Consider the following 144,179-nt stretch of genomic DNA (forward strand, 5'->3'; position numbering starts at 1 on the left):
TGGTAAGTTGCGAAGTAAAATTTTTTTTTTTAAGGGAAGATTATAACAATTCACATACAGCAATATACATACACTGTACATTCAAATCAATCTAATTAATTATGTATAATACCTACAAACATGTTCACTTGACCAAGAAAAGAAAAAAACAAAGCAAGGAATCCTAACTGCATCTCCCATACAACAAAAAAAAAAAATTTTCACATGACAAATATGTTCACTTGACAAAAAAGGATGCTCTAAATCGAGTGCTTCCACAGAAAAACAAAGAACATTGACATTCACTTGACACTCATTCACACGCATTCACTTGACAAAAAAGAACAAAGGAAACAAATTTCTAACTGGTTTATACACGATTTAAGAAAAATTTCTTTGCCTGGTTTCGGAAAGCACTAGACAACAGCGCGGCGTGCCATATGTTCTTCTAATAAATTTCTCACACGCTCAAGTTAGCTGGCCTACCACTGCAGAACATCAGTTAAGCCAAAGCAGTGGAGTTGCAAGCCACTGCTTTTACAGGCAAAAGCGGTATTATGGATATGGAAGTCCATATGGTAACCCAGCATATGCTCAGCCTGGTAACCCAAATGGTCACAGCAGGCCATCAGCCACGTCGCGCAACATAAGTAAGTTCTTATTGGACTGCTTGGTCACCTCCGGGGGAGGACTGGGAATTGCAAGTGCTGCTCCAGTTCCCCTTCTGACACAGAATAGTTCTGATGCCTAGCTGCTTAGAGTAAGACACAGAGGAGGGAATTTTCTCATCCACAAACCTTGGCGACCATAGTATTGTGGTACCATCACAGAAGCTTTTACTGCAGCACCCACAATAATGATGAACTAATGATAAAAATGGATTGGAGTGCATATTGCAGGCATTGCCAGATCCTGACTGGGAGCTTACCACTATAATTGAAAAGAAGTGACAATCACTACATTCTACCAGTGCTGACATATGGGGCAGAAACTTGGAGGTTGACAAAGAAGGTCGAGAACAAGTTAAGGACCACACAAAGAGCGATGGGACAAAAAATGTTAGGCATAATGTTTAGAGACAGGAAGAGTAACTTTTTGCACCATGCATGGTGCAAAAAAAGTGTACCTTTTAAATGGTCTTCACCGAATAACAGCAAAGAACTTCTTGCAGCTCTAAGAATCGTGTTTAATTCGCATATACACCCAGAGTTTGCTTTCGAACCAGACGTTTAGTAGACCATGGCTTTAGCAATAGCTGAAGTTTTAATGACAATCATTATTGCATACTTTTATTTTGCCGCTGGTGATGAAATTATGTAGTGGCAGGAAAACTCTCATTTTATTTTCTTTGGATGACACTCACTAAATTGCTCTTTGAACTTAAGGTGCTGGTATACAGGTAACAGTGCCTGGCTAATGTCTGGGATGTTGCAAGTGTGTCTGGGCAGGCACTCTTGGAGCTGCACCATTACATTTGCCTGAGTTCATCCTAGACAGAGGTTGCAATTTAGCCTCGTCTGCTGATGCCACATGGTAAGTAGCCAGCAGTAGCTTGTACACCTTTAACTTTTTGACAGCAAAGATCAGAACCCATCACACAAAAGTCAGTGAGCTTTGCGACAATTAAACCCTGTCAGTTGGCACTTTCCAATCAGGCTCCAAACATTTATTATTTTGCGCTTCTGCACAAGGTTGAATACATTTCTGCCACCACATTCTTAGGGTTGTTTTATAGGGTCATATTTAGTAACTTACAAGTCCACACACACGTACTGCTTCCTTTTGAATGGTTAGGTGCACGCAGCCACACAGCATAACTGTCTACAAGCCACGGCAACGAAGCAAATGCTGAAAGGCAGTGAGCACAGCTTCAACATATGTACTTGGCTAGTTGGGAATTCGCAGCCAACAGCCAACACTTTGGTGCAATAATTACAAAGACAACATGAAATGGAGCACGAGTACGAGGTTGAAAGCGAAGGTTCATTGATGGGTAGTTCTGAACTTAGTGTCACACATTACTCCCCCCCTCTTCTTTGGCTTCTGGATTGGATTGGCGCGGCTCGCTACGTGCTTGCGCGCGCTTTTCCGAGCGCAGATTGGTGTGCGCCTGGTTTCTGCACTAGGCTGTTATGCGATCGCTTTTTCGAGCGCAGATTGCGGAAGTGCAGCGCCGCGGGCCTACCGTGTATGGAAGCGCACAGCAATGCCGGGAAACATTCATACAAAAGCAAAGGGTCAGAAAAGTGCGCTTTATTTTCCATTACTATGTCACACTGGGTAGCGCCGTGCGATCGCTTCTAATAAACGCAGAAACGAGTCCTTGCAGCGCATGTGCCCATTAATCGATGCCCACCATAGCCATATCAGGTGCGACTCGAGAGGAGAGTCACCCTGTAGCCGGCGGAGTCGAGGTAGCGCTTCACCTTCTGCCAGTAGCTTTCGATTTTCTGGGTGTGAGCGCCCGTGATTGGGTCTACAAAGTTCATGCTGTGGTTAACAGCCTCCCATTGCAAATTCAGTCTTGCTCCGTTAGCCCCCACCAAGTTCGGGATGAAGTTGTATGGGGCCCATTCATCACTGTGGATGGTGGTTCCCGGTTCAACGTTGGCTGCAATAATGGGGCCTAGCGTCGCCGCGTCTCGTCGGTCGACCTTGAATAGTCGGAGCTCCCCGGTGGTCACGCAGATCATGCCGAATACCCATGGTCCACGATCTGCAATGCCGCCGTAATTTTGGCGGCTCGGCGGAACGTTGTCGCCCGTCATCAGGCGGCCTCGATTGTATTTTCGCTTGCCGCGAAGGAGGCATTCATCAATTTGCACAATCCTCCCGGGGCCACCGAGTGGGGGTCGCGCCAGCAGCTCGTCCCGCACGACCTCACGAGCGTAGTTCCTCCAGTCGGCGATGACATGGTCCGACAGATGAAGCAAGTCGCCGGTCATCTCCTTCATGAGCCACGTGCCTATGTTTTTGCTCACGCAGTACGTGAGTCAAATCACTTGCCGCCTGCAGTAAGCGACGCTCACTTCGCCTTTTGAAAGCCCAGTGCAAAAAGCAGGCGATCGTGCAAAAGCCTAGTGCAGAAACCAGGCTCACATCAATCTGCGGTCGAAAAAGCGATCGCATAACAGCCTAGTGCAGAAACCAGGCGCACACCAATCTGCGCTCGGAAAAGCGCGCGCAAGCACGTAGCGAGCCGCGCCAATCCAATCCAGAAGCCAAAAAAGAGGGGGGAAGTAATGTGTGACACTAAGTTCAGAACTACCCATTGATGCACGATACAAGCACGTCGTAAGGAACAGGATCCGCACTTGCACACAAGAAAAATAGGCAACTGGAATGTTTCATAAAACAGAGCATCACACATCTGTTCAAAGAAGTGGATTTCGTTTCACTGCACACTTGGTTCGCCAACACACTGCCCAAAAGCACACTGACGGCAGCCGGCAGCAGCTAGTGTTCAACATAAAACGTGCCGTAGTTCCCATGTTACTAAGTGCAGTTGGACCCAGTCGCACGTTTTTCGCGGCGCGAGAAGCCAGCAAGTTGAAACCTCAAAGGGCCATACTGTGCTTAGTGTCACACGGTAAGGCTACGTGCAACCGAGCTCTGTGCTTTACTCGCTTATTTTCATGACTCCGCAGTTACTGCAGACGACGCACAATTTCGCGGCAAGGCCACTTTCTTGCTCGCATTCGACGACCCTGACGTTGTTACCGCTGCACGTCCGGCATACTGTCGATGCAAGAAGCTGGTTGATGGCGTTCAAGTCAACAATCATGTACTCCGTCGCTGGCGGGCGTGCGTTGCCGCCGCGCACGTTGCCGTCGCTTGAACGCGCTGACGACAAACTAGCGACTTTCTCGTCAGCCTGCACTCGGTCGACACCATCACTGCTTGGATCCGGATCCAGTCCGTCTCGAGCTTCCGCAGCGACCTTGACGACGCCGGAGTTCGGTGTAGCGACGGTTTCGTTCGTTGCGACGGCTGCAGATGTTTGTGGCACTTCCTTCCGAAGATTCGGCGTTTTCTTGCTGCCGTGCTTCTTACGCGCCCCACCCGGCATCGTGTCAATCGTGCACTAGACAGCCATAGATTAAAGAAACAACTTTAGACAGCGGCGGCGGCCTTGTACACACAAAAAAAAGTTTATAAAACGGCGGGCCAACAATATAAGCGGCAGGAGCCAATGAAGTGAGGTTGTATTTATCACGTGACAGTCACAAACCAATGATAGGGTAACATTGTACTTTTTTTTGTGCGTCTTTTTTTTTTGAAAGAGTCATTCCGCGCATCGTCTTGGCGCGAAATTTTACCTCAACTCCAGCCATCACACCTTCCCGTTCTTGGGCAAGTGGCCTGTTTACCGATAGATTTCATTCCCCGCAGTTCATGATGGATTTTGGACGTACACTTGTGTTACGCTATGTATACATGTGCCATGCAATTTAGCTGGTGCTGGTCTAACTGCGGTGCAATCACTATATACAATAGCCAGACATAACACTGCTCAGCGGTCAAAAGAAAACACAAGCATTTTTCTTCTGATTCTTCTTATTTTTTTTTCAATGGCGGCAATGGCGAAGCACTTCGCAAGATAACGGCAAAGGCCACCAGCACGATGCAGCTCATTCGACGCATCACCAACAAACACGCGGGCATGCGCGAAGGCAGCGTCATACGACTCATACAAGCCTTCGTCATTTCTCAAATAAAGTACACGGACGGCAGCGTTTCACAACTGGACGGAAGCGGAAAGAAACAAACTCAACGCCCTGATACGCAAGGCGTACAAATGTGCGCTGGCCTTGCGCCCGGGGTCAGCACCACCAAGGTCTTAGAATTATAGGCTTACACAATGCGATCAAGGAACTCGTGGAGGCGCAACAAGTGTCCCAAATCGAGCGCCCTATCCAAGACCCGCCCGGGAAGGCACGTGCTCAAAAAGCTCGGCATCACGTACCACACGCAGCACGGCATCAAAGTAGAAATTCCAAGAACAATACGCGAGCAATTATACGTACCCCCATTGCCTCGCAACATGCACCCGCAACACCACACGGGAAGTCAGGGCACAACACATGAACCAAAGTTACTCCAACAACAAGGAGGCGGTCTTCACCGACACAGCCCGTTATCGAGAGGGGAAGTTTCGTGGCGGCAGTTACTAGCCACCGAAGCAGCCACCTCACAAGCGTCACCGTGAACACGGCACATGCCGAAGCGGCAGAGGAAGCGGCCATAGCACTGGCCCTCACACAAACCAAAGAGGCATACGTGATCTTCAATTCGCAAACGGCAATTTGAAATTTTACAAATGGGCGCATCTCGCAAGAGGCGTGTCACATACTCCAGCGACATCCGATACATGAGGGAGAGGCCGACTTTGATAACCGAAGGCATTTGCTATGGATCCTGGCACACAGCGGATTGAGCACCCCCAAAGAAGCAGCTCACCGTGTTGCTCGAGGCCTGAACATCATCGGAGGAAGAGCCCTCGCGGGGTACTGCAAATGTCTGGGCGTGGGAGGATCGTATGACCAGGTTCCATGGCATCGACACACTACCAGTTACAAAGACGCGTATACCCATTGCCTCACGCTAGGTTAGACAGGACGCAAGCAGTACACTTCAGACAATTACAGATTTTTACAGAAACCCCAGACTCATGCATGCCATGTATCCAAACATGTACACTACAAACAGATGCACATCGTGCGGAGAGGTTGCCACACTTAATCACATGTTATGGGAATGTCAGCACTTGACAAACAAGTCGGGCAGTGCCGACCCCCCCATCTCTTCCAATGCCAGCCTCCGCTCACGCTGGAAGACCCCACTGCTCAGCTCGAACCTGACAGCAGAACTCTGGGCCGTCTAGCGAGCCAAGGAAGCCGCTTCGACACAAGGTCTCGGAACCGTGTCCGCAGCGGGTGCCCAGACCCACTAAAGAGACGCTGGACTCAAATCTTATTGATTTAAAAATAAAGTTTACCCTCTCTCTCTTCTGATCTAGCTTTTCCAGCCCAAAAGTACAAATGAATCTACAAGTAACTTCTGAGGGCAACGCACCATTTTTTTTTTTGAAGACGGTGAGAACACGCTCGCGATCCGTAGGCATTGCTGCCATTGCGAGTCATATAATCTGCTGCATGCAAAATAGAATCCGCAATGTCACATACTAATGACCGCTCTTTCTCTCCTGCAGCTTTCAAGTTGCTCCCCATGTTATGTCCTGCTTATGGCGTCATACACGATTGTTTATTGATGCTCTTGAGTGAAAGCTCGCGTACCCTTTCAACCTTAGTCCAGCTAGCCCATCGTGTCCCCGTCACCAGTGCTTCGTCAAACGCTAACCATATGCGCTAACCCCGAGTTGTTACCTTAAGTGTGCCGAGGGAGGAAAAATAAGGGAGCAGCAGGCATGAATGGCACGTACAGCTGTTGGCATCGCGTCTACTGAGAGACTCCAGCACGAGTTCAATTTTGACTATGCTACAGGGTCCCCTTAAGTCGAGGGTGAAATGAGAAGAATCACTTTGTTAAATCTAAAAATAATTAAAAAAGCAAGGGAAGGCTTTATGTGGAACGAATTTCCCAATGCAGAAGGTCTTGTGGGTCGAGTCTTATTAATGGACAACCAATACCTTGTAGACAACTTCAGACTGCTTGATTTTTTTTTTTTTTTTCAGTGGATGCCAACGAAAGTTGCATAGCGCCTTCTCCTTCAATCTTGGGCCATATGCATGAAACTTGGTGAAATGATGTAACTGACAATTGTGTAATTTTCTTTTTCTGCAAACTAGTTTATGCTCACGGGTCGCGCACACTTATTTCTGCTGGTCACTGTGCTTGCCCGCCAGGGGTACCGGACAGAAAGACAGGGAGGTTAGCCAGTTCTCAGACCGGCTGGCTGGTACTAACCGCCCAAGAACGTCGGTAGGCACTGGAACATACATTTTGGCAGTAATGTAACCTTTATAAAACAATACCTCCATTCATTGTGCCTCCCAGAAACACATGTGAAATAATGATGCAGAAATTGTTGTTCTGCACGTCATCACAAGCTGTCACTGCCACTAGCATACTGGTTTCCAGCATTTGCTTTGGATACTGCAAGGCTTCCACCATGCTTTCGAATTTGCCATGCCGTCAGCTCTAGTTGGCTCACAATGCTGCTAGCTACAACTCTGTTCAGTTTGAAATGGCAGCATCATATTTTACTGTGTTCAGAAATTACACTAACAACACCACCCCAGCTCCAATACAGCTAGCAATGCCACAAGTAGTAGCTTGCTGTGCTAGCTGGTTCAATTGCAACTTTGATAAATTTTGTTTTGCAATATTACCACAGCATTTTTATGTAAACTTCGCTATCTTACATGTGGCTCAAGCATCAAAGCAATCTGAAACAATAATTTCCTTAAAGTGACAAAAAAGCCTTAAAAAGTCCCTCGCTAGGCCACATTGCCAATTTTGGTTACACACTGCAAGTTGTATATGCAATCTAGGGAGTGCTCTATCGAAGTAATTTTTCAAATCTGTTCATTACTGAAGGAGCTAGAAGAAACAGCTTCCCATTACCATGACGCCAGAAGGTGAGCTTCGCTGTAAACAGACTCTCTCTCTTTGCTTCAACTAGCATCTGCAAGCCACATTCCTGCCTTCTCCTACACCAGAGCAGAGGAACAATGTCCGGTTCAAGTGACGAGCCATGCCCCCCCCCCCCCCCCTTTTTTTTCTCTTCCATTTTAATGCGCAGCGTTCTTCCAGTGGTGGCTTGCACCTTCTGAAATCAATCACACGCTACGGTTGGCGACATTGCAAGCAATGCCTCTTATGGAGAGGTATCTGTGTGTGTGACCTTGACTCTTGCTTGAAGCGCAGTTCCCTAGAGAGAAAGGGCATGCAGCCTTTTCAAATTTCGACTGTTTTCGCGCCACACAGCCTTTCATACTTAGCGGACGTGATCAACATCGTGTGATCTACAAGCCACGCTTGCTTGTGCAAACAAACAAGGATTTGCAATGCCAAATCCTGGTGAGGGGTCCTTTAAGCCACGGTTCAAATGTTCAACCAACAAATTATAAAGGTCTTTTGGCATTGTCTGGCACCTTGCCTTGCCTGCTGAATGAGAAAAAAACAATAACATAAAGGCACACAATTTTTTTAAAGAATTTATTTACAGGAACGTTCCCTATGTATGCGTGCATTTAAGCTCGCTTACCATATTATCATACTTAGCTTTTGAAACATGTCCACATTGAAGATGATTCCAAACAATTGGTATTTACAAACACACACTTAAATTACATTCTCGGCAGGCTGCCGAGATACACAATTACACAGGCATGCAAAATGGCAGGTACAGGTAAGAAGAAAAATGGTCACAATGAAATGTACAAAATGTTCCAAACATTAATGCATGGCTTCTGCCAAAGAACTGCATACCAGACTTACTACGGCGAAGTGTGGTGCCATTATCAATGCACACGCCGTTGCAAGGTACAGTGCTTCACAAAGTATGAAAATGACAGGTACGGTAGTACGGTACACATGGATTTGTATAAACTTCATCCTTCTGGGTTCAAGCAAACCAACTTCTTGCGTTGTCATTTCAAATTTCTTTTAAGGCAAGGACTAGCCTTATTTACCTACCCATTTTATCACTGTATTCTTCTCTGAACATTACAAGTAAACACGGCCCCTGGAAGTATGTCAAATAGTCGCCGATTGCAAACATTGCTTTTGGAAAGATTCATATCTGGCAACGTGCACACGAAGAAGTGTTCAGACTTATTTACGAGTCAAAATTGCATAAGATAATGAAATGTCCTTGTAGAACACTCCGCTGCTTTAAACATGTGCCACTAGCATGCAACACAGCTGAAGTGCAAAGGACGATAAAAAAATATGCAATTTGCTTTGTCAACAAAGGCATGCCAATCCGTAGCCATGCCAAATCCATGCACCTATAGTACTACCAATGATTTATGGTGGTTTTAAACAGCAGCACCAAACTCTCCTCTAGTAATTTTAGTAAGAAACTCTTTGGCTTCTACCAACAAATGATAGCAACAGTAAGAAGCGTATGAGATAAAGTTTTAAAAAGCAACAACAATCAATAAACCTGCCACGATTCAGAAAGAGACGACAACCAGCCTTAGCGTGCCATAAAAATGAAACAGCTCATGCAAGATCACACACAACTTTCTATGCAAATGTCAGGAAAAAGTGCACAGTCTTTATTAGATGCCAATTGTCACAGACGCACAATAATGGTATTAACAACAAATCTACTAACAGGCTTTTAGTAATGCTATGCAATTCATAAAAAGTTGATAAAAAATGCACCACTGTTTAGTGGTTTTCTCGAGTTTCAACGGCTCAAGAAAAGACAAAAACGCTGCGACAGATAATGTTAAGTAATCAATAAAGTACGCAATTTAAATCACATATGTTTAGGTATATCTGTTGGACAGTAAGCGTCACAAAAGAGAGAGGCTCCCATTGATAACCACTGCTGGTTGTTGTTGGCTTGTACCTTCATTACGGTCGACTCGGTAGCTAGATTGATCACCATTTATATTAGCCCATAATAAGGGAGATCAATTTTGCTTTTACGTAGAGTAGGGCGAAAATAAGCATTCCCTTTAAAGGAAATAATGTGCGTACTCTTGAAATTGCAATTTACCGCTGTAACGGCCTTGTGCAATCATTAAAAAGCAGCTATTACAAGCACAGCTCGCAAGGTCTCACGGTCTTAACCCTTGCAAAAATCAACAGAGCTTAAGATATAGTAACATGAGAGCAATAAACGAGCAGTGATCCAAGGGTTACCAAACCCCTCTGTGCATGTGATGCAAAGCACCCAAAAGCGCAATAATGAAAATCAAAGAAAATAAAATAAAACGTGTGTGGTAAATGGGAATCGAGACTTTACACAGCGGGGCCATTCACAGAAGTGCACTGTAAACCAGAGAACCTAAGTCTGGTTTCATATCATCCGATCTGCGCGTCCACGGGCGGCACCTAATGAGCTTCCACGTAATACAAAAGGAGTTCTCATAGGAGCTTTGCCTAGAATGCTGAAAACACGCTATGTGACCTGTGACTGAGCTCCTCAAGAGGGGGCATTGTCGAATTTCACAGCCAGCCTCGACCTGCGTGTCGGAGGCTTTGATTGGGAAGCAGCAGCGGGCACTGTGGCAGTGGAAGTCTCGTTAGGCTTGGCCTTCGCAGATTGCTGTTGTGCGCTTGCTGAAGGTGTGGCCACATCCGCTGCCTCTGGCTTCTTCGCAGACGACGACGCAGTCGTCTGCTCCTTTGCAGGAGGAGCGCTTAGGTCGAGATCAAGAAGCGTCGGTGGTGGCGCTGCCCCCACCAGTGGGTCCTTTGCACCTTTCGCAGTTTCCTTTTTCTTTCTCGGGGAACTTGAACCAGCTGCTGCTGCAGCTGGCTTGGGAGCAGGCTGCTTCCGCATGACCTGGAACAGACAACGGGAATTTCCACACTTGTGATGCGGCTACTGTGTGTATTATTTTTGCTATTTTGAACAATTGTAAGCCTTGTTACTGTTGAGCTATAACATTGCCAGTGTGTTGCATGGAGAAGAATCTGCACTCAATAGCACAAATGCGCACTAGACTATTACTGCCGCAGCTAGGCATCCACAACATCCAGAAAAACTACCATTCCCACAACCGTTCGCAAACCTTCAACAGGATCTGCCACTGCCGTAGCTGTGGAAGAGCCTCACCTGAGTGGGCACGAAGACGCTGGCCGAAGCCGAGAGCTGGTGCTCATGGAAAATGGCTGGCCGTGGAAGACAAGGGTCAGACTGCTGCTCCGCGTGACGGCCACCGCCCCTCTGTGCCAGCTGCCTGTCCTTCTGTGGAGACCTGCCAGGAAGTTGGGGTCGCAGCAGAGCGTCTGGATGTGGCTGCCTGTGAAGCTGCTGCTGGTGTTGCTGGTACTGCACATGTAGGAATGAGATCCAACCACAAGGCTTGCTGTAGTTGTGAAAAAATGTGTGAAGGTTTTTTTTTTTTTTTTTAGAACTTCCAAGGCAGCGCATAGGGTATATTCCAAAAGTTTTATAGCGTTTAGGACAGTTACACAGGCAAGGTTGGAAGGTCATACAAAAGGCGAGTAGCCGGCCAGGCAAGGCCCAAACAGCTACACTGACTTTGGAAATGGGAGCCTTTCAACACACTTACCAAGAGCATCGTAGGCCGTGGTGCGAAAACATTGCGGGGGTTGGGAAAGTAGGGGCGCTGTTGGTACTGCTCCTTGCCTGGTGATGGCGCCATGTACAAGGGTGTGCGGGTAAATGGTGCCGGCATCCTCGGCATTTGCCACGACAAGCCGTAGCTGGGCTGCAGGGGCTGCTCGGCTGGTGTGCTGTTCAGCGTCTCCATCAGGAGGCGGTTGCTCTCCACAAAGGAGTCCGGAATGAGAGATGCCTCACATGGGGGCGGCATCCGAAACTGTGTCCCCAAGCTGCCGGCACCACACAACGGTGGTGGTGGTGGTGGGTTTCCGAAGGGAAGGGGCAAGCTGGGTCGCTGAGCTCGCACTGCGCAAACAATGGAGCTTTAAAGGCATGCTAAAGGTAGGCACGAAAGTTGGGACTCAAAGATGCACGGAAACACTTTCTGAACACCAGCAACTGCTCAGAGTAGCCATGAAATTTCTCTCTCCCTCCCCCTCCCACCTATAATGACATTGCAATTTTTTTTTTTTTTGTCCTCTACAAGCGCCAGTAAAGGCTGTTGCTCAAAGAAAGAATGACAGCTTCACTAAAACATGCTTACCTGTTATAGGAGTCGGTTGCACCAGCTGAGGGGCAGGTGTTTTCTTCTGCAATATGTATAAAAAGAAATCATGGGCATAAGCTGCAATGCATTGAGCAGCCCGTGCATTACACTTTACACAGGAACCAGAAAAAAAGTACAGGAACACTCAGAAATTCAACAGCTACACCTAAACGAACCATGAAAGGAAATGTGGCCTCAAATGCAGAAAGGCGCCAGAGATATGGCACTGCAAGTTCCATGAGAATGAATGCAAGCATGTTCCATGTTTTTCTATATAATTAAACTTCTTTTTTTTCATGGTTACACTGGTAGTTCCAGTTGTTTGACATATTCACCACGCGCATTCCATTAACCACAGTTTTACGAAGAAATATCCTGTACATCTTCAGTACGGTGCTGTGCTAGTCGTTCTAATACCACATTTAAATCTGCTTGCAATTTCTTTGAATGCACGATTGTGTTATGGCCACTTCAGTTATATGGCGAGATGCTAAACAATATTTTTTAACTTTCCATTAAACTATTTCTAACTTTTTTTCTCTACAGGTGCCAAGGCAAACAGAACACAGTGCATGATTTGCATGGTTATACTACATACCGTATTTACTCGCATAATGATCGCACTTTTTTCGCCAGAAAAATTGACGCAAATTCAGGGGTGCGATCATTACGCGGGTTAAATTTCCCGCTAAAAAAAATTTTTTTTTCGTCCCGCGTTTGCTGCGGGATGCGGGTGCGGGACACCAAAACAAAAATGGCGGCCGGCGGAGCAAGCCGAATGCGCCGAACGCGATTTTTTTTTTCTTCTCGTGAGTACATTACGTGCATTGAAACAGTTTCTTCCGTATCAGTGATGAATAATATCGTTAATATCAACAAGTCTGCGGCAATAACGTAGCCATGTCCACTTTGAGGGGACAGAAACAGACGGGCGCACTTAGCTGATAGTGACAGAAACGCATGGCCGGTGTGCTGCGGAAACTGCGGCATCTGTCTTCACTACTATCCTAACACGGCACGTTTCCGCTAAAGGTGGGCGAATATCTTAGCTGTGTTACAAGCGTCGGTGTATGAATAGGGTACACATTTAACGTATCCGTGTAAACGAGGCTACTATCATTGCCGCGCGCGACTTGTTGCGTGCTCACGAGTGCAGATGAAAAGAATCGAAAGGCGCCTCTTTTGCTTTTGTTGACCACAACCATTATAAAGCCTACCCATAATAAAGGCAAGTTTGGTTGTACTTCTTTTTGTCATGGAAGATCGGAAAGTGATGAAAGTAATGAGATGAGGCATCTGCTTAAGAATGTTGGGTGCGTGCAGACGAGTCGTTGGCGTAGCATTCGACAGATTGTAAGCGCGATCATTATTAGCTAGACTTGGCACACGACATATCGCTGCGGCAAGTTCGGGGTGCGATCATTACACGGGAAATAAAAAAAGTCGAATTTTGACGACACAATTCAGGGGTGCGATCATTACGCGAGTGCGATCATTATGCGAGTAAATACGGTATTTTTTCTTTCTTTGCATAGTTTTTAGCCCAAACTTGAGGACCGTCTCGTGAGGGATCTCTTCAAAAATGTTTGAGGGGTGGACATCTCGCAACCAGAAAAAAGAGAGGATTACGCACCTAAGCCTCTCTCTCCTTTCTTTTTACAATACGACTTCACTGCCGTTTTGAATTGTATGGTCACCAATTTTGGATTCTGAATGCATCGATGAAACTAACATGAGTTAGCGATGCACCCTACTGCAATCGCCAAACTTCACTGGGACAAAGAAATGCACATTGGTGATGCTGTCAAAATGGATGTGAAACACGGGCCAGCAATTTGAACCTGCACCAGCCAATAGGAGTGCTTCTGTGTGGCAGCAGTAACAAATCACAATGCTATTTTCACACTTTTCGATCACTTCTTTGCCTTTATATTTGCATGGCGAAATACGGCACCACAGTTATCTAAAGGTCAGACCTTTCCTCTTGTTCCTAAATGACGGCCTTGCATCAATGAAACGTTGCCACTCCGCAGTGCGATATCACTTTTCAACACCCAACATTTAATCCAATTTTTGTCGACAGCACACCAGAAAAATGCGATTTCCTCAATTCTACATCACTCTTCTTTCTAATATTTCCCCACATGATAAAAAAACACCCAAAGGTATATATATATAAAAAAAAAAGAATAAGTAATTTTGACCAGTTAACTGTGCCGAGAACTCTGCTCAGAAACTATGCCTTGAATAGGTAACGATAGGTTTTGCTCCAAACCCTAATTTTGCATTTAAAAATGCAGTGAGCTCAACTGTCATGTGACTGTGCTCTGGAGAAAAGCCTGCCGAAAAGATTCAAGTTGAAAATGAAGCTGTCGTATATATGCATGCAATTTTCACAGGACTGGAGCCTCAAAACATTGACATCGAGACAATCAAGACTGAATTGAGTGAGGTTAGAGGGACACTAAAGGCAAATATTAAGCCAATGCGGACTGTTAAAGTACAATTTCAGAGACCTCACAATGCTACTTTCGTGCCAACATTTTGCTTAAGAAAAAATTGCATCTGAGGGGTCCACATAGCTTTAGCGCAATTCAAATCGCCTGCCCCCGAGTGGGGGAGTGGCGATGTTGCATATGCCATCCCTGCCCTTTACAGCCGTCTGCGAGTAAAACGGTGCCCGGCAGACCGCGCAAAGTTTTTATGCACAAAACACAACCGTGCGGCCATGGCGAAACCAAGCCAAGACAGAGCGTTAGATTTGCCGTTGCAGCTGCTCTTGGTCAAGTGCCGTGGACCAATCGGGCATCCTATGACATCACGTGGATGCGGAAACCTCTGCTACTTGCAGTTTGTGGGAGTTTCGCAGGGAAACAAAACTAACACCACACTATGCGAAAGGAAACTACTGAAATGCGAAGCTGAGTGCGGCGCACATATAGTCGAGTGAAAATGAAACCTTTCAACCGCCCGTGTTGTTAAGAGTAACGTCAATGAGGTTTTTTTTTTCTAATCATCGAATAGCACTGGGCAAGGAGCATTTTCTTCTGTCTTATGATGAAAGGAGTGCCTTCATCATTGGGCTAGTACCAGGTGAGTCGCAAATCGTGTCCTACATTTACCTCAATTTCTCGAGTACTAAAACTGTGTTCACAATAATACTGATGACTTCCTCGAGCATTAATCTATCACTTAAGCTTGACTTACTATTTGCCTTTGGCGTCCCTTTAAAATACCTGAGAAACATGGCATGCAACACAATGTACAGTTTTGCCACAAAGAAAGAAAGAAAGGAAAAAAACTCGGGGTGGACGAATATCTGAATTTAATATTTGAGAATATCCGAGAATACGAATATAACATTATCTATTGACTACTCGTATTCAAAAGGGACCATTCAATATTTCTGAACATTGGAAACTACCATCTGCTACACAAAGTATCGTAAGTTATCAGAAGGTAAACAATGAGAAAAGTTTCTGAAGGAATGCCAAAACAAAACGGATAACGTAAGTTTTGTTTTCGGTCTCGCGATAGAAGCCTTGTGTAGCATTCTTATGTTTTATGGTACAACCAGTGAGGTTTTCCTTGCAATGGCCCAAGCCCTTTTACATAAGTTTACGGCCAACAAGTCCTTCAGCTCTCATTTTTTTTTCTTTTTCTGAACTTCACGTCATTTTTTGCCTGCAGTTTATTAGCATTTTTCTAAAGCTCCATTACACAAAGTGGGCAATTTTTCTTGGAAAGCTTGTTGCCAACCAGGCTATAAAAATGTTGAAAGGCTATTTGTGCAATTGTTAAAGACAATTAGTGATCTTGTGTTTAAAGCTTCCTTGTCCTTGATAGTAAGCTGTCTTCCTTGGGATTTGTCAATACAGGCATGGTACCCAATTATATCCAAACAATTATACCTACTGTAAATACCTGAACTCGTCTGTCGTTTGACTATTCCGTATTCATATTTGTATTCAATTTGTAATAGAATAATTTCATATTTGTCTGCCTCTAGAAAAAATTATACATAAAGGGACGCACAGTGACAAATGCAAGAGCCTGGTGGGCTGCATCCTGTAGTGCAGACTTCTGGTTGTCCATGCAGGCGCTGGCGAACTTTTTCCCGTTCGGAAGGATGACAAAGGCCTTGAATTTCTTCGGAGGCTGTAAGGAATTCACCGACAATGCTAATGTGCACACGGGTGTGCGAGTATTTGAAGTTTGAACATGAATCACATAGTCTGTCTGTCTGTACCATATTTGAGAATTTATTGTTTGAAATTTTAGAATATAAGACATAGCAATTGAAGTATACACTGAGAAAGACAGGTGCAAGAAGGTCAAGCCATAACGACTAGTACAGTCAACGACTGAATTTTCGGACGCCCAAATTTTCTGACATGCCTGATATTTCGGGCGTCATCGCGGCACCGCCACGAGCCCCATAGAATCAATGTATGAGGACATCTGACGTTTTGAACGCTCGAACCCCCCGCCGTCCAATTTTCCAGACTTCTTGACGCGGTGGAAGGTCCTTTGGCTCCTCGTGCAGTGCCCGTGCGAAGGAAATCTACTTGCAGTCGAAGCATATCACCGCTTTGAACCACAACTAGCCGAATCTAGCCGTCACACACTGATTTGGTCTGGCCACGCTGGCTATGTTCATCGCCGCACTTCCACCTCCGGCGGAGTTTCCGGAGCGGCTTCATTTCGTTTGTTTGGGCAGGCCACATTTTGGCTAGCGTGGTGTGTGGTTGTGCTGTTTTGTCAAGTGTGCTCTGCGACGCTAGGCCTAGGTGCTTCGATGCTCGTCAGCGAACTCCACTGTTCGCAACTTGAAGATTTCGCTTGCCTTCGATGGCCCCCACTCCGTCTTCGTCGTCCTCGTCGATGGCATCGAAGCGCGGGAAGCAGTACTGTCAGTTAATGATGGAGAGTGTACGATGTACAGTGCTAACATGACCCTTGCTCAGATCGAGGCGAATATGATCGCATGCAACCGGAGCGCCGTCCAAACTACAATCAACAAGTTCTTCAAGCCACTGCAGCAATAATGCCGGCTGCCAGACGATGCACCTGTACGTAATAAACCAGCAGTCGGCTGCATACAGAGTTTTTGAACGCCTCTTTTTATAGCCACTTCACTGATGCTTTGGCAGGGTTTCGGAAGCCTGGTACTTCGCCCTTTACCTCTAGATCCGAGAAAAAAAGAAAAAAAAAGGTGTGTTTTTTTGCATGCATTCATTTTTTCGGACTGCCTGAACTTTCGGACGTTTTTACGTTCCCTAGAGGGTCCGAAAAATCGGTCGGTGACTGTACAGGGCGCCAGCATGCGCGGTGCACATCGTGCCAAGAGCAATGCATCGACGTGGCTCGTGGCGTCCGAGATTCGCGTGTTGCATTGTGTGGTGCCGTAAATCTTGGAAGCCATGGCCGACTGCACTTAGCTGCTGGGGCTGGTGCCCACGAATGAAAAAATAAAAAATAAAGCGCACTATTGCCAGAAAGGCGGAGCACTGATGGTGATAGCAAAGAGACAACTACAGGGAGTAAGGATCACGCGCTCAGGAAAACATTAACAGATCTCTCTCGATGAACACGAACTCGCAATCACAATGCAAGCGAGCGCTTCGCACTGTGTCTTGGAAACTTGAGATTACATGACCATCTACATTAAATGCGCGTGAAACCACCAACCACTTCTACTCTACCTTTGCACTTGCCGCGAAGAAATTACCTCCAAGATACGACGCTGCGAGTTCACCCCCTCCCCACTGCCCCCTTGCGCAGAAGGAATCGTCAGCTCTCATTTCTTCGAACACTGCGAGATGCTGTGCACTCGCAACCTCAGCAAGTCTACCAATGCGTCCCGGCGGTGCGCTCTTTGATGGCGGTTTTGCCGCTCAAATGTTTCATACACAAGGACGCTTGAAGTTTTGCCTTGGATGACATTTTTGTAGTTTTTTTTATAGATTTACTAGCCATACAGGCTAGTAAATCCAGCAACGGTACATGCTTGAAATGGCCCAAAACTTAGTTAGATCAAAACCGCATCACGAAATTACTTTGTTAAATCATGAAAAAGAATATGCGCTGTTGTCCGTCAATGCATCTGAGATCAGGAAATAAAAATAGTTACATAGCGAATTTAGTTAAATCAAGGTGTGACTGTATTACTAAATGTTGTAATCAACCACTGTGTTAATTAACTTTTAAAGCTTTTGAGCATCACTGGTAAACTCTAAAATGTTGCTTTGATCTCATTTTTACACACCTGTCCATCCATTCCAATGCAGAAGTGCTCTGGCTCTGTGCCCATGGACTCCTTCGTGCACTTCACCAATTCCTCGAGGATGCTGCAAATACAAAGTCAATTTACAGCGTAAATACCCAACTTCGCTCCACTTAGGTTCTCAACACAAGGTGCTGCATTGAACCATCCCCCAGGACTCAGCTTTGTAATCAGTTCCATTAATCTGTACCTGTCAATGATGCGTGCACAAGCTTAATTTTCCTTTACATTTTTACAGCTTACATTTAACTTAGAGGCTGAAAAGTGTCCACTAAATGGTCACAGAACAACCTCTTTGTCAATGCCACTTTGTTCTTTTAAAAGAGGTATGTATTTTCTTTTCATCTTATTGATCTTATTTGATCTAAAACTAGTCAATTCTTTCTTTTTGTTGAAATTTTTAGCTATGACTTCAACAAGTAGGCACCCTGCTGGTGTTGTTTACACTGCATTTACTGTATACTTTATTTTAGTGTATTTTTGTAAATACTGTATTTTTTGCTGTATAACCCACACCTCCCATACAACAACCCAGAGAGAAAAAAAAAAGCCTTGTATAACCTGCAGCAATAACTACATGCGATGCTCACATCTATGAAAAAACACTGCATATGCGGCTGCACGACTCGTCCACATCAAATCTTTCACCAGCGGCTCTGTTCCCCCTCTCTTCAGCAATGCTGACAATTTTCAGCTTCTACTGCATTGTAAGTGCAGCTCACCGTGATCAGAGTTTTAGTTCGCCTGTGCCACATGCACTTTTTGCTAACTACTAAGTGCAAAATGGCGACCCGTAATGAGAATGGGCAACCACGAAGAAGGGGACAACATGCAGGGCTTGGAGAAAGGGTGAGCTTCCCTAGGAGATACCGAAACACTGAATGGTGGGGAACTTTGCCTTGAGGTGTGGTGTCACGGCAGCTCGGTGCGAAGGTGTGAACCGTGAAGCCATAACTCAATGTGAAAATTGCGTGTAACCCGCACCCCCACTTTACTGTAAAATGTTTTGAACTTTTGGTGTGGATTAAAATACAATACGTGGTGCTGATGAGGGCGCCGCGTAAGTTAAAATTCCAAATTTGTGGCAGATGCTCGGTGCAGTAGATACAGAAGCCACATGGACAAAGTAGTACTGTGGTTTCTGTATTAGTACTGCGTGGAGTATCTGCCATGGACTCACTGATCACCGAGCACAGTAGTCTGTTCCATATGTAGCAGCCAACGCTTCTCTTACTGCTTGGATTGGGGGCCAGAAAATAGTGTGTGACATATATAAGAAAAATAATGATATCAGCAAGATTGAGGCTATTTAGAACAATAACTGTGCATTTCATCTGTTGCAGATAGAACAGGAACTTTCCCCCTTCCTCTAATCTATTTAGTCTGAAACTCCACTGTCAACTTGCGGCCACGTAGAAAATGTAATGCTTCTTTCTGCATGCCCTAATTAACTCATCATGGTGCATCTGCTTAACAAATACATAAAATTAGCTTAATCATGTACCCGTAGCTCTGCCTTAACCATTTACTGTTTCAGCCTAGGAGTGAGGTGTATGAACAGCCTTGTCTTAAACTATAAGACACTGGAACATCTGCCTTCTGTGTTCATTTCCATTAACCGATTTTTTGGTTATTCTTCATATATAAGGTTCTTCCCACTCCTGCAATAACCCCATTAGAGCAGTAGTATGAGCAAACAAACAAACAAGAAATACTATAGGTATGCATCATTTAATTAAACGTAACACAAAGACTTGGACATTTTTGTTGCAAATGATAATTAAATTATTACATTAACCCTTTCAGAGCCGATTTTTTTTTTTGCCATATGCAACCGCACAGGGCCAATTTTTTTTATTGCAGATTTATATTTTTCAGAGGGGGCTATTTCGAAAAAAACTTACCGTAATTTTTCTAGGGTGACCGTAAAGTGAGAAGAAAATACTTTCTGTTGGTATATATGTATTGTTTATTCATGAATAACAACAATAAAAAAGGCAATATATTCATAAGAATAAAAAATTTGATGCATTGTTATACACACAGTAGTTCAAGGCTTAGAATATGTGCACACGAAAATATTTCGGAAGTCTCAAATGTTCCTGCTCTTACACTAATATTTACGTCCGTAGTGTAATTGAACTGCGTAGGTGAGCGCACTCAAGAAAACTGTGTGGTTGTGTGCCGGTCAAAATAGCGAAACATGCGACAAACTTCCTCTAATCCTCATCTTATCGCCAATCAAAGGCAATTAGTTTTCGCGAGTCTGCAAAAAAGGAAACATATGCACAGCAGTATCCTTCGTATGCGCACCCCTGTGAGCAATAAAAGAGCTGGTAACAGGCGATCGCCCTTTGAGCGATTAGTAAAGAGATAGCCATTAGTTCTGCGAGTGCAAGAAGCCAAAACCGCCCGCGGTACAAAACCAAAACTAACCATCGTCCACCCGCACGCGTGCCAATGCATGAGCGGTAGCGTATAGACGTGCTGGAGCAAGCAAGGTAGCTCTAAAACCATGCAAAGGAAACAGAGAGAGGGAGATGCGAGAAAAAAATTTGCTGTATTCCTAAAGTGGCATCACATGCCAGGAAAGAAAAAGTTAGGAAATTGGTGTGCTTTTTAAACGTACAGACGGCACCGTATATTTACATCATTGAACCAGCAAGAGTTAAAGGAACACTAAAGAGAAAAATGCCTTCTGTATCAGTAAATTGCCCTTCTACAACATTCAAAACAAACAGTCGTCTCACAACAAGAAGACGTTTGGTAAGCCAGAAAAAGCGCAATAACAAAAGCTGGGTGGCGACACCTCGTTGAAGTTCCCGTACCATCTCGTTATGACATCATAGATTTCGCCAGCGTTTTGTAGGGCCTAGTTAATTATTTAGCGATAAAGATAGACTACATGGCGTCCTAAAGGAGCTAACGGTCAAATATGGCTAGTTTCAGGAACTTCTGCTTAGGCACCACGGCCTAAGTATGAGAAAATACTTTGGAATCCCTGACTTCACAGTGACGTGCCGGCGTTGAGGACTCGGCGCGAGATTCAAAAATTGAAACTTTGACCATCATTTTCTCTTCTAATAATCAACCTATTATCTTGAAATTAATGACAACAATGTTTTCAAAGAACGCTTTATCCGTATAAACTGATTTAGTGTTTTGCTTTAGTGTCCCTTTAAAGAGCCCCTAAACCAACCCGAGTTCAAAAATTAGTTACATTGTGGCCGATATGTACTAGCCTGCAATGAACATACCGTAAAAACCGGACTACAGTCCAACCCGACTATATCGAACCTGTTTACATCGAATTATTCTATATATCGAACAATTTCTGGACACGGTATTGCTACAATGAGTATTTATAGCAAAAATTACGCTTACATCGAACAAAAATAGCAGCGATTCTTGATATATCGAATGTCAAGCGGTGGGAAAGTGCCCCCAGAAGTTGGCTTTCCCTCGTGCGGCGGGTAAACCCGGTGGCGCGGCTCCATCCAACCGCTCTCCCTACCGTGACCGTTGACACCCCCCTGCAAGAAATGATCCTGGCCGGCTCGCAGTGCTTGCTCAGACAGCCAATCAGAAGCTCTTGTGTCCTTGTCATGCAAGATGGCGAAAGTGCAAGTTGTCTCGCTGCTTTTTTTGTTAATTGCGTGTGCGCCTTGTGGGCCTTCTCTGCAATGTTGTCGTGAGGAAGAGGCAGAATTCGCCTTTCGTCGTGAAGCTCGAAATTATAAATCGGGTCGAACGCGGTGAGAAGTCGGATGTCCCCGCAGCGTGCAAGGTTCCGAGGAGCACGATCTTGAAGAATAAGGGGGAGGTCAGAGCTAAAGCGGCCAAACTCACGAACCGGTGCTCGTGCTGCCCGACGCGACGTATGCGTGGCTGTGCACGAGTGGTTCATCCAAAATTGCTTCAGCCGGGCCGGCTTCAGCATGCTCGGAGATAACTGTAAATTCTGATGAATGCGACGAAGCCGTTGCCGGTGTTGCCGAAGTTTGGAGTGAGCTGTCAGAATTTCCGGAAGCCGTTGAGGAATCAACGGTAGGCGAGTTTGTGAGTGAAAATTATGGTGTCGTGACCACGGGAGAGCCCGAAAACGAAGACTACATTGCCGACATCGTACTGAGCACAAGTGAAAGCGGGCACAATAAGGAAAGCAACAACAATCCTTTGCCCACATCCTCCGAAATTATTGGTGTGCCCGCACTAGTCCGGTGCTTCTGCGCAAATGTTGAAGATTGTGGCCTCAGCTGCTCAGACTCCTTAGACAACGTGGAGAAGTGCGTGCGTCGCAGGCAGCGAAATTGCCCAAGCAGAAGAAAATGCAGGACTATTTCATTTGAAACTAAGCTAGTTTCATCAATAAAGTGATTTTATAAATTATATGTGCTTTTATGACATCCAATTATTTAGCAGGCTTATATCGAATTATGCTCTATATCGAACTGTTAGTCGTTTTTTGTGAGTTCTATATAACCGGGTTCGGCTGTATAGGTTGAGCCGGAATATAGGTCGATCCCCCAAATAACGAATTCTAAAAAGGAAAAAATCTTTTTCAATGGCAATAGTACTGAAAGACACCCTTACCTTGAAACAAATGCGACTCACGCACAATAGTGACAGTATTTATTTAAATGCTGCTCGCATGTGCACCCGGCCAATTTTTTAACAGTATCGCACGACCATCGACCCGTATGCTTGCCAGCACCTTATTAACGGCGCTGAGCGAAGAAACAAGCGAGATACGCGCAAGTGTACACGTGCGCTTACTTTCGCTATTTCGCCGCTCTGTGCTGTGATAATCAAGGTGCTGACAAACACGCGGGTCGATGGTTGCGCGATACTCTTAAAAATTGGCCGGGTGTACAGTACACCGAAGGGAACGAAGTGCGTAAGTGCTACTCCGAATTAGAGCAACGCCTTTGATCAGAGTCGTCCGAACTAGAGTTGGATGATGACTGCTTCTCACTGCCCAGTCCAGAGACGCGCATGATCTCTACCACTTTCAAACGAATGCATTCGGCAGTCCCAGGCAGTGATCTTACACGCAGCTCTCGGACGAACTCCGCAACCTCGTCTTCCAGTTCTGCGGTCTGCCCATGAAATGCTGTTTTCTGTTGGTTTGCTGCTTCTGCCTCCGCCAGTACCGAATGCTCTTTTCGGATACTCCAAATTCGCACTGTGCCGCGAGGTTGCCGTGGGCTTCCGCGCACTCAATCGCCTTTTTTTGAAGGCAACAGTGAATTTCCGTCGGCTTCCGCTCATTTTGAAACAAAATGTGAAAAAGCAGCCTTTAACTAATATAACTTTATGACAATGTAAACGAAAATTAGCGGTGCCACAATGTCGCCACGCCGCGCTGATGGCGAAGGCGGCTCTTTACTTCATCCGCCCATTGTTGCAAGACTTCCCTAGTTTTTCCGCCAATGTCTGGTATATAAGACGAGGGTCGACTTTTCGCAATGGTTTTTTGAAAAAAGTTCGACTTATATTCTGGTTCTTACGGTATGTAGATGAAAGAATATTTTTTTAATGATGCAGTAATAGCTAAGTTACAGGCATTTGATGAGCTACTATGCAACGGCCACGATTTCCCCCTCTTGCTTTCGCTGCCCTCTCCTCCTTGCCACACACTCCCACCAACTTCATGCAGTGCATAAAAAGCTGCAGGTTGCATCAGCACAACAGAAGGCTCCAGCAATGTCCACCTCTAATTGCCTTTTGGGGGTTGCTGACTGAGTGGAAGCTTCACAAGAGGTTCAGAGGCGTTACAATGGGCGAGCCCCCTCCATTCTCAGAACGCACAGTTGGCTCTCGTCATGTAGGTGCTGTTGTCCCTTGTCGACCGACCAACGGACACACTTTTACCCTGGCGACATCACGTGCAGCACCGTTTAACGAGTGGAGCCGCACATTTCTGTGACCACTGGCTGCAGAGTACCGCGTGTACTCCTGACCAAAACATAGTACGTTGTATACTGGAAGCACTCAGACAAACAAATTATACACAAGTTCTTGCAACATATGACGTATGTAGTTGTTCTTAAGAGAGTGTCACAGATCAAGGACAAATGCATTGTAGGAACACGTAGAATTAAACTTTTATCACCACACTACTTGCGAAGCTTCCACAGTGTTGCCTTCAAAGTATGAAACAGAGTGTAAGTGCTGTCGAAACAGCAGACCTACCTCGCTGACGACGGAACCACTGGAACGCTTGAGCTTTCCTCCGCCTGGTTCTTTGCTCCTGCAAGCAACAAAGAAAAATAAGAAACCCACACATTCTCAAGCTCTAAACAGAAAATAATTGCTTTCGAACTGCTCAAGATGGTGTATGCAGCTTGACCATTACCGAGGTAGTCTGCTCCCTCTTACCTGACATTGACTCAGCTGATCAAAGCCAGTCGAACTCTGTCTGTTGTTTTCACACTATTAGGCTTAGCAAAGAACAAATGTTCCATGACTAAGCCCACATTTGGAATTAGGTCCCCTTGGCAGTAACCTTTCAATGGGGCACTGACTAAGCTGATGTTTGAGTCACAGTTTCTGTTATTTGGAAATGCAATAATCTCCACACCTTTGAAAAGCTCGTCCAGTGAGAGGGGAGTGCCCTGGTGCTGTGAGGAAGGTGATGCCTTCTGAGCAGCTGGCAGGGTACTGGGCATGGGGGCCGCCGACGCCTTCTGCAATCCCAGCCACAAGGAGGCGAAGTCTGACGTGCTTTCGCCGGATGACTCGGGAGCTGGGGATGACTGCAAGCAAATGAAGGGTCCAAATTAGTCGTAAGAATTTTAGCTATTAATTACAGTTGAACCTCGGTAGAACAAACACTGACATAACAAATTATCGGATGAAATGATCTCCCTTTACGGCCAGTCGCCACTGACAACAACTGCATGTGAAGTCAATCTGCTAACCTGTTAAAACCAACCTGCCGAGTATGACAAGGTCCCATTTGACAAAGATAGACAAGTGTTAATTATGCTGAACCAACTAGCCCACTGCAAATTTTCCTGAATGACAAAGATAGGTCCTTCTATTGAAACACAGCCCAGCCTTTCTGACACACCTTATCCCTGTTTGTAACTTTTACACTATGAATGAGAGAGAGAAGAAAGAAGAAGAAGGAAATATAAAACATTTCTTGCCAATATTGGTGTGCAATGGACATGTGCTTATAATGAATATCAGATATAATGAGGTTCAACTGTAGTCGTGCACCCATGAGTGTTTCTGCCTCCTGCTTCCATAATGCAGCCACTAAGTCCAGGAATTCAACCCAGAACCTCATTCACAGCAGGACATCCCAACCCCAGAGCCACTGCAACGGGCACGCCAATTATCGTGCGCGCACTTATACCAACTACTACAAGACACAATAGAGGGAAACAACGCAATGAACTATGGCATGGAAAATGATAGGGTGAAGTCTACTCACAGACAAGAAGACAGCAGAAAGGATTAAGAAGGAGATGCAGTTACCTGATGATATGGTTGAAATTCAAGAGAAGGAGGTGGAGTTTGACCGTCATGCAATTTAAAGAGTAGATAACATGTAATCAATCACAGTAATAGAATGAGTGCCAAAGGAAGAAAAATGCAGTTGAAGATGACACAAGATTAGATGGTGCGACAAGGTTAGGAAACTTGCAAGCATAGAACGGAGTCAGCCGATACAAGATGTAGGTGATACAGTCACTGAAAGAGGCCTTTGTCCTGCAGTGGGCATAAAAATGGGCTGATGCTGATAAAGAAACACAAACCAGGTAAGGTTGACGAAGTGTCCTATCAAAACTTTGTCAGCAACTCTTTAGCAGAAGACAGTCAATCCTCATCTCAAGCACACCCTTTACGCTATGCCATGCTACCTCTCACCACACGGTGGTCATGTTGGTTTTAAAGTGCCATGCTGTCACACAAACTCGTGCTTTCATTCATTTATGTCGAATACCTCAACATAATAGAATCCTGTCTCTGCCTGCATCTCCAGCAACCTGGATCAACCTGCATTCATGACTTACGCCGACAACAATGCACCAGAAATGATGGTCGGCGTGAATAATGGTCATCCCGTACACTCGTTTATGTTGTCGAGGCGGTTTGTCATCTTTCTAAGTGCTGTGTGACTGCTTCGAACAGATTTGGGTTGATTTGGTATGAGACTACTTTAGTGACTGACACCTGCCGACCCAGCTCCAATTAGGCCTAATGGGCTGGACAAATCGATCGCAACAAAACTTTGCCGCCGGCTGATATGATAGTGAGCCACAAACGATTGCAGAAAGCTTGTTGCTAATATGCTCCTACAGGAGGCTCATCAATGATTGGTCTAGAGATCACACAAACGAATTAGATTGACTGTTGAAGGGGTGTGCGGCACTTGATACCATGGGCAGCCAATTGGCAACTACCACGAGCATTCGTGCAAGCGTAAACACTACTGAACAAGTGTATCCGATATGATCTGTGTGCCTTCCGGGGGCTGATCAGCCCAACCTTCACACATGCTTCCGTGCTTTCCGTGTGTTCTGCTTTTGTTGTTCTCTCTGTCTGTGTCGCGTTTTGTTCATCATTTTGTTCAGTCCCACTGACCTGGTTTAACCTCATACCTGAAGATATTGCGCGCCATGGGAACACTGCGCGCGTCAAAGAGCCAACCACAGCTGGGTCTTTTGCTGATTATTTGAAAAATCAAATAGTAGATATTCGATTCATGAATAGAATATTCTGAGTATTTGCACACCCCTAATGATTACAATAACTTGCACGTTTCGTTTATTTCAATTTCGAATTGGTGATGTGGAACCTGATGATGGCTTACCTTTTGCGCCTCAAATGGAGAGTTTGGAGAATGATGGAACCGATTTTTTGCTTGCCGACGTTGCGGTGACAAGTCCTGCCAGCCGTTATCCATGCTCGCATGAGTGGCCCGTGGTTGAGCCGAGCTGGTTCTGACCTTGTTGCCAACAAGCTGCGCCAGACAAAGGGAAGTCGACCAAAATATCCTATAGTGGTGCTTTGGAACGGTGGATTCATTGATTCATGGGGTTATATCTCTCAAAGCAACAGTGCAGCTACGAAAGCCAGTGCAGACGTCACTCTAGATTAATTTTGGCCGACTGGGTTTTCTGAAGTGTGCACCCAAATCTACGTTCATGAGAATTTTTGCATTGCCCCACCTCCTGAAATGTGGCCATGCTGGGAATCGAACCCACCACCCAGTGTTCAGCAACATAACACTATTGACACTGGGCCACATTTTATTCCCTTACAAGTGTGAAAGTAGCAGGGGGTTGCATTATAATCAGGTGCAGACTTAGTGCCTCACAGCTGTGCTGCCTGTTTGCACACACACATGCATTACCATGATGGGAACCAGGCACTGTCTCACCAGTGAGTAAGAATCCGCTTGTTGTTGACGGCGTGCGGGCACCTGGTAGAGTTGCTGGCTTCGCTGCCCTCGGCTGCCGTGCGAAAGGTTCACCAAGAACAGAGTGGAGAGTCGGTAGCCATGGTGTTCCGAGCACCGCAGGGGCAAGCCACCGGCAAACGGCTCGTCAAACACCACTTCGCACATCTGTGGCTCATTATTCTCCACTATAGGAATCGGAAAGCAAGATCCTGTTAGAAGCTGGAACTTTCAGTGTCTGAAGTTTATTTGAATTTCGTTTGAACGGAAGTGTCAAGACCAAAGGCTATGCGAGCCTGACAGTGTCCTAAAGAGCTCCAACTCGGCACCGTTACACAGGCGTGACAGAATCAGTGAAAAAAAAAGCTATTGTACTGAAAGCGGAACTCTAAAGGCGTGCAATAGCATGCACGTAATTTTCGAGCGTCAGGTTTTACTGTTGTGGAAAGCACTCCGTTGCTGTCGCTTGTCACATTGCCGTTTTTTGGCCAGGTGGGTAATCTGCATGTCGCCTGGAAGTCTGCGTAGCGACTTTCGCAGCATGGCAGCAACCAGTCTGCCCGCTTCAATCTGAATTAGCTCATGCAATTTCCTGTTTGCCATAACAGCAATAAGCAATAAGTAAATAGTAAAATTAGCCATCACTTTGTCTTCTCTCAAGCTAAGGACAAAGTATAGCAGTCGTCTCATCATTATTATTAAGATTGGTTGTTTTCTTTTATTCTGTTAGGCCTCGGACGCGACTGAGACCTGCAAAAGTGTTTTGAGTTTCGCTCACCAGAAGGCGCCACGACATTTCACGCTGGTGGCCTAGTGGCATGGAATGGATTTCCACTGGCGATGACGGAATATTAAAGCTAGCTTAATAAAGCTTGATTAAAGCATTGGCCTTGTGGCAAGTTTGCGATTTCTGTAAATGCACACGAACATATTTATTTGGACTACAATGTAAATTTGTTGGTACTTTTTTTTTGTAATGTAGGGTCCCTGTTGCTCCGCACCGTGACGCGACAGGCAGACCCTGTCGTGTCGCTTGAATACTATGTGCATGTGGTTGCCACTTAAAATTTAAAAAACTTCATAGAGCATGCATATTGATAAGAAGTACCAACACAACGCAGAAGGCAAACAAGTGCAGTCAAGGTGAACATACTTACACAGTTTCATGCAATGATGCCATCGATTATAAATCTTACATAGTCTTTGTATTTACACCACTACCAATGAACACTCATGCCAAATCTGTTACTTTCAGTGGCTACTTTTAACCTTTTCAGTGCTGGGTTTTTCTCTTGGATACTATAAGATGAACAAATTGGTTTATTTTTGGTTATTCTGAGTGGAAAAAATTAAACAGATAATGTTAAGTGCACTCGTATGGTACTCATATTCATATCTTTGTTTTCTATCACCTACCTAGTTTTGTTCTGATGTGTAAACTCTTGTGTCAGAGACCCCCCAAGCAAATGATCGGAAGATGGGGGGGGGGGGGGGAGGCTGCTGCTAAAACATAGGACAGATGGCAGAAACACACAAGAGTGGTCTTTGCACTATGGTGTGAATATTTTTCCAGGAGTTCCGAAAAACTTTTCCAACGAATCATAGAATGACCCATTAAAAATGTCTCGCAAACCTCATACCACAAAAATTTTTCTCATCCTTCTCTCTCTTCTCATCCTTCAACTATAACAGGGTGTCTACCAAGTTGACATTTCCAAATTCCCAGAGTTTTTCAGGTTTTCCCTGAGTGCCTTAGCAAAATTCTCTGAGTGATGCAGAACTATGTTATTGCCAAGACGGGCTGAAACCATATCGCCTGGTGCTGTCACTCTCTAGTAAGCGCACAACAAAATTAAAAAAAATAAAACTACTTAATCCAATTTGAATACTAAGGAGTAGTGTTTATGTTACTCAAAAAGAGAACAGAAGGGAGGGGTTAGTAAAATGCACAGCAGATTAAATGTCTTCGAAAAAAATTTCAAATGGAGTCGGACATTTTCAAATACAAATATAAAGGAGATGCATGCAGAAGCAAATATTTTCGAATATGAGCTATTTCTGTCAACTGATACCAAGCTCAGTGGTATGAGCCCCGACCTATGTCACAATTGAGATTCTCTCTCAACAGCTCGTAAGTGCTTGCAACCTCAACTGTCCCGACATATTCTCAGCCCACGCACGACGCCTCAGTGTTGTGTTTCACTGCTTTAAAGAGTTTATTCTGGTTTGGATGAGGGACACCTGCATCTCGGCATCAGCCAACACTTTGTTTTATTGTGAAAGCAATACTACGCCAGGTCTAACCGCTCATCGCGTATGCCTTGGCTCCCCCACTGCGCTTAGCAGGTGGTGTGACGTCAGCTCTCTACGTTGCTATGACGACGCGCTGTTAGATATGGAGCTGGTTCCTGCGATTACTTCGAGTTCCCCAGACCACATCGGATTGCAGCACAGCTTATTGAGGAATGCAGAAGCAGGAAAGCGCATTCCAGAGACGCGGCCGAGCAGACAAGTTTAAGGCAACAAGTTTACATGCCAACAAGTTCGTGCGCCGCCGGGATTAGCAGGTGGGCATCCGACAATGAAGCAGGTGCAGCCCTCCCCTTCTCTTTGTTCGAAGTGCATTGCCAGTCTGCGATGCAAGACCGCAGCAAGCCGCCAGGTGTGACCCCACGACACGGGCGCCTACCATTGGCTGAAAGTGGCGTCATCGGAGTGGACTCTCCCATTGGTCAAACATGACGTGACTTGCAGTGCTCGAAGGGTTTATAAGAAGCTTTCCAGAGAGACCTGAGCATTCTGGGACATGCCCTGTTTCCCTGATTCACCTCTCTCGAACTTCTTGCCGCGGGCCGCAGCGTCCGAGTTGCTGCCGGCCCGTAATGTCGGTACTACTGTTAATTGACGCTCACCTCCTTGTAAATAATGTAGAATAAATCCTCCCAAGTTTAGGGGTTCTCATCCCGAAGTCCGTCCCTCAACCCCTACATCTGGTTGGCAGCGGTAGGATCGCCTCCGAACGCATCAGCTGGTGGCAGCGCTACGGATAAACCTTCGTCGAGAGAGATCGTAAGGAACCGGGAAGAGCGAAGAAGAGAGAGCCTTCGTCGAAAGAGGTCCGAAGAGACTGGGAGTATCGAAGAAGGAGCGAGCCTTCGACCCAGGGAGTCCGGAAGGAACCGGGAACAGCGGACAAATGAACCGGATGGCAGGGTGCTGCAACCGTAAGTGAGCGCGTGGTTTTTTTCCTTATGATTCGCCAGACTCAAAGGTTGTGTGTTCAATTTTGATAGTTCTGGGAATCGGGAGTTTGTTGCATTGTGTGTTTGCACAAATTAATTAAGGAAAACAGTTTTAACCACCTGTCGGGGCAGCTGCCATGGATCTTAGAAGGTTGACGAGGTTGGATTTGTTGTTGGTGTGCGACGATTTGGGAGTTGAGGCGGACGAACGGATGGAAACGCCAGCTATCATAAAGGCGATTAATGATAGTGGCAATGATGACAAAAGCATTGCGCTTGCTTGGGAGGTGATACAGGAGCCACGGGAGCGTGTGCGTCGTGTACGTTTGCGAGAGCGTCGTGAGCTTAGGAGTGAGCGTCAGCGTGAAGAACGCGAGAATGAACGGAAGCAGGAGCTTCAAGAACTTACTCTGAGGTGTCAGCGTCACGTACGTGAGAATGAACGCGAACGGGAGTATCAGCAACGTAAGCTTAAGCGTGAGCAAAAGTATGAGAGAGAGAAGGCAGCACTGATCAAAGAGATACAGTATTGTGATCAGTTATTGGCACAGAAACAACGGCTGTCTGAGAATTCTGCAGGTAGCACAGAACGAAAGAATGAGGAAGTGTCTAACGGATTTTCGCCAGAAGCCGACGAAAAGAGTAGTGCCTGTGAGATTGGCTGCAGATTCATAAGTAAAGGGAAAAGGCTAGCTGCTAACGATGCCTTAGTGGCAATAGAGGCCGTTAAAGGCCAGAGTGAGAGCGACGAGGTGCTGTGCCAGCAGATGACTGTAGAGACAGCTAGGCCAGCTGCGAACAAACTGGCACAGTTACCGAGTGTGTGCGTCGCTGGTGATGTTAGCGAAGTTGCTAGCGAAGAAAAGGGTACTTCTGACCCGACAGAAGCAAGCACCCATGTAGAGCCAGATCTGCGTGCAGAAGTGAGGTGCGAACTGGACGATGCAGTTGAGAATAGTTCTCGGGGTGGCGAGCTCCGTAGCTCACGAGAGAACAACTGCATTGTTCAGGGATCGGTGCGGCTCTCCGCCAGTCTAGATAGCCTAGAGAGGGATGGTTCAGTTAATAATCATTCGGACTGTGCGCGTGAGACAGCGATCGATACCGACGGGCTGTGTGCCGATGCACAGCGTGAGCTGGGCAATGTAGCAGAGGGCAGTTCGCAAGAGTGCGAGTTGTCTTACTCGAGTAAAGCCTGCTGCATTGTGCCAGAGTCGGTTGAGCTGTCCGCCAGTCGAGGCAGAGCGAGAGTAGATTTAAATGTAAATCACTCAGACTGTGCGGGTAAGAGACCGATCCGGGCCGACGAAATGTGTACCGGCCAGCACGAGGCACGAGAAGGCGACATGAAAGCGAGTGCAAAGAGAAAGCGCCTTAAAAAGAAGCGCGGTACAAACCGAAAGTCGGTAATTAATGTAGCGCCGCCAAAAGTGGCGAGAAACCCAAAAGGGCAGGGCGCGAGGAAAAAGGTGCGGTCGTCAAGGACGATGTTGACGCATCCAAAAAGTTCGAGCCACCGGTCAAAGGGGGACCGCGAAGAATGTTCTGTACGGACGCGGACAAAGGGCACGAGGCAGCTAAGCTCCTCGTCGTTCCGTAGTTCTTTTCATAGCTCAGCGTGCAGTTCGAAGAAACGCGAGGTGGCAGGACGAGACCAGGTGGGGAGTAGCGACGCGGTCAATCGAGGTCCTGTTGAAAGCGGGGCGGGAGGACGCAAATTGGCAGGAGACCGTAACGTCTTGGGGGAGCTGATAGTGAATCAGCCCTTTTGTTGTCTCTCGGCAGCCAGAGTAGCTTTCAGGCCACGTCCACCCCGCGTTCGACTCAAGGTATGAGTCAGACGTAAGCGTTTGGAGAGGGAGGCCAAGAGCCCTTCCGTAGAAATGTAGTGTCTTGTTTTTTTTATTTTGAGCATCGGAAAGTTTTCGCGATTTGAGACTAGGATTTCTTTCAAGGTGTAAAGTTTGAGCTTTGTTTGTGTTTTCGTTTGAGAAGCTCCGTGATTTGAAAGATGCGTTTTAAGTAAACCTGTAGTCTCGCGAGATGCTCATTAATAAGTAGATAGGCTTTTTTTTGTGTGTGTGTGAATAACCTGAAGGTCAAGGTTATCGTCGAAAGGCCTATGGTAAAGCGCGTGTGTTATTTAACCTTCTTTCTTTTTAAGTGTTTTTGAATTTTCCAAGGTTAAGCGCGTAGATTTTCTGTAAGTGCGTGATTTGCACGGAGAAGCGTTTTTAGTTCCGTTAGCGCGTGTCCTGTGTGGACGGAAGGAAGCAGACTTTATGACTGGGTTGCTAGTGTATGTGGAGGGCAGCCGTATTCTGACTTCTTTAGTGAACGTGCGTGGAAATAGTTAGTAGAAGATGCATCATTTTAAGAGTTCTGCGCAGTGTGTAAGTCCCGCGAGTTTAATTTTTCGTTTATGTCACGTGTCCTGTAGGACTTTCAGGAAAGAAACGTGAGTAAGCGTAAGTGAAAAGTTTGCCTACAATGCAAGTACGCGTTTTGTTTAGTGACCACAAGGCTAGTGCGCTTGTGATTACGTACTTGTGAGGTTGACCAGATTGTTCAGTGGCACCAATACGTGTGATAAGTACGCCACTGCGATAGATTGGAAACATGCTGTTCGTGTAGTTAGGCCACTTATGTTATGTTCGGCTGTTTTCATTTGTTATTTGCATCATCAACGACCCTTTTGTTTTGCAACAACAATAGTGCTCTGGTCTTGTCGGCATTCGGGGAGAAATGGATAGCGGTTTGGAAGGGTGGTTGGAACTGTTTTGTCGAAATTGGGGAAATAAAAGATCAGGGTTGATTTTGACTCAGTATTAGTCTGGCGAGTCAGGGGTGAAGAGCCTGCGCTTACGCGTGGTGCAGCGCTGTGCTGTTTTGTTTGTTTGACGTTTGTTCTCCAGGGCCCAGGATCCCGAGGGTTGTCAAACGTGGCTCGACCCCAGTACCCTGCAGCTTCTATCAGCGTTCCTCATGGCCAGCGAATTGATTTCACTGGCCATTCAGAACAACCGGGGCGAGGACGAGCTGTTAGATATGGAGCTGGTTCCTGCGATTACTTCGAGTTCCCCAGACCACATCGGATTGCAGCACAGCTTATTGAGGAATGCAGAAGCAGGAAAGCGCATTCCAGAGACGCGGCCGAGCAGACAAGTTTAAGGCAACAAGTTTACATGCCAACAAGTTCGTGCGCCGCCGGGATTAGCAGGTGGGCATCCGACAATGAAGCAGGTGCAGCCCTCCCCTTCTCTTTGTTCGAAGTGCATTGCCAGTCTGCGATGCAAGACCGCAGCAAGCCGCCAGGTGTGACCCCACGACACGGGCGCCTACCATTGGCTGAAAGTGGCGTCATCGGAGTGGACTCTCCCATTGGTCAAACATGACGTGACTTGCAGTGCTCGAAGGGTTTATAAGAAGCTTTCCAGAGAGACCTGAGCATTCTGGGACATGCCCTGTTTCCCTGATTCACCTCTCTCGAACTTCTTGCCGCGGGCCGCAGCGTCCGAGTTGCTGCCGGCCCGTAATGTCGGTACTACTGTTAATTGACGCTCACCTCCTTGTAAATAATGTAGAATAAATCCTCCCAAGTTTAGGGGTTCTCATCCCGAAGTCCGTCCCTCAACCCCTACAGCGCGATGTCAGCATGCTCCCCGCCGCAGCTAGAAGGGAGCCGCTTGTCACGTGTGCCGTGGCCCCTGAGCCGGCGCCGTGCCTAACAGGTGGTCTCTCCGTTGATATGACAACCTCCTCGCCTTGCGCTCGCTTCGTGGCAGCTTCACTGGGATATATAGCGGTGCGCTACGCGTTGGTTGATCACTCTCGCCATGGAAGTTACCGATGAAGAGTCTATATCTGAATCTAGCTGCTCTACTGCTTCAGAACAGTTAAATTCTAAGGCCAAAGCTAAGCAAGCTAGAAAGAATGAGAGAAAGAGGTTGCAACATGCCCAAGAAACAAGGGAACAATGAAAAGAACGATTGCGAAAACGACGAGAAGCCGAAGCAGCTAAGCAAGCTGCTTTAGAAGGCAAGTCTAGCTGTGCTAGGCGAAATGAAACTGAGACAACGACGTGCTGAGGAAACAGAAGAACAATGGGTCGAACAACTTGAAAAGCGGAGGAGGAAAAATGTGTGTTTCTACTGAAGAACCTGTGTAAATAAGTGACTACATCAAACGAGTGACTCAATTTGCATCAGCTACATGTGAATTCCATCGCCGCTTCACCGAGAATCCGTTTGGAAGTGTGTGTTGCGTATGTAATCGACTGTGGCAAAAGCAGGATTTGCAAACGGTGAGTGAGAACATGTATGTGACTCTTCGTGAAGCCTTTCCAGATTGGACTGAAGTGACTATAGAAACTGTCAAAGTGTGCTTTTGCAATTCAACCAGGTTTAATCAGAGATAAACCACAGCCAATTTTTTTGAGCTCAAGCTCCTTCAAAACGGCGGCAGCGCGCTTCCTTTCCCGTTCGTTCCTCAATGTGTAGGGGTCCTTTCTGTTTTTATCCTCCTTCCACCACTCGTTCGTCCCACGGACCATTTGAAGCATCTTCTTGGTCAGTTTCACAGTCCACGTCCAATTTTTCAAACTCCCTAGGGGGCGCGAAAACATCCAAAAAATCGGCCAGTTGGAAAAAATAAATGCATGTCATTTACTGCCCTTAAGAGCTCAAACCGCCACAGGCATATGAAAACACTCTGAAGGCCTGTCGGTAAAGGTATTAGGCAAATCACTGCTTGTACTGTGACAGGAAATACCGGGTGCACGCGTGTATAATTGGGGAATACATACTGTGTCCCGTAGCAATAGCCCCTTCACAGACTTGTTATGCTTCACTGCAATACTTTTGCGTATGCTTCACCAAGTAACATTTCTGTACAGAGGCGAAGCTGAATTTCGGGAACCGGCATTATACAATGCACCATGCTTTCCAATATTTTAAGTCAATTGCAAGGACCACAAAGGCGGAGTTTGTGCCATTACTGACAGCAGCGAATTCTTTCAAAAAAAAAAAAAAGGAAAACGGCACCCAACAGAAGCTTCACAGTGAATGTCGAAGCAGCTAGGCCTAGCGTTGCTGCAGTGGTGGCTACGGCTGCCAGCGGATCTGCGTGTGAGAGCGCCGGTTCAAGGCAATGACGTAATCAAAATGTCAGCGGTGGTGGCTTTGATTAATGCCATTTCAGACCTGCGCTCTCGTCAAAACTTCCAGCAAATCGGATGGCAAAGAGTTCTTGCGTCAGAAATTTCAGCCGTTCTGATACATTGACTCTATGGGGTATGTGGTGGCGCCGCAAAGCCGTGCAAATTATCGGGAATCGGAAGTCGGTCATTGACTGTACACTGGCAACTCCTTCAGCCGACAACAGGAAGTCAAAGACGATTTATTAAGATTCCTGTCTCTTACTCGAGCCAGCATTACTGCGACTTTCGACCATTTCAATAAAATTACAGCTAATTTTCCGTGATAGAGGCACAAATTCCCTGAGTTTTCCCTGAGCTTTTCCAGACTACTCAAAATCCCTGAGAATTCCCAGTTTTCCCGGTCAATAGACACCCTGTATAAGTTATACCAAAGGTACACGGCTTTCTCTCTCTTTTCCCCTCTGCTGGCACATTAGAAGCTACATAGCGAAGAAGCCAAGAGGGCGAAGCCCCACCCAAAAGTTGTTTGTCGTGACAGTGAAAGGGCTCGTCGTGATGCAGTCAGCAGGGACGTCTGAAAAGTTTGTTGATCTGAGAAGTTCATTAATGTGGTGTTTGTAGAAATAAGGTTTAAGTACAACAATATTCAAGTGCCAAGAAAATGCAATTGTTATACTCCGGTTGCACAAAAAAAAAAGCAGTGCACGTTACTCTGGTGCAGAATTTCTGGCCCAAAGGTTCATAAACACTTACATGGGAGAAGGCCGATGACAGTGCCCCGGTATCCTACGGGAACTGCAATGTTCTCGCGGACATTCACTACTCGGTCAAACAAGTAGTATGTGGCCTTTGGATCGGGTTGCAGCCAGCCATACTGGAGACCCGGCCGATACAGGTGCTTGGGGTGCACGTCCAAAAGCACTTCCTGTGGCGGCTCTGTGTCCTGTTTCACGTGGTTGACGCAGAAAGGAAAAGATATACAACACAAGACAGTGCAAAAATCACTAAAGTGGAGCAATAAGGGATCAATGAAAGACCACTGAAGGATAACACAATGCTGAAAGCATGTTTTGGCTACCTGCTGGTTATGCTGCATAAACTTCAGCAGTGAAAAATTTTGAAAAATTTCATGAAAGGCAACTTGGCTAAGAACTTAAGCCATCTTGGGCATGTCTGTGGCAGGGGTCTCAAAACTCTAGCCCACCTTCTTCCGGGTCCTTTTTGTCCCTTTGGCCAATTTCTTGGAGAGTAGCATGCAGGTGAATGTGCGCTGGCTAAATATTTTTCATTAAAGAGCTTTCTCTCTCTTTCAGACTGTGTGTTTGACTGTTAGTCTAAGGCGCTTGTAAGCAAGCCACATATGGCAATGCTAACAGCATCTGGATGGTCACAATGCAGTCTTAGGCATAGCTGCTGCAAAGTGAAAAAGACTCTTACAAGAAAGCTATACTACCACCAATGGTGAAAAAAGAAACCTATCAACAGTATAAATTTACTTGCATTGTGGAACAACATGCTGTTGTAACATTCAAAATGCGCCATTTTAGCAAAATAAACATGCCACATAACTTGGGCATCACCAACACACTGCCTCTTGTGACTTGCACCCTTGTGATGAATTTCAATTAGCTCTGCAAAAAATTTCTACACACAACCCAGCTACCATTGCCACCTTTTACTTGAATACTTCGACCCAATAAGAAGGCGAAAAGCTTTATATTCAGAGTGGGTGAAGAATGCAGCACAAATTTTCAGCACTCACTTAACCTTTTCCAGAGACATTATGCATTAGAAGACTCGCTTCCAGTTAATCATCCCTTTTCAAGAACTGGTGGTATCCCTAGCAAATCAGTGTCCGTAATTAGTTCAAGTGAAACATGCTGGCTTGTAATCGTCAAGAGAGCATCTTGTACACAACTCTTCCTACACAACAATTTTATAAATGCAACCAAACAAGCTGTTCCTGCTGACACGTAGTACTTTACAAACAAGATCACTGGTGAAGCTCTACAATTTTACTATATGTATTTATTCTTTAATGCACTAGTATAAAAATAGATGCTGCTAGTAGCAAAATTCAGTAGATTTGAAAATCCTGCACTAGCCAGCAGAGAATTTAAGGCTGTACCCACTTAACAATATTCAAGTGCCACGAAAATTCCATTGTTATAAACAATACTTGTTAAAACCGGGTTGCATAAAAAAAATTAAAATAGGGGGATGGCAGAGCTAATGTTAGAAAACCATAATAGCAGGGTTCCCAGTGCCCCTTCCCACCACTTTCCTCCATCCGGCTGATGATTGTGTTCACTCGTTTAAGAGCCTTAGAACTTTAAAGTTACCTCTACGTTAGTTTTCTAATTTTGACAGAGAAAGTGGATGCGCGTTTGACTTGGGGTTGTGTTATAATCACACAAATATTGCGAATTGAATTGAATTGGCATGTTTTCTGCATATTGTTTAATTCAACTCGCCGGATAATTAGATCAATTTCCTTGGTCCCACCAGAGTCGAACTAACGTAAGTCGACTGTATTTATTTTCTGATAAGCTTGACAGTGGGAGAACTCACTTTTTTCCTGCTGCATTCAGTGTATCATCATCATCATCATCATCATCATCATCATCATCCTAGTTACGCCCACTGCAGGGCAAAGGCCTCTCCCATACTTCTCCAACTACCCCGGTCATGTACTAATTGTGGCCATGTTGTCCCTGCAAACGTCTTAATGTCATCCGCCCACCTAACTTTCTGCCGTCCCCTGCTACGCTTCCCTTCCCTTGGAATCCAGTCCGTAACCCTTAGTGACCATCGGTTATCTTCCCTCCTCATTACATGTCTGGCCCATGCCCATTTCTTTTTCTTGATTTCAACTAAGGTGTCGTTTACCCGCGTTTGTTGCCTCACCCAATCTGCTCTTTTCTTATCCCTTAACGTTACACCCATTATTCTTGTTTCCATAGCTCGTTGCGTTGTCCTGAATTTCAGCAGAACCCTTTTCGTAAGCCTCCAGGTTTCTGCCCCATATGTGAGTACTGGTAACACACAGCTGTTATACACTTTCCTTTTGAGGGATAGTGGCAACCTGCTGTTCATGATTTGAGAATGCCTGCCAAACGCACCCCAGCCCATTCTTATTCTTCTGGTTATTTCAGTCTCATGATCCGGATCCGTGGTCACTACCTGCCCTAAGTAGATGTATTCCCTTACCACTTCCAGTGCTTCGCTCCCTATCGTAAACTGCTGTTCTCTTCCGAGACTGTTAAACAATACTTTAGTTTTCTGCAGATTAATTTTCAGACCCACCCTTCTGCTTTGCCTCTCCAGGTCACTAAGCATGCATTGCAATTGGTCTCCTGAGTTACTAAGCGAGGCAATGGCAAGCAATAGTATGTACTTAATATTAACTCGAGTATTTAGTAAACACACTTTAAAGAAAATTATATTTGCCCTTATTCATAGGCCCAGAAGTAACTTCCACTGCAATAGGTAATTTGGTGCGCGTAATGATATCAACCGAATGAAAACAAGAGATCACTATGAACTATGGCCCTCGAACATTTATCTGATGGCCCTGCGCCGTGAAAAGGCAGGCAGGGGAGAGAGGAAACAAACTGGACCTTGGCTCTGTTGATGGTCTCTTCTATGGCCTTGATGACACCCTCGTCGAGCAACATTGCACCGCTTTTGACCCGTGGCACTTTGGAACACTCCTGCTCTTTTATCCACTTGGCCACCTCCTTCACCTCTTCTTTTCTAATAGGACAGGCAATGGCAAAGCAAAAAACATTAGTTCTTAGGAGCTAATTAACTTCTAGCAAGACATGCGCAAATGTTTATGACATTTTGAATAGCTATCGAATAAAATGACAGTTTGAAATGAGGCATTTGAGAATTCAGTTCCTGTTGAATTACTTGCTGCCACGCTAGGCCTACGGCTACTAGTACAGTTAAACCTCGATATAACGAACTTCAATATAATAAAATTCTTGACATAACGAAGTATTTAACTTTTCATGACCTCCTGTCCATAGAACAGCATGTATTTAGAACTTTAACGAAGTATGTTTGTATGGAATTTCAATGTAATGCAATTTCACTTTCGCCGCAAAGGAATGCCGAGACAATAAATGGAAACTTCCACGGATGCAGATGACCAAATGGTCTAATTACAAGTGGCTGCTTACAAACACACCTCTTAGGCTGTGAGTGGCCGCGCAACAAGAGCGACCCCTAAAGTGGAGCCGCATCATGTTCTGTAAAAGTCCAGCTGCGATAAGATAATAGCCTATCGTGCCGCCTCGCACACTCTATGCTTTAGTGCAAGTGAAAGTGTGCGAGAGCGAGACAGGAAAGATGGCTGCTTCTCGAGTGCCGCCTTCCCATGCGAGCAAAGGGAAAGAGGGGGAGGGGAGCAATCTCGCAGTAACGCTATGAAGCGCGTGCGAGGGTCGGGAGGTGGGGTGGTAAGTTGACACGCGTCGTGATTTCTGGTGCACATCTCGGCCACGGCTGCCCATGGCTGCAAGCGCAACCAAGCGCATACACGTTCGCGCACCCGCTTTAGAGGTAATCGGCCATGTGTGGAAAGAGTGGACATGCCAAGACGGCATGGCATCATGTAAGCTATCTTACCGCGCGCTTAATATTGGAGGCAGCACAATTTCTCGAGTTTCGGTCACTTGTCGAAGCAGACGAAGCATTTGCTCCCTGTTGCCAGCGCTTTTCATGACAGCGTCATCTCAGTGCAAGTGACACTATCGCCCGCAAGGGCGGAATGCACACGAAAGCGTGGCTGGCTTTGCTTAATTCGTGCCACTGATTTGAAGATATCGGCGACGTGGCATGAAACCGTATCATTCGTCGCCTACTTCTAAATTCATCAAAATTGTTTTCTCATTCAAATTTGCCTTTTATAATTGCCCGATAATTCGGAAAATTCTGCAGCCCATTTATGGCTAAAAAAAAATCGATCAGCGACTGTACTCATTTGAATAAAAGCTTAACTTTCGATACAACAAAATTTCAATATAACGAAGCAAATCGCCCATTTTACCTACTTTTTTATATCGAGGTATAACTGTAGTTTCAACAAGAGGTGAGCAAACGTTTACAAGATTTTGAATATGGTAGATAACGAATAGCAGCATTTGGAACTAAGGCATTTAGTCATGTTTTAACTACTTGTTTAGGCATCTCAAGGCAACTTCCGTATGGAAAACCCTCCATAAGACAGAAGAATTTCAATGACTTGCATGCACAAATTAGGAAGCACATAGGAAAGTTTCACTGCATATTTATTGCATTCTCTCTCTCCATTATTTTTCACAATTGTCTTTTAGCCCACTGTAATGCTAAAATGTGCTGGCCTACGAGGAAAGCTTAGGCCAGCCGATGGGACGCATGTGATTTATGTGCAAGAATGGGTTATGCTTGCACAAGTAACTTGTAAGCAGAAAGATTTCTGCTCTCAAGTCGAAGCGTGTACATTAAAAATGAGGGAGTTGCATTCCTCTCTTTTCTGACAATAAAAATCAAGGAATGATATCCGGAGAGTGCAGTGAAACCGAGAGAAGAAGCGATAGCGCTTGCCTTCATTTTCGTTTCTTCTCTTGTCCGTGCTTTGCTGCACTATTCAGATACCGTTCCGTGATAACCAGCAATCCCCTACTGCCACCTTCGTCAATAAAAATCAGGTTCGTGCTGTATGGGAAACTCACCCTGCTCCTTTTGGGTAAAGGTCTTCTACCGCAATTTTGTCCTGTCCCAGGAAAGAAAGAATTTTCTGCACGAAGTCAAGGTACCTGTGAAAAAAGGCAGAATTAAAGAAAGGTAGCAAGATCTTGAACATTTGTTTGAAGTAGGAGTGCGCTAATATCAAAATTTCTCAATATGAGTACGTAGCTTCGAATATAGAATTGAATATACAATAATATGCACTTGGCATACGTTAGCAAGTTTGGTTATTTGAACATGTTGCCCCCCCCCCATATTACAATTATATTCTCAATGGTAAAAAACGGACTATACTCATGGACTGTGCGGACTGTGTGGAACAATGTGGATATGAAAGGAAAGCTACAAGGGTGGAGCTTTAGCACATGTGCTACCGTGCCAAGTAGTCAGCCAGCGTTTGACAGTGCTTTTAGTTTCTCGGAACACATGCTGAATCAGCGCAGCTTCCATGCGAGATGGTTTCGCATTTGCCCAGATGCAGAAGGGAAAAGCCGAAAAATAAGTAAACTTCTGCATTCAGTGGTGTGCCTTGCCTTATTTGACTGTTGCTAATAAGGTGTTTTTGTTTTGTCTTCCCCTGCTTAAACTAACGTGGATGAAAACGCGGGATTCTTTTCAGAGGTGCTCTCAGTTGTGAGCACTTTGCCTCCGTAACTTTCCCTTCCTAGCCACAGAAAGTTGTCAGTGAGTATAGTAAGCCATTATATCCTACAATATTCTGTATTTAGCTCACGTTAACTTGGAAAATTGAGTCATTCCCACGAGCTGTCTGTTCTCATCAACCTCTGCATTTTTATACAACATCAAATGCCCGTAAACTCACAGGCACTTTACACTTTGCCAAATGTCACTCATCGCATTTTGCTGTCAAGCAAATGCGATGAGTGACATTACGATGAGTGACATTGCTGTGCCCGTGCTCTTTGCTACTGATAGATCGGCTTTCCCGAAAAGCTTAGACGTCCTACGGTTAAGCATTCCAGGTGAAATTACACCAGCAGCATGAAATTATCCCAAAATTCAGCACAAGATCAGATGCACATTCCTAGATTAGCTAGAAGCAAACATTAACTGTGCTTGCTACCACACAGTCAGCAATATATTAGATTTGTTTTGAATATTCGTATACCACAAAATTATAGAATTTCTTTTATACCTAGCTTTCTAATCAAATACGAAATTAAAGATATGATCTTTAACAATATTTGAAAGTTTTGAATATTCGCACACTCCTACTTTGAAGTTATCAACAAAGAATGGCAGATATTACACATATTTGAATCTTTTATTGAAAATTCAAGAGAGTGTTAGTTAAATATGCACTTTATAAGGGTGTATTTCTATGCATGTTTTGGGAGATGGATGATGTTGACCAAACAGAGGTTCACAACATTTATTGTGCAACGCTGTACTTCAAGCAATGACGATAACTTGCATTGCGATGATAAATGTATTACATTGCCTTCAGGTATTGGCAAGTGAATGTCAAACGTGTTCAACATCTGCTTTACAATTCTTGTGTTTGCTCTTTTTTTGTCCACATCACTGTGACCTAGGCTGCTTTCTGATGCAGGGAACATGTCCCAATGATCACAAAATTGACGGTGTGCCCTTCATACTTGCTGACACCGTAAAATTTGTGAAAACGCCCAACTGTCTGAGCATTCTCTGAGACTTGTCTTCCACACATGACTCTCGCATCTCCTGGTGTTTGGCTTCCCCAAGTGACACACATGCAATGGGGGGAGCCAGTATGTTAGTTGTACAGCTATGATGATGTTGGTCTCGGGATGTTCACGCGCCTGTATTGATTGCACGATTGTTGGTGCACTTTGTTGGCTGAGCATGTAAAAGGCTTCCTATTTGGTCTGAAATGAATTAAATGCCGAGGTTTTTTTTTACATGCCAAAACCATGATCTGATTGTGAGGCATGCTGTAGTCAGGGGATCCGGATTAATTTTTACCCCCTGGGTCCTTTATTCTGCCCCAAATGCAAAATATATGAATGTTTTTGCATTTTGCCCCCATCAAAATGTGGCCGCCACGTTCGGGATTTGGTCCCGCAACTTTGTGCAACGCCAAAGCAACTAAGTAACCATGGCAGGTCCCGTATGGCTTCAAAGAGCGGCACCACCATTGATGAACACGATCGCCCGGATGCATTTCTGCTTGCAGGTCTGCAAATGTGTACGACTTGGTCTTTGGAATGGTTAGGCATGTGTGAAAATTCGCTTGGTATCCTTGCACGACGAGACAAATATCCTTAATTTCCCAATGTTTCATCAAGGAACTATTCCTTGGATGCATTTTGGCTGGCCGGTATGCTCGTATAAGTGGCGCAATAAACACTCTTTTTGTGTGTTCTCACTGGCCTGTTCTGTCTACTGTTAAGAAAGCACACGAGAGACCCCACAAATTGAAGCTTGACCTGAAGCCCTACTTACTTCTCCAGATACTGCTTGAGTACTTCAAGGCACTTCGTCGAGTAGAGCCAAGAGTCATTCATTCTCTTCGAGTACCCAGGAATCTGCAAGTACAGAAATGACACACAGTGCTTGAGTGATGCCACAAATGCCAAGTGCGCTAGGCCCGCATCGAAACAAATGTGAAAGAACTTTTGAAATATGTCCAGCTGGTTACATATCTGAACAGAACTTTACTTTTACATTTACATTTTAGTGAATTTTGTGCTGTCTAGGCTGAAACATGGTGGCGTGTGATGCTGCTGACAATTGTCTGATGTGGCAGGTCAAAAGTACTGTGAACCATAAGCTACCTGGCAATGACAGCAATAGTGGCAATGGCTGTCTACAGGTAGAAGAAAGTATGGTGGTAAGCATGTCCTCTGTCTGTGCTTTGAACTTTGTCCTCAACTCATTAAAAAGATTTCTTATAGTCAAGATATACCAGCTCAGACATACATCGAAATACTGGAAGGCAAATAAAAGCAGCTAATGCTGACAGCACCATCTTGTGACATCGCTAAACTAAAGCGTGCAGAACTTTCTAACGTGCTAAGCAACCTCACTTGTTTCATGGAATACGTACAGTTAAACCTCGATATAACAGAGCAGGAAAAATCGGCAATTTGTTTCGCTATATTGAAATTTTGTTGTATTGAAATTCAACCTTTTATGTAAATAAATACAGACTCCGATCAATTTTTCTTACAAGGGGCCACCGACTTTTCAAAATTATCACGCAATAGAAAAAAAGCTAACTTGAATGAGAAATTCATTTTAATGAGTTTGGGAATCGGCGACAAATGATGCGGTTTCATGTCATTTCGATGATAACTTCATATTGGCAATACAAATTAAGTGAAGCCAGCCATGCTTTCGCGTGCACTCTGCCCCTGCGGCTGATGGCATCCCCCCACTGTGATGACGCTATCATGAAAAGCGCCAGCAATGGCGCTTTTCAGAGGAGCGAATGTTTCGTCTGCCTCTCACTCTAGCGGGTTACCAAAAACTCGAGATTACCCAATCACCAATACTAAACGCGCAGGTAGACACCTTACATGATGCCATGCCCTCTTGGCACGCTCGCTCTTTGCACAAGCGGTAGATTACCTCTAAAACAGGACGCGCGGCTGCGTATGCGTTCAGCCGCACTTACAGCCATGAGCAGCCATGACCGAGAGCACAACAGAAATAGAGACCTGCACAAACTTACCCCCTTTCCCCTTTCTTCCACCCCTCACACGCACTTGATCGCGTTACCACGAGCTCACTCCCCTCCCCGTTTCCTTTTGCTCCCACAGGAATGCAGTACTTGTGAAGCCACATCTTTCTTGTCTCACCCTTGCACATTTTCACTCACACCTAAAGCACACAGTATGGGGGGGGGAATAGGACATTATCGTACTTGGACTTTATACGGAACATGATGCGGCTCCACTTTGGCGGTGGCTCTTATGCTCTTGTTGCGTGGCGCACCATTTTAGAGGTGCGTCTGCAAGCAGCCGCTTGTAATTCAATCATTCAATCATTTAACCTTCTCAATTTAGTTTCAATTTAGTGTCTTGGCATTCCTGTCCAGCGGCAGTGAAATTTTGTTATATTGAAGTTCTAAATACATGGTGTTCTATGAATAAGAGGTTATTAAAAGTAAAATACTTCATCATATTGAGAATTTTGGTATATTGAAGTTTGCTATATCGAGGTTTAACAGTACTTTGTTCCACTGCAATTAAGTAGGGGTGTGTGAATATTAGTAGGGGTGTGTGAACATTAAAAAAATTCGAACACCATCGAACATTATATTTTTTATATGTGTATTCGATTCGAAAACTCAGTATTTGGAGGTTATTAAATATTCAAAACAAATTAACTATAGTGACTAACAGCACCAGAGAACACGATGGAAAAGAAAAGGAGATGGGGACAATCACAAGGCAACTATAATGCTGGCTTTGTGGGAGAAACCACGGTTCTGAGCATTTGTTTCCACCTAATATAAGAATAGGTCTGATATTGTGCTGAATTTTAAAGTGATTTTGTGTTGCTGAGAAAATTTCACCTGCAAGGCGTTCTCTCAGCCACTATACTCCATTCCACACATAACACGCTGTGGAGGCTAGAGAGACTTCTTGCAGTGGCTTCGTTCGCACTTGAATATCGTTTGATGTTTTTTGACCACACTTGTGCGCAACCGTTTTATTTATTAGGCTCAGTATTGAATGAAACAAGTTTTAATCCTTAGAAACAAAAACAGTGGGGTATACGACTGCTAATGCATTTTTTTTTGAAGATTTTTATTTTTGTTCTTCTCAGGTTTTTTACTTGCAACCCATCGCGAGGAGCCTCATGTGCATGCTTGTGTGAACGAACATTGGCGCTCAACCAAGCATGGACGGAATACACAGAATGATAACGTTTCTTGGCCAAACTTCTTGAGTAGCTTCCACAGCGTTGACTGCTATGTATGGAAAAATAAAACCTATCCCACATGGTGTGCCACAAGGGAGCATTCTCAGACCACTCCTTTTCATTGTTTACATGAATGATCTTTTTTCGACCACTGAAAATATCATATGGACAGGCTACGCAGACGATACCACCATTTTTTTTTCAGGGGCACAAATCCGGACACTCTAGTCAATTATGCAAACATTGTGCCCCAGGATATCAAAAACTGGTGTGACAGAAACTATACAAGAATTAATGTTAAAAAAACGTAAGCAATCATGTTTCACCCAAAGCACAAGGCCCTAAATCTTGAAGACAGGTTGTATTTAAAAAGTGAAAAAATTTAAATTTAAACGACGTTAAAACACTAAGAGTTATATTTTCAGAAAATCTGCTTTGGAACAAACATGTGGAATCTCTTTGCAGAAAGCTAAACAGAATAACAGGACTGTTACATAGACACCAATATGTCTTGCCTACCACTGTGAAACGAACTGTATATAACTCACCTTTTCTTTCTACACTAAATTATTGTCACCTAGTCTGGGCAACAACATCAAAACAAGCTATCGCTAAACTAAAATTATTTCAAAAAGGAACAATTCGTGCTGTAGCTAATCTTTCCTCCAAAGAACGCACATCTAAATATTTTTACACATACAAAATAATGCCGGTTAAATTAATTTATTCATTTCATCTAGCACGCATGTACAGAACAACCTTAAAATAGGAAATGTTGATTATGTAAATTTGTTTAACCTGAATCGTCACGAAATTCCCTATAACATAAGACATGCCGACATTTGGTTAACAAGCTTTTGTCATACTAATTATGGACAGCAATCTGTATCCTACCGCATTGCTGATCTAATAAACACCCCAACTACAAGTGGATTAAACCTTATTTCCTTTCGCAAAATCTCGCTGTGCAATTCCTTTACTTGTATGTGATTATTGTATACATATTAGTACTTATATTGGTATTAGTATACATTAGTATTAGTGTATGTATATATGCATGTATGTGTGCACATATGCATATGCCGACTATGTATATCGAGTTTGATGCGTCTGATGCATTCAATTTTGTTTCCAGTTTCTCTTTAGCTGCATTATCACAGCTCATTTTCTGAAATTATTTCATATGTACCTCTCTTGTTTTTCATTTTTTTTTGTTCTGCACAAAAAAAAAGCAATTTACTGTCTGTACATCCATGTTATCATTTCTTTCTTTCCTCACACTTCCTGTAAAGTGCCTAGACTTATGTTGTTATGTACCTATATTACCGCTGTACACTGTCTAATTGTACCATAGGTGGCCGAGCTTAGTCAAGCTGCAGTAATGCAGCTTTTTCCCACCATCCCCTTTCTCTCTTTGTTGAGAAATGAAATAAAATTTTGATTAGATTTGATTTGGATGAACATGTTGTTTGGACTATTTTTCGGCCCCGTGAGGTCCGGAAAAATTGGTCAGCGACTGTACAATCGCTTTCTGGATATATTGCGTGACACAGCGCCATACGCATCAAAGTGCATGGCCGACACCGTTTCCAGAAACTGTGCAATGACTCCTATGTCGTGCCAAATCATGCGAAATCTTTTGAAAGTGATTGCATTCCTGAAAGTCCTCTTTTGAGAATACAGCTTCTGCTCTAGAAAAAGAAACTGTCTTCCATGAACCACATATGCCAGTCCTTACCTCTTCAGATGTCTTGTTGAACTTCAGATGCAGGCCAACATTGACGAGGGAAGCCGAATCGGCCTCCTTGCTGTTCATCTGAATGTACACAGTGCCCGTGATGCGAGACACAAACTGCGCACTGACCCCAAGCTGTTGTGACAGCTGATGAGCATTCATGTAATGGACCTGGCACAGATTCTGAAAATAAGAATACAGGCAAGCATTTAAGGTTTGGCTTTTACAAACTTTGGCTACAGTTTACAAACAAGAGTATGTACATTCATGGAGGCATGTAGCAATAAAATACCATCAGACCTCTATATAACAAAACCTGTTTTTATTTTATGAAATTGAAATTTTCACTGTTATGAAGTGCTTTTGATTCCACAATACATAATCACAGAAGCTAATGCGGTGGAAACCTTTAAGCAATACACTCAATGTTCCACCTGATCTAATTAAGATTTTGCAAAATATATGGGTAAAATACAAGTCACAGAAAACCTGTTGTGCCTAATATGCCTCGAAATTAATTAAAGTGGTATTGCTATGGTAAACATTACTGCTTTGGTTTTAGATTTCTTTCCTTTTTCCTCTTTGCAGGGTCTCAGATTAAGCTAAGCGCTGAACCTACGAAATGGCGCCAGATGCTCTGCTGTAGCCGACCGGAAATATGCGTCGTCTTCTCAGTGCAGCTTTGGCTTGCAATTTCTTAGTCTGACAACATCCGTGCCAGCAAAGCTTGCATTTCTTTTTTCTCGGTCCCGAATAAATATGTTATTTGCATGAGCATTTTAAGTGTTTCTGATTTAGAAGCTCCCAGTTTAACAAAGTAATTCCGAGCTCCCATAAACTCCACCAAATCAAGCTTTAACTGCACAGCACAAAGCCATGACTCTTATTTGAACCGAGACTGAGACTGCTGGTGATTATGCATGATGTGTGCAAGCATGACAAAATTTAAGAACATACATATTACGCTGCTACAGAAAAACAGTGCCGAAAAAGTGTTTGATAAACTCGCCATCTAATGGCTGCTATGAAATGCAACGAATGCACTTCTTCCACATTTAATTCTGACATTCTTGCAATCTGTAGTATTCAGAAAATTTGAACGTGGCCGCACACAAACAGGATGCAGAGACAGAGAAATAGGTTGTAACAAACTGTTCACCCTTTCATTCCGGATGATGCCATCCAAATTTGGCTCGAAGGGCACTGTAAACTTGACAAGGATACGCCCAGCTTTGTTGGGTGGTTTCGCATCGACAACCTTTCAAGGAGAAAGAAGAAAAAAATGAAGTAGTTTAAACACATTTGAGCGACTTCAATACATGGCATACAATTCAGAATGTCCATCATACACTATCACGAAACCACTCCAGCACACTGTCATCATACGAGCAGAGTTTTGAAACTCTATTCATTGGTACTTTTGACAAGCATCTTGGAATTAATTCACGCACGATACATTAAGATTGTAGTTGAACCAACATATCTGTGATGTGCTGAAGTCCAGAAAGAGATAATTCAAGAGGACCCAACAATGACGTGTTCAAGGCCAAGTGCACTGCAATTTCGGATCGTGCAAAAACCCTTCTGTCAGTGTAAGGTAATGGGCAGCTTCCCGAAAAATGTCAAACTGGTATATTAGTGGTTGCACCACAAAATCTCCCCGAAATAGATGTTTTTGATACTGAAGCTAAAAACAAAGCTGGGCAGACATGCCGCAGAACATTGAGAACCAGTGCAGTAACTGTGCATGGCCTCATAGATTAGGTAGAACCCATGGTGCGCTGATGGTCTCAGAGTCTATGTTCTAGGATCTGTGTCATATCCATTGACATCACACGTCTGCATCCGCTGCTAAGGTGCTATTTAGAGGATGTTAATAAAAAAAACACTGGACCAGAACTGCAGCTTTGCCAACATTGCTTCGATAGTATGTCCTATACATTTACAACCAATTTTACCTAAGTGAAATCTATGCAACTTTTAAAACTTCTTATGACACAGCAAAACAATAAGCACTTTGTGTCATACCGTCGTCTACGGAAACCAATGTTTGGCAAACAGTGGCAGTGTGTGTAAAGTGTGTATAGAGTGGCAGTGTATGTAAAGTGCTCAGAGATATCGTCATAATGGAACGAACACAATGAAACAAACAAGAACAATGTGAAAGAGATGGGTTTATGAATCAACCAGCCAAAACCAGAAGTTGATCTAAATGTACAGTAAACTTTATAAATCAACTACAAGGAGACCAATGAAACTTATAATATTCGCCTGGTCGAACTAAACAAAAGGCAGAAAAAAAAAAGACGCTTCAACACATTGCTGGTTCATTTGCCAGTATTTGTCCGATTTTATAACACCTCTGAATAGAATTTGCACGCGCCTTTACTAAAGTGGAAATGACACTAGAGCTTCTAAACAAAGTATTAATTAATGCGGACACAATTTTTAAAGAAAGATGAGCAAGCCTCCAATTCTGGGAATCAGAAAGTGATGAAACCAGCAGAGTTTACCTTCACAAAATAAAAATTTATTTACACTTTTTATCGTCATCACTCTCATAAATTGCTGTATGTGTACCACTACTTGTCAATTTCTGTGTGGTCCACTGCGCATTTCATATTCAGCATACATCGAATGACTATGCAGCACTTGCAAGATGCATAGTGACCCCCGCCTACACTAACCCCCTTGCTAGTTCGTACTGCCATGAAAGCATGCAATTCTCTGAAATGAGACAGATTCTGAGATGAGACTTGTTGCCACTAACTTAGCATGCAAGATATGTCACTCATCTTTTGGATGAGCTTTCGTAATCAAACTGAAAGCAGCACGTCGTCGCCCGTGCTACGGGAAAACATTGTTCCCATCTTATGTCGACAATGTGACGATGCTGGCTAGGCTGGCTTTGATGGTAAGCTAATGTCGCAAACATGTTTTTCGTTTGATATCCAATAGCAGTGACATAGAGTGTGGGGAATCATTAGAACAGGATTGTTAGAATCAAGTTGCGCTATTCTCGTGATGTCTACTGCGGACTCGACTAATGTCACTGGAACACTGGACTCGAAATTTTCAGTACTGCCCATACGGTCGTGCCTCTTACAGAAGTAGACCATGCATGTGCAGCATTGCGTATGTTTCGTTGCTTTGCAGAGTTGCCATGCACAAGCATGAAATTTACTGTTCAAGTACACTTGGAGCCGGATTTTATTTCGCCGGACATGTTACAGAGGTGCGCTGCCATGTTCTATGCAAAACTGGGTTGCGACTTAGCAACTGAGAGAATGATGAAGATGACCGAAAGCTTAGAAGTCTCGTTTGTGAAGGATTCAAATTAATCTTTAATTGTGCAAGTTGCAGTGCTAAATGAGCTGCTGAGTAAAGCACCATGCCACCAGTGCTTCAGCCAGGAGTCACGATTGTGCCGCAAACGCGGCTTGGATTGGCAGTGAAAATGGTGATGAGCTGCTTAATATGCGGCAATATTGTGACACGTCTTCCCCATAAGAACAAGAAAGCCGAGCCTTCAATGTGAACATTGGGTCAGTACAGGCCATAAAGAGCATTGGCAAAGGCCCAACTGCTCTTGGTGATCTTTGGTCCATTAAAAACGTGTCTCATCATCAAAACATTTTCTTCAAGGCCACCTGAATGAAAAAGTTGAGGCCTGCAGCACGTGCAGCTGCAGAACATGTGTGGGGCAGCCCATGCTGTTGCTGCAGTCTGAAGACTGTACACTGAAATGGACACAACTTTCAGCAAGAACATTACTGTCGTGCATGATGGGACATGGATGACGAGAAGCCACAGTAGTCACATCATCGTGGGGGTCGTCATAGTTTTACAAAGTTTTGGTGCTCGACTTGGCAGTTTTGTCCAACCAATGTCATGGGAGCACATTGGGACCAAAAGAAGAGGATGAGGGCTACAGTGTATGGAAGCAGGCTCATCAATGCCAAAAGAACACAGAAATCAGGCACTATGGAGGTAGTTGCTGCACTTTTTCTATTTGGCTGTTCCTTGGGAAAATATCATCTGCAGTGCACGAACATCATCTGTGTTTGTGACAGCTGCACATTCTTAGCATTAGGTGAGGATGCCACTTATGGATTTAGTCCATTTTCCAAAGAGTATGGAAAGAGTATGAGAGGATGGGAACTGCCCTACATAGTGTTGTCTCGAAAAGGCAAAAACGAGCAACTACTCGGTGGCAAGGGGGGGGCCTCACACAAGATACTATTAAAAAGATGACGACCTACATTATGTAATTGCTCTGCAAAACAACAAAATTGAGGACATGCAGAGGGCAGTCATGGCGACATTCCATCACATGACATCAACTGAGGAGGAGGAAAACCACAGTCTTTGTCCTCCAGGACCTATGAGCTGGTGTAGGCACATAGTGGCAGTGGCTAAAGAAGAGCCTGAGCCTACCCACAAGTAGTGGGTAGCACTATCAGCGTGCAAGCAAAAATGTGGCTCCATGGATGAAATAGGCATAGCATTCCTATGACATGCAACTGATGAGTATACAGTAAATCAAAATGAATGTAGTTTGACATTTTATTCTTTGAGAGACCTGGCTCCTCCTCTTCATTCCTATTCCCTGGTTTTCCTTTTTTTTTTTCAGTAACCACCAAACACTTTGATAAGCAAAAATGACGAGAGTGGAGAAACGTTTGCGTTACCATTCCTTGGGAGCCGTAATGAGGATTGCCAATCATGAAGCATGTCTTTCCAACCGGGAACAGCTCTTCAACCGTTTTGAACTCTTCAAAGTCTGGAGACTTCTCAGTGATGTCCTGAAAAGAATAGCACAGCAACTGTATGATTAACTGTTATTCCCTCTCTGCTACATATTTCAGGGTACACGTAAACAGCCGGCAAGGGATATGAATATAACGCAAAGTTAACCTTAAGCTTTAATAATTCAACAGTGCAACTAATATTAAAAGTTTGTTTTCTCACAACGATTTTTGGCATCATACTGGTCGTTACTTTACTCGAACGCAAGCCCCTTCGTTTCACTTTATCTTCTTGTGAAATGTTATGCACTGGCTAAATATAGGATGTGGCAGTGCGTGGGGATGTTCAAATGGGAAGGTCTGAATAATCAGTCAGCAACTGAACACAAGTTATTTGTCTTTGGCTTGTCTCGGCTATAAGCTGTGTTAAATGTAGATGCAGCTTGCTTACTGAAACCGAAACTATTTGCCCATGTTCTAAAATTTATATTTGTGTGTTTTGAATAATTCGAAAATTCCAAATATTTGCACAAGCCTAATTTCATCTCCCAATAAGAACTCTGAAAGTTGCCTGATCAAGTTTTCGTGTATCGTAAAATGCAACGTAAGCTATTTTTGTGACTAAAAAAAAATTAACTAGCCTTGACTAGACCTATTTGAAACCATTGATTCCACAGGTCAAATGGTGCGGGAACTTCAACAAGGTGCTGCTACCTGCCTTTTGTTTAAAAGCCAACTTCAACAAAATTTCACTGCTGTTATTGCTGTTATTGACTCTCCTTAAATGGAACCTCCAGGGACCAGGGAAATTGGTTCCGTTTATCAGTAGTTCCATTTACTGAGAGACACTGCAGAGAGCATTGCATCCAACCAAACATGAGGGTGGTATTCCATTTAAGTGGCAGTTCCATTTGAGCAATTTGCATTTATCGAGATTCCACTGTATATTAGTTAACATGAGTAATGTATGTGCTTTGAAGCAATCTTGGCAAGGCTGCAAGGGTAGCACAGTTGATCCCAGATATACCAGACTCGGAGATATCGAATTATTGTCTATATTAAACAGTTGTAAAATTCCCTTGAAAATCTGATGCAAAAGTCTAGCAATGTAATATGCATACACTGAACTCCCATTCACTGCCACATTCAATTTATCGAACGCTGCGCCATGCCCTTGCAAGTACACTTCTCCTAATGGAGATTGCAATCACTTCTCGCATAGTCGGGAATATTTATTGCAGTGAAAGTTGAAATGCCACTATTACAGATGCTGTTAAATGAGAGATTTAGTCAGATGGGCAGTAAGTGCCACGGAACAAAAATGAGCAGGGTGCTCTCTTCAATTTTGCTCACTGCGCACATGGACGGCTCATAAAAACTGCAGCCGTTCGTTATCAGCAAGAGTAGGTCGCCACTCTGCTTCAAGAATGCAGAAGGACTCCCGGTCTGATACACATTTTACAAGAAAGCGTGAATGGCGTCCAATCTTTAGTCTCAATGGCCCTGGGCATGGGATGCCGAACTGAGATGCTGTGCCACTGGGTTCTTTCTTGTAGACAGAGGCTTTCTGCAAATGGCATTTTAGGATTCTGCGAGCTGGCAAAATGAATCCAGCCCCAACATCCACTTGGATGGGCCTTTACATCGCAGCTTTAATTTAACACAACCACCATATGCCAAATCTGCACTTTACGAGAACTTGTCGGCGCAGGCATTGAGAGTGGAGTTGCCACCAAGCTTGATCATTTTGCACCAGTGAAAAGGATCCGTCGGCCGACACTTTGTTGCTATATAATAGGACGAACACCCTAGATGTGTGTAACTCACACTACTTGTATGACAGGCTTTATGGCGGTTAGCTGCTTGGCTTGACTTAGCTCATCCTGTGGTTTGGGCATGGCTGGTGACTACTGGATTGAAGAGGCTTCAATAGTTTTGGTCGGCATCCGTGCCAGCGCCGCATCAAAACAAAAATATTCTTTCTCCTCAATTCAGTGGCCAATTCAGCATGCAGCCATGCAGGCGAAGTCAAAATGATCACACGCTGCTTCATAAGATGTCTGGAATTTCTGCTGTCCTCGTAGATTAAGACTGAGAGGTCAGTAGTGGTGCAAAGAAGCTGTCTGAATAGTCAAGCAGAACTGAATTATCAATTGGAGACTGCATACACTACCCTAAAGCTTCTTATGCATTCCAAAATTTATTTGCAGTTGGCCTTTAACGCTCTTTCTGGTATACTGAGCTCCCATTAACAGCAAGACTGGCTGTTCTGCAACAGCACAAGTGTAATCTATGTAATTGCCAATTTGTTAAAATTCGCAAGATCCCACGGACACGAAAAGTGGGGAGGGGAGGGGGGAGGGTAGGAGAGAGAAAAGCACACTTTTTTTTAAAGCTTGCCTTGAGCACATGCCTTTTCAGCAAGGGTGTGCGAATAGTGAGATTTATTTTTTTGGGGGGGGGGAGGGGGGGGCGAAGAAAAGGAGGCTCTGCATGATAAACACTTTATCCCTTCTAAATAAAGTAAAATAATTACTTCCGCCTAGTCTGTTAAGCAATAGAAGTCGTGTTTACGTTATTTGATATACAGTTTAAATCTCGGTATAACGAAGTTAACAAAACAGCCAATTTGCTTCGTTATATCGAAATTTTGTTTTACTGAAATTCGACCTTCTATGCAAATAAGTAGATTCACCGATCGATTTTCCTTACACAGGAAGGAACTGCAGAACTTTCTGAATTATTAGGCAATCGAAAAATGCAAATTTGAATGAGAAAACAATTTATTTTGATAAATTTCGGAGTCGGCGACGAATGATATGGTTTCATACCGTGTACGTCGACGATATCTTCTCAGCGGTATGAATTAAGGGAAGCCAGCCACACTTTCACGTGCACTCCGCCCCTGCGGCTGATAGCCCCGCCTATCAGGCGCTATAAGAAAAAGCGCCGGCAGCGAGAAGCACGTGCTTCGTCTGCCTCTTGCTCCAACGGGTCATCGAAACTCGAGATTACGCAACCCCCAATACTAACCGCGCGGTAAGACAGCTTACATGGTGCCTTGTTGCCTTGACACACCCACTCCTTGCACACGTGGCAGATTACCTTTAAAGCAGGGTGCGTGGATGCTTGTGCATTCAGCCACGCTTACAGCCATGTAGAGCCATGGCCAAGACGTGCGCTAACTTATCTCCCATTCTGTGGTTTCAACGTGACGGCTTACCTTGACAATAGACTGGCGTGCAAATGGGACACTGAGCTCTGCCCACTGCTTCTCAAGTGTGATGCGACCCTTGGACGTGCAGGTGTACCTGGTGGTGATGAGTGAACAGAGAGATGTGCACCGTTACTTAAGTATGGTGACATTGCTGGCTTGTGGGAGAACGAGGGGATGAGTGGAGAGAACATAGACAGCCACATAAGCACAACCTCGGCGACACCGTTAACAGCAATTTTTGACGAAATTGAATGCAAGTGGCCATTTTGTAAACAATGCGACTATATACCATAGTTTCCTACAAAATTTACCAAAGGCAAATCTGCCACTAGTGTCTAGTGAGCTGTAAGCATGGCAGGTCAGCCAACATGGGAATAATGGGCAGTAAATGGACTAGCTTCAAACTACTTTGCGGATTTGCAAATTAGATCATATTGTTACATGGAGGCAGACACAAAAGGAAAACATATTTACAATACATTTCCAAAGCGATCAAGCACTGAACCATATGGTCAAGAGCGCGGGCCATGTCAAATGCGCCTTCTTCATCGACGCTCCTCTAGAGGAATAGTACCATGACAATATTCAATGAATTATTTCATTATAAATGCAAAAATTCACGATTATTACACATGTGTGCAGAGTCTGCACACATGAGCTGCATTTAGAAGCAAGTGACCACTTGGAAATTTATGCCAATAAAGGCAGATAAAGCATAATAAACGAATCCGCAAGAACATCTGAAGCCACAAGCACTAAGACAACCAATCCACGCACTACCCATCTTTCCCATGGTAACTGAATAATCACACCGCCCGAGTTCCTTCAGGTACATTTTGTTGGAAAATAGGAGGGTACACTAACTACACCATTACATATATTGCTTAGGACTAGTTTGAAAAAAGAAAATAATAAAAGCAGACTCCTGGTGGGACCGTCCACAACAGAAACTTCTTTTCCTACCTATGCACAAGGTTGCTACGGATGACCATAGCGGCAAGTCATCACAGCTCTGTGGCAAAAAACAAGTCATGACAAAAGCCAAGCCAGATCAAAGCCGCGGCTGCTGTTAACAATACTACGACAGATGTAGTTGCCTGATAAGACATGCTATCTCCGTTGAATCAGCCGACTTCTGACACTCTATTGGTAGTGATTCCTATTGAAGATATTTACCAATATTGACACAAAAAAAGAGTCTCTGGTATTGAACACATGTACGTGTGCAGGGAGTGGCAGCAAGATCAGCAGAAAGCTGCATGGGTGGCCAATAAGCGAGCCCAGATGCAGTATAAACTGAGACGGCACAAAAGCTTTCTTGCGCAAGACAAGTGCTGACATGCTGTTTAAGTATAGTGGCATGCCGCATGGCATGACATGTGAAATACTTTCAAGCCTAAGCAGCTCTTGCACAACAGTGGGCCATTTAACTATTCCGTTACCGCGACAAAATGGCCGTTTTTCAAAGGTCTCTGAAAAAAATTATTTACCACTACAAATGATATTCCAGCATACATTGCAGCATAGCATATAGTGTGTAATGAAATGCTCTTTCTAAATGTTGCCAAACAAAAAAGATTATTAGTAAAACATAAAAATTCTAGAAAGCACCATTTTTGCTGACAGTTTATAAAAACAACAATAAAGAACATGATATCTACAAAATACATTAATATGAAATTAAGAATATACATTTCAAAGATAAATAACCCAGGAACAGTGTCTGAAAAAATAAATGCTCAGTAGACCGCTGTTTTTCGGATACAAAAAAGAAGCTAAGACCAGTTCATCATTCATGCCATGTGATGAAGCAGTTCCTGGATTTTGTGAAGCATAGGTGTACTCTGCACTTTACCCACAATACATCTGGTTTTTGTTCAACTTTGCAGTCCTCGTAGCACATTGTGTAGTTCCACCTGTTCAGCGTCTTCCGAGGATGATCCAATGAGAAGTCCAAGGAACGTACTTAACCAGTTCACCTAGAGTCATGCCCCTCTTCCAGTACCAATCTCTCTCAGCGTAGCTGACCAACTGCAAGATTACGTATCCAAGCATATCTGTTTGCATTTTTGCAGGTTGTCTTTATCACCTGTCATTTATCATTGTAAACTGTCTTGCGCTGATCTGTAGTGCTGGGCCAAGATGGGCTACGTGCGGCGTTCTTGACATGAATGGAAGTTTATTCGTTGCTGATGGCAGCACATCATAACCATGCGAAGCATGCACCCTCAAGATAATCAGTAGAGCTCACAGGTCGTACAAAAAGATTGGCAGATAAGTGCGCACAACGAAGGAGATTGCTCAAGGCTGTAAAGGAAGCTCGTCGGTGAACAGCAGCGGATGGCCCATGCTGACTCAAAACATTGTCAGCCGTCAGAGCTTGAACCTGCTTAGCTATCACCTTCGTATTCCTAACTCGAGTCCTCATCACTAAACTGAAGTGCGGGTGCAGCATAGTTTCGAGCATGACGCTTTTCTCGTGACGCAACCACGCAGGACGATGCCAGGGAAGCGACTTTCGATAACTGCACAGTGACACCACCAGCACCCCTTGCCGGCATTTTATGGGAGAAGCGTTACCAAAACTCTTGGAGACTGGTTGCCAAAGCCGGGTCAACACGTTGGACATGCGGCAGACCTTCAGAAATACACTTTGGCGGAATAAAATGACTTTGACTCCAAATCAAAGGAAAGAGGGAAAGGGGAACCTTTCTAGTGAACAGCTGGCGTCATTTTCAGTTAATTATCACCGCTCAGCCCTGTCGGATGGCAAAGCCGAGATATAATTTAATTCTCGACTTACTGAGAGTAATTTTATTACGAAATTTTGATGCTAGTGCAGCGAAATCGTAAGCGGCATGCTTTTCTCTCTAGCGTGGCAGAAGGTGACAGTCACACCTCTTTTCGCTACAACATATGTACATTAGTCCGCAAAAAAAGTCCGTCAAAAATCACAACACCGCTGGAGCAAAAAAATTTTAACTGATTCTGAAAGTGCAGTGTCTGTATTAACTACTGGATGGCCTTAAGTGGATAATAAACAGCTCCAACATGTCGAAGTCGGCGATTTAAAGCATTAAACATTGGTGAACGATTTGAATAGGCATGATAACAGTTGAGTTAATCTTAATTTGTGATGTTTGACTGGTACACTGAAGATTCACCTATCTCGACACACTGCTCCAAAGAAAATTTCCCTAAATTATACGGGCCTCTTGATAACCTGAACTCACTGTATCGCTAAGGTGATAACCTGCAACGCTAATGCGCAGAGATACTTTATGAGAGGGAGTGAAAGAGAGCAGCAAATTGCTTACTTTCGACCAGTCAATGTTTTGCAAAAGACCAGGATGTCAACTTCACCGACGTTTACGCCATAGCGCCCCAGATACCTGGAAAACATAGGGAGGACAGAAAGCATCAGACAATGAGCATCACATGTGATCATTACCTTTGAGTCAACACAATCTGCCACCATAGTGGTACAGATTCATTACAATAGAATCTCAATGATATGAATCTCTCAGGACAGCGTAAAAATGTGTACTGTATTTTCGCGCACATAATCAACAATAAAGTAAAGTTGGGGTGTGTGTTATATGTGAATTTCACATATAGGCACCATGCTGCTGTGAAGCCACACCTCAAGGAAAGGTTCTCTGCCATTCCGTTATAGCCCAACCTTTCCCACACCCCTGCATGTTAAAGCTTCCTTTTCTTCTTCATGTTCTAACATTCTTGTCTTATTGGTTGCCATATTGAGTTTAGAAGTTAGCAAACCGTGCACATGGTGCCAGAACAAATGGCATACCATGTGATCACAGATCACCATTCCCAGAGCCCTCTCTTTGCCCATACGAAGCACTTCGCAACAAGGCGGAGAGCTAAATCACCATTGAGATCTTTTGTTGCCCTTGTGAGGACTGCTCTGTCTGTGCTGTCATCGTGGTCATGTGCATGCTAGCTGTGAATTTATCCGATCCCCATCCCATGTCACGCGATTGATTCGTCCATGATCATGTCCGTTGTGCAGGTCCAGCTTTAGAAGCATCACCAAAGAGCTGCTGGCTGAAGATATGACATGGACGAGTTGTGTATTAGCAAATGGAGACTGTTATTAACAAGATTTGAGTATTCGGTGCAGTTATTTGTGCGAGTTATACGTGCGGACTTTTTCTTTTTTTTTTTCAGGCTGTTTTAATTGGACGTGCAGGTTACACACGGTGGCAAGTTATTTCACCGATGCCAATGCAATCTTGAATGCCATGCCCTTCGTGGTACGGCCTTTGAGCTCGAATTGGCATTGGTAAAACCTCGAAAGCCCCGAGCCAGCTGAGTATCCAGTGCAGCGAAGTTTCTTGCCTGCTCGATGCCACGTGCTGTTCGACCACTAAGAGCTAAGTAAAAAGTGGACAAGAGAGACCATCATAATGGAACAGAAGGCAGCTATCTAAAGGCTGTCGCGTCAGGTGCTAAGTGGCGTATTGCACATACTGAAGATTCTTTTGTTGTTTTATTCAAATTTCATAGCATGTGCGGCTGTGTAGTGGCCCTGTGGGCCACAAAGCCGTCTTCTTATTTCCATGTTTATGACTGTGCCCCCCATTTGGCATATATTGCATTAAATGGCAATAATGGATAAAACTAAGTAACAGATATTAACGGAGTAATTTCGACTCCTCCTTCAACTTTGTTTTTATGAGGTTCGAGTGTACCACCAATATTTCAGTGTGAATAAATGGCCTTGTATTAGAGCCACCCGGCTGCCAATATCGGGAAGAGGAGGAATAAACTTTTATTTTTGAATCAGTATCCCGGAGTAAGCCCCGGTTCTACTCACCTAGTTTTTACTAAACATGTAGAAAAAAGCTATGCTTAATGTGTGAACTTGGCACCAATCAGCAGACCTAGCGTGAGGACGTCATAAAGACAATAAAGGGAATACACAGAATCAGTTCAGACTGATACACTTTCAGAACAATAGTTGGGTATCTATTTGAGTTGAGTGAATACTGAATAGTAGATTTCGAAAAGAATATCAAGTTGAAAGAAAAAAAAGAAGCTGCATATCGAATGAAATATTGAATATCGAAACCTGTTCACAAAATTTATTGCTTATGAATTTTTGTGAGAATGATAGTGTTGCACATGTTCAGGAATCTCCTAGCATTGCATAACAAGAATGTTGCAAGCCATCAGTAACAGCACGGTCTACTTTTATTTAAGGAAACACCAAATTAGTATGCCAGGACTGATCATAGCCTAGTTATAGTATATATGAAAGGCTGGCAATTTTTCTTTTCTTTTTGTAGAATTTCTGTTGAACAGAATAAAGTACTTTTCTTCCCCTTTGAAACTATTGAATTAGTGATGTTCTGTTGTACTGAATACCAATGAGGTTCTCGGTATGACAGCGGTTTGTGGCGTTTTTTTTATTTATTGCATAGAAAGCTTTTCTTTCCCAGTTTATCTGCAAAATACAGAGAGGCTAAACCAACTTTAGGACTGCTGCATTATCGTAAGGTCAATTTGCAAGACACAACAAGACCGCGTGTCACGCGTCTCTACCACTACTCCGCTCCTAGCCAGTGCTGACAGTAAACAACAGGCGCCATCTGCGCCGTTTCATTGGCAAGTTCAGCGCAATTTGCCACCTGTCAAAGAATCTGAAATGAAATCTGGAGTCACGGCAAGTTTGCACAATACTCGTTACCCCACCCGCTTCCCCCTTCCTTCGTTCACCCGTTGTATCTTGCTTTTGTTTGTGAGGCGGGTTGTCAGCTTTCTAAATGTCACGTAGCTGCTGCATCAATTCGGCATCAAACCGCAACTTTAGTTGCCAATGCTTGAAGAAGCAGAGCCGATTAGGCCTAATGGCCTAGGCAGTGTGACTGTCACAAAAATTTGCCACTGGCCCATGTGGTAACAAGGTGCAAGCTGTCGCAGAATGCTTGTCACAAATATGTTTGTGCCGGTGGCTCATCAGTGATTGTTCCGGAGATAATGCATGCAAGTTAGACCAACAGCTGTTGAAGCGATGCGAAGTTCGTCGTCACGTACCCAACACGATCTGCTTGCCTATCGGTAGCTAAACCGCCCCAATCTTTGTGCATGATTACGCATTTTATGAAACACACACTGATTTTGTTGACTTTCCCTCTGTCCACGTCTCATTATCATTTTGTCTTGTTGACCCAGACAAACCTTGTGCCAACAGAGGAAGCCCAAACCGACGTGGAATCTGGCTTTCGGGCACTGTGAGAGGGTGATTCCTGCATTAGGCCGACGTCGGGGCGTGCTCGCAGTGAGTCTGCTATCACAAGATCTGGGGCGACCCGCCTGCGGTGCAGTCATGCTCCTTTTATGGTGAAAACAAAGTGAAGCACTCGCTTGGGCGGCATTGAGCACAAGGGTCTATGTGGCACACGTAACATGTGGCATTGTGTGGGTCTCCACACCGAATATATAGAATATTAGCGAAATCAAATAGCAGATATTTGATTCAGGAATCAAATTGTTCGGACTTTCACTACAGTAAGTGCTTGTTAATTCACAACTCATTAATCCGAAATTTTGGATAATTCGAAGTAGCGGCCACAGTCCATCCAACAATAAATCTAAAGCAATATGTAACACATCCCGCTAATTCGCACTAAAATCTGCACCACCACCAATATTTCGAACTCTGCATCATTGTGGATGGGAAGAGTGCTAGTGCAAAGGAGCACGTTGGTGATGCTGGTGTTGCCGTGTGAACCGCGCAGCTTTGCTCTTTCCATCTGCGGCCCTTTGTTTAGGCCCGACTGGAGAGAGACGCGTCTGCACCTGGCCAGGTACGGCCAACACCTCTGTTGCAGGCTGGTTCTCTCCCTCTCTCACAACCTTCAAGATAAAAACGCGGATGCGGCGCTGCGTTTCTATTTTTTCTTTCTTTCTTTCTTTCTTTTTTCCATGTTACATGGAACACCTCGCTTTCTCTGCGAGGTGTTCTGCCGAGAAGTGGCATCAGGTCGCTTCGCTTGCGGCTTCTCACGCTGCTGCGCTTGCACTGCGTCAGCCAAAGTGCAGTCCCCTTCTTCGGAGCATGTGCAGAACGATCCCCACTTTAACGGTTGTTGACGACGTCGGTGTAGGCACCCTTTTTTCTCCGTGCCATGCATTGAAGGTCGGCGCAACGAATGTGCAGATGGAGCAAGAGCCATCTCGACGTCGGGCCCGTCACGCCAAGTTGGCTGCACTGGTGTGTCGAACTATAGATGTCGTTGTTCTCGCCAACGTGACATAGCAAGTGGGCGCTCATGCTAGGTCGCACTATATACGTGCCTTAACTGATCAATTTTTTCTGACTTTCATTAGTTCGAATTTTGTACAATCCAAATTTTCATAGCATCCCCACGAAATTTGAATTAACGAGCTTTTACTGCATCTGATTCAATTCAGTGATACGTAGTCGAGTATTTTCACACCCCTAGTATCTTTAGCTGTAAACATTCAATGTTGGCACCAGAAATATAAGCCAGATTTGAATGAATCAATTTAGCACCCAAATATGTTTCACATATGCAGCAGTCTTGCATATTTCAGTGTATGCCTGACTGGCCCATGCATGCACTGCCAACCCAACACCACAATTAGATGGTGCAGGAATTGCAAGACACTGTTCCCATTAAAATTTCCTTTTTTTACCTTTTCTGGCTTCCTGATATACGCCGAAGACTTGCCTACTTAGCATTTGAAAAGTGTGGTCTACGAACAATAAAAAACAAATAGTTATCATTAGCCTCCCTCTACAAAAAAAAAAAGCTCGAATGAAAAGAAAGAGGGGGAAAAAGAAAGTTCATGACGTTTCAATTTGTGAACGCGGGTTATACGCAAGCGTTTGTACCCCATGAACATGCCCAGCGAGCACCACAGCGTTAAAGTGCAAACTGAAATGGTGCGAATGCAGTCACTACGCTGACCTTGATCGTGTGATGACTGTTGTGCCACAGGGAAAGCGGAAGTGTTAGACATGCAAAGAGACGCTGCAAACATGTGCAGCGAGCTCCGCAGCGACGAAGCACAAACGGAAAGGGCACAAACGCAGTTGCTACATTGATTTCGACGGTGCAATGCCTGGGGACGTATTCTGTGACCATTACTTCGGCGATATTATCGCCTTTGCATGACATACTGCTTAACCAGCCACTCAGCTCATCTGATTTTTTTTCAACCAGCCAATCAGCACGTGCCTGATGACAATACTGTTGGCGAGATGATATTGGCGCTGAAAGTGATCGTTGCAGAATACGTTCCCTGGTGTGCCACAGGGAACGTACGATTGCTACACATGCAAAGAAGAGACACCGCGAACATGCACAGTGAGCGCCGTGGCATCTAAGCAAAACACTATGCACGAAGGTGAGCTTTCTCGTAGAAATGCGATCTCTTGCGTGGGCTGATCTTTTGTTATTGTTTTGTACTTTTAATATTTCAGTCTGAGTACATTAAAGGCATGTGCTGCTGGTGTTTTGTTTCATGATATTTGTTTATGGGCTTTCATTTTCGAAATTCCGAGGAATAACTTTGTAAAGAATGTAAGATGAAGTATGAGCAACTTTAGTGATAGAAGAACAACTTTAGTGCCGCTTCGCAGGCTTAGACAAACACCACTGATTTGAAGAGCTGGCCAATTACGCTTGTGTGTAAAAAAACAAAGAGAAAGAAAGATGCTATCAATGCTTACCGTTCTTTGATTCCACTGACTTGCATATCGAACACTTCCTGGTCGCTACTGGTTAACTTGAAGATACTGACGCTGTCACAGTTCTTTGCATTCTTGTATTTCTCCAGGGAGTGTCTACAGTGTACACAAGAAAGAAGTACATCCAGATTTGAATTCTTAAAAGCTGCTACTACTAAAAGCTACATGAAAGGGACACACAACCACCATTGCAGTTTTAACAGCACTCATCTTTACCGTAGTTTTACAGAATAGCAAAAAGAAAAAAAAGAAGGAGAGACAGAGAGACGGAGAGAGAAGGAAAAAAAAAAAAAGGGATGAAATGTTACTTGAAAGAGCGTAGGTTAGGGCGTGCTGGTATTCCATAACTGAGGTATTTTAGTGCACGAAAAGAGACGAAGACAGTGGCAAGACGCGGACACAGCACGTCTTGACACAGCACGTCTTGACGCAGCACGTCTTGCCACTGTCTTCGTCCCTTTTCGTGAGCCAAAAAACCTCAGTTATGAAATGTTAGCCAAGATGTGGTGGCACCGTGATGTTGACAAGTATTTGACAAGAAGTTTTTCAAGGTGAGACAACACATAATGTGCCACAACCACCGAATATAGTACACAGTAGATCCTCGTTCATGCATTTTGGAAGAAAAACGCAAAAAAAAAAGCGTACTAACTGGGAAAACGTTCGATCCGAACTACAAAAATTTGACAGACTCAACTACTGTTGACATCTGTAATGTGAAGCGTCCCACGGAACGCGAGACGTGCATTGAGCTGGTGGTGCTCCAGTGCCTAGAGACGCGATACATTTTGTTGTTTTCCTTTTGCGTGGTGTTTTAAGAGGGCGACGGGAAACCACAAGAAATAAAGCTGGCGGGCGACGACGGATGCCGCTGAAGCAAAACGTGACGCCCACATCGGGGTGCCTGCCGCAGGTAACGGCGGCGTGTTTGGATTATCACCTACTAAAAGCGTGCAGTACACTACCAATGGCACTACATACCACGTGCTGTAAAACAGAGAGGTGAAGATGCTTATCGCAATAGGTTTGGCAATGATAGCTGTGAATGCGCCGTGCGACGACCCAGGCAGAGATTTTTTGGTACCTGAATAAGAAACTGGGCGCGCCGTCATTTTCAAGTGAGATGGGCGGCTATATATTGTCCTCAATCACGCGCGCCTTGCACCTTTTCTTGTTCACATGAGATCTAGAGGCCGGAAGACGTATACGATCACAGTCTGCAGGAGGGAACGGTGTCGCATTTTGGTTATCACCTAATAAAAGTGTGCACTATGCTTCCAACGGCACCACGCACTGTGGTACTGATAGGCGAAGATGCTTATCGCAACCGGATTGGCAGTGGTAGCTGTGAAAGCCGTGCGTGCAATGACCCTGGAGAAGATTTGCTGGTACTGAAATGAGAAACTGAGCGCATGCAGGCATTTTCACGTGAGACGGATGCGCGAGTATTGCGCTGGCAGCTATATACTGTTCTCAATCGCGCGCGCCTCGTGCATGTTCTTGTTTACATGGGATCTAGCGGCTGAAAAATTTATCATATGATTGCAGTTTGACGACGTACTGAATGTTGGTGCCGAAAAATCCGTTTTCGAGGAACGTATGAACCAGTAAAAAATGAGCGTAGCTCTATTGGGTCATTTTTTGTGTTTTCGATTATGAACGTTGGTGCTGGGAAAATGTATGCAATGGGGACGTTCAGCGAGGTTCTACTGTATATCTGTAATCCCCCATCCCTCTGATCAAAACTATCAGAAAACATGGAAATTCTGCACCTCTAGCAAAAATATTATGTACAGTTTACACATTGTTCAACTGCTTGCTTAGCCCATTTTGTGTCTGCCTCTAGTTGTAGTGCTTCGAAACCACTCTACCTGATATAATGCATTGCATCTGCCTCTCATTAGATACAGTGAAACCTCGTTACCAAGAGCACCACATTCACAAATTTTTCAGATTAGCAAACTTTTCAGAGATCCCCTGGTGACTTCTTGTAGTTTCAATGTAAGAATATTGCAGAAAACTTCTACAATAATGAACTTTTCAGAATAATGATTGTTATTCAGTTTCCGTGCCATGTTAACAATGCCCGAGTACTACGAACTAATATTCAGAAATCTTGGGATTCTTAGATTTCCGTGTATCCTTCATGACAACCAAAACAGCAGGCTACCAGACAAGCCACAGAAAGCGGACGCTGCGGTGAATGGGTTCGGAAAACCCGAGACATCACCCGAGCGGGGAAAAAAAAAATGCAGGCGAGAATGTTTTTTTTTTTTGTGGTCTATTGCGGAGGCGACGACACGTCAGGTTTTGCGAGCACATGCTCCACCCAGACAAGTGTTGCCAAGCAATGGAGGCACATCTCTTCCATATTCCACCCTTCTATCTAAGCATGCCTTTCTCTTGCACTTATTTCTACGGCCGTACTAGCCACGCACACAGAGAAATGTAGCCTCTGTAACCGCGGGGATGGTCCAGCATTCGCACTTCGCATATGGCGTAGTTTACCACCGCTTGTGCTTTGGAATAGTTCAGGTGTCCGCCTCGAGCAAGGCAGGTGCGGTGTCCATGGCAAGAAATATGAGAAACAAACAAACCACAAGAAACATTGTGCTCTGGACGCGACATGGAGCTTCCTTTTCGTTGGAAGTTTTCTCGGCGACAGCGTCTGTTTTTCGCACGTTGATGTTATTATATGGTGCTTCAGTGGTGCGCTGTGGCGGAATCTATGAAAAATTGCAACAGTGCAGGTCGAGAGCCAACAGCGACGTTTTCGTGCACGTCTCATATGGTGACAACTGATGGGTTGATGGTGGAATGGTTCATTTTGGGGCTTTCAGTACAACGACCTTTCAGAATGATTGTAACGAAGAAGAGTAGCCTGCCAGCGCCACAGCACTATCGCTACCGGCATGAGCTCGTGGTTGCTGTTTTTCGACGAACGCTTGTGACGGCTATCCGTTTGCGCCCGTTGCTAATAAATCTCTTAGCAAACAATTTTAACAAACAATTAACAAACAAATCTCTTAACAAACAATTTACTATGATCCCCTGAAGTTCGTTATATCGAGATTTCACTGTATGCCTTTCACGACAAATACACAGAGGCTGCTAAAGCAACTACGCACACAGTTTTAGGGGTCTTCAAGCTTAACATAATGCCAAAAACACTGCTAAGGCAATGAGTGCCATTACCTAATTCGTTAGTGCCATTAAAAAGAAAGAATGAAAAAATGAATGTCTTAGGCAGCAGTACGCGAGAGCTTGTAAAGCTCATGCATGCATACACTCCCATTCACCTATATTATAATATTCGGCATCCCATATCCAACGCACCCTTTTCAATATATTCACAGCGACCAAAGAAAGGTTAAAAGGGTACTAAGACAGCATCGCAAAAATGCCAGCTTCCTTGGATGTACTGTCCAGTCTCTGAATAAGTTGTTTTGTCGCTTCGTTATGTTTCAATATTGTAGGAAGAAAAGTAACTGTATACATGAACTGTAACCAAAAGGTTCAATGTGTTTCTTGAAGTCCTCTCATTAAATCCCACATCAAGTAATTATGCGGGACTAATCACAAAGAGCGCGAGCTCTTTGTGATTGATTTGTGATTTGTGATTGTAACGCCACCAGTGATTGGCAAGCGCCACAGGGCTGGAAGGCAGGTTACCTTTCATCCCTAGTGGAGACAGCCACCACCAGAGCTTCAAGTAGATGGGGCCAATAGACGTAAACAGTCTTGCCCAGGAGCTCCGTCGATATCTCTGTGAGTGTCTGAAAGGGAAGTTCATTAGCAAAGCTTAAACACTTAAAGGGACTGACAACTGGCCAGAACGCGTTGTGAGATGTTGACAGAAACGAAATGACCACAATTTATAGTGATAGAATCCAGCACGCTGTTAGGGATTTAAGTAGGAATTATAATTTTAAATTGGCAAAGAAAGTCTCAAGAACCAGTAAGTGGCGAGACCTAGCAGTGAAATCTTGGTGCTTCAGATGTTTCAAGTACCTCATAATTATTGCTTAAAATTGCAGTTGGTATATTATTATACACTCGTGCATTGTTCTATGCTTCGGAAATCAAAAATGCAAGCGTGGCTACGGCAACATGCAGAACTCCGTGTCACGTGTAAAGGCATTGTTTCGTTTTCGATCCCATTGGTTTCATTTTGTCTGGTTAAATACCAAAGCAGTTGGACAGGGAAGCACGAAAACACGTAGCCTATTTTCACAGAAATCGCTTAACAATTCGGAAAACATGAACTACAGGAACATCGACTTGATAAACAAAATCATACTTTACTACAGCATGGCCACACTTATCGTCTGCCTCCCCCCTAATGCCGGAGTATAATTGCTATCGTGCTCACCTATCACCGTTTTCAGCGTGCTTCTAGTGAATGACTACATCCTCACTGCAGATCGAAACATTTTGATAAAAAATTTGCCACAGCGTTTTCCGCATTAGCATTTCATGATTAGACATTCTGACCGGAAAGCTTTCCATTGCACTATTAAAAAAAAAAAAGGGGGGGGGGGGTACCATGAAAATTGATTGTCAGTCCCTTTAAGAAGGGAGAGATGTGTCTCTGTTTTCTGGTGTGCGGTGGGAAGCACATATAAAGACACACAGCAGTTCTGCCCCCTCTCCCCCCTCTAGCGCGTGCTTGAGCATGTTATCCACCCACCCTCCCTCTGAAAAAATTGTCAGCTCTCGTGTTTCTCCGCGTGCTCCGAGCTGCCTCATGGCTTGTGCAGGTTGTTACACAACAAATGGTGCAGCGCTGCTTCCTGAATACTGCATCGCAGCGTGCATGCTTCGAAGGCATTTTTGCCGTTCAAACTTTTCATGTGGAAGGATGCTTGTAATTAGCTTTGTTCTCGGCGAATATATTATAGTTTTTTGCTATATTTACCAGCCACAGAGGCTCCAAGTACATGCTTGAAATGGACAAAAGCTTTGTTAAATCGAAACTGTATCCCAAAATTACTTCGTTAAATTGGGGGGAAAAAATACATGGTTTTCAATGGAGCTAAGACCAGGAAATGAAAATAGTTTGTTACACCATAAATTTCATTAAATTGACGTTCGTTTTATCGAAGTTTGACTGTATCAATAACTATGTTCAGCTGTGTCCACTATTTAGCAGCAAAAAGTTCATCGATAGTCATACCAAAAGTTCAATGACAGTCACGTGCTAAAAGATTCCCAAAGCCACAGTTGGTGTCGATGCAAATTTTATTCTTCAGTCTATAAAATGTCAATTTGTATCCCCATCTGTACCACACGATCACTGGTTGCCCTGCAGTTGCACTCACACACAATGCTACTTGGGCTCTATACATTTCAGTAAAGGACGGTACTCAACTAAAGAAGAAAGGAAATTGTCCTACTTACTCGTTCATCTTTGTTATCTATCGTAATGACCATGCTTTCGTTCCTGGTCATGGACTGGAACACTTTGATGCACTCTTTCTTCAAGCATCCCTTTAAATGAGGAAACGTTACAGACTTCAGAACACATACACAGTCTATTGCAGCAATGCAAGAGAGAGCGTAGCCCCTTTGAAATTCGAGCTGTTCGTAACTGCTTAGGAGAGATGACAACACTAGAAAAATAATGAGTTCTTCAAATCACGGCACGTTGTGACAAGTGGAGACAATGGTATGACCAAAGCACAAAAGGGATGAAGAAAAGTTTTAAAAAAAATTATTACTGCAATGTACCCACAAATAAGCAAAACAATTTTCCAAAGTTCACAGTGCTCAGAAGTGACCCAATTACACTAGTAAGGCATTGAATTTTAAATGTTGTTGAGACTCGTACATAAGACAAAATCATATACATTTTGCTATAGTTTCTGTCGTGAAACCTGTGGCCTGCAAACTTTTCTTCCTGACAGTACTTCACATTTCCTCAGAGCATGGCTTTGACAATGCAAATGCCATGTCATCTTGCATGACAGGAAATGCCACCGACTTACAGTGTAACGCAGATGCTTTAGAGTTGGGAACCCAGGAAAGTAAACATCCAGCTTGATTCCCTCCAAAAGACCCTTCTTGATCATGGACACAGGAAGTCGAAAGGCATCCTTATCCAACTCGGTCACTCTGCAACATAACAGGAGACATTTAATCCAAACTCATCAAAACTGGCTCAGCCCTGACAGAGTTCCAAAGGTCTAACCATAAAAATAAAGAAATTAATGGGTTCAACTTGAGAGAACGGTAAGGATCACATGAGAGATGAAACAAAAAATTATCGGCATATTGTTAAAAGACAGGAGGCAGGCCTTGACTGGAAAAACTTTAAAATGTCTTGAATCCTGTTTTTATAAAGTGACAACAGTTGTTGCTGAAACGCCCATGCAGGCCAAGGGAATGTATAGTGCTAAACAAATGGATGCAAAAACATACAAAGATAGCAAAAGTAGGCAAAAAACCTCACAATGTCTAACCTCAGCTCAACATCCAATCAGATTTGATGACTTTACTCAACCTTGCCACCCCATGACGTTGAGGTACATTCAGGAGTCCTCAGCTGAACCTTCAACATCTGTCAACACCACACCCTTGACCTCATCACTGAAGTTGACGTCGCATCTCCAGACACAACCTAAGTTCTTAATTCATGTTGCATGCTCATTGTTGAATGTGCTTCCCATGCTTACCTATGTAAACATGTTCCAATACCTAAAATACAGGTAGATCAAAGCCATGATATAGCAAATCATATACAAGGCTTCATGAAAAAGATTTTTTTAGTAGGAGGCTTCACCTGTTAAACGTGCTTTGTCTTATGCCTTAGCCACCCTCTGCTTACCAATTGCTTCGACCAACTGCTTCGAAGACGTAAAAATTTGCATCAAAACAAAGCGTAGTACCATCAACTCATTCGCTCAAGAGGAAGTAATTCGTGCATTTTAGCAGCTGCAGAAAAGTCGGACCTCAAACTTCCACCTCCCTGTGCATTTGACTTCACTCAACCTCTAGCTCGCACGTGAGGTCACGGTCAGAACAGCTGACCTCTCGGACGAGCAGTCATTAACCTCACTTTTCTGCGAGACAAAGGTCAAGTTAGGGGGAGGGAGAGGGGTCAAAGCCTACCTCATGAGGTCTAAACCTTGTGAGGTTTCCCACATTTGATGACTGGTGCTTGCAACATTTCAGTGGCACCTTTCAAAAATGTAACCTAGAAATTTATTTCTGTTAAGCAGACAATGAAGACGTAACGAATGACTACTATAAGTGCGTATACATCTGAGAAGAACAAGACGAAAATGCGGCACTGTTGGAAGTAGCCTCACTGATGTAGAAGGCACTCACTTGGCATGGTTTTCATCTACACTAGGCAGCAGTCGGTCGCCCTTGCAGGGGCGTGCGGGCTGCATTTCCTTGGAGTAAACAAACAGCAGGTGTCCCGAGTGGCCATTGCGGGCCTTCTCTTCCTCGGTCAGTTGCTCGAAGCGCTCCTCCATGGCGGGAAGCAGGCGGTCCTGATAGGAGGTGCACACATACCCAGAACAGAGAGTGAGGAATAGCAACCTACCAGTAGAAGAGCACCAAGGCAAAGGTTCGTGCTATTTAAGACCAGTATCAGAAATGTACAGTATGTACGCATGTGAGCGATTCAACAAGTGTTAAGCCTTAAGGCCAAACTAAACGTACACATGCCAGCACATGAAAGTGTGCGCCCACGCGCCTCATGCATGTGCAGTTGGTGCAGGTCAGATCGTATGCGTCGAAGCACGGGCGAGCACAGAGATCTTCTCCAGACAAATATCCGTGCTCTGGCTGCCTCACAAATATACAAAACAATGCCTATGAAGGCGAAAATAGTGAGTCAAGTGGGCGCGTGCTGGTGCGCATCTTGTATGTTCAAACTGCCATTCCTTGCAAGGCACAGCAAACGCAAAAGGTGCCAGCAAGCGAACGTATAGTTTGGCCTTTAGTGTCGTCACTTTTGACATAGGCAACTGAGGTGGCTGTTATGCAGCTGAATGCTCACACTAAACATGTGAGCCTGGCACAATAGCTGACCAGAAAAAGAATCCCTGTGTGATATACGGTGCTACCATTTCTCTATTGTTTTCTACAAACAGCATCAAGCGACAAGGGCCTTTTTGTTAGGTTTACTAATTTAGACCGCGGCAAAAAATGAGTCCAACAATTGTGGTCAAAGATGTACATAGAGTCAACGGCCGAATTTTCGGACATGCTTGGTAATTCAGATGCCTTGACAGCCCGGCCACGTACCCCATAGAGCCAATGTATAAAGATATCTGAAATTTCAGACACTGAAACTCCTTGCTGTTTGATTTTCAGAGATTTTTGCCATGACTGCATGTCCAAAACAGCATTCATCAAAGCCACCACTGCCGCTATTTTGATTATCTTGCAGCTTTTGCATGACGATCCACTGGCAGCTGTAGCCACCACAGCGGTAAGGCTAGGCTTTGCTGCTTCAATGTTTGCTACCAAGCTTCCTGCTATTCGGTGCTGTATTTTATGCTGAAAGGATTCTCCGCTATCAGCAATGATGCCAGTTGCACATTTGTCATCTTCGCCGATGGCTTTGAAGCATGGAAAACATGGCAAGGGTCAAACGTTGCATAATCCCAGTTTCCAAATGTCAGCTTCGACACAATACAGCGGTGCTATGTGGTTAAGCGGTGCTACGGCGGCAAGCGGATCTGCAAGTGAGAGTGCCATTCGAGGTGGCGAGGTAATCAAAATAGCGGCGGTGGTGGTTTTGTTTAATTAATGCCATTTTGGACCTGTGGTTACTGCAAAAAGTCCGGAAAATAGGACGGCAAAGGATTCTTGCATCCAAAATTTCAGACGTTGACTCATTGGGGTACGTGGAGGTGCTGCGAAGCTATCCGAATTATCAGGTGTCCGGAAAGTTGGTCGTTGACTGTACACTGGCACCTCCTCCAGCCGACGACACGCCATCAAAGAACATTCGTTATGATTCCTCTTTGTTGCTCGAGCCAGCATTACCGCGACTTTCGTTCTCTCTTAATAAAATTACAGCTAATTTTCCCTGATAGAAGCACAAATTCCGAAAATTTTCCCCGAGTATTTCCAGACTATTAAGAATCCCTGAGAATTTGTAGTTTTCCCGGTTATTATTGTTTCTTACTTCAGTCATGACTGTTTGAACATTTCTTTTTCTTATGTATGCTCCCCCCTTATGTAATACCCCAACAGGGGCCTTTAAGGGTCAATAAATGATAATGATGATGATGATAGACACCCTATCATTTCTGCTGCGGCTGCGCATGGCTGTAAGCACGGCGCAGTGCATCAGCAACCGCACACCCCACTTGAGAGAGGTAATCTGCTGTGTGTGCAAACAGCAGGCATGCTGAGACGGCATGGCATTATGTAAGCTGTCTTCCTGTGCACTTAGTATTCGAAGTTGCGTAATCTCAAGATTCGGTGACGCATTGAGATAAAGCATTCGCTGCCTGCTGCCGCCGCTTTTCATGATAGCGTCCTCCCAGGGCAGGCGATGGAATCAGCCGCAGCGGTGGAGTGCACATGAAAGCTCAGCTGGCTGCGCTTAATTCGTGATTCCGATGTGAACATAATGTTGACGTGGCATGAAATCGTATCATTTGTCACAGAGTCCCAAATTCATCAAAATGAATTGTTTTCTCATTCAAATTTGCGTTTTTTGATCGCGTGATAATTTGGATAATTCGGCGGCCCCAGAAAATTAATCGCCGACTGTACTTATTCGCATAAAGGACCAGATTTCAATACAACAGAATTTTGATGTCCAAAGCAAATTGCCTATTTTACGGACTTGGTTATATCGAGATTTAACTGTACATGGATCTCTAAGGGGATTTCAAGTGTAACTGCCTTTACTTTGTTATATCCATTATTTTGCTATATCCTGTTTTGTTATAATGAGGCCCACATGTACATGCTTAACCCTTTGAGAGTCAAACTAACCTGCAAGAGAGCGCCGACAAAGAAAAAAATTACTTTTCGCACGCCTCTGTTGCGATCACGCGGCGAAACCGAAACCGCCAAAGGGGCGTTGCCGCAGTCAAAGCGACGCACTGAAGCTAGCAATCAGCTCTGTTTATCTCCCCAAGAAGGTAGCACCAATTTCAAACTCATCTTGTAAGTGCTAAGAGGTGGCAGCACCTCCCGGTGAGCACGCATCAACATTATGGCGCGAAATTTCAAACGGAGGGTCGGAACCGTACCTGTACGGCAAAGACCTTGCGGGACAGAAAACCGCCGCCGTACATGTAGGGCAAAAACCTTCAAAGGGTTAAAACAAAAGTATGCCTTTTACTGCCTTTGAAGGCTGAAATTGCCACATGCCCATCCAATGTACAGTCAAACCCAGTTATATCGAACTCACAAACAAATGCCTAGCAGTTCAATATAGGGCATAATTCGATATCAACCTGCTAAAGAATTGTTCATCATTAAAGCACATACAAATAAATGCACTTCATTGATGAAATTGGCTCAGTTTCACATGAAATAGTCTGTAGCTTCTTTTGCTTGGGCAACTTTGCATGCACTTCTCCACATTGTCTAAGAGTTGGAGCAGCTGAGGCCACAACCTTCTTCATTCGCGCAGAAGCGCCAGCCTAGTGCGAGCGCACCAATCACTGTGTAGGATGTGGGTAAAGTATCGTTGTTGCTGTCCTCATTGGTCCCGCCTTCACTTGTGCTCGGTATGATGTCAGCAATGTAGTCTTCATTTTCAAGCTCTCCTGTAGTTGCACGTGACACCATCATCCGCACTCACAAACTCGTTGGCCGTTGATCCGTCAATGGCTTCCAGAAATTCTGACAGCTCACTCCAAAATATTGGCCACGCCTGCAACGTCTTACTTATCAGAATTTTCAGTCATCATCGGGCACACGAAAATCAGCACGTCTGAAGCAGTTTTAGATGAATCACTTGTACATGGCCACCTTGTCGTCTTATACACGGCCATGCATATGCGTCGGGCACCATGGGCACTGGGCAGTTTGTCCGCTTTAACCCTGATCTCCCCCTTATTCTTCAAGATCGTGCTGAGAGTGCTCCTCGTAATCTTGTACGCCGCAGCGACATCCGACTTCTCACCGCATTCGACTCGATTTATGACTTCGAGCTTTACGGTGAAAGGCAAATTCTGCTGCTTTGCGCTAGCCATCACAGCAGCACTGCAGGAGAAGGCCCACAAGGCGCAAACACAATGAACGAGAAAAGCAGCGAGACAACTCGCACTTGCACAACAAGTGCACAAGAGCCTCTGATTGGCTGTCTGAGCAAGTGCTATGGGCGGGCCGGGACCATTTGTTGCGGATCGCTGTGGACAGTTCACCTGACGCGGCACAGTCACGGCAGGGTGAGTGGGTAGGTGGAGCCGCGCCGCCAGGCTGAACCACTTATAGGATGTGTCTCCGGGTACCCCGCCGCGGCAAGGGAAAGCCAACTTATGGGGGCACTTGTGCACCGCTTGACATTTGATATATGAGGAATCGCTGCTTTGTTCAATGTAAACGTAATTTTTGCCACATATATTCATTTTAACTGTACCGTGTTCAGAAATAGTTCGACATGCAGGATAATTTGATGTAAATGGGTTCGATGTAGTCGGCTTCGACTGTAGCTCTGAAGGCCTGCCAGTACACTTATTAATAAATCATTTTAGTCCTTCTGAAGATTTTACATTTGCAGATAAAGAAATAACCCAAAAAGTAAGGGGAAATGTTGCGTTAAAAAGAATGAATACCAAAAGGTAAAGTTTTGCATTTACATGCGACTATTTTATAGAAACGACTAACTCAAGCTGTTATCATAACAGTAAGGAACCGTACCTCTTCTATGAAAGGTATGAGCACAACAGCTTCCCAATCATGCTGCTTCCCGTTCAAGTCTGTGTTGAATTCCTTTGGGTAGTAATCCAAGATGGGAGATGACTCATTCTCCATGAGATCCTGGAAACGAGAACACGAACGCAATATAAGCAACTTTTAAAATGATTTTCTTCACACAATTTGACACGACAAGTTTGACTTCACAGCTGCTTTTTATCTGGAACCACAGGTCTACAGCAAAAAATTTACACAGTCTAGCCTACATAATACAGTACAGTTACATTAATTTGACTCCGGTTACATTGCCTTTTTTTTTTAAATTCGATCCTGAAGGAAGGTTCTGGCTGTCGCCCATGGAGCCCAAACTTTCATTATTTCATAAAAGCTGCACTTCTTGTTGGGCTAGTTAGTAGCTGTTCATTATAAAATATAAAGATGCCAAATAAACGGACACACACAAGAAAAGAGAACGGGACAGGGCGTTATTTCAATCCTAAAGTTGACCTTCGCCGGATAATTCCTTGATGAGTGCAGCATGCAAGTGCCTGGCCCCTATGGTGACCCCAATAGTGACCCCTTTAGTGGTAGTGCCTGCCTCGGCAGTGCTTAGGGGACAAAGAATGCATTGAACACACGTAACCTCTTCTCTAATGCCTATTTCCAGCTTGCACTAGAAAAATTTTCACGCAGTAACCATAGCTCCCAATGCAGTATTATGGTATTTATTAGATTAATAACATGAGCGTTTTTGTTTTTTCAAGAAAATTGGGCCGAAAATTGCCTGCTACGAAACCAAGACCACCTTAACAACGTTTGTATGCGAAGCTGACTTTAGAAAACCTGCCACTATGGTGCAACACATATTAGACCCTCGCCCATTTTTTTTTTTGCTAAAAAATCAGGTGCGCCTAAATTTCTACCTTTTTTTTAAGGGGCTTTAATGTTATCTCTACGCTAGTTTTCTACTGTGGACACACAGAAAGTGGGCACAGGTTTGACTGAGGGGCATGTTGGAATCGAGCAAATACTGCCAAATGAATCAGAAGGGTGTTCGAAAGTTTTTTTTCTGCATCTCGTTTAATTCAACCCATCGCATATATCAGTCAATTTCACTGGCCCCGTCAGGGTCAAATAAATGGAAGTCGATTGTATAGATTGCATACAGGTAATTAATGCATTCACAATTTGCAACGGCAAGAAACATGTTTCTTACATACGAAGACACCAGAATACATGTGCCCTTGAACAAAGTGCAAAACAAGACAAGTTTTCTTAGAAAATCTGACAGCAAAGATGCAGAATGAGACATCTTCTGGGACTACAGACTCCGATTTTTCAGCACACTTAAAAACATCTATGGCCAAGCATACTTGAAAAGGCTGGTAGGAATGCTCATGTTAAATGGTTGCTTACCTGATATGCACCAGGGACGAGCTTCTTGCTGGCAGATGGCAGAATGGCCATGAGCTGTTGGAAGGGCAAGAAAGGCTTGCCCAGGTCAAATGACATGTCCAAGTTTTGAAAATCTTTGATGTCCGAGATGTAAGGAGAGTAGTGGTGTGGGTAGTACCTGTGAAAAGTGCATGAAGGCCAGTATGTCTCACTGATCTTTCTGTAAGCATTGCCCTGTGATTAACAATGCAATAATCATGACAACCCTTAAAGGGCCACTTACACTAAGAGCAAATACTAAGTCGATGTCGACCGTTTGAATACCATTCCAGAAACCTCCCAACACTCGTTTCGTGCCAAGAAAAAACTTCGCTTACAAGGAAATTGCATCTGAAGGGTCCGAATACCTTTATAGCAATTCAAGTCTCCCGCCGCCCAACCAGGGAGTGGCGACATTGCAAACACCATCGCCGCCGTTTGTTGCCAGCGGCGAGTAAAATGGTGCCGGACAAACGGCAGTACAGTTTTTTGCACAAAACTGTACTGTACTTTCTCCATGACTGCGGAAACATGCGGCCATGGAGAAACTGAGCTAAGACAAAGCAGTGGATTCACCGCTGCAGCTGCTCTTGGTCAAGCAGTGTGGATGGTTCAGTCGATCCTGCGACATCCCATGGAAGTGGAATTCTCTGCTACTTTCAGTTTGTGCGAGTTTCACGAGCCAGCAAAACCAGTGAAGCACTACACGATAACGAAACTACTGAAATATGAAAGCCAAGGTGGCACAGAGCCGAGTGAAAACAAAACTTTTTGACCGCCCGCGTTGTGTCAAGGGTAATGTCAAGTTCTTTTTTCTAAACATGAAATAAAACTGGACAAACAGCATTTTTATTCATCTTATAATGCAATACAATGGTGCTTTCATAACTAGTGGTTGAGCACTAGAGATAGAGTATTAGGCGCTACAATTTAAATGAGGAGTGCCTTTGCCATCGGGTAAGTACTTGAATATCCAGGGGGAGCCTAATCATGTCCTGCATTTACCTCAATTTCTTAATTACTGAGCCTCTGTTCACAATAATATTGACGCCTTAGAGATTCTTGTGCACTAATCTATCACTTTAGCTTGACTTAATATGTGCCTTTAGTGCCCCTTTAATAAAGTATTCACCAATTTCGAATAGAATAAGGGCAACACTTGACTTCCGTCAACCAAGAGAACAGACTGGCTTCAGCAAGGGATAGTCCACAAAGGATCATATCCATGTCATCAATCAAGTAATCAAGTAATCAAGAAATCTGCAGAGTACAATCAATTTCTCTAGGCCTGCTACAATAAACATAATGGTTTCAGCTTGACAGAAATGCGCTGCCTTACAAAAAACAAAGGATTTCAACCTGTTAAGGTTATCGAAGTTTTTAAGATGTGACTGGTGCATATGGAAGAATTAATTATAACAGGTTAACAACTATTTAGTAATTTCACAGGGTTTAAAATCCTAAAGCAACAGTGGGGTTATGTGAGGTGTTGTAGTGGAGGGCAGCAGAAAAAATTGTAACCCCTTGAGGTATTTTAATGTGTCGTTAACGAAAAGTATGAATGGGCATTTTTGCATTCTGCGCTTATTGAAATGCAGCCATGGCAGCTGGAAATCGAACCCATGACCTTGTGTTCAGCAGAACACCATAGCCATTAGGCCATTAAGGCAGGTTTCTTTTGATAACTGTATATATGATGAACATGTTCCATTTGTTCCATGTATAAGTAAATCTTACCCACGTTCGACGTCATTAAATGAAATGCAATATTCTCTGAAGCAGAAAACGACTTCGATCTTGAACTGAAGAGATGCTTCAACGTTTTGGAAAATACCGATTAGCCATGTGAAGTGCTGCACCTCAGTCACTGTGGCACTGTCAGCAAACAACACTCAGTGTGAGCTACAAGATGTGGTCCATGAGAAGTAAACTCCATTTAAAAGTAATGCCACAGCTTTTGGGAAGCCTACGATTTCCATGGCAAATAACAAGAGCTGAGGCTTCAATATGACAAAGAAATTAATGTATCACAACTTGCGTTCCAAAAATTTTTCCCCATTTCCAAGGGCCAGTGTGAGGGGGAAGGGTTTGACCTAACTCAGCGACGACTTATATGAAGACCACACAAGCAGCTATGGAAAAAAAAAAACAATATTAAAAGATAGAAAGGCAGCAGTGTGGATTAGACTGAAAACAAAAGGTAGCCAATATTCTAGTTGAAATACAGTCTAAGGAATGGAGTTGGACAGGCCTCGTAATACTTAGAACAGATACCATTGGTCTATGAAATTTACAGAATGAATACTAAGAGAAGGGAAGTACATTAGAGGATGGCAAAAAACTAGGTGGCGCAATGAAATTATAAATATGCAGGTACAGGACAGAGTCAGCTGGCGCTAGACAGGGGTAAAGAGAAATCGCTGGGAGAGGCCTTTATCCTGCAGTGGACATACAGCAGACTGATCGTGATAACATTAGTTTGTGTTATTGCAGCCCACGTTTCTTGCAAGAAGAACCCAATTACACGTGAACGAATATTTTCGAGCTCAGTTTCCAGTTCACATGCCAGCAGTTCCCATTCGCGTTTCACACAAAGAACTTCTTACCAGTTCCAAGACTGTACGCCATTGTAGTAATAGTGCAGGTTCCACTGAACAGCCCGGACGTAGCCATGTGCTTGTTCTTGCATAACTTCCCTGAAACAATGTAACAAGCCCTCTTGAGGTTAATACACAGTAGGACCACCACAGCCTTTCCAGATAAGGAGAAATAAGAGCTCACTTGTTGACATCCTTGTAGTCCAGCTTGTTGACGTAATAGTCCCGCTTGTGCTGCCGAAATTCCATCTCGACGAGACCCTCCTGTTCCTCATCACTGTCATAGTCGGGAATGTCCAGGTGGCTGAACTTCTCCAGCAGGCCTGACAAACAGCAAACCAAGCAATGTCAGACACCAACATTTAGCGTGTGGGAAAATATGTGTGGCCATGCCATGCAAGTTCAGAAAGGTAGTTTACAAAGCACAATTAACAGGAATCTTTAGCAATAAACCTCTGTATTAAGACATGAATGAGGTGCAGGAATTCCCTCCTGGGACAAATGGAGATATGGACAGAGAGATTGTTTTAAGATCTCTGTTGCATAAGTTGCAAAGTAGGGGCGTTCAAATAGTGAAATTTACTAATTGAATTGAATACAAATATCCAATGATGATGATGATGTTTGGTCTTTAAAGGTGCAAGGGCCAGATACGACCTAAGAGTGCCATGACATGTGATGATGCGCTGTCAATGACCTCTCAATGAAGTGGAAAATAGAGTGCTAATTGTAGGTGTTACAGGGCCGTAAGCAGGACTAAAGATCTGTTGCTATGAATGGCATTACACATATGGTTATTACAATAATGACAATGACTAGTGCGTGCTATGACAGAATACAAATATTAAAGAAGAAACGACCTTCAAAGACAAAAATTTAAAGTCTTGCTCTGTGTCTTCGTTAACCCGAGTCCCAGATATTTTCCGTCACTTCATTCCTTTTCAGCAACTCGATGCGGTTACACCAAAAGTTATAAATTAACCCCTTATAACATGAAGTACCATATATGATACACATACTTCATATAGCAGAACATAATCAAAAAGAATATCCTACATATTTACCTGGAACCAATGTCCACTCTAGCAAATGAATAAATTCTAACCTCGGGGTACGGAACTTCCATATAATGAAATTCTTGATATAATGAAGTACTTAACTTTTTATAATCTCTTGTCCATAGAACACCATGTAATTAGAATCTCAATAAAACGAAGTGTGTTTGTATGAGATTTCATTATAACAAAATTTTGCTTCCATAGCAAAGAAATGCTGAGACAATAAATGGAAACTTCCACAGACACAGATGGTCAAATGAGTGAATTACAAGTGTCTGTTTGCAAACACACCTCTCAAATAGCGCGACAAGAGCAACCATCAAAGTAAGGTTGCATCATGTTCCGTATAAAGTCAAAGTGCGATCACATCCTATTGCGCCCCGTGCTCTTTGTGCTTTAGGTGACAGTGAAAGTGTGCCAGGGTGGGAAAGAAAGATGGTGGCTTCACGCACGAGTGCCACCTCCCCACCCAAGCAAAGGAAAAGAGGGAAAACGGAACGAGCTCGCTATCAGCCCCGAGAATTAGGAGTGGCGCCCTCTCGCGAGTGACGTCACGGCCAGGACGCCGCTCGCTCCGGCTCGCTCGGCTGCCGCGCGCGCTCGTTCCCTTCGTGTATGCTTGGGGTACGGGTGGCTCGAGCCGTACGTATTGAAGAGTACGTCGGCTTCTTTCAGCTGCCATACTTTAACCACAGTTTCTTCTTCAAAAGCGTGTGAGTCGAGAAACTTTGCGGCTTGCATATCGCAAGCTAAGTAGCGTTAAAGGGGTCTACTAGGTATTGCAATGCATATATGCGCCGTGTCTATCGGTAAATTTTGACTAAAAAAAGAATATCTGCAAATTTAACGCGCGAAGTTGTGTATGATGCTTCGCTAAACATTTAACATTCCTTTAGTATTTAGCTATGAGAGGCATTGCATTTTACGTGGAAGAAAAATTTGGTAATTGGCGTCAACATGTTATCTGATTTTAGAAAGACACTGCCCAGCGAAGCTCTCATCATGATTCCTATTACTCTGGTGTGTTGTTCTATTCAAATATGGCCATTCATTAATGCGTAAAAAAATAGTTAGGCGCGCATTTCTTATGAAAAAGTTTGCTGCTATTTTCATCCCCCTCTGAAACAGGCCTCCAAAAAAAACGAATTGCTCATGGCTGCTAACACGACGGCGCGTCATGTAGAGTATTTACATAGTTAATTCACAAACACCATAGTAGCAATCACCTGAGAGAAAAGTTGTTAAGATCGAGAGCCACTCAATTGAAAGTGATGAAATGTTTCATAGTGGCCCTCAGTAGCCTTTATCGACAATATGGCACACCCCTGATCACGTAACGGTAGCAATCGACTGTCCGTATGGCGAGGCACGCTATGTTCGCGAAACCTATCAGTTCACTACAACTTCGAATTAAAACCATAAGGCATGTTTTTTACAGCGCCAACTGGAATGGCTAAAGTATTCTCGAGCTACTACACCGCAGCTTAGATTTCCTGTATACAAAAGGAAAATTCAAGCACCTTCTGTCTCACCATGTCTCGATCCAGCGTTATTCAATTATACAAACGGATAACTATTCGCTTCGTCGGTACATAAAAGAGAACCTTGCAGGCAAATTAAGTTCGCTCCAATCCAATCGCAAACATTCATAAAGAAAGCACCACAAGCCTTGCATATACTTTCACTTGATTTCTGACCCTCCACCGGGGGAATTTCGATATCTTCAATATGTCCCACACTACTAATCATTGACGCTTCGACTTCTTTCTGGCTGCAGCGATGCGGTCCAACAGGCATACTTCCCTAAAAAAATTGGGCCGAGCAGCCTGTGTCAGTTCGCCTAACAGATTCGTCATGTATATTCCTCAAGCAGCAAGCACCAGTAAATTTCTCAAGTGAGTTTGATTTGATTTAATAATTTCCATTTACACACACACATGTACAGAGGAGTGGTAAGTGGAGGTGGATGATGGAAAAAAGTCGCACAGACGTGGCTTGAGGTAACCTCACCCCCTTAGGTACAATATGGCTGAACACATCAAGTGCCATATAAATTACATTTATATAGTAGCCATAAAACACTGCAGTTATACAATATATGAAAGAACAGTGAAATATTTCCACAATAACAATGCAAAACACGCTGCGGCATTGAAATAAATAAATGATATGCACTAGGTAACATAGACAAAAAAAGAGGAACATAACATACATTATTAATCATTAACAAACGCGCTCTAAAGAGGTGAGTTGAACGTGTAGCACGGAAAAGGGAATATATATTGGTACATTCCTATTTGTACTTTGCAAATAGCTGTAAGCCTTCATTAACTTTACTTCAAGTTTCCGCCGCTTAAAAAAAATGAACACGTGAAGAACCGCCTACTGTTGACAAGCAGTTAAAGAAGCAAGTGAGGCGTGTAGAATATAAGCTCCAGTATTAGTTAAGTCCCCGTGCTACCGCCGAGCGTTTCTGTGAGGAAATGCAAAAATTCGATATTATACCATGAACTACTCGTCGTGAGCAAACCTGGTTTAGCGGAATAAAATCAACGTAACTGCTGTAGAAGTCATATATAGCCAGCTTTGTGACATACTTGTTGCACCGCGGCAGGTATGGTATCATAGCTGGATTCCTATAGGCTATGCTCTTGCGATTGTCTATCCGCGTATGAAAAACCCGCAATGGGCTGGTCTGCGTCGCTTCGGCTGGCACTGTAGCATTGCCTTCGAGAGCTGCATTGTTGTCTAAGAAATTAGCTCTTTGAATAAATGTTCGCAAAGGAAGACGTCGTAAAAATATATTTGAGACGACCACCATAAGTATACAAGCAGAGAGAACGAGGGCGAACAAACGAAAACACCGCAGAAAGCGCCCGGACAACGCCCGAACTGTAGCAGACGACAGGCGCGAGTCCGTGCCCTGACGTCACGCGAGCGGCGCTCGCAGCGCCGCTCGTGTTCGTTCTCGGGGCTAATAGTGTGATCAAGTGTGCGCGAGGAGCGGGGCAAGGAAGTGTTAATTTGGGCCGTGTCGCGGTTACTGGTGAGCGTCTCGGCAGTAGCTGCGCATGGCTGTAGGCGTGGCCGAGTGCATACGCAGCTGCGCTCCCTGCTTTAGAGTTAGTGTGTCACATGTGCAAACAGTGGGCGTGCCGAGACGGCATGGTATCATGTCAGCTGTCTTCCCACGCGTTTAGTATTGAAGGTTGCATAACCTCGAGTTTCAGTGACCCGTTGGTGCAAGAGACGGATGAAGCATTTGCTCCCCACTACTGGTGCTTTCCATGATAGCGTCGTCCCAGTGCGGGCGATGCGATCAGGCACGGGGGCAGAGAGCACACAAATGCGTGGCTGGCTGCGCTTAATTCGTATCGCCTATGTGAAGATATAGTCGATGTGGCACGAAACCACATCATCCGTCACCGACTCCCAAATTGACCAAAATTAATTGTTTTCTCATCCAAATTTGCTTTCTTTGATAGCCCAATAATTCGGAAAATTCTGTGGCTCCTTTCAGTGCAAGAAAAATCAATTGGCGACTACTTATTTTCATATAAGGTGGAATTTCAATACAACGAAATTACTATATAACGAAGCAAATTGCCGATTTTACCTACTTCACTATATCATAATTGAACTGTACATAGTGCCAGTAGCACTAAAAACAGATTTTGAGTTTTTTTCTGCTATGAAATGGATGGTGGCAGCATGTCACAGCATGCAAAAGTTTGTAAAGAAAAAGGTTATTTTCACAATTTATATTCTTCACATGGGAACAGAAAATACCAGACTGTTAGCTGTTTATTAGCCGACTGTAATATTTTTAATGAGAAATACATTAGGGTAGCTCTGTGAGACAACCATTAGTTCCTGTATCGCATATGATACCACAGCATAGTGGGTTGCTTCTTGGAGGCGAGAAGAGATTTGTTCCGCCACGAGAGAACACAAATAATGGCAAAATGTAATGTTTGTGCAGACTGTACTCTTTCTTAGCAGCATTATCAGTAATGAATAGGTTAGAAAACGCAAATTCATGCAGTGATTATGACAAAGATAGCCTGTTGCCTACTGCATTACGAGAGCAAATAACAATAGCAGTAACCAGTGACGCTTGCAGGAGGAGTACGCAAAGCAGGAAATTGCCTGGAATCACAATCTATAAATCATCCGGCCAAGATATTGAAGCTATCAATTATAGTTAAGGGACATGGTATAATTTAAAAGAAGCTTGTACCAGCTGGAAGTGTGATAAATGCACAAGACCTTTTAAATAAATTTTTTAAACTTTTTTTTTTTCAATGGTGGCGATATAGTCCAACCTTAATATATAGAACGTGGATATATTGAATTATTGCAAATATCGAACACTTTCTATATTACCTGGAAAATCGCACGCATTTATAATTTTTTATTTAGAACGGGGTTGGACGTAAAATGGATATATCGAACTCTGCCACCCTATACCACGTGCGCTCTATCGCCAGGCGGCGAGCTTTCCTGCAACATGCTCGAAGATAGTGATGGCGCGCGATGGGTGTTCCTGACTGCTGCGCACAATAGCTACCCACATCGATTACACCAAGCACACCATTTGAATGTAGTGGCGTACGCAAGCGGCGGCTTGGCTAGTTTAACAGCATCAACGACACATTGCATATGCCGCACTGACTTCTCCTCGATGTCTCGATGGCTCTGCACTTGCTGTAGCTCGTGAGGAATGGTGGTTTACTTCCACAAAGACACATGACAGCGCGCATTCACTGGGCTTACCGACTGACCTCACGGCAGACGCAACTCAATACTTTGTTACTGACAGTGTTTCAAAATGCTTCGATTGACGTATGTAGTGATCGCAGTGGAAGTAGCGGCCAAATGAAGACGCCGCTGAGGTTGATTCTGCAAGCACCGATTCTGCCCCACTCCCAACTTCAACTGAGGCTGCAGCTGCTTCGGCCCTTCTACGCCGCTACTGTGGTGCAATAGAAGGCACCAGCCTATCGCTTGTGGATAGTTAAGACTTTGCTGAGGACCCTGTGGTTAAGCATGCAGCTGCCAATAAGAAGCAGGCTACACTGCTGCAGTACTTTCAGCCAAAGAAATAAATACTTGGTGTGAAGCTTCAAGTGGGTATTTCCTGCGCCACACGTGCTTCATTGATTGATTTGTACAAGTCCTTTATGTGTTTTTACGTGATCTTATATATCGAATTCTATATCAAACTGTTTCGCGGTCACCATGCTGTTCAATATATCGAGGCTCGACTATAGTTAGCAAGCTTTCTGCCATTCATATGTTTTTATGCATGGCCATAAAACGTACCCGTATTGCCAGCTGTATCACGTATGATATGCGAGAATGTTAGCTCATAAAATCACAACCAAGCGTTTCTTTAGAAAAGTGAGGTTTGTTTAGCATTCCTGGCTTAAACAAAGGCTTGTGTAATTTTTTAGAAGTGTGTGAATGCCAAACAGTAGATTTCAAATCAAATCAGGAAAAAGAAGCTGAATATCAAATATTAGAAAAATTTTCACAAAACTTACCGTATTTACTCAATTCTAACACGCCCTCGATCGTAACCCAGACCCGTTTTCCGTGACCAAACAAGAGGGGGGAAAAAAACGCTCTTGATTGTAGTGCACACCCGTTTGCTGTGACTTAAAAAAGAAAAGTCCTTTACAGTACCGCACACCTAATTCTTTCATACAGAAACACAACTTTCTCTCATTTGGAAAAACAACGATTTACTATCAATACACTAAAGTTACCATAAATAGAAAAAGTCACAGTTTCACCCAAACGGCGAAGCAATGATTGCGATAGCAAATTAGCAGACAGCTATATGAAAAGTTAGGATAGTACGGTAGTTTTATCGGCCGTATAAACTTTTACACACTCGCACACTAACTAAATTATTAAACATGGCGTCACGCGTGCACAAGCAAACATGAACACGTCTCACTCAGTGACCGAGGAAACTCTTATCAAGACGCTGGAGTGATGAAGTGCTGTAGCAGGAGCGAGCGAATTGACCTTTGTGCAACCTCTCGCTTCAACGTGAACTAAGCGACGAGAACGCAGCGCAATGCGCCTAGATGCGTAGACTCTGTCTCCATCGCTGATCGACTTCGAGATGGGGGCCACGCGGCCGCGCCACATGCAGAAGCTACGAGAGTATAACGCCTCTTCTGTTTGTGCCAGTCCCGCATGCAAGTTTCGGGAACTTCGAACGCCCGTGATACGGCCCGATTTCAGTCCGCCTCCGCACACATGATCACTTTCTGTTTAATTGTGGCGTCGTGTGTCTTCGCAGTCGGCGTTTCCATGCTCACAGAGCAAACACAGGAAACGGGAAGATGGACGGTGTACTAACCTAAGCACACATACTACAGCACATGGAGGCAGCTAGGCTCAGAGTGCGTGAGAGGTGGCCATGTTAAAATGCCAATGGTGATATGGTAATACGGATTTAGGGTCGCACTCGATTCCAATGTGGACGCAATTTTAGGACCCGTTTTATCGGAGAAAAGTGCGCGTTAGATTTGAGTAAATATGGTAATGATTTCAAATTTTGGGCAGCAAAATAGTAGTGCATATGCTCAGGAGTCTCCTAGAATCGCATAACAAGAATGCTGCAAGCCATCAGTAACTTAGGTACATAGAAATCAAGGTATACAGCATGGTCTGCTTTAGTTAAAGCACCACATTAGTATGCCAGCACTGATTTACAGCTCAGTTCCAGTATACGAAGGTCTGGAAAATACTTTTTTTTCTGCGAATTGTGGCGTTCGGGGGCTGTGTGTATGATGCCCACATTGGGTTGACATCAGGGAACGCTCGCAGTCACAATCCACTGCAGCGTCAGACGGGGCGGCCCAAGATGGGCCAAAAACGAAGTGAAACACTCGCTTCGGAAGCATCGAGCATGCGGCGCATGCAACATGTTGCACTGTGTGGGTCTCTACACCGAATATATAGAATATTAGAAAAATAGAATAGTAGTAGATATTCGATTGGCAAATCAAATTATTCATACATTCACCACTCGATTCGGCGATATTCAATATTAGTACACCTCTACTAACTTTTTTTGCAAGGAAATAAATATTCATGTACTACCAGTAGGGGGTTAAATTGAGGTTTAACATTCCCAAACTGAGCAGAGAGTTATGATGGTGCAGAGCTCCAGATTAATGTTGACCAGCTGGAGTTCTTTAATACGTACCTAAATCTAAGTACATGAGCATTTTTACATTTACCCTCTGTTGAAATGGGGCGGAGGCGTCTGCGAATCAAACCTGCGCCCTAAAGCACAGCAGCGGAATATGAAAGTTCTGAAGAAATGTCGCTCTCCCTTTTGGCTGCTTGAGACGCTCGAGAAACAGTGTGAGCTATTAAATGCACCTGTGAACACTAGAGCACTCGGCGCATGCCAGCAGCATGATCACTGTGTCATCTAGAATGGCACTTAGCAGCACATTTGTGGTTTTGATGGCCAGCTTCCAAAAAAACTTTCACACCGCTTCTCTTCCAAACTATTTCCCACAATAATGCTGAAAATGAGTGTGAACCAGGCGAGAGGGGAGAGGGAATTACAAGTTGTATACGCTACAGCCATTAATTCTACGTGCTCTAAAAACAATCCTGGTCTCTCTTTGAAAGTAACTGTCGTGCATGCAACTAAACAGCCATAGCATTAGCCATGAATGCCATCTGGCCACCATCACTGAAAACCCTGCCTTGCAGCCTTGTGCAACAGCCACCCACTCCCTTAATTTTTTTCACCCAGCTACATAAGGAATGTTTCACGCTCAGAAAACAACTATGCCAATGGCACACACTAGGGTGCACAGGTCGCATTCTCTGAATTTCACACTTACGCTTTTCGTCTGGATCCTTGGTCTTCTCCTTGTCAGGTGGTGGTGAACCGTTCTGCTGCACTATGCCATTTGGTGCTTCAGCATAGGCTCTCTTCGATGCTAAGAACTTCTGGTCGGCTTGAATGTCGGTGAATTTTTCGTAGTCAAACTGGAATGGATCAATACACCTCGTTAATCAGTAACTAAAAAAACAGTATGAGGAAGAGAAAAGAAAATACAGTAGGCAGACAGGTAAGCATACCTGAGACAGCCTGGTGAGAAATTTTTCAAACCTTTCCAAATTTAGCTTTCCATACTCATTGATGTAACCTGCAGGCAAAACAATGGGTAGAACAACTCATAAATGTTCTTAGCACTGGTACTTCTGTGTCTGTTATGATTATTAAAGAAAAGCACAAGAGAAAGATATTAAGGGGGAAAAATAAGTGCTCATTAGGTGCCACTAAGGTGTTATGTTTATGACCGACTACTAATTGAATGAAACTGCAAAATAATATGTACAAATTACATGTAAACTGACAAATTACACACAGGCCAAATGTGCCAAACATTGAGCTTGGCCATCCCTAACAATAAAATTTGGAGGACGCTTAAGCTTCACCTTTAAGAGTGGAATGTGACAGCATTTAAAGATCCCCGACTGCTTCTCACGCGTCCCGGCAACTGAAGTGCATGTAACCGCTATGTTTACTAGGAAACGTTGACCGCGAATGCTATGCACAAAGGTGAGCGCCAGCTGGAGGTATTGCAAGGAACCAGGCATGCCACTCTGTGGCCCCCAAGACGCCCATCACGCCGGCACGCGCAAATGGCGGACGTCACGACCAGTCTGTGAACGCCGCAGCCGGTGAAGGTTTTTTTTTCTTTAGTTTTCGTGTAACAGAACTATGTTTTCTCGTACAGTAAAATTACAATCCAAGACCTATCATGCCTGCAGGTGGTGTGTAAGTCATAGTTTACAATTTTTCCACGTATTTTAACTTGAGAAATTGAATTAGTTCAATAATTTCCTTGTGTCACATGGAGGGCCTGGGTATGGATGGTTCGAACATTTTTTAGCCGAAACAACATTCGATGCCAGACGCCAATGCGGGATTGCGATGGGGGACGCCGATGCCGGATTTTTTGCGACATGGGCTCCTTAACGCTATAACGTTAAAAGGAGAAAGAAACATGAGAAGCAGCAGCAGCTTCTTTCAACAGCACCAACTGTCCTTTCACCGAAATTAAATTGGACTGGATATGTGTAACCCTGTATCACTTCACTTGGGCTGCGTTGACACTGTGTCCCACTTCATAGAAATATAGACTATGATGGTTCTTGATTCAATTCTATCATTTACAAACCTATGAAAAAAAAGAAAAGAAGAAGAGACGAAAGAAACATTGCATTTTGTTGCAGCTTCCTTGCCCAAAGGATGTGGATGCAACTACATCACTGGACAAGCTACAAGCCAAGCCAATCATGGTGCCCAGGCGCTGGGAAAAATGAGGCAACACAGGTTGGTCACAAGCACCGTTTCCAAATGCGATAAGTGATGCAGCCCATTTCTAGTGCATCACATCCATGTAAACGGTGGTAATATACTATGAAGGTGAACTGCATTAATACAACAGGAGGGGGTAGTTCTTGACAAGGAAACTAATCTCACGTGGTGCATGTAAATCCTGGCATATCACTCTTAGCAAGAGGGAGGAAAAGCGGGATGGCTGCTGCTGTGCACTCTCTTCCCCTCGAAGGCGAAACGTAAAAACCGGCTTGTTCCACATGTAGGAAAATGCACCACACGTAAATGCTGTCACGCAAGTATTAGCCCGTTTCACTGAGAAATGCGATGTGTTGCTGTCTCATTCATGTAAGCTCGGCTACAGAGTAAGGCGACCACAATGTTGCTCAAGTGCCACAGGCCTGTCAAGATTCATACCTTTCAACACCTTTCATGTCGTGTCAACACCTTTCATAACCAACACACATGGTACAGCCCTTCCAAGGGGGGGGACATGGCTTTAAAAATCAACTTCCTTATTTCTTTATAGATTTTGATGAAAATTGGCACAAATGTTTAGAATGTCTCCCTGATGCTTCCATAAAAGTGTCAGAATGATATCTCGAGAACATTCTATTGAATTTTATTGAGAATTTTTCTTCTTCGAACTTTCTGGAGAGCCTAGGGAACTAACTATAACAATGTGATAGAAGGATTGTCAAGTATTGACTGCATAGCTATATGCATGCTGAAGGTCGTGACATTCTTGCTTTCTCTTTTTCTGGAGTGCCATTTTTTATGTTACTTTCGCATCAAGCACACTTTCGGGGTAGACGAATTGCCATATCGTAAACTTACAAAGGGTCAAGATAAGAAAGTGAGAATGTCACGACCTGCACTGTAGCCCAATGAACATGACAAAAAAAAAAAAAACTGAGCCAAGATATGTTAAAGGGTAACAAAGAAATCAGCTCCAGAAACTGAGCAGAAAGGCAAAAAAAAAAAAAAATTGAGAAAACGGCTCTCAAAGTTTCACTTTCTCTTCAGTTCTCTAAAAGGCACCAAATTTGTAGTCTTTCGGGTGTTTTGTGATGTAGGACTTCTGCTACATGTGGCCTCTGGTCTGGTGTGCCTTCACTCCCCCCCCCCCTTTTTTTGTATGGCATTCTTTGCTGCTGCTCTACAAAGAGCACGGTGCCTGGGTTTCAAACCAAGGTGCAGAACTCTGTGTGGGCATGAATATAGTTCCAGTGTGTTGGGATGCGCGACTCTCACACATCCCCTGATATGTTGTTTTCCCACATGGCTCCCATCTCCTGTAATCTGGCTTCGCCACGTGGCTTGGTGCCAGCGGCAGTCGGTCTGGTTGAAACGCATTACGAGAAATGGCGCGGGTGTGGCTCTGCCAACACCACTTAATGGCGGGGTTACTTGGGCGCAGAAAGCAGAAGTCTCTTCCTCTCTGGCTCGGCGTCGGCAAGCAATGCGGACGTTCTGCACGTGTGCCGATCCATGCTTCTGCGAGACCGTCTCGCGAGGCCTACTCCGGAATGGATGAACACGATAGTTCGAACGTGGCGCCATTCGCGTGACCGTATGTGCAAACGATCAGGTGTCGGTGTCCAGCACGTAGCGAACATATCCGTTGTCCGGTTGTGGTGAGTCGGACTTCCGCGATTTGTCGCATGCCCATCGGCATGTTTTGTGGATAGCAACTCGGCTAGCAGGCATTGATCTATGAAAGGTGCACTAAATGCCCTTATGATTGTTTGCCCTACTGTGTTGTCGTTCCTTTGTCCCACGAGCACAGGTGAGGATCCCACAAGTGTTGCACCTGCAGACTGCCTGATAGTAGTCTCCAGTACAATCTGTAAGGCATCTCTTTCTTTTGGTAGAATAGACCACGTTACTGAAAGAAAGTTCCGAGTGTCAGTAGCCTTCTAAGTCATGTTCACCTGACAATGGCTGTGGAACTTAGGATCAGAGAGCCAGTGATAGATATGCAGCTGCTAGGTGCTTTCCAGAATTGTACTTTTGTATGATGCCTTGATCACTTCTGCAGCTGGGTGTGTGTGTGCCAGCCCAAGGTGCCTAGTGAACAGAGCTCATGATGAGGTTCTCTTTATGAAGGGGTGGTATGATAGATATTGTTACGAGCTATCATGACAATATGATAATAGAGTGAACGTACAATATGCTTGGTTGAAGATCTGAGGTACCGATGCGCGAAATGCCTAGCCACAGATACAAGGAGTCTACACTCGATGTGCTTAGTCACACAGTTCGAGGTGCCGACGCGCAAAATCCATAGCCATGCATTCCAAGGTGCTGACACACCAAATGCCTAGGCGCGGGCTCGAGGAGTCAGCACTCAATGAGCTTATTCACGCAGCCCGAGGTGCCGACGCGCGAAATGCCTAGGCGCGAGCTTGAGGAGTCGACACTCAATGCGCTTATTCGCGCAGGCCGAGGTGCCGACGCGTGAAATGCCTAGACACAGGCTCGAGGAGTCGACACTTGATGCACTTAGTCGCGCAGTCGGAGGTGCCAATGCACAAAATACTTAGGCGAGGGTCCAAGATGTCCACACGCGATGTGCTTGATTGAAGAGTCGGAGACTCCTGTGTGCGAAATGCTTAGCCGCAGTGTGAGGATTGCGTGCGCGATGTGCTTGGTGACAAATTCCGGAACACCGAGTGCTGAAAGGCCCCAACACATGTCCGAGGATTTCGCGTGAGAACCTTGGTCGCGAAGTTCGTGTTGCCGATGCCCGGAATGCTTAGCCGAGGATCTGAGACGTCCACAATCATGGGGATTGGCCATGCTACTGCGATGTCTGCGTAGTGCCAGCTTTGACGTGTCAATATTATGGTGAGTGGAGACTTCCAGGCTCGAGAGGTGCAATGAGCCGAGCAGACGACCTGAGCGCCAGGCCAATGGCGAACCACGCTAGAGTCACGTGGCAGGTGAGGCCAATTGTAGACTCCGGCACGACCTTCAATCATTTGCTTTTTGTGTGCTTGTTTCTGTATGGAGGAGCTAGCTGAAGCGGCAAATTTGAAGACAGAGAAATGCGCTTTACAAAGAGACCAAGATGGCGGAAGTGCTCGGTTGCGCCGTTCCAGAGATACTGTGGCTTGAAAAACACTGTTCTTGCTTGATTTCCGCGCAATTTTTCGCCACCTTGGCTGATAAAACAAATCTTTTAGAGCACTTCTACATGGTTCATAGGTATGTTTCGATTCATATATAAAAAGAATTATAGAAATTGAAAATGTGATTTTTAAAAAATCAATTTTTTGGCCATTTTTCGTTATGCGAAAGCCACGTGCCCCCTTAATTTGAGGTTGAGCACTAACCTTCCAGTGTTGGCATCACATCAATGTAGGCCTGGTAGAGAACTGGTAGTGCATTGTGAGCAATGTGGAGGTTGGGCAAGTGTGGAAGAAAGTCATTGCCCACTAGGAAGCACATCAGCACCCAGTCGTCAATGATGTTGTCCACATTGAACTCGAATGGGACTGTCTCCTGCAAAACGAAAGATGAGATAGTGGTGGCGAAGGACTCATTTTAGCCAACAGAAAACGTATCCAATCCATCTTGACTCTAACGTGCCCACCGAGAAAAATGGGCTGCTTACCTTTAAGGCTTGAAACTCAAGCTCCAAGTATTCTCGAAGCAGTGACAAATGGAGAAGGTGAAATGTGATCTCTTCAGGAACATTGAGCCTGTGAAATCAAGAAGTCAAAGAGGAAATGTAAAAAAGAAGACAAGAGCTTGTGTCATGCATGGCATGGAATTAGATCAATGATATAAACAAGATGTCATTGTCTGCGAACATACTGAGACTATCTTTGCATAATTATTTCGGAAACAACTAAAAGTACATCTGAATATAGAAAAAATGACAAACACAAAAAAACAAAAGCATGCACATAGTGCAAGAAGAGCAGCTTCATCCATATGCGTGCCAGACAAACTTGGAAATGAACCCGTTAGGACCTTAGAAGTGAATATGCACAACTTTTCATTTGCTAACTCAGTCCTCTTAAAGAATCTTAGGACAAAGCACTGAAACAAAATTAATGCTAATAGTGAATATCAAGCGATGATGGCCACAAGGAAAAACTCTGCAATTTCTTGCTGCAACCAAACCTAGCACACCATGGGGAACTCTTTGGTCTCAACTAAAATGCAAATGTGCTGAGGGGAAACAAAAAATAAAGCTGACCTCAGTTAGAAAGCTTGCCACCAGTTTGCTGAAGCCTGCTGTCCTAACTAGTAATTTTTTACCCAGTTTGCATAGCGAGAATGAGTGCAAATCCCAGTATTAAAAAGAAAAAACTTACTTTGCAGTCTATGCAAAGAAAGAGATGCAACTATGACAATAAGGCAATGTCAGTTGGCCACAAAAGTTTACATCACACAGGTTCTACACAAAAAATTAAATTTGTGCACCGATAAAGGCTAACTGCTACAAAATTTTGGACAGCCTAAAAAGCCTACTTAATGATGGCGTAGGTAAAGAGCCTCCATGAAAAATTTTGACTTTTGAAATATGAGTGAAAGCATCATGAAAAGCTAGCAAAATAGTCGTTCCTTATACGGAAAACAGGAATGGGGGGGGGTGGGGGGGCTAATGACGAAAAAAATGTTGTGGTGATTTCGTGGCAGACGGGAGAAAAGCATTAGCACTACGTCGCACCTCTTCGAGATCCTCGATCCACGATTTAAACTGCATTCACCACATCACAATGTGTTGTTCAGGAGCTCACTCGACACACATCCTGCCTCTTCAATGAGTGAAGTGCAACTCACCGTAGTACAAAGTAGCCCACCGTCAGTTGTGCTACAGACACACACACACACACATGCATCTACCACATGACCTACCTCTACCACGTGACAGGCTTTCCACACTTCACATACACCTTTCTCCACTTTAAAACTCACAAGGCTAATGCAATAAAATGAAACGCACTGCCATTATTACTATTAGCGGCTCAACATGACCTCCAAGAAAGGCGGGCACCATGCTGGAACTTATGTCATAGCGACAACCACCAGGTGCATGCACTGTCTACTTAGGTACTGTTTACTGACTACTAACAAGAAAAGTATACAATACAATTACCAGCCCTGTGGCTTTGCCACAATTGCTTCAGTGGTATTTACTAGTCATCCATATACAAATTTAGGCAGAGTGAAATATCATTGCAGTTGTCCTTTGAGGCATGGTGAGCTAATTAGATCGCTATGTACACTGCAATCTTTTTCACAAATACAGTGTACCATAAACTTTTGTGGTCAACAGTAGCTACTGCGTCACAGGGTGCACATAAAGATCAATTCCCAGCCAAGCATAATAAATTGAAAACCAAGTAAATAATAATAATAAATCATAATAATAATTAATGGACAAAAGTAGTCGTGAACATGCACTAAATAACACAGAACACTACAAAGAGGAACAAAAACTAACCTCTTTTGACTCTGCCTCTTGCCATACACAATCTCCTCTCGAAGCAGCGCAAAGTGTGGTTCATGAGAACATATGCCTAGCATAATCTGCAAAGGAATGTCAACCACATGAAAAAAGAAGAGAAGGAGTACGGACCTGTTGCTAACGAACAAAGCCTAACGCCTATGCTTGGACATCTACAGTTTTCGTCAGAACTTTCAAACCCACTCTTCAAGTGGTATGATTTGTTTCTGGGCCGTGTGGCAAGGCTCTTTCCCATAACCCACTTAAGAGTCTACAGCTTATACTCTGTTTGATAATTATCAGGCAACACTGCAGAAGCTTCACAAGTAGTGTGATCACAGAAGGCCCACTCTAGGTGTTTTGCAGCGCAGTTGTTTTTGACCTGCGATGCTTTCAGTGGAACAATTACTTCAAATACAGTTGACTTTCATTAATTCAACTTTACAGGCCTGCCGAAATTGATCAACTTATTCCGGCAGATCGAACTAGACAAGATGCAGAAAAAAATGTCATAACACACTAATGATTCATTTGCTAGAATTTGCCTGATTCTAACATGCCTCCGAATCAAACGGGCACCCACCTTCTGCGTGTCCAAAGCTAACAACTATCATAGAAGTGACATTAAAGCTCCTTAACAAAGTAGAAGTTTTTTTTTCCAAGAAAAACACATGTTCCACAATTGCAGCTAGTTTCCTAAAGCCAGCTTCACCGTATGGTTTTTAAAGGGCCCCCTCACCAGGCCTGACGATCTTTAGCTGACAAGCACGGTGCATACATACAATGCGAGCTAATGATCGTCTCTGCAAAGTATTACACCACTACACGCCGCAGAGAGAGCCGAAATTTCAAACCAAATGCCATGTGCCCTTGTCCTTGCAGGCCCTGCAGTCCCAGCTGGAGAGTTGACATCAGTTGCACAAGTGCAACTACGTAAACGGCAGTGCTGTGATGTCACTCACAATGACATGTGACTTCAAGAATTATTCGAGGCAACATCAGTTATTTGTTTGATCTGGTGCTTCAGTATACGAATTAATGTTTAGAGAAATAAATAATCAAACATGCAAACTGAATGCCTGCATGTCTTTGTTTAACTTCGTACATAGCAAGAGAGATGTACTTCCGTTTCGTCTGCTTGTTCCTACGTCATGCAGTCACGCATGTAGAGAACGAAACTATGTTATTTTCTAATGTGTTCCGGCAGGCTATCATGCTCTTTCATCTACTCGCATCTACCTCATTGTTCATATGGCACTGACTTACTGTATTTGCATGATTATACTGCGGCGCCGATTGTAACACGCAGTTACATTACCGCGCAAACATCCGAAAAATAACTTGGTGTCGATTCTACTGCGCACATCAAGTAATGGAACCCGAGTCAATGCATACCATGTTCACACAATATTATGAGACATACAAATTCACACAGACACACACACAGCTGAATCTTAGGGGCTAGTGATTACCTCAGTCCGACGACACCCCGTTTTCGCTGCCTATCGACCAGAGAAAGTCATCTTTAGTTCCATTTAATGCATCAGAAATGGCACATTTCTGCAGGCTTGCACAACCATCGTCTATGGGAGGGCATTCCTCCCGAAGCAGCACAAAGTGTGGTTCATGACAACATACGCCTAACATAATCTGCAAAGGAATCTCCCACTACAGGAGGGCCCTGTTAATGCAAGCTTCGCCGCAGTACACATGCGTCATGTGGTAAAACATACAAGCCGGCCCGCTTGCCCACGGTAAATAAAATCAGATCTGCAGTACTTTCCATGCAACAATTACATCACATTTTGCAACGTAAAAGTATGAGGCTTAATGTTACATCTAATTACGTGATGCTTACCTAAACCTCTCTTTTATGTGCATGTGCGATGCACATAAAAGATTGCTATTGGCCCACACAGATGAAATACGTGTGGGCCAATAACAATGGATAACATTGACACGAAGCACTGTGGTGCAGGTAAATGAATAACATTATAGTTTATTTGAGAAACATCATGCGCATTTATACGTCCTCCAATGTAGCTATTGCTTGGTTTCCTTCTAACTAAATCCTTCTGCTTTGGGGTTTACGCTTCAAAGCTGTCCCATTTAAATCACATATTCATACATAAGCATCCAAAGTTGGCAGGTACGTGAACTATTAAAGCAGCTACAACTATGTCTCTGCTATAGGGCAGTGAAATGGCAATGGAATCAGCACACATTCAAATCTCCCTAAATCCATACACTGCGACAACAGCATGAGCAATGCACAAGTATGCTAAGTTAATAACAAACTTTCTTACCAAGTCAGCATCAAGCCCATACAAACAGTGCCTTGTGTTTGGGTCATAACCAGGCTGGGACCGTTCAGTTCGGATAAAATCCATCACCTTGTGTTCCCCTTCACCTGGCGTCTATTCCAAAACACAGGAAAGAAATGGTTTGTCTCGTAAACAAAAGAACTCGCCATGCTATGCTCAACAATACTGTTCTACTAATTCACACTTACAGCAAACTGAGGGACTAATATTCATCAGCACAGTGTACATACAGTCAAACTGCATTGTAGCATGCACAGATATACCAAATTAACTGCTATACAAAACCTTTGCTGAAATATTATGTGACATGCGATTCACATGCACTCAGGACTTCTTTATAATAAACCTGCACAAGCGCATAGTGAATATACATCCAACTTTTACGCCTGAGAAAAGCCCGAAGTATCTGGGGTGCCCTCATATACACTGAATCTGAAAAAGGGACAATGTTTGAAAATGCGACCCTTTAAAGCAGAGGTTCCCAAACCAGGTTCCGCAAATAGCATTTTAGGATTTCACAAGTGGCCAAAATGGATCTGACCCAATCGCCCCTTTGGCATATCTGTACATGAGAGTTTGAGTCTAACAATTAAAATGACCCCATTTGCATCAGGAGTTGTACGGGGGGGTAGGGGTTCCACAGCAGGCAGGGTTTTTCCAAGGCAAAGAAGTTAGGGAATCCCTGCTTCAGAGCATGGCCAACTCTTTGATGCGCAGCAAACGATGTGCAAGTCAACCTTTACACTAGTGTCATCAATTAGCCAAAATTAACTTGTGGCAACAAACCTGGTGGCCCGAGAGGTAAACCTTGACACCTTGCCACAGAGGGTCGGTGGAAACCTTTGTGGCCACAAACTGCTGCAGCTGATCCTGCAGCCGTGCCATAAATTCAGTGCCTGCATTGAAATGCATGTTGTGGTAGTGTTACTCTTTGTATCAAGCCTTAAGTGTCAACCACAAGGCTACACACTGGGTCTTTATGATGAATGTCTTGAAAATAATGTCTACATACAAACATGCATATAATTGTACAGTAAGCCACAGAAGTCTACGAGACACAGGTTCTACAACAAATGTGAATTTCTTCTCATTAAAGCACAGCGCTCTTAATTTGATGGATTACTGTGCAGGTTGCAAAAGCTAATACGAATTGAAACTTTGAGGCTATAAGCCCAGGACTTGTGGGAATTTAGTTATTTCGCAAATCCTGTGACCTGCAAAATTTTTGTGGCCAACTGCACACACCCGCATACACGGGTGTGTACACATCTAAAGCAAGCTTAAGAGTGTAGCACTTCGCAGACAACCTTCAATCACAATGAAAGCAGTACTGTGCCATGAGAGCTCTTTCGCACTATGGGCATGCTGAAATCTTGTGTATCCCGCCGTGTTCCCTGCACGACTCTCACATTTCCTGGATTCCGGCTTCCTCGCATAGCACATGCGGCTGAGGTAGTCAGTGTTGTTAGCTATGCAGTACGACGAGAGATGGAGCGAGTGTTCCAATGATAGTATCCCGTAAATGGCATGGATATTAGGGTGCAAGAGACAATTGCTTCCTCCCTTTGGCTTGAGAATGGTGTTGTGCGCGGACCAACAGCGTGCTTGTGGGTGTGCTTCACAAGATTGACCTGCCGAGGGTCTCCCTATCACTCGAATGCACTTCTGTTTGTGAGACTGCACCTGTGAATGACTTAGGCGCCGGTATCCTTGCATGGTGAATCGAACCTCTACTCTAGCAGTGTGTTCCATGCGTTGTATTTCGGCGAATGGTAATCTTGTATAAAGTTTGCAATAAATGCCCTTAATTTGTTTGCACAACTGTCTCTGCTGTTATTCCATTGTTGCCAAGAGCAACTCAGACCCCACATGTACTCAAATGAAAATCAAATTATGGGGCTAAAATTAAAAATTAAGTTCTGTGGTTTTAGCTGTCAGAACCAATATATTATTACCATATTTACTCGGAATCTAGGCCGGCCTGAATTTTAGGCCGACCCCCGAATGTTCGAAGCCAGAAAAAATTAAAAAAAAGACTTAGCCTGAATGTAGATCGAACAAACATGTGAGGGCAGCGTTCACAAAATGAAAACACCATTTATTTAATATGAACTTGCCAAGCTCACTCTACGTTATCATCGTTGCTAGCCTCGTCGCTATAGCCCAGACCCCACGCATGCTTGCGGACACACACAAGCTTGCTTGCGTCCGCAGACAGTGCGGCATGGCTCACACGCATTGAAATGCGGTGCGATCTCGGTGAACAGCTCCTCTCTGTTACTGTGATCTTATTTTCTTTATCGCTGTCATCTTCTCATTGCGGAACACGCAAAAAGCGTCCCCACTGCCCTCTCCAACGACAGCCATTTTTCTTATCGACGCCTGGCTTGAAATTTTGACGATGCCTCTGCGGCTAGCACAACGTTTCGTGTGAAAGCGGCACTATAGTGGCATTGCCTGTTTGTAGCCATTACGATAATGCCATGTTATGGGCCACGCCGCACGCCGATACGACAGGTCAAAATAGCGACGTCCCTCGTGTACTTAAGTAGGCTACTGGCGCGGCTATTAGCGGATGTGATACTGACTTTTCTAGATGGCGCTAGCTATGCACCACATTTATTCTTTTTAATTACAACCTGGCGCGTTTTTATAATCCTCAAAACTAAGCCGACCCTAGAGTCTGGCATATGATTATTTGAAAAAAAAAAAAAACTATCGGCTTAGATTTGAATAAATACGGTATAAGGCACGCCATGGTGGGCGACTTTGGATTATTCCTTACGACCTGGAATGCATCCCTGTACACTTAAATCAAAGCAAAGGAGTGTTTTTTGCCTTCTGATCCCGTCGAAATGTGGGCACTGTGACCGGGAATTGAACCCATGACCTCATGCTTGGCAGTACAACGACAAAGCCGCTAAGCAACCACGGAGTGAGCAGCTTACCAACCGCAGTTCTGTTAAAAAATAGATTTTAATTAGCTCTCACCAGGCGAAATGCAGTTCGAGTCAAACCTCTCCTCAGTAGGCAGGACCTCTCCCTTATCACGTGCCTCCTTCTCCAGTGCCTGGGCCTCCTTTGCAGACCTGACAACAGAAGTGTAGGATATTAAAAAAGACATAATGCCGACAGTACAACAGCAGCCTCGTGTGCTAGCCCTCATAAAACTTCTGTATCATAAAACTTAAAGGAAATATTTTCTGCACTCTGCAAGGAAGCATGTTACAGTTACACGCAAGGTGTTGGAGTGATTTTTGTTGCACAAGTTCTAAGCTGGGCTGGTTGGCTCATGTTCAACTTGACAAACAGAGCAGACAGCAGAGCAAAGTGCACTTGTCCGGTTCGTATCACTTGTCTTGCTGTCTGCGCAGTACACAATGTTGATCATTGTTGCCTTTTAGGTGTAGCAACCAGCTTCAGAAGCAGAGAAATTATTCTACTGTGGAGGTAGGGCCTACTCTAACCATTTACTGTAGCAACATTCTAGGTACGATGAAGGTGGAAAATTTCTCAAAATTGTGATAAACCAATAGGCAGCACACAATTTCTTTGTTGCCACTATGCATTGGTTCTGCACAGCTTTGTCTAGGTCCGTAGCACCAAGCATATAAAGAGAGAGAGAGGATGAGCTAACAGACGTGTCACTGTGCCATTGCGATAACTAGTAATACATCAACAAAGTTTTTTCTTATAATAATTGTATGTGCAAGTGATTAGACACTTTAATGAAAGAAGAAGCAACAATTGTTACTTTTACTGTAATCTGACTGAATAATTTCAGACTGCGTTACAAGTAGCACTACATGTGGCAGTAGAGTGGTTCAATGCATAAAAATAAGCTTAGTGCAAGACACAAGGGGAAAAAAAAAAAACAGATGTCAATGCCTATGGAGTCCTTTCGTGCTGAAATTTACAAGCTGTCAGGCTAGGAACAAATTCAACAAATTGTTATGTCTGTACATTGGCGACTATGAAGAGCCTGGTGACATAAAGCCAAAGCCCAGCTTCTTCTGGAGAAGCTTAAAATGCCCACGTGCTATCTCCAACTAGAAGAAGAGAATAATTTCGAGCAATACTATTTTACAACATGTGACAGAATAGCTGAAAATGCACCCCATGCACATGCAAACGAAAACGAAATGTAGGTATTTACTTGAATCTCCGGCCTCGCTGCTGATTCATCTTGGCCCTGGGGGCAACGCCGTCAACAGCCATGAAGAATGTCTTCTTGGGCTTGATCATCCGAAACAGAAACTGAAAAGATGGAAAACTGACCTCAGACAAACAGGCAAATAACTCAGTTCTCTGTCCCCATTAAGATCAACGTAATACACAACGACATCCATATAACATAAGCCTGTACTCACATCTATGTAATTAAAGATGTCCAAGAAGATTTTTTCTTCTGTAATGCGAAAGTGCGGGTCCTCATCGTTGGGGTGCGAGCAGACATGGATAATTCCGTTCATGTCAAGGTACAAGTTGTCGAACTCTGGAATCTGGGAACACAAATTAAAGCACAATGAAATGGCAGGTCAGTCTGATAACACACAGCTTGCCTTAAGATACATTAAATATTTGAAACTGGATATTGCAATTTAAGCTTTAGTTTAGCGGGCTTAGTGGAACAGTGGGATCGAAATACGCATGCACAGAATAGCGTTTAGTGTACGCATGCTATTTCTCAGATTTAGTGTTACTTTCTTTGCTAATTTATGTAATTTATGTAAAAACATGGTGGCAATCCTGGCTGCCCGCTTCGAACTGAATTTGGAGCTGCTTTTGAATAGAGTTCACTTCATTCGTAGCAAATGAATGCGTAAATAGCTTTCGCATAGCCCCAGGCCGCTTTGACGACAGCCTATTGTGAATAACCTTGTGGATTTCTAGAGATCACCTGTAGTTTCGAATCAGTCGAGGGCTGACAGTGGCTTAGACCGAAAAGTTTCGACATAACGACGCTGAAACATGCGACCCTCACGGCAACTAAACAACATTCTGTATGTGTGTGGAAACAAGTGCGCCAACAGTCTTCTTGCCGCTGAGTGTGCTTGTCGTGTAGCGATTACACGACGACTGTCTTGTTTTGTGATTCAGTGCTACAAGCCAGTGCAACTGTCATGACATTCTAAAGCAGCGGTATGGATCATGTCAGCGAGTCTCCTCGATCGTGTTCGGGCTGCCGGCGCGATCTAATGTCGCGGCACACCAACATCAAGCGTAGTGTGTGCGCGTGTGTGAATGCGGTTGACTGTTCTCGTGAACCGTGCGACGTCGCCATGTAAACTTGAATCATGACGCGCATTGTTGTGTTTATGCCTTTTCGCCTCCGTGCACCGCTAAAGCCCCGTAAGAATTAGGGAGCCCTTATACGAAATGCACGCGGATTGGCCTAGCTATTATTGCACTATGTTTTGCTGGCGATCCGTGTATCGCTTCTGGAGTTTTTCTTATGCTAATTTGCAGTTGTGTGTTTTTCATCAGTAAAATGGCATCGCCGATTACTGAAACTTCTTCGAGTGTAAGGGAAACTTGGAAGGAATGAGCTCGCAGCTGTATGTAATGTACTTTGATAAATTGTATTATACTATTACATTTTATTATTTGATGGCCAGTAGCAGTGGCTATGCAGTATTTGTTTTTAAAAGCTGAGTAATGCAGGCACTTCGAAATATATTCACATATGCAATGCACAAAAAACGATTAGGATATGCACAGTTGGAAATTACTTTTTAGACATATTGTAAAGCGCAGTTAACAACGCGCACAAACACAGGAAAGTGTGAAAGTAGAATTCGCTGCTGAAATTTATTTATTATCGCACGTAACGCAATGCGGATATTTGTCAGCGAGTTAATGCGTCATACTGCACTTGCTAAGTCAACGGGCTCATAATGCACTAAAATCAATAATCTCCACAAACTTCGGCCGTCAACATTCATGTGCGCGAATGAAATACTATCGCAGCTCTGCACGCACATGTGTATACTTTCTCTCGCGCCTTCGTATCGCTATACTTTACTTTCCTCGCATAGTCAACGGGCTCATAATGCACTAAAATCAATAATCTCCACAAACTTCGGCCGTCAATATTCATGTGCGCGAATGAAATACTATCGCAGCTCTGCATGCACATGTGTATGCTTTCTCTCACACCTTCGTATTGCTCTACGTTACTTTCCTCGCATAGTCGTGCAGTTACCGACGGTTCTGTCTTTCCGTCCGATTCTATGCGACCACATTTATCTTCTAGTTAGGTTTTGTTTGCCACGCGGAATGCAAAATAACTACTTGCCGTCCTCCGTCTGATCTCGGCACTCACCCGCACAGCAACAAGGCATTTCGGTCCTGTACATCCTAGGTCATACTGAGCTATTCAGCGGGCTCATAACGAACTAAAATAAATAATATCCACAAATTTCGGCCATCAATATTCATACGCGTGAGTGAAATACTATCACAGCTCGACGCTTGCACGTGTATACTTTCTATCGCACCTTTGTATCGTTCTGTGTGTCTTGCGTCGCATAACCGTGCAGTTACCGGCAGTTCAAAGTCCTTTCGTCCAATTCTGTGGAAGCATACTTTTCTTCTGGTTAGGTTCTGGTTGCCGTGCGGGATGCAAAATAACTTCTTGCCATCGTTCGTCCCGTTTCGGCATCCAACCGCAAAGCAACGAGGCCACTTGGCCCTCCCGGAACGAAATTATCACAGCAATGTGCATAGCACAGCAGGCGAAACGCGCGCACTTCGCCTGGCACGAAAGAACTTTCATGGCGGCAAAGGGGCGGAGCAAGGTCACATGTCACCGATCAGCCTATCGCTGGCGTCGTCGGCTGGATCAAAGCCTGTCTGTACTTTGGAATTATTGAGGGACTTTAGAACTTTAGGGATGGCTGCGCCACCTATTGGCAAGGTCGAGAAGTAGGCACAACAGCATATGGCCTCTGAGAGTGGGAGATCTCAGAGGACATAGACGACAGGTTTGTACTGATTTTACTGTGGATCGGCAGAATGGAGAGTACAAATAGAGTGTGCTCCCAACTGTAACTGTGCTGCCTCTTGCACTTTTCAGACAACATGCAATGCTTGGTGAATAGATAAATCACTTATGTGCACTTTCTATACGAAATTTAAAGAATATTTGAACAGTGTCCCACACAAAAATATTACGCTATACTAAAACTCGCTTCCTGCAAAGTTCGTTTGCCGAATGGTAAGGATATTTCCCTTAATCCCGCTATTATGCTAACTTTAAACTAAAACTGTATATTGCCTGGCTATGGTCACATGACTAATGCTGGCATATTTGTGTTTGGAGAAAGCCAGAGAAAAGTTTGCGGGCACTTTATTGTGTTCACGTTGATATCACAGTGTGGGCAGCAAGAAGATGGAAGATAGCATCATCTCTACGCTGAAACTTCATAATGATAAAAGGGAATATGAGAGGAACCAGGACACAAAGAAATGATGACAACACAACTGCTAACAAACTAGTTTTTTGTATTGAAAGAAATACAGAGTATATACATACTTAATGGCTAAAGTAGTGATGTACCGTATAGCGTATCCATGCATTAGTTGTCTTGCTCTTCCATAATATACAAAAATTGTGCTTTCTTTGTGTTGATGTAGCAGCAGCAGCAAAAGCTAGCCGACTGTTTTCAAATGTCTCGATAGCAGAACCAGGTTTCACTACTATATACCATAGCAGGCAGGCCGTCAGCACACTGCTGTCCTTTACACTACCCCAAAAGCCGCTTATGCCTGCCATGTGGCACCAAACTACAAATTGTGGTCGAAGATGCAATGTTGCTGGAGCCAATGCTTTGACAAAGCGACTTATCTTCATCATCGCAGTTGCCCTGATGAAGATAAGCTGCCTAGTCATAACATTAGCTCCAGCGACATTCCTTGATCAACCACCGTTAACTTCAAGCTCCTCTCTGGATTGAATTACTAACGCAAATTTTCACTAGGAATAATGCTAAGCTAAATCCATATGTACTTTCATTTCATAGATGTGTCAGACAACATGGATTGTATAACCTTGCAGCGCATTTGGCAATTGAACTAAGCATGTGAAAGCAGCCTTCTGTTAAACATGCTGCAGGTTGTGTTCATGTCTGTACCATGACTGCCAAAGCTGGGACGGCCTGCCCATGTCATTTCATGCCTGGAGCATCAAACATGCTAGCCTCAACAATGGGCAGCACAGCACTACGAGCTAGATGGACGAGTGCCGGCAAAACATTTTATGAGGTCACAAGACTTTGATGAACATTCATCTGGTCCCACCCACTATCACAAACAGATCAGATGGCACTGTGCCCCAGTTTATTACAGATCCTTAGGCCACGTGCTGTGCACTCAAACATACCACAGTTGAACCCAGACATATCGAATCTGAAGGGTATCACCAAAAAAATAAAAGAAATTGATATATAGGTAACTCGACAGATAAAATGAAAATTTTATGCAAAAACTTTCTAGAGGATTTTACTGCTGTTCAGTATACACAATAACTCGTTATATGTGGGCTTGGTATACCCGGGTTTGAATGTATGGCCTTGCATCTACTGCATCGTGAATAAGGAACCCATAAGGGTTCTAAAATGTCAATGAACTTTCGACTTTGTGTTCTTTTTTCCTCCTTTAAGAGAACATTTTAAGGGCACAAGTCATTATGGTAGCGCAGACTGCCAGCAAAATGAGCATAAGATTATGCCAACACCAGTCTAGTGATCTGTCAGTCAAAGTTGACATACAGAATGAGGGTATGTTGGTAGCACATGCCCACAATGGTGGATTGGTCAAGCATCGGATAGGTCATAGAAATGGACAAAGTTGTCACATACAGATACAGTTTTAGGGTCAATGTAATTTTTTGAATTGCTTCGTGTGATTTCTACCGGCTGCCGTTATGTAATCACAGCCAGTCAAGGAGCACGAACCATGCAGAGAATGCAAAGACATATGGTGGGACTAAGAACTGCCGGCCAATTTTCTTTCAAGCAAATTAAAACTCAAGCTAGACCGCAACTGTCTCGTGTACATCGTTTTCGTAAGCGACATGACACTTATGCGAGGCTCGAACAAACAACGAATAAACAAACGACACTTGTCAGAAACAGGTTGCACTGTCTCCTCCTCAGGGTGTAAGCATTCGCACGTCGTCGTGTCGTCTTTTCACCGTGTGTTCGTCCCTTTAAGCGCTACCATCAGTTTTAAAGAAAGGTTGCACTTTATTCATGAACAATGCGAGCTTGAAGAAACTTAACAGAGCTTTTTTTGTACTCGCAAGGAAAACATCACATCCTGTAACTGATCCCCTACTTCTGTTGTCAGGCCAAGTTTTAAATAACGTTAAGATAAGACCGTGGCGAAACAAGGTACATGCCCCCAGCAAACACGCGTCACTTTAGTTCGTCGGCACACAGAAACTGAAACGGGAAGACACTTCCCCACTTCAACGTTGAGTGGTACTCAAACTGATCGACGGCGCTCATAATTACGTGCTTCGGGTGTAGCGCTCGAACCGAGACGGAAATCGATTCAATACAGAACTTAGCACGCTTGAGCAAACTCTCGATCTTAAGCGAAGTCACAAGAGCTATACGCGTGATACGCAAGCGATACCGCGCTAATCATCCGCACACTATGTTTCACTCCATTCCCGACAGCGTCTGAGACGCGCTATGAAACGAGGAGTAGCTAGAACGATGTAGACGGTAACACGATCTATGAACTGCGTATTGTGACGGTTGGGCTACCTGTCGCGACGTCAAACCTACCTGATATTCCTTGACAGCAGAACTCAGACAGGGGTAACGTTCGCTTATCCATCGGTAGAACTTTGGCACTCCCATTCTTATGCGCGGTTCGTTTACCTAGAAATTTATGTAGTCATAGAGCCAATAAATTGCTTGGGTCAGAATTTACAATAGCGCTGATGCAAAGACAGCAGATCGAGAAAATGCTTAGTTGCTGCGTTCCTTCACCTCATACACTACAACATACTACAAAATAAACAATAAAATTTGAGTATGTAAAATAAAAATAATAATAAATTTTGCTAAAAAGCATTATTGCTGAATAGTTAACTTTTGAAAACTAATATTATTTTCTGCGTACTAGTCATCGTAGCAGCTTGCCCGCCAGGCGAAAAGAAGCTTTGTGCCTACGTGTTCCTTGTGACTGTTTCTGAACCCGTGTTAAAACTGTTTAAACTACCTTCGTGCTAGTGGTACTCCCACTGCAAACGTACGTACAGTCATGATTGACATACCGTTCCTGACGCCACTGTTGGACCGGATTCCTACATACATGGTACGTTATATGGGCCGCGGCTCTCTGCTTGCGAGCCGGCTGGTTGCATGTTGGCTCGCTGACTGTGAGATTGTTTTATCCCGTTTCGCAGGATTTCGAGGGACAGAAAGTAGCGGAGAAAATATTTCAAGTGGTCATAGTTGCCTTTGCGGTAAGTGGATCTGCACTGTGGCTTCCTTCTCACGCATTGTAACTGCACGGAAACCGCGAAAAAGCCGAATGTGTAACGTGTCGTTTTCGTTTCGTTTGTAGTAGAGGCGGAGCAGGCGACTGTGTAAAAAAATAAAGGTCGCATTGCTTTCTTAAAATTCTGTTTTGTTCGCGTAGTTGGCTATGTTGCGATGCCTTTTTGCGCTGGTTTCTTTTTTCGGCGCATGATAGAAAATGAAAAAGCTCGTGTCAGTGCAAGTGATGGATGTCTAAAGCACTACAGAGGTAATAGAACAAACCTCACCATGCTGATGAAACACACTCATGGCATGTATTATATGCGGACTAAACTGTCAGTGATAAGTCTGAGCACTTCGTCGCATTCTTTCTTTTCCCTTTTTTATGCGCGTGTTTGCTTGCAAACAGGTATCTTTTTTTTCTTCTTTTTTCTGTGTTGACACTGACACCCTCTAAAGCGTTTTATTTTTTCCTTCAGGCGGCTGGACTTGTCTGGGGATACATTGTGCAGCAGTTCTCCTACACTGTCATCAGCCTTGGAATTGGTTTTGTCATTTCTTGCCTGGTAAGCAATCCGGCCGTGTGTCAGCGTGGATGTCATCTCCCAGACATTTTTAATTGGCAGCCTGTGCAGTGGCGATGCAGTGCACAGTTGCGTGCAATACTGATTTAACGTGCAAAAGAAAGCATTCTTTGGGCAGTATGACATAAGGCACAAACAATATTTATTTGAAAACATAATGTTGGGTCTCACTCACACCTTCTTTACTGGAACTATCCCAGTAGCTGCGTCAAAAAAGAAGGTGCATGTCTCCTTACAGGTGACAGTTAATTTCATGTTTTGAAAATTTGTTTTTACATTGTCTTCAGCATGACTCAAAAACAGACAGAAGCAGGTTGGGCAAAAAAATCTTGCAGTTTTTTTTCAGTGGGTCTCATTGCATCCATGTATGGGAACTCTGTACCAAAGTCTACAGTTGCTGAGTCCTGTAGAACATTTAACAGTCAGACCTCTATTTAATAAAACGCAACTCAGTTAACTTCTTTATTTACTGTAGCTCTTTTGATTCTGCAGCTCATGTTCACAGAGCCTTATGCATTGAGAACTTCGAAGCAACTAAGTGAACTCAATGTCTTACTCAATTTAAAGGGGCCCTGTCCCACCCCTCGGGCTTGGTGAAATAACATAGTCCGCGGGTGGCATATGCTGTTGTGAACATCTCAGCCAAGTTCTGCTGTCGTACGTGGTCTGTGGAGCTCGCAAGCGGAGCGCGAAGCCACCTTTTTCTCAAACACTCTCGTTTTGAAAACCCCACGCTCCTCGCTCTTTTCTGTGTGCTCTATTTCGTCATAAAGCACACTCCAATACGCGGCTGCTATTGGTCGCTGCGCTCGGCTACACTGCGGCCGCCGCGAGGTGCTGCCATGAGTCCAGTGGCTAAGCGCACTGCGGCTCTCTGAGGTCAGCTGCATTTGGCTTACATTTAGCGTAGCATAGGCACCAAGTCGGAAATTTGATCTGCGCACCATGGTAATGTCTCCACCTTAGCCTTCGAAGTGCGAGGCATTGGAGGAGCAAGGGGAGCACAGCTGAGGCCGTCTTTGATTACCAAAAACTCCGCTTCTACTGAACGCAATGAAGTACTTTTTGCGGCAATGTGGTTCTGAAATAGCCTATATTTACTTCAATGTCTTTCTCCACTTCAATAAAAAGTGGTTCGGGCCTCTTTAATAAAGTCTTGGGGAGGAAGATGGGGGAAAGTATGGGTTAACGCCAAGTTAAGGCCTGGTGATGGATGCTGTTGACCTGTTAATAATGTTTGGCACTCCCATAAAAACACAAAACATGCGAAATGGGCTTGGTGTCTAAAAGAGAGAGTAGTGCCCACATAGGTTAAAATTGCATCATTTTTGCTTTCTTGAATTCATGTGGCACTCACATGAGTGTTTTAAGTATTCTCGATTCAGTGAAGTTCTAGATGAAACGAAATATGTATCAGGTCTCATCTTCTTTGTTAAATTCTATGCAGGCATAAAATAATTGTCATCTTCATTTAACTCCACATAGGAATAAAATCATTTATTTCATGTGTTCTGTACTTTAAAGGGACACTAAAGGCAAATATTTAGTCAACGTAGACTGTCTAAATACCATTCCAGAAGCCTCACAATGCTTGTTTTGGCCAAGAAAAGACTTCGTTTACGAGAAAATTGCGTCTGAAGGGTCTGCATACCTTTTTTTGAAATTCAAATCTTCCGCTACCCAACCGAGGGAGTGGTAACATTGAGTATGCCATCACCACCCTTTGATGCCGTCGGCGAGTAAAACAGCGCCCGACAGATGGCGGTACTGAGCCAAGACAGAGTGGTCGATTCACTGCTGCAGCTGCTTTTTGGTTAAGTGGCATAGACCGTAAGGGAATCTCGCGACATCACATGGAAGTTGAATTCTATACTACTTGCAGTTTGTGCGAGTTTCACGAGCCAGCAAAACCAGTGCAGCACTACATGATCAGAAAAGTACTGAAACGCAAAAGCATGGGCAGCGCAGAGTCGAGCAAAAACAATCTTTTGACTGCCCACCTCTTTGTCAACGGTAATTTCGATGAGTTCCTTGTTCTAAATACGAAATAAACTGGATAAGTATAATTTTATTTCATCTTATAATACAATACAAGGATGTTTTTTGCAATGAATAGTTGAGTACTAGTGACAGGATATAACTGAGAAGTGCTTTCGTCATCGGGCAAGTGCTTGAATGTCCTGGGGAAGTCTCTAATCATGTCTCGCATTTACCTTAATTTTTCGATTATGAAGGCTCTGTTCGCAATAATATTGCAAACACGCCTTAGACATTCTCGAGCACTATCACTTTAGCTTGACGACTTAGTATTTGCCTTTAGTGTCCCTTTAAGGACATCCAGACGTTTCAGAAGTTTGCCCCATGTAATTCATTACTGTCAAAAGCAATGCAAGATAAGAACTCACTACATAACCACATACTGGTGCTGCCAGCAATCACCTAGGCATCAGTATGTCACTGCTTCTTTTTCCAGCACACATGGAAGATGGGTCATTCCATATTGCGTTTCCTTCGTAGCTTCATGCTACACTTTGGTAAATGACAATATTTTGCTTTCGTGAACCTGATAGACGTAACATGGCCTATTGATAGTGACCTGCTGCGCTCGTGAAAGATAGCTGACCTCTTTTTTGGGTAGCGGCAAAGTAGGTGCACTTATATTCTGGCTGTCTAGCCCCATGATCCATCCTGTTAGATTGCCACATGCTCTCCACTTTATCCAGCGTTTCATCGTAACGGCACCAGTTGTGACAGGAACAAAGAGAACAGGGCGCATGACTTATGTTCTGTTTGCTCTTCCCTGTTGTAAACGGTGCTATTGAAGTTGGATCAGTACAAACTTGCGCAGCTTGCCGCTTTTAATTGCTGGTGACATCCAGACTGTGTCTTCATTGCAAAGCCGATAGCTGTGCAAATTGGTTGGCATTCATTGTGATGAATGCAGCGCAGTGATCACAATCATCAGTGAACAGTCAATTGAGCTTATTCTTATCTGCATCTCTCGTATCCTCTTAGTTTACATACAATAGTTTGCCACGAGACATTGTGGGTTGAATGCCATTTCGGGGCTACTGCATGCTTAGCAACAGGCTACATTGCAGTACAAATTTAGCCATGTTGCGTTTCCTCCTAATCACACCTGGAGGTGTTTATTATTACTACCAATTGCTCTCTGCAGTGGCTTAATGATACTAGTGTTTTGTTGCTGAACAAGAAGTTGTGGATTCAGTGCTTAGCCACCGCATCCTCATTCTGATGGGGATTGGAATGCAAAAATACTTGTGTGACGTAGTTAGGCAGTACATAGTAAAAAGCCACAGCTGGCAAAATTAACCTGGAACCCTCAACAATATTGCCTTTCATAACTGCTGTATTGCTTCAGGATCTATTAGTCCATTCCTCGTTATAAGTGGGAAGTGATTTGCTCCTTTCTTAGACATTTGCGTAGTTGCCTTGTTACTCGTCAAGGTTTATACACTTGTCTGCATCGAACCATTCTTAATTTTAAAAATTAAATTAGTTGTACAGTCTTTCATTTATAAATCCTATTGCAAGTACGAACTTTGACAAGACGTGGACTGAAGTCCAGATGCATATCCTCGGCTCTCAAGAGCAAATTAGATGCCATCTCCATAATGACCTTACTACAGTTGATCCCGGATATATTGAATTATTGCCTATATCGAACAGTTTAAAAATCCCCTTGGGAATCCCATGCAAAAGTATAGCGCTATTGTTCGCATATATAGAACTCCCATGCACCGGCATATCAATGTATTGAACTCCGCGCTGAGCTGTGCCCCGGCAAGTGCGCTTCTCCCACCATACCCCACCCGTGCAAGTGCGCTTCTCCCATCGCAACCCGCCCACGCAAGTGCGCTTCTCCTCATGAACCTCTTGCGATGTTCCCGCATCTCACGCGCGCCGCCCTGCACTCTGAGAAAGGGGAGTGTGGGTAAAAGGCACATGACGAGGAGCACTTGGAGTGCGATTGGGTGTGAAAGGGAAGTGGGAGTGAGAAACCACGCTGACCGCAGGTGCCCGTTTCCTGTGTTTTGGTTGGCTGGCGCAGCGAGACGAACGAGGTCAGTGAAGCTTGCGCTTGTGGTAGTGCGGAGATGCAGAGCGGTGCGTCTTTCGATTCGCTTTGTTCCTTTTATTCACGAGGCCAACGCAAAGGCTTGCGACTCGTGTGGGGCAGTGCATTTGCCTTTCTGCTTTTGGCGCGTGTTCCGGAGCCATGGCCGAGAAAAAACGCAATAATTTGGATTTTTCAACAAAGGCGGACATCATTAGACGGGTGGAGGCTGGTGAGAAAAAGTCGTCGGTCGCTGTGGCGTTCGGAATTCCTCGCAACACCCTGAGTACAATGCTCAAGAACAAAGCCCATGTTAAGCTTAAGAAGGCATTGTACGCCTGGTTTTTGGAGACACGTGCCAAGAACATACCTGTTGATGGCCCAATGCTCGTGGAAAAGACCAAATAGTTTGCTGTGGCCTTTGGAGAAGAAAGCTTCACTGGTTGCACTAGTTGGCAGCAGCGATTTAAGAGTTGCTACAGCATCATCGGAAAGACCCTTTCGAGCAAAAGGGAGTTGACTAGCACAAGTCACTTAGAGGAGTGGTTGTCCGAAGAGTGGCCAAATATTTCCGACAGCTTTTCACCGTCGCAAATATTCAACGCAGATGAGATGGCACTGTTTTGGCAAGTGCTGCCAAACAAGACTCTGCATCTGAAGGGCACTGCATGCCACGGTGGAAAGAACAGCAAAGTGCGCATATCGATTTTGCTTGCTGCAAATATGGATGGGTCATGCAAACTATGGCCGTTTGTTATCGGAAAGAGCAGGTCGCCACGCTGCTTTAAGAACGCGAAAGGTTTCCCGGTTCGATACACGTCCAATAATAAAGCTTGGATGACGTGATTTTTTCGTTGAGTGGCTACAGGCGTGGTATGCTGAACTGGAGAAGTCTGGCTGCAAAGTTTGTCTTCTTCTTGACAATTACTCGGCCCATCATGTCGTCTGCCCATTAAAGCAGATCACCCTCAAGTTTCTGCCACCAAATACAACGGCAAAACTTCAGCCTCTCGACCAAGGCATTGTGAAAGCGTTTAAGGTTGAGTACAAACGACGACTGGTGCAGAGGCTCCTAATCAACCTTTGATTAGGAATCAAACTCATGGTGGACCTCCTCGGAGCCATTCAAATGCTGGCTGGTGCTTGGAACGACGTGAAGAAAAGCACAATTGTGAACTGCATCCGCAAAGCAGGCTTTGTGTTAGCTGCAGACAACGGATGTCTTGACAGTGAAAATGATGACGGTGGATGCCTGGACAGTGAAGTTTGCAAGCTCTCGGCATTCCCACGCAGCCTTACAGCACGCAGTTTCGTCAGCGCTGACCACGGCTTGCAAGCTGTAGCAGATCACGCTGATGCGGACATTGTGGCTGACATCATGGCTGACAAGGACGCAGACTCGAGCAGCGGCGAAGGTTCCGACGAAGAGGACCAACCACCATGCACTGCAGCTTAACTTGCATCAGCTTTCAGCGCCATTCGCCACTGTTGTGGCACAATGGAAGGAGCTGGCCTTTCTCATTTGGACACTGTCAACAAGCTTGAGGACCACTTAATGAACTTGATGGTGCAGAAGAAAAAGCAAGCAAAGGTCACAGATTTTTTTCTTCCGGAATAAAGTGCTCTGGTCATCGCCCTGTGTTTTTGTTTTTTTATGCACCTTGGAGGCACAGATCGGTAAGTTCCCATTAGGCACAAGATCAGGAAACTGCCTTGAGATGTGTGGAGTTGTTAGAGAAGCTTTTGACATGCGTATTTTATATTTCGAATTATCAATATATCGAACTATTTCACGATCCCCTTCGAGTTCGATATATCTGGGATCGACTGTATAAGGTTTTGCTGCGATCAACAGTAACAACTGGCTTTTGACCAATTTTTCTGAATGATTTTGAAAAAATTTGGTATCTCCTCAAACATACATGTTAGTACAGTGTGTATCGTACACAGCCAAATTTTAATGTAGATTTATTGAACTAAGTGTTCTGCTTGTTTTGAGCCAATACTAGAGATGCGCTTAGTGTCTTTTTCGAGAAGCAGTTGCTAGCCCTTTTCTTTTTCTGCATAGTCTGTTTACTTGATTAATAACAATAATATAATCAATCAATGTTTATTTAATGAAGTGCCCAGGAACAGCTGTTAGGCCTTTGTCCTGCCACACTGTTATGTTTTACAGTGCATGAAAAATAAATGTTACTTATTGAATATTGGAGTAAGCAATATAAGAAAACAAAATGGAATACAGTAATTAATCACAGCACTCTGTTAGCAAATATCGGACTGTAGGCATTGAAATTGCAAGGTGGTTTGCAAGGCGCAGTATGTGAATTGCAACACTAATTACGTATATGCACTGTTGCCTATCTGTAAACATCTGCTCACGACTGGTGTAATTTAAATCAGTGCTATCTGGCTATCAGTGCTATCTATCTAGTGTCAACATTGCAGCGCAGTTATTGCTTGTCCAAAGAAGTTTGGACAAGGTGCAGTTATTGCATGAGTTGCCAACATATTAATAATAATGAGCCATGCTGCTTATCTACCTTTTTTTATGAGGGCACCCTGATTGTTGTACCAAATTTGTCTGGGCCCGGCTTGATTGTTCACATTAGAGTTTATGCTGGTTGTACTTGCTATTCTAGAGTGGTCTTGTCTCTGAAATCATGTATTTATTGCTCTTGCAGCTCACGCTACCTCCCTGGCCAGTGTACCGCAAGAATCCCATTCCATGGCAGAAGCCGCGGGATGAAGCCGGGTCTTCTTCAAGCAAGTCTAGCAAGAAAAAGAAATGATCAACCACAAACGAGCCTTTAATAATCTTTATCGCTTCTCTCTCTCTTTTTTTTTTTCTTAAGACTATTTCATATTTTGAGCGAATCTAGAGCTGTGGTGGGTGTACCTTTTCAATAAATTATCCACAGTCTGCCTTCAGTTCACGGCATGAATAAGAAGGCAGCGTTTGGCAGCTCGTGTTTCTTGTTTTCTATTGGAACTTGCTGATGCACTGTGCCTCATTGCACGCAGCTCAGTTGATATATAAACGAGCAGGCATACTTTCTTTTATTTTTTTCCATGTTTGAAGATTGTCAGGTAAAAATCAGTACATAAGTATATTAAAGGGACATATGAAAAACATGCTCTGTCCTTGGCATGTGTCGTAGCGTAGCCAGCCTCTTTCTTTTTCCAGTGTCCTTATGCAAATGTTTAGACATTTCTTTGTCATCCTATGCATCCCAGTTTCTTCCGTACACTTGTCCCTTCCCACTATGCTTTCACGAGTCAGATGGTTCCCTTGGCCAGTTGGTGCATGGTTATCATGTGAGGGTTACAGCAGGTACAGACGAAAGCACGAGAAAACAAATGCACATGACATTGAATAAGCAACCATCACACTATCATGATGCTTTCGTGAGTGCACTGTATAAGATAAAAATGGGGCATAAGCATCTTAGGGGCTACCAGAATAAACAATTTGTAGTCATTTGTAGAGCTATGTTGTATAGAATGCTTCCACAAGCTGGCAGTCATTAATAAACATGTCATAACTGGTATTAGTTCAGCCCTTCCACTGTGCCATTTTGCGATTTCAAATCTGCCATTCAGCATAGTTGGTTGCACGGTAAAGAGTGATGCAACAGCATTTTAACGGGCCCGGTGTGACCCCTTGTGGAAGGTGTAGAATGTATCTTGTTTAAAGGACTTCACCTTTCCAGTTATGCCTTTGAATGTGCCTTGTATAATCGGAGTAATTGGCAATCAAATAAACAGAACTTCACAAACAAAAGTGACATTACCTGAAGTGCAATCAAAAAGCAGGAAAAGGGCTAGGTAGAAATTGAGGTGTAGCTAGTGAAGAACTGTAAGAGGAATACCTTTTGCTGATTTGTCTTGTAAGTTGACTGCAGCACCTAATCTTCATACGTTTGAGTCACATTATCCATCTGCATTCACATGAATGCAACAGTAGCCTAGCGTTGCTGTTTTTAGTTTTTTGAAACCCGAAGTAACAGAAAGCAGGTGTTGCAGACTTCTGTCGCTTCGATATTCTTAGCCGTGGGTAAGTACTCGAGGCTCAAAATAAATAGAAAGTGGAAGGCATAGAGGCTTCGTGCTCAGAGGCTTTCTAACCCTAAGATGGATAAATGTGGGGAAAAGAGCAGGCACATACTGTTGCAGTACTGTTTTTCTTGTGAAGCCTGCCTACATCAAATCGCTTATTAGTATTTTCGATCGCTGTACACGAGCAGTCAAAAAAAATTTAGCTGACTCAATTGTAGTTGATAAGTGATAGTTGCTCAGTGCGGTGGATTCCATGCGGGAAATTGTCCACCCGTACAGGTAATGTGTGCACAATTTTGTACACCGATAGTGCCAACGGCAAAAGCATTGATGAAAGAAATAATTAAAGGTGTTGCATACATCTTGATACAGTTCTGATTGGAACAGGGCTGCAAATTTTAATATCGGGCAAAATGTTTTAATAAGAGGAGTGGGAAGGTAGACGGGTGTTTTTTCTCGGTGTCGGTATGTTGTGTGTATAGTGGGCTCACTTCTTTCATTGTTTTTCATAATGTTTTGCACCAGGCATTCTGTTCAAGTGGCAAGATAGATCGTTTTCAAACCTGCTAGAAATGAAATAGCTTGTATTCCTGTAGCGAGTTTTCACATGGAGTCCACATTCTGTAAAGTTGTCAAAACTTGCTAAAAAATTGAAAATTCATCTGCTCTGTAGCTGATGCTTTTCATGATTCTGAAGAAGCAAAAAATGTGGTGAAAGTAAGTTTTCAATCAAAAGGTGCCTGAATGGATTAAGGGTGCTTTATTCTGCCTGTAGAGGCATGCATCCATGGCCAAATTGAAATGCGCAAAGTACTATCTCAATGTTGTGGCCTGCATCTGGGAAATGCCTAAGGGTTTTCCATTCCGCCTGTTGACGCACACGTCTGTGGCGTAACGATTACAGTATATGCCTCTTGTACTATGGGTCCCTGTTTGAAGCTAGGCATCAAACAATATTATTTGTTTATTTATTTAAATAAATACATTATAAATCTGGAACATCAGGCCGACTAGTGGCCTCAGGGAGGCATACCCAGTTGCACATTTCCAATGGTACGTAATTTTAGACCACTATCTCCGGGATCTGCCCACGAAAAAGCCGAGATACTTTGCGAGATACACCACAGAAGCTGTCCTGATTCGGAGAAGAATGTTCCATATTAATCTACCATAAAATAACTATGTGAAACTTGTAGTAACGGTTCTGTTAACATCTTTGGTTTTAACGTGGCAATGTCAAGGGCCCCATGTTGCAGAAAATCCGGTGTCAGCGGTGTTGTCTATCAGAAAAAAAGCATCCCGAACCACAACAATGCAGGCTCTCCGCATGGTGCATAGGCATTACTGAACTAATTGAATTTCTCAAAGAAAAGTGCATCAAAAAATTTTTAAAGTTTGACATACACATAACCTACAGACATGATAGTGTTGGATTTTAATTTCAATATATGATAAAACAATTTTGTTTCGCAGAAACTCAAAACACAAACACCTTTTTGCTTGCTTACGGGGGTATGAGCCACTGCTTGTAGCCTCTGCCTTATGGCGGTATGAGCCCTGCACTGCTGCTGGGATCAGCCCACCGTTGTTTTCTTTTAGGCCCCATGACGCAGAATATCCAGGTTCGAGGTCAACAGGGCCTGATAACATTAATGCATTCCACTCTTAAAGGCGGAGCTTAAGCGTTCTCCAAGTTTTTTGCTGAAGACTTATGCTTGCTCTGTGCAACCATACCTTGGTGGTTTAGAAGGCTGCCATGTAGTCTGGCTGATGTGTCATTTTGGAAGGCTTCTGATCCAATAGAAAACCATGATTTTGAGCGTAGGAAGGGAGAAGACTGCATGCACTCGGAATTACTTGCGATCCCCCTCAAATATTTGCTCGTCTTTCTGTGGTTGTCATGGCACAGGCATCTTCTTATGTGTTTCATAAAGGTACAACGCGTAACACAGAATAAGCAGTTTACCAAGCAAAGTGTCGATTGCATATCTACATATATTACAAGGTGTCTATAAACCGGGAATTCTCAGGAATTTTGAGTAGTCTGGAAATACTCAGGGAAAACTCAGGGAATTTGTGCTTCTATCAGGGAAAATTAGCTGTAATGTTATTGAAATGGAACGAAAGTCGCGGTCATACTTGCTCCAGTAACAGAAAGAAATCGTCGCGAATCTTCTTTCACGCCGTGTCATCGGCTGGAGGAGTTGTCAGTGTACAGTCAACGACCGTCTTTCTGGATGCCCGATATCGGACGGCTTCGCGACGCCACCGCGTACCCCATAGAGTCAATGCATACAAGAACATCTCTGAAAATGAATGTGAAATTTCGGACGCAGGAATCGTTCGCCGTCCGATTTTCCGGATTTTGCGTCGTCAGCGCAGGTCCCAAACTGCAATAATCAAAGCCGCCACCGCTGCTGCTTCGATTACCTCGCCGCCTCAAGCCGGCGCTCTCGCACGCAGATTTGCTGGGAGCCGTAGCCACTAAAGCCCCTCAATTTTCCAAAAGTAGCGCCATTCTTAGATCTTTCCGCCACCCCGCTCACTCGGGCGCTTCCTCCTCCACTCCTCCTGTCGCCCAAGCCTCCTCCGCTCCCCCATTGGCCAATCTGTGGCACGTGAAAGCAGGCCCCGTGCTTTTGTATATTTTTTTCTTTCCGGCGCAGAGCAGGCGCCGCGCTTTTGTATATCTTTTCTTTCCAGCGCGCAGCGACCCCCATTCTTGGGCCTGCGCGACGAAAATACGGCAGGCGGTTTGAAGGAGCGCGGTAGTTTTATACAATGTGTTAGGGCCGAGTGCTTAATTGCGATGCCGTGCTGCTGCGCCTACGGTTGCCACAACAGGCCCAGTGACGGCAAAAAGCTTTTTGCTTTACCATCCGCCGGGTGCAACGCAAAACGAAGAAAAGTGTGGATTCACAAGATCGGGCGGGCTGACTTCGAGCAAGTGGCAAAGAACGCGCGGCTTTGTGAAGTACGTGCCACGGCTCCTCCAACCTCTTCTTTTGACGCCCGTGTCGAAACGGGCCCGTGTCCAGTGCATTGGGGGCGCGTTAAAGAACCCCAGCTGGAAAAAAAATTAATCCGGAGCCCCCATTATGGCGTGCCTTATGAGATCGTGGTGTTGGGATGTAAAACCCAAGAATCAACTTTTTTTCTGTCTTGTGTGCCTTGACTGTTCCAGTTAACGCAACACTGCTTCCTTGTGAAAACTTACAACGCAAAAGAATACAGACGCACGTAGTATACAGAGATAAAATTAGCACTTCAACAAAAGTGTTGCTGGTGCCAATGAGGGGAGGGGGATAATTATTTTCTGAACCTCTTTCCAGTTGTCCCATCAAGTTCCTTCTTTTTTTGCTATCGAATTCTAACCATTTGCACTGTAATAAATAAATAACGATTTCATATGCTGGTACGTTGTTCAAATTATCTATACCGCCTATGTGTGAAAACGTTGCTCATGGCCACCACAACCTGTGCATGAACTACGTACATCTGTACAAGGCGCGGAACAGAAACGGCCCTGCTGCCAGGCATTGCTGACCGCAGACAGTCGGAATCTCTCACGCGCCGGCCGAACAAAAGCATCCTGCAGGTACGTAAATTAACCTACAAAACCACGTGCGCATACTTTCACGCTGTCAAAATCTGAAACTGTGGTAACTACTCGCGTGTCTGAGCACACCGCGTGCTTGTGTCGTGTTTCAGCAACACGAACTTTCAACGTGCGCGCGCTTTACGCCTTAAATACGCCTTGAATAATGGTGCTTTTCTCTATTTCTTCCGCAAATCCGACACGACATTCTTAAGGCCAGTTACCGACTGACAAAGTAAGATCTAGATTGAAAAAACTGCTCCGCAGGACTCGAACGAACTTTTCCTCGGATTTCCTCCCGTAGCGTGTTAGCCGTCGTCTGCTACGGCAGGCCCACCACCGGCGGCGCCACCGTCGAGGCCGCGCCGAGCGGAGGAGGAGGGAAGTGAATGGCGCTACTTTGGGAGATTGAGGGGTTTTAGTAGCCACCACTGCGGTGACGCTAGGCCTTGCTGCTTCGACGTAAGCTTCTTGCCGTTGGGAGTCGTGTTTTTTCTTGAAAGAATTCACCGCTGCTAGCAATGGCACCGAGTCCACCTTTGTGGTCCTTGCGATTGGCTTCGCAGCTCGGAAAGCACATTGCTTTGCATAATGCCAGTTCCTGAAAGTAGTCTTCGCCTCAATACAGGAGTGTTACGCTGTGAAGCATACGTGAAAATATTGCGGTGAAGCATAACAATCGTGGCAAGGGGCAATTGTCACGGGACCCAGTATGAATTCCTTAATTATATACAAGGGCACCCGCCATCTCCTGTCCCAGTACGAGTACCAATATGCCTAATAAGTGTAGTGGCAGGCCTTCACAGCTTTTTCAGATGTGCCTGTGGCGATTCGAGCCTTTAAGGCTAGTTAAAGACATGCATTCATTTTTACAAACTACCCGATTTTTCGGACGTTTTCGCGGTCCCTAAGGAGTCCGAAAAATCGGACGTTGACTGTAAAACTGACCAAGAGGATGCTTCAAATGGTCTGTGCGGCACACGCACGGCGGAAGGAGGATCAGAACACAAATGACCTACACATTGAGGAATTAACGGGAAAGGAAGCGTGCCGCCACTTCTTTGAAGGAACTTAAGCTCAAAAAACAAAATGTTGGCTGATGCCGACATGCAGGTATCTCTCATCCAAACCAAACTCTTTAAAGCAGTGAAGCGCAACACTAGGCGTTGTGCGTGGGCTGAGAGTATGTCACGGTAGTTGAGGTTGATACACCAGCTGTTGAGAGAGAATCTGACTTGTGACAAAGCTCGGGCTTCATACCAATGAGCTTGCTATCATTTGATACAAATAGCTCATATTCGAAAATATTTGCTTTTGTATACATCTCATTTTTATTCGTATTTAAAAATGTTCGACTCGATTTGAAATGGGTTTTACAATTTCATTTCGAAGATATTTTATTCGCTGTGCATTTTACTAGCCACTCCCTTCTGTTTTCTTTTAGAATAAAATAAATGCTGCTACCTACTATGCAAACTTGATTGAGTTTTTTTTTTAACATGCTTGCTAGAGAGTGACAGCATCGGGCGACATGGTGTCAGCCAGGCTTGACTTAAAACAAATTTTTGGGTCACTCAGGGAATCTTGCAAAGGCACTCGGGGAAAATCTGGAAAGCTCAGGGAAATTGAAAATGTCAACATGGTAGACACCCTGTATATAATATTGCAGTGTACTTTGACATGGGCTAACAGCTGTGTGAGATGTCAGCCCAAACTGAACGGTGGACAGGGCAAGTAGCTACTGGTGAAGAAGTACAGATGGTTGTTGCTTGTAAATTTCAAGTCAGTCAATGTCGATGAAAGAATATTCTGCCATACAAATGCGATTGGAGCTGTATTTATCTGTCGCAGTAAACACTCTACATGTAACGTCGAGCACTAAATTACATTTTTGTACAAAGTACTTGTGTTCTTTACCTACATGGCAATAAATTATAGACAGGAGACACAAGCTTAAAGTACATTGAAAAAATTATGCAGAACCCACGCACCGTGGGAATCAATGTTAACAAAGCATTTTGCAGGCACCCAGCAATCAAGCACTATTTGGGGCTTGGATTAACATTGACAGATAGACCAAATTTTTCTGTACATCAAGCAGTTTCGTTTGCATAACCTGAATGTGTGTGACTCAATAGCAGTAATAAGATGATGTGAGTATGACAGTGACGGCATGATGACTGGTGCTTTATGCCCTATTTAAGGTGGCGACGCAGGTTAAATTGTGCATTCCCTGAATAATGTATGTTGACATGCTCACACTTTGTACACATTGGGAGAAGAAATGTTACATGTTTTGTTGCGACTGGGGCTGATACTGAAAGTGATGCAATGTAACACAGTGTCTGGAAGGTCTTGCAACCACGAGGGAAGAATGGGAGACAGTGACTTTTTCTCGCTTTTATAAGCAACTTGTTAATATGGGAAGTGACACACGTTGAAGACAGTTGTAAGATTGACTGTCACTCGCTCATTCCGTTCCCGAGTCTCTGGCCAAATGGAAACTGGAGTCTGCACACGCGATATTGCTTGTGCTATGTGACATGCCGTACGCACCAGATGTCTGAAAGAGCTAGGGCGAAATATGCATGTGGTGATTGCAAATATGCACGTAATGATTTCAGCACCACACTTTTGTTCCGGGGGGGGGGGGAGGTTCGATACCACCATTGGACTATATATATATTTTTTATGGAAGAGGCCTAAAGCGATGCAAGACAGGAACCCAGCCACCCACCCACCTGTCTGTCTACATACCTCTGAGTGCATGGGATGAGCCAAAGAATGCTTTGCATTAATACCAGAGTAGAAATATATTGATATGGAACAGGCCACCACAATGTGGCTGTACTGAAGAGGAGAAAGATGAGGTGTTCCCGATTGCTATAGGGTCACCATCTTGGCCACCATTGGCCTACGTGTAAATTGTGGGGTCTGATGTGGGATATCTCACACCGTACTCTTGGGACAAAGGAACGACAACACAGTAGTGCAAACAATCACAAGGGCATTTATTGCATCTTTCATACATCAATGCCTGCTAGCCGAGTTGCTATCCACAAAACATGCCGATGGGCGCGCGACAAATCTAGAAGTCCGACTCACCGCGTCCTCGCGAGCGAATATGTTCGCTCCATGCTGGATCCCAACGCCTGGTCGTTCGCGTGTATGGTCACGCGAATCGTGGCGCGTTCGAAGGCGGCCACGCGAGGCGGTCTCGCAGATGCATCGGTCGCCGCGCACGCGGGAGACGTCCCCCGCCGTGCGCCGACCCGCCGGGAAAGAGGGCCGCTGCACGTGCGGCACGGCACGTCCGTCCCGCTGGCTGTCTGGAACCCAAGAGAGCAAGCGCCTTCCTTTCGGCGCCCAAGTAACCTCGCGGCGTCAGCAGCGCAACACTCGCGCCATCTCTCGCACTGCGCTTCAACCACATCAACCGCGCGGGCGTCACGCAGGCCACGCAGCGAAGCGCGAGTACAGGAGACGCGCTATGCGGGAAAAACATCAGGGGAGGCGCGAGGGTCGCGCATCCCCACAAAATATATCGTAAATAGCCTTGTGCATCAGCTACACGTAACCTCATTTGATGGAGGTGGAGGTTTCCCGTACCCGCCATAGAGCTTCGCAAAGGTTTCAATGCCGACAATGCAATTTCGGCTCCTGCTTGCGGCACTTCATCCACACAAGCCTCTTCGCCTCTACGTCACAATTACCCTCTCTCCCCCCTCGCGATCATGACGTTTCACCGGAGTCGACAGTCCTGATGTTAACGGGACACTAAAGGCAAATTTTGAGTCAAGCTAAAGTGATAGGTTATTGCCTGAGAATCTCTAAGGCGTCAGTATTATCGCGAACAGGGCCTGAATAATAGAGAAACTTCGGTAAATGTAAGACATGATTAAGACTCCCCCGGGACATTCAGGTACTTGCCCCATGACGAAAGCACTCCTCAGTTAAATTCTGTCACTAGTACTCAACTACTCGTTGCAAAAAACATCATTGTGTTGTTTTATAAGACGAAATAAAATGCTACTTATCCAGTTCTATTTCATATTTAGAAAAAGTAACTAGTTTAAATTATACCCTTGACAACGACGGGGGCGGTCGAAAGGTTTCGTTTTCGCTCGACTCTGCGCTGCCCATGCGTTTGCGTTTCAGTACTTTTCTGATCGTGTAGTGCTGCGCTGGTTTTACTGGCTCGTCAAACTCGCACAAACTGCAAGTAGTATAGAATTAAACTTCCATGTGATGTTGCGAGATTCCTTTACGGTCTACGCCACTTAACTAAAAAGCAGTTGCAACAGTGAGTCGACCACTCTGTCTTCACTCGGTACCGCCGTCTGTCGGGCGGCGTTTTACTCACCGACGGCATCAAAGGGTGGTGATGGCGTATTCAATGTTAGCACTCCCCCGGTTGGGTAGCGGAAGATTTGAATTTCGAAAAAAAAAAGAGGTATGCAGACCCTTCAGATGCAATTTTCTCGTAAACCAAGTCCCTTCTTGGCACGAAACAAGCGTTGCGAGGTTTCTGGGATGGCATTTAAACAGTCCACGTCAACTAATTATTTGCCTTTAGCGTCCCTTTAACGACTGGCTCCGCTTGGACGAACATATGCCATCACCAGTCACAGGTGGGATCTGACTACTATGCTCCCAAACGTTGTTTTCTACCTCGACGCCACTCCATGGAAATGGTTCTAGACTCACAAAGGGGAGATGATGAGCTGAGATCTCTTCAAAGAGAAGCTCCACGACCTTTTTGTAAATCCGTTTGGTTGCCAACTGAATGCAAAGCAGGCCCTTGCACGTGTACAGCCGTCGATCGAGTCCTACGTGTCGTGCATTCTCGACATATTGGCCCTTTGTAGCAAGGCTGACCCGAACGTGTCGGAGGACAATAAAGTTAGTCACTTCCTCAAAGCATTGTTAACAAGTCGAGGATTTTGTGCCAATGTCATTAATGCAGCTCCACCTCCAGAAGCTGCACCATCTAGTTTTCCGGTCGGCGGTGCTGCGAATAGGTCGGACAAGGAACACGGCGTGACGGAGGCATTGACGGCGGGAGAGAGAAGGTGAGCGGGCGTAGCGGGGTCTTGTTAGGGGTGTCGCATGATCAGATGATGGTTTGGGCATAGAGGGAGCAAACGAAAAGGACTAACTAGAGGGAGGCGGGTGGTCGGAAAAGGAATAGCGTGTCGAAGTCCGGTGGCCGCGGCAGTGGCCCGATGCGTCGGCAGTTACGCTGGAGGAGCCTTCGGCGTACAGGTGACCGACAGATGGATGAATCGGCTGGCGGCTTGTCGTCAACGGTACGCCATTCGGACGGGTTACCTTGTAGCGAGGTAGGAACGTGGGTGTATAAAAGAGGTTCAGGGCACACGGGACGAACGGAGTGAAGGCCGACGTTCGATCATTCTTGGCGGAGGACGACGAAGTTGTCACATCGGGAGGGCTGATGGAAAAGGTCGTCACAAGATGACGTAGCAGCTGTGTTGGGAAGGCGCTGATGTGTTAGGATACTCGACAGCTTTTAGCATGCTTGAGACGGTGGCATTCCTTGAGGACCGTACCGATGCTGGTGACGTTGTTAAACACCAGCAGATTGAAGGCAGATCGCTTTACCGGCCATACCCATGAACCAGAATCTTTTGGACGTTCTTGTTGACAATGTTCCTGTGTGCGCGGAGATTGACACCGGAGCACATACATGTGTCTGATGTCGGCTCAAAAAAGCTCTGACGCCTGCCTAGTACCGAGCGCCGTACGAGTCGCCGAAGGAGGGACTGTCGCTATTGTTGGCATATGTGCTCTGCCCGACTCACCATTACTGAGAGAACCACCGTCGTTACCTTCGCCGTCATCGAGTATTGCCCTCATGACCGCATTCTCGGTCTGGGTTCTCTCGCCACTCCTCCTGCCGTGATTGCCTCTTCTTGCCGACCCTGTGGACCCGCCTCAAATTCGTTTAAGCTACATGGATTTTATTCGCCTCCCGCCTAAATCTGTGACACAGGTGACACGTCAACTTGTTTTCCGCACCAGCTGCACCTGACGGCAATTACATGGTTGCACATATTTCGGCCGTTATGCGTATACAAACTTGGTGTTACCGTTCCGCACACTCTGCTGAGAGTTACAGGCAACCGCACCTTCCTCCCTAATGTCAATTTCGCACTAATCGTGAAAGTCGTCGCACAAGGGATCTCATTGGCTGAAATTAGTGCTGTGCAGAATGATCAGGTCGAGCCCTTCGCAGTCAACGCTTGTTGCTGTTCAGCCCATACCGCGACGTCATCCCACGGCAGTGGCGTTGACATTGAGAAGATGGTTTCCTCTGACCTTACACCTGCTCAAGCTGAAGCCCTCTGTCACGTTCTTGAAGGCTATCGCGACATTTCTGACTTTGACAATCGACCCTTAGGCCAAACATCTGTCGTGACCTATCGCATCAATACTGGCGATGCGAACACTATTCACCGGCGTCCATATCGTGTTTCCTCGTCGGAACAAGCAGTTATGCAACAAGAGGTACAAGAGATGCTTACAAAGCACATTATCGAGCCTCCACGTAGTCCCTGGGCTCTCCCATCGTAATTCCCAAAAGAAGACTGGAACGTGGCGCTTTTGTGCAGATTATCCCCACCTGAACAATCACAAAATAGGACGTTTACCCTTTGCCACGTATTGACGACGCTCTAAACTGCCTATACGGTGCCACTTATTTTTTCTACTGATTTACGGTCCGCGGCTACTGGCAGATTGCCGTCGACGACATAGACCGAGAGAAGACTGCATTCGTTACCCCTGACGCTCCTAATCATTTCAAAGTGATGCCTTTCGGTCTCAGCAGCGCGCCGGCCACCTTCGAACGGATGATGGAGTCTTGGCTTCAGGGGTTCAAGTGGTCCACCTATTTGTGCTATTTGGACCAATGTTACTAGACTACGTTGATCTGGACAATGTCATCGTTTTCTCGCCCACATTCGACGCGCATCTCGATATTCTCTCAGCGATTCCTGACGTGTTCCGGCGGGCCGGTCTCCAGTTGAACTCTTCTAGACTTCACTTCGCTCGCCGCCAAATCGCTGTACTTGGACTGCTCGTGGATACAAGAGGCGTGCGACCTGATCCGGACAAATTCACGCCGTTACGAGCTTTCTTATCCCGAAGTTCGTAGTTTTGTACGGCTGCGCTCCTATTTCTGGCGCTTTGTAAAGGATTTTGCGACCATCGCACGTCCCCTCACCGACCTCATGAAGAAAGACGTCCCGTTTCCTTGGGGTCCTGATTATGCTGCATCTTTTTCTCATCACACTACTCTCCTTAGCATGCCTCAAATACTGGCCCACTTGGACCCGCCTGCCTCAACGGAAGTGCGAACGGATGCCAGTTCTCACGGCATAGGAGTGGCGTTAGCGCAACGCCAGCGTGGACATGACCGCGTTATAGTCTATGCCAGCCGAATTCTATCACCCAATTATTCAATCGCAGGGCGCGAGTGCCTGGCTTTTGTGTGGGCAGTCGCGAAGTTTCGTCCATACCTGTACGGACGCCCATTCTGTGTCATCACTGATCAACGCGCTCTATGATGGCACTCCTCGCTCAAGGAACCCACGGGACGACTCGCTCACTGGGCTTTACGCCTGCAAGAATATACCTTCTCCGTCGTATATAAGACGGCAGGCTTGCACCAGGGTGCACATTGTTTGTCCCGCTACCCCGTGAAAGAACTGGCAGGTGTGGATGCCACCACTTCCGTTTTCTCAGTCGCAGTTGCTTCAAATCGGCAACGAGCAACGCCGTGACCCATCGTTACGAGTCCTCACCGACTGGCTAAAGTCAACGCCTGGTGTAGGGTTTGGGGGACGGGACTTCGGGATGAAAACCCAAAACTTGGGAGGATTTATTCTACATTATTTACAGGGAGGTGAGCGTCAAGTATCAGACGTACTGACATTACGGGCCGGCAGCAACTCGGACGCTGCGGCCCGCGGCAAGAAGTTCGAGAGAGGTGAATCAGGGAATCAGGGCATGTCCCAGAATGCTCAGGTCTCTCTGGAAGGCTTCTTATAAGCCCTTCGAGCACTGCAAGTCACGTCATGTTTGACCAATGGGAGAGTCCACTCCGATGACGCCACTTGCAGCCAATGGTAGGCGCCCGTGTCGCGTGGCACACCTGTCGGGGCTCTCTGCGGTCTTGCCACGCAGACTGGCAATCCACTTGTAGGCTGGAGAAGGAGCGGGGGGGCGCTCGTGCACCTGCTTCATTGTCGGATGCCCACCTGCTAATCCCGGCGGCGCAGGAACTTGTTGGCACGTAAATTTGTTGCCTCGGCCGCTTCTCTGGAATGCGCTTTCCTGCTTCTGCATTCCTCAATTAGCTGTGCTGCAATCCGATGTGGTCTGGGGAACTCGAAGTAATCGCAGGAACCAGCTCCATATCTAACAGCTCGTCCTCGCCCCGGTTGTTCTGAATGGCCGGTGAAATCAATTCGCTGGCCATGAGGAACGCTGAAAGAAGCTGCAGGGTACTGGGGTCGAGCCACTTTTGACGAACCTCGGGATCCTGGGCCCTGGAGAACAAACGTCAAACAAACAAAACAGCACAGCGCTGCACCACGCGTAAGCGCAGGCTCTTCACCCCTGACTCGCCAGACTATTACTGAGTCAAAATCAACCCTGATCTTTTAGTTCCCCAATTTTGACAACAGTTCCAACCACCCTTCCAAACAGCTATCCATTTCTCCTCGATTGCCGACAAGACCAGAGTACTATTGTTGTTGCAAAACAAAAGGGTCGTTGACGATGCAAACAACAAATGAAACAGCCGAACATAACTTAAGTGGCCTAACTACACGAACAGCATGTTTCCAATCTATCGCAGTGGCGTACTTATCGCACGTATTGGTGCCACTGAACAATCTGGTCAACCTCACAAGTACGTAATCACAAGCGCACTAGCCTTGTGGTCACTAAACAAAACGCGTGCTTGCGTTGTAGGCAAACTTTTCATTCACGCTTACTCACGTTTCTTTCCTGAAAGTCCTACAGGACACGTGACATAAACGAACAATTAAACTTGCGGGACTTACACACTCCGCAGAACCCTTAAAATAATGCGTCTTAATAACTCGTTCCACGCATACTTATCAGAGAAGTCAGAATACGGCTGCCCTAACACACACGAGCAACCCAGTCATAAATCTGCTTCCTTCCGTCCACACAGGACATGCGCTAATGGAACTAAGAACGCTTCTCAGTGCAAATCATGCACTCACTGAAAATCTACGCGCTTAACCTTACAAAATTCAAGAACACTTAAAAAAGAAAGAAGGTTAAATAACACACACGCGCGTTACGATAGGCCTCTTAACAATAACCTTGACCCTCAGGTTACTCACACACATACACACAAAAAAAATAGCCTATCTACTTATTAATGAGCATCTCGCGAGACTACATGTTTACTTAAAACGCATCTTTCAAATCTCGGAGCTTCTCAAACGAAAACACAAACAAAGCTCAAACCTTACACATTGAAAGAAATCCTAGTCTCAAATCGCGAAAACTTTCCGATGCCCAAAAATAAAACAAACTAACACGTTTTACTTCTACGGAAGGGCTCTTGGCCTCCATTTGCAAACGCTTACGTCTGACTCATACTTTGAGTCTAACCCGGGGTGGACGTGGTCTGAAAGCTACTCTGGCTGCCGAGAGACAACAAAAGGGCTGATTCACTATCAGCTCCCCCAAGACGTTACGGTCTCCTGCCAATTTGCGTCCCCGCGCCCCGCTTTCAACACTAACTCGATTGACCGCGTCGCTACTCCCCACCTGGTCTCGTCCGGCCACATTGCGTTTCTTCGAACTGCACGCTGAGCTATAAAAAGAACTACGGAACGACGAGGAGCTTAACTGCCTCGTGCCCTTTGTCCGCGTCCGTGCAGAACATTCTTCGCGGTCCCCCTTTGACCTGTGGCTCGAACGTTCTGGATGCGTCAACATCGTCCTTGACGACCGCACCTTTTTCCTCGCGCCTTGCCCTTTTGGGTTTCTCGCCATTTTCGGCGGCGCTACATTAATTACCGACTTTCGGTTTTTACTGCGCTTCTTTTTAAGGCGCTTTCTCTTTGCACTCGCTTTCATGTCGCCTCGTGCCTCGTGCTGGCCGGTACACATTTCGTCGGCCCGGATCGGCCTCTTACCCGCATTGTCTGAGTGATTTACATTTAAATCTACTCTCTCTCTGCCTGGACTGGCGGACAGCTCAACCGACTCTGGCACAATGCAGCAGGCTTTACTCGAGTAAGACAACTCGCACTCTTGCGAACTGCCCTCTACTACATTGCCCAGCGCACGCTGTGAATCGGCACACAGCCCGTCGGTATCGATCGCTGTCTCACGCGCACAGTCCGAATGATTAACTGAATCAACCCTATCTAGGCCATCTAGACTGGCGGAGAGCCGCACCGATCCCTGAACAATGCAGTTGTTTTCTCGTGAGCTACGGAGCTCGCCACCCCGAGAACTATTCTCAACTGCATCGTCCAGCTCGCACTTCATTTCTGCACGCACATCTGGCTCTACATGGGTGCTCGCTTCTGTCGGGTCAGAAGTGCCCTTCTCCTCGCTAGCAACCTCGCTAACATTACCAGCGACGCACACACGCGGTAACTGTGCCAATTTGTTCGCAGCTGGCCTAGCTGTCTCTACAGTCATCTGTTGGCACAGCACCTCGTCGCTCTCACTACGGCCTTTAACGGCCTCTATTGCCACTAAGGCATCGTTAGCAGCTAGCCTTTTCCCTTCACTTATGACTCTGCAGCTAATCTCACAGGCACTACTCTTTTCGTCGGCTTCTGGCGAAAGTCCGCTAGACACTTCCTCATTCTTTCGCTCTGTACTACCTACAGAATTCTCAGACAGCCGTTGTCTCTGTGCCATTAACTGATCACAATACTGTATCTCTTTGATCAGTGCTGCCTTCTCTCTCTCATACTTTTCCTGTCGCTCACGTTCGCGTTCATTCTCACGTCCGTGACGCTCACACCTAAGAGTAAGTTCTTGAAGCTCCTGCTTCCGTTCATTCTCGCGTTCTTCACGCTGACGCTCACTCCTAAGCTCACGACGCTCTCGCAAACGTACACGACGCACACGCTCCCGTGGCTCCTGTATCACTTCCCAAGCAAGCTCAATGCTTTGGTCATCATTGCCACTATCATTAATCGCCTTTATGATAGCTGGCGTTTCCATCCGTTCGTCCGCCTCAACTCCCAAATCGTCGCACACCAACAACAAGTCTAACCTCGTCAACCTTCTAAGATCCATGGCAGCTGCCCCGACAGGTGGTTAAAACTGTTTTCCTTAATTAATTTGTGCAAATACACAGTGCATCAAACTCCCGATTCCCAGAACTATCAAAATTGAACACACAACCTTTGAGTCTGGCGAATCATAAGGAAAAAAACCACGCGCTCACTTACGGTTGCAGCACCCTGCCATCCGGTTCATTCGTCCGCTGTCCCCGGTTCCTCCGGACTCCCTGGGTCGAAGGCTCGCTCCTTCTTCGCTACTCCCAGTTTCTTCGGACCTTTTTCGACGAAGGCTCTCTCTTCTTCGCTCTTCCCGGTTCCTTATGATCTCTCTCGACGAAGGTTGATTCGTAGCGCTGCCACCAGCTGATGTATTCGAAGGCGATCCTACCGCTGCCAACCAGATGTAGGGGTTGGAGGACGGGCTTCGGGATGAAGACACAAACTTGGGAGGATTTATTCTACATTATTTACAGGGAGGTGAGCGTCAAGTATCAGACGTACTGACATTACGGGCCGGCAGCAACTCGGACGCTGCGGCCCGCGGCAAGAAGTTCGAGAGAGGTGAATCAGGGAATCAGGGCATGTCCCAGAATGCTCAGGTCTCTCTGGAAGGCTTCTTATAAGCCCTTCGAGCACTGCAAGTCACGTCATGTTTGACCAATGGGAGAGTCCACTCCGATGACGCCACTTGCAGCCAATGGTAGGCGCCCGTGTCGCGTGGCACACCTGTCGGGGCTCTCTGCGGTCTTGCCACGCAGACTGGCAATCCACTTGTAGGCTGGAGAAGGAGCGGGGGGGCGCTCGTGCACCTGCTTCATTGTCGGATGCCCACCTGCTAATCCCGGCGGCGCAGGAACTTGTTGGCACGTAAATTTGTTGCCTCGGCCGCTTCTCTGGAATGCGCTTTCCTGCTTCTGCATTCCTCAATTAGCTGTGCTGCAATCCGATGTGGTCTGGGGAACTCGAAGTAATCGCAGGAACCAGCTCCATATCTAACACTGGTGACGCCTCTCTCCGCAGTTTCTCCTGAAGGAGGGAACGTATATATATATATATATATATATATATATATATATATATATATATATATATATATATATATATATATATATATATATATATATATATATATATATATATATATATATATATATATATATATATATATATATATATATATATATACCGCCGTAACTTAGACTCCCATCGTCCTGACCTTCTGCTCGTCATCCCATCACATCTGCGTTCATCTGCTGTCCGTCAACTTCACGGCGGTCCTTTGACTCGACACTTGGGCGTCTCAGGAGCTTACGACCGTGGACGCCGTCGCTTATTTTGGCCAGGTCCACTCCGTGGCCAGGTCTCGCCCGCTCCGTGCGGCGTTACGTTGCCGCTTGTGAGCCCTGTCAGCACCGGAAGAAGCCCTCCGCGCTTCCAGCTGTATGTCTCCAGCGAATCGACGTCTCGCCTGAACCATCTTTCCGAGTTCGTCTACAGCTTCTTGGGCCGATTTCTCTCTCGGGCTCCGGAAATAAATGCGTCGCCGTCGCTACCGATTACGCTGTATACGCGGTACGCCATCACAAGAGCCCTCCCGACAAGTTTCTACTCTTCATCATTTTCTACTCTACATCATTTTTGGCGCGCGGTGCTCCGTGTCAATTACTAACTGATCGTGGCTGTAGCTTTCCTTCGGCAGTCGTCGGAAGCATCCTCCACTCCTATTCCACAAAGCACAAATTCAGCGCGTCATACCACCCCCAGACCAGCGGCCTCACTGAGCGCCCCAACCGTACCATCACCGACACGCTTTCGAAGTACGTTGCGGCCGACCACCACGACTGGGATCTTCACTTACCATAGGTGACGCTCGCGTATAATTCGTTGCGTCACGACACCGCCGGATATTCACTGTCTCCTATACGGCCGAATAATATGTCCGGAACAGAATAATATGAGGATAATGAATACCTTCTTCCGCAAGCGGGATAGCCGAAAGTGGACTTGGAGGAGCCCGAACGGCGAGACTAGAAATGAAATAGACTTCATACTCTGCGCTAACCCCGGCATCATACAAGATGTGGACGTGCTCGGCAAGGTGCGCTGCAGTGACCACAGGATGGCAAGAACTCGAATTAGCCTTGACCTGAGGAGGGAACGGAAAAAACTGGTACATAAGAAGCCGATTAATGAGTTAGCGGTAAGAGGGAAAATAGAGGAATTCCAGATCAGAACAGGTATTCCAGAACAGGTATTCGGCTTTAACTCAGGAAGAGGACCTTAGTGTTGAAGCAATGAACTACGATCTTGTGGGCATCATTAAGGAGTGTGCAATGGAAGTCGGTGGTAACTCCGTTAGACAGGATGCCAGTAAGCTATCGCAGGAAACGAAAGATCTGATCAAGAAACGCCTATGTATGAAAGCCTCTAACCCTACAGTTAGAATAGAACTGGCAGAACTTTCGAAGTTAATCAACAAGCGTAAGACAGCTGACATAAGGAAGTATAATATGGATAGAATCGAACATATGCTCTCAGGAACGGAGGAAGCCTAAAAACAGTGAAGAAGAAACTAGGAATTGGCAAGAATCAGATGTATGCGTTAAGAGACAAAGCCGGCAATATCATTACTAATATGGATGAGATAGTTCAAGTGGCTGAGGAGTTCTATAGAGATCTATACAGTACCAGTGGCACCCACGACGATAATGGAAGAGAAAATAGTCTAGAGGAATTCGAAATCCCAAAGGTAACGCCGGAAGAAGTAAAGAAAGCCTTGGGAGATATGCACAGGGGGAAGGCAGCTGGGGAGGATCAGGTGACAGCAGATTTGTTGAAGGATGGTGGACAGATTGTTCTAGAGAAACTGGCCACCCTGATCATGACCTCGAGCGTACCGGAATCTTGGAAGAACGCTAACATAATCCTAATCCATAAGAAAGGGGACGCCAAAGACTTGAAAAATTATAGACCGATCAGCTTACTGTCCGTTGCCTACAAACTATTTACTAAGGTAATCGCAAATAGAATCAGGAACACCTTAGACTTCTGTCAAGCAAAGGACCAGGCAGGATTCCGTAAGGGCTACTCAACAATAGATCATATTTACACTATCAATCAGGTGATAGAGAAATGTGCGGAATATAACCGACCCTTATATATAGCTTTCATTGATTACGAGAAAGCGTTTGATTCTGTCGAAACCTCAGCAGTCATGGAGGCATTACGGAATCAGGGTGTAGATGAGCCATATGTAAAAATACTGGAAGATATCTATAGCGGCTCCACAGCCACCGCAGTCCTCCACAAAGAAACCAACAAAATCCCAATAAAGAAAGGCGTCAGACAGGGAGATACGATCTCTCCAATGCTATTCACAGCATGTTTACAGGAGGTATTCAGAGACCTGGAGTGGGAAGAATTGGGAATAAAAGTTGATGGAGAATACCTTAGCAACTTGCGATTCGCTGATGATATCGCCTTGCTTAGTAACTCAGGGGACCAGTTGCAATGCATGATCACTGACCTGGAGAGGCAAAGCAGAAGAGTGGGTCTAAAAATTAATCTGCAGAAAACTAAAGTAATGTTTAACAGTCTCGGAAGAGAGCAGCAATTTACAATAGGCAGCGAGGCACTGGAAGTCGTAAGGGAATACATCTACTTAGGGCAGGTAGTGACGGCGGATCCGGATCATGAGACGGAAATAATCAGAAGAATAAGAATGGGCTGGGGTGCGTTTGGCAGGCATTCTCAGATCATGAACAGCAGGTTGCCATTATCCCTCAAGAGAAAAGTATATAATAGCTGTGTCTTACCAGTACTCACCTACGGGGCAGAAACCTGGAGGCTTAAGAAAAGGGTTCTACTCAAATTGAGGACGACGCAACGAGCTATGGAAAGAAGAATGATAGGTGTAACGTTAAGGGATAAGAAAAGAGCAGATTGGGTGAGGGAACAAACGCGAGTTGATGACATCTTAGTTGAAATCAAGAAAAAGAAATGGGCATGGGCAGGACATGTAATGAGGAGGGAAGATAGCCGATGGTCATTAAGGGTTACGGAGTGGATCCCAATGGAAGGGAAGCGTAGCAGGAGGCGGCAGAATGTTAGGCGGGCGGATGAGATTAAGAAGTTTGCAGGGGCGGCATGGCCACAATTAGTACATGACCGGGGTTGTTGGAGAAGTATGGGAGAGGCCTTTGCCCTGCAGTGGGCGTAACCAGGCTGATGATGATGCTGATGATGATGATGATGATACGGCCGAGAACCCGCGTCCCCCTTGGACGCATTGCTGACCTCGCCCGCGAGTTCTGCCATTGAATACGCCCGCGACGCGATCGCACGCGCCGACCACGCGCGGCAGCTCGTCCGCACCCGTCTAGAGGCCTCGCAGGAGCGTCAGATGACGCCTCTGTAATTGCCACCATGACGACGTGCATGTTTCTCCGGGGCTCTCTGGTGCTTCTTTGGCCACCCATCCGCCGCGTGGGCCTTTTCGAAACGCTGCTGTCACGTTACGCTGGTCCATATATCGTGTGGTGCGACAAGTGACCGATGTCGCATATGAAATCATCCCCGCCGACCCCTCAGCGTTGTCGTCAGCTGCAAGTGACATCGCTCACGCAGTGAGACTAAAGCCATATCACACACCTTACACCACGGATGTGTAGCTTGAGCACCGACACGGTGCTTCTACTTCTGAGAGTGATGATGCGGAACAGTCGCCACAGTGTGACTGCACTGAAGAGGAGGAAGACGAGGTGTTCCCAATTGTTGTATAGGGTCACCATCTTGGCCACCGTTAGCCTACGCGTAAAAATGTATTGTGGATAGCCTTCTGCATCAGCTACACGTTACAATATGTTACGGAATCATATTTGAATGCACATGAAGATTAATTTACCCGCTTAGCCACCTGATTGTAGTGGATTTGATTAGCCATTTCAAGCCGCAATTGAAGGTAACTATGTTTTGTACTTGAATTTCTCACGTGGAAGACTACGAAAAGCTATTGCTGCACCTCGTACATAGACATATGACTTCAAAGATAGTGTAAAGAAGGCGAGTATCCTCCGAGCAGCGTCGCCAATGCTTGGCCCACGCAGTTGGTCGTTGCTGTGCTGTCTATTTGACACTGTGCATCAGGCTGCATCGTCGTTCCAGCTCGTGGCGTCGTTGCCTAATCACGCAACCAATCAACCTAATCGCAATAGTAATATGTATTGTGTAATTCTGCGTATTAATTGCATTGGTCTGAAATTCTGTTCAAACCTTATTCTGAACAGAAAATTTCAGTGTGCACGGTCTAAATTATCCCGGGATCTAGCACTACGGTGTGCCTCATTATCATATCGTGGTTTTCGCACATAAAACACCAGAATTAAAATGTTTTAACATTATGTACTCGAAAGTCATAAATTTTTGTTTAATATGGTCTGTTCTGCTGCTCATGCGTTGTACAGAATATCTGTGCACATCTCGCGAATACGCAGGAGTTGTATCGCATCCGTGTTGTTTTTTAGAATGAGCAACATGTAGACAAATGGTCTTCACTCATGTAATGTTGCGTATCTGCAACATGGCGTTGAGAGTACGGTGTAAGGCTTGATGGTGCTTGATGTCTGAATTATTTAGTTTTATTTACATGCACATACACAGAAGAACGGTGACGGAGTCGAAGGCACTGAATCGAGTAGCACTAAAATAGTAAAACAAGGTATGATGACGCGTGTGGATGATTCGTATTGATGGATTGATTGCGGCATACTAGAGGGCAATCTGGCTATGTACGTTACAAAGACAACTTTCTGTGAGCATCAAGCATAATTTCCGTTTGAGACGTCTTGAGGCAACGACTGCTGAATATAAATTCAACACGTTCATCTCGTGGAGCCTAAGGAAGCATAGTGATGAAAAAACGTACTGTTTCTGGAAATGTCATCAATGCTGAATATCGCAATTTAAGTGGGTGGTGTAGGTTGTGCATTTAGTAAATAACATTTGTTGACATGCTCACACTTCCTGCACATTAGGAGACAGCTAGCATAAACTAATTACTTTTCACATACAACATGTTCCGGCAAGATTATGCTGCATTTGTAATTACATGGCCATGAGAGATAAAAAAGAAGGCAGGTTGCAGCAAGATGCATCATTTACTGGTATGTCTTCAATATGCAATGGTAGGTTTCTTAGAGGGAGAAAAACAAGACAATGCAGTAGAAAATTGGACTATTTGCCATCAGTCCTTGTCCACTGTCAAAGAGTAAGCAGGTCAGTACTTGGCATCATGTTGCTATCGCGACTTCAAAAAGGAAAAAAAAGCAGTTTCGCCTGACAGGCTAAGCATTGATTGTGATAGCAAATTATTAGGCAGCTATACGAAGTAAAGTTAGTCGTTTTATCAGCTGCATCATCATCATCGTCGTCGTCGTCATCGTCATCATCATCGCCATCATCATCATCATGATTTTTATGTCCTCTGCAAGACGAAGCCCTCTCCCTGCGATCTCTAATTACCCCTGTCCTGCGCCAACCGATTCCAACTAGCGCCTGCAAATTCCCTAATTTCATCACCCCTACATGTCTTCTGCCGTCCTCGACTGCGCTTCCCTTCTCTTGGCACCCATTCTGTAACCCTAGGGGTCCACCAGCTATATAACCTACGCATTACAGGACCTGCCCAGCTCCATTTTCCCCTCTTAATGTCAATTAGAATATCGGCTATCCCCATTTGCTCTCTGATCTACACCGCCCTCTTCCTGTCTCTTAACGTTAGACCTAACGTTCTTCGTTCCATCGCTCTTTGCGCGGACCTTAACTTGTCCTCGAGCTTCTTTGTCAGTCTCCAAGTTGCTGCCCCATATGTTAGCACCGGTACCATGCATTGATTGTACACCTTTCTTTTCAATGATAATGGTAAGCTTCTAGCCAGGATCTGACGATGTTTGCCGTATGCGCTCCAAACCATTTTTATTCTCTAAATTTCCTTCTCTTGATCAGGGTCCCCTGCGAGTAATTCACCTAGGTAAACGTACTCCTTCACAGGCTGTAGACCCTGACTGGCGATCCTGAACTCTTGTTACCTTGCCAGGCTATTGATCATTAACTTTGTCTTCTGCATATTAATATTGAACCACACTCTTACACTCTTACACTCTCTCTGTTAAGGTCCTCAATCACTTGTTGTAACTCGTCCCCAGTGTTGCTGAACAGGACAATGTCATCTGTAAATCAAAGGTTGCCGAAATATTCGCCGTTGATGCTTACTCCTAATCCTTTCCAATTTAATACCTTGAATACTTTTCCCATGTGCGCAGTGAATACCTAGCATTGGAGGGATTGTGTCTCCTGTTCTGACCCTTTTCTGTATAGGTATCTTCCATTTTTTTTTTGTGCAGAATTAATGTGGAATCTCTGTAGATAATTTCCAACATATTTACGTAAGCGTCCTGTACTCCTTGCTTACTTAATGCCTCTATGACTGGTGGTATCTCGGCTGAATCAAATCGTAATCTTTTCGTAATCTATGAAAGGTATTTAGAGAGGCTGATTGTACTCTGCGTATTTCTCGATTACCTTGTTGATGGCATGGAAGTGATCCATTGCAGAGTATCCCTTCCTGAAGCCAGCTTGTTCTCTTGGTCGACTGAATTCTAGTGTTGCCCTTATTCTATTAGAGATTATCTTGGTGAATATTTTATGCAATACTGAAAGTAGAGTAATGTCCCTGTAATTGTTCAATTCTTTAACGTCTCCCTTTCTGTGGATTAATATAATAGACTACTGTGAACATTCGCTTACTATCTAAATTAACAGCTACTTTGCCACGCGCGCACAGGCGAACACAAACACGTCACTCGATGACCGCGGACACTTGCTGTCACAGAACGCTGGCTTGATTAAGAGCGGCGAGCGAACGCCCCTTCGTCCTGCCTCTCGCTTGAACGCGAACCAGGAGCGCGAGAACACACCACAGATTGCCTCCAAGATAAGACGCCTTCAGCCGCCGCAGCTGGATAGAAGATGAGATGTATACTAACCTCCCTCCCTCCCAGCGCCCTCGCATCTTCCCGGAGCGAGCCCCGCCTTCTCCTTTCCCTTCTCTTGCTTTTTGCGGCGTTATGCTTTCCGCGTTGGATGTTTAGTCACGGTGAGCGACACAACACGCACGGCTAAGAGGCACTTGTGCGTGCAGCTTTGACTCTGGCCGGGACTAGGCTCCCCCAAGAGGAACGCATGCAGCGTTTGGTTAGACATTACAGCAGTTTCAGGGCGGTGTGCTGCGCCGTAACACTTTGCAGACACAATCGCGTGCGCTTCATGTGTGCGCTACACTTGTTTGTTAAAAATGACCCAACCTATCGACCAATGACCAAACTTGGTTGAGAAGCCCTTGAGAGGCACTCGTCGAAGAGCGCTACTCCACACTAAGCGTCAACGTGGGGAGAAGCCATCTTCAGTCGTTCGCTTCGTACGCTGCGCGCCTGCGATTGAGCGTGCGTGCGCGTGCGTGTTTTCATGACAACCGTATAGGCGTCGTTACAAGTAGATAGCAAATACACAGCAGTGGTGAATTGGTGATTCACTCAACCTGTGGTATGCGCAAGTATGTGCTGATATCTTTTTTTCTTTTTTGTAAATTATACTTTAAATCATAGGGAATTATTCATAACGCCTCAAATTTCGCATACTCTCATCTGTGATATGTCAAATGCGGCTAGGCACCGGATTCTCTGCATGAGTATCAATATAACTGAAGCAGCCGCGGAAGCATGTGCACATATCCACACCTCATACCAAGTAGTCTCGCCTATATACGTATACGACGGGAGCTCATTCAATTTTAAAAAGAATATATGCAGCTTTCTTTTTTTGCCATAAAAGAAGTAATGCCTGTATTCACAATAAGTTCTTACACTTGAATTGTTCATAAGAAAAAATTCCAACCAATGTCGACGCTAGACAAAATATTAGCGAGTGCGGTCGGCCCGTGGCAAACATCCCTTAGGAACGAAAATCTTTGCAAATGCGGCCCCATGTCACTGACAATAAACAAAATGACGTTTCGAGATCCGTGCGGGCCCTTTGTTCACAAGGTTATGATAATTTTGTTTTGACAATAGTCGGTGGCCGGCTTCTTTCCTAACATTGATTTCAGCTGACCAGACGGTGCACTACGTCGAACTCTCTCGACTGCATTATTCTAGGACATTTACATGAATGAATGAATGAATGAATGAATGAATGAATGAATGAATGAATGAATGAATGAATGAATGAATGAATGAATGAATGAATGAATGAATGAATGAATGTTCATTCAAGAGAAACGTGACTCGCGGCCTGTTTGGGGATGGCTTGTTCGTAATGCGTTTAGCATTCTTCTGGAACTAACAGTGGTTTGTTGCGATTATCTAACCGCTTTCGAGGGCCGATCGCCGTGATAGCGCAGCCTAACACAACGCTGCAATGCGCATCGTGGTCTGGTGCCACCGATAGCTAACGGTACCGCTACCGGTCAGCGGTACTGCACGGTGGCACGGTAATATACGCGGAACGTTCTCGCATTCATCCCTCGTGTCAGCTAGCGTTTTTGGTACGGTGTCATTAAGACTCTGTGCCTCTGGTCGAATGCGCTGTCGTTGAGACACTGCATGAGAATCCGGAATTGTCGTTGGGGAAGAGAAACTACAAGTACCTAGGAAGGGCATACCGCCTTAGACGAGTTGGTAGCGTTTGGTGACAGTATAGGCTTTTGCGCACTAACTAGAGCACGAAGACAGAAACGACTACATGATCGACTACGAGTACAGCGGTTGCTCCCGCGTACGGGTAAAGCACGCCGGTAAGCGGAGCATCACCCATAACACACAGTGCAACGTTGTGCCACCAATAATCACTTCCCAAAGCGTGCTAAATGCACGCTTGGATAGCAACCGGGGTTGATACTTTGCAATATTATTTGTCGATGGGGTGTGGGGAAGGAGAGTCAAGAGAACGGGATTGTGTTAGAATGGGATCCCCGTGGTGTTAAGCCACAGGCATTCCTTGACGGTAAAAATAAAACGACGCGATAAGGTACTGCTAATGCACGAGCAACAGCGCACTACAACCGTGATACATAAGCTGCAGACGACATAACACCAGGACAGCCAGATTAGCGTTTACTCTTTCCGTTTACTCTTTCCGGGAAATCCGCACCCCCGCTGATACATCACAAAGGTGACATCCTCTAACTTCATCTGCGAGAATGAGTAGCCTCTATGATTATGTGTACAATATTCGCTTAATTTTGCACAGTAAGGCTAGTGTCCTCGGTTTCTAACCTATAATGGCAACTGATAAGCCTCCTCCGCAGTACTTGGAATGATAAGGAACGCTTGAGTTTGTCGGAATCAAAGTACTTGCTGCGGATGTGTAGTACCTCAATGGCAGATAGACACGGTTAGCAGCAGAAAGACCAGGAAATGCCGCTCGTGCGTGATCTGTCCAACTGAAAGAAAGATGGCGCACGCTGCCGAAAAGGGCATACTCTTCCGCGAACACACGCACCCTGCTTTCGCCTTTATCTCTTCAATCGCGTGCGGGTTAATTTTTCGCTTTGAATTTGCGAACAACAAATTCAGTGGCGATTTAGCGTAAATGCGAGGTAAATGCGTTAGCATTACCTTTTGAGGTCTCGGATCCATATGATGTAAATAAATGTGCGCTCCCCCAATCGCAAAGAAGTGTTGTTCAGGAAATCGCTCGACACACGTCCTGGCTTATAAGGCGACAGGGCAACGATACAGGCGTTGACTGCGCGGTTTGCGCCACCAATAGGCTTCCCTCGCGGCGGTTCATGATAGCGATAAGCACGCGCAGCGGCAGCACACCCGGCTAAATGTTACGTTAGTTTGTACGCAGAGCGTTTGGGAGCGCTTCAATCACGGCGCGCGAGCAGACATGTCACGTGGTATTTCTTTTTTGTTTGTATTTC

General features: G+C 44.8%; 2 protein-coding genes across 2 annotated transcripts; one reads left to right on the forward strand and one right to left on the reverse strand.

Moving 5' to 3' along the window:
- Positions 1-9,206: 9,206 nt before the first annotated feature.
- pcm (5'-3' exoribonuclease pacman) lies at positions 9,207-109,067 on the reverse strand. The gene is made up of 39 exons (XM_070533898.1): positions 108,863-109,067; positions 103,436-103,567; positions 103,222-103,322; positions 102,057-102,154; positions 99,852-99,961; positions 99,048-99,158; positions 96,739-96,824; positions 94,897-94,984; positions 94,616-94,784; positions 90,011-90,078; positions 89,770-89,917; positions 81,013-81,151; positions 80,838-80,927; positions 78,214-78,370; positions 76,801-76,920; positions 72,283-72,452; positions 70,941-71,067; positions 70,354-70,443; positions 68,626-68,729; positions 64,936-65,049; positions 59,528-59,602; positions 56,217-56,304; positions 52,937-53,050; positions 49,405-49,503; positions 48,249-48,428; positions 44,084-44,166; positions 41,623-41,706; positions 39,523-39,658; positions 36,656-36,845; positions 27,485-27,690; positions 26,915-27,064; positions 24,671-24,845; positions 24,283-24,340; positions 18,070-18,151; positions 15,837-15,959; positions 11,799-11,844; positions 11,202-11,560; positions 10,742-10,957; positions 9,207-10,468 (listed from the first exon to the last, which is right to left on the reverse strand). Exons 1-39 carry the CDS (start codon positions 108,935-108,937, stop codon positions 10,106-10,108), a joined length of 5,124 nt encoding a protein of 1,707 aa, XP_070389999.1. The 5' UTR covers positions 108,938-109,067; the 3' UTR covers positions 9,207-10,105.
- A 130-nt stretch (positions 109,068-109,197) lies between these two features.
- On the forward strand, positions 109,198-117,191 carry Spase12 (Signal peptidase complex subunit Spase12). Its single transcript, XM_070533899.1, has 4 exons — positions 109,198-109,397; positions 109,489-109,548; positions 110,044-110,130; positions 116,911-117,191. The coding sequence occupies exons 1-4, from the start codon at positions 109,344-109,346 to the stop codon at positions 117,016-117,018; spliced, it is 309 nt and encodes a 102-aa protein (XP_070390000.1). The 5' UTR covers positions 109,198-109,343; the 3' UTR covers positions 117,019-117,191.
- The last annotated feature ends 26,988 nt before the right edge of the window (positions 117,192-144,179 follow it).

The sequence above is a fragment of the Dermacentor albipictus genome, chromosome 2, assembly GCF_038994185.2.
Source record: "Dermacentor albipictus isolate Rhodes 1998 colony chromosome 2, USDA_Dalb.pri_finalv2, whole genome shotgun sequence".
In the NCBI taxonomy this organism is placed as follows: domain Eukaryota; kingdom Metazoa; phylum Arthropoda; class Arachnida; order Ixodida; family Ixodidae; genus Dermacentor; species Dermacentor albipictus.

Coding starts and splice junctions, on each gene's coding strand:
- pcm (XM_070533898.1), bottom strand. CDS start 108,937: ATGGGAGTGCCAAAGTTCTACCGATGGATAAGCGAACGTTACCCCTGT. Junction 94,785..94,896: donor TTGAGTTTCAAGCCTTAAAG/GTAAGCAGCCCA, acceptor TTCGTTTTGCAG/GAGACAGTCCCATTCGAGTT. Junction 71,068..72,282: donor GTAGATGAAAACCATGCCAA/GTGAGTGCCTTC, acceptor GTTATGTTGCAG/AGTGACCGAGTTGGATAAGG.
- Spase12 (XM_070533899.1), top strand. CDS start 109,344: ATGATTGACATACCGTTCCTGACGCCACTGTTGGACCGGATTCCTACA. Junction 109,398..109,488: donor ACCGGATTCCTACATACATG/GTACGTTATATG, acceptor CCCGTTTCGCAG/GATTTCGAGGGACAGAAAGT. Junction 110,131..116,910: donor GTTTTGTCATTTCTTGCCTG/GTAAGCAATCCG, acceptor TTGCTCTTGCAG/CTCACGCTACCTCCCTGGCC.